The sequence below is a fragment of the Pantherophis guttatus genome, chromosome 1, assembly GCF_059756535.1.
Source record: "Pantherophis guttatus breed Tessera chromosome 1, ASM5975653v1, whole genome shotgun sequence".
Taxonomy (NCBI): Eukaryota; Metazoa; Chordata; class Lepidosauria; order Squamata; family Colubridae; genus Pantherophis; species Pantherophis guttatus.
The window spans coordinates 345,925,577-346,036,631 of NC_142063.1; the positions used below are offsets into that span (position 1 = coordinate 345,925,577).

The 111,055-nt window shown below is 46.5% G+C and overlaps 2 protein-coding genes across 4 annotated transcripts; both read right to left on the minus strand.

Moving 5' to 3' along the window:
- Positions 1 to 22,491: 22,491 nt before the first annotated feature.
- On the minus strand, positions 22,492 to 33,191 carry LOC132712054 (transient receptor potential cation channel subfamily V member 2-like). Its single transcript, XM_060692441.2, has 6 exons — positions 32,894 to 33,191; positions 29,740 to 29,937; positions 26,926 to 27,059; positions 25,676 to 25,828; positions 24,570 to 24,710; positions 22,492 to 22,917 (listed from the first exon to the last, which is right to left on the minus strand). The coding sequence occupies exons 2-6, from the start codon at positions 29,919 to 29,921 to the stop codon at positions 22,553 to 22,555; spliced, it is 975 nt and encodes a 324-aa protein (XP_060548424.2). The 5' UTR covers positions 29,922 to 29,937; positions 32,894 to 33,191; the 3' UTR covers positions 22,492 to 22,552.
- Positions 33,192 to 49,255: 16,064 nt separating this feature from the next.
- LOC117658919 (transient receptor potential cation channel subfamily V member 2-like) lies at positions 49,256 to 92,560 on the minus strand. Of its 3 annotated transcripts, none has more exons than XM_087890234.1 (16): positions 92,209 to 92,560; positions 88,151 to 88,348; positions 84,714 to 84,847; positions 83,405 to 83,557; positions 81,981 to 82,121; positions 78,854 to 79,152; positions 77,884 to 78,060; positions 75,631 to 75,789; positions 72,970 to 73,065; positions 69,282 to 69,352; positions 65,217 to 65,382; positions 62,849 to 62,915; positions 58,339 to 58,646; positions 56,189 to 56,310; positions 55,128 to 55,225; positions 49,256 to 50,035 (listed from the first exon to the last, which is right to left on the minus strand). In XM_087890234.1, the coding sequence occupies exons 2-16, from the start codon at positions 88,330 to 88,332 to the stop codon at positions 49,932 to 49,934; spliced, it is 2,277 nt and encodes a 758-aa protein (XP_087746360.1). In that variant the 5' UTR covers positions 88,333 to 88,348; positions 92,209 to 92,560; the 3' UTR covers positions 49,256 to 49,931. The 3 variants fall into 3 exon arrangements, with proteins under 3 accessions (XP_087746360.1, XP_087746362.1, XP_087746367.1); XM_087890236.1 differs by lacking the exon at positions 92,209 to 92,560 and adding an exon at positions 91,910 to 91,980; XM_087890241.1 differs by lacking the exons at positions 84,714 to 84,847; positions 88,151 to 88,348; positions 92,209 to 92,560 and adding an exon at positions 84,569 to 84,642.
- Between the last annotated feature and the right edge of the window lie 18,495 nt (positions 92,561 to 111,055).

Below are 111,055 nucleotides of genomic sequence, written 5' to 3' on the forward strand. Positions count from 1 at the left end.
ACCACTGGAAGCCAATGCAGCTCGCGCAGGAGAGGCGTCACATGGGAGCGCCCTCTTGCTCCCATAATCCCCCGCACGGCCGCACTCTGCACCAGTTGGAGCCTCCGGGTGCTCCTCAAGGGGAGCCCCATGTAGAGAGCATTGCAGTAGTCCAGGTGGGAAGTGTCACCCCTAGTCCTTCTTTTCATTAGATTAGACAACATCACTTCCCGCAACTGTTCTTCATATGTTTTCGTCTCCAGACCAAACTGTCTCTTCTGGTGATTTCTCAACCCCACTTAAATCCAAGCCTGTTTAAGCTTTTCCAAATGAGCCTGCTGCTGCCCCCTACAAATAGCCCTCGACTTATGACCAGAATTGGAGCCAGGTAGGAGGTCGTTTAAGTGCACTGTGCTCAGTTTCACGAAGTTTTTTTTTTTGTCCGTTCTTAAGCAAATCACCGCGGTTCTTTAGTGAATCATGCAGTCATTAAGCAAAAGTTTCACCCACTGATTTTACTTGTCCTAAATGCATGCATGTCGGTTGCCATGTAGCCGGATTGTGACCATGGAGATGCTACAACAGTCGTAAGTGCGAGGACTCGTCATAAATCCCTATTTTTTTTTCACTGGCATTGGAATGTGGAACTGTCGCTAAATGAATGGTTGTAAGTTGAGGATAAACTGTAAGTTAGTGACTTTACAAAATTTGATCCACGTGTTTCTTTGGGCACAATGTCTTCTGGACCGGAGAAAGGCTGTGGGTATAATTTACTTGGACTTCAGTAAGGCATTTGATAAAGTAGACCACAACCTATTACTTGATAAGGTAGAAAAATGTGGGTTAGTCATACTCCACTCCGTATCAAAGATGCAGCTGTAGAGGTGGTCAACAGTATTAAGTATCTGGGCATGTGGATAACCAACAATCTGAACTGGTCTCTCCACATGTCATCCTTAGTGAAGCATGCAAACCAGCCTCTGCATTTCCTGCATCGGATGAAGAGAGCACATCTTTCTCCTATCCTGGCCACTTTTTACAGAGGCACGATCCAGAGCATTTTAACAAACAACATCCCTGTTTGGTTTGGGGGCAGCAGTGCCTCAGATAGAAAGTCCCTACAGAGAGTGGTGAGGACAGTGGAGAAGATTATAGGAAGTTCACTTCCTGTCATTCAGGATATTGCTTATAAGCGCTATGTGCTGAGAGCTCAAAGCATTGTCAGAGATGCCACAACCCACTTCACGGTCTGTTTCTGTTGCTCCTCTCTGGGAGGAGGTTTCGAAGTATTTCTAGCAGGACTTCCAGATTCTGTAACAGCTTCGTTTCCTAGGCCATCCGTCTGGTAAAGTCACAAGATTCATTTCTCTCGCCATGTACATGTAAACATCCGAACTAGACTGTGTTATTTCTCTGTATCATATATGTGTGTGTATGTATGCATATATATATATACATATAGTGTATATATATATATATATATATATATATATATATATACATACACACTAGCTGAATACTCGGGCTTGATAAATTGATACTTACAGCTTGAAAATTAACGAGTAGTTACGATCGGCCTCACAGAAGCCTCCCCTATCCTATTCCCTTCTCTCCCTCAGCCTTGCCCCACAGAGGCCTCTCCTCTCCTCTCCTCTCCCTCAGCCTTGCCCCACAGAAGCCTCCCCTATCCTATCCCCTGCTTGCTGCTGCGAAAGTAAAACTGAAACTGAAACTCCTCTCCTCTGCTTGTGTTTTGCATTTGGAACAGATTTCTTTTTAGGTGGGGAGGGGGAGTAGAACTCCTTAGCATCTGAGTGTGTTAATAATAATATAGGAAATACTAATGCTCTGATGGTCATTTCGAAAAGTCCTTTCTTAGCGAGTACCTAGAAGCCAAGAGGAACATATGTGGCAAATTTCAAGTTTGTAGGCTTTACGATTCTGGAGATTTTATGATGATGCATGAGTGGCATATAATTTTGTATTTATTTATTTATCGTCATGTTTATCTAGTGTATATTGGAGGTAGTGACCCTTTAAGAGCTGTATGCAATGATTTATAACTGGTTGACCAACCAGACTCAACGTGTAGTCCTCAATGGATCTGCATCTACATGGAGGGAGGTATGCAGTGGGGAACCCCAAGGCTTTGTTTTAGGCCTAGGACTCTTCAACATCTTCATCAATGACTTGGACGAGGGGATAGATGGGGAACTCGTCAAATCTGCAGATGATACCAAGCTGGCAGGAATAGCCAACACTCCAGAAGATAGGCTCAAGATACAGAAGGATCTGGAGAGACTTGAACATTGGGTGCTATCTAACAAAATGAAACTCAACAGTGAAAAAAGCAAGGTTCTACATTTAGGGAAGAAAAACAAAATGCACAGGTACAGTATAGGTGGCACCTTGCTCAATAGTAGCAACTGTGAGAGGGATCTTGGGAGTCCTAGTGGACAATTACTTAAATAGGAGCCAGCCGTGTGCAGCAGCTGCCAAAAAAGCCAACACAATCCTGGGCTGCATCAACAGAGGGATAGAATCAAGACCACATGAAGTGTTAATCCTACTTTATAAGGCCTTGGTAAGGCCACACTTGGAATATGGCATTCAGTTTTGGTCGCCACGATGGAAAAAAGATGTGGAGACTCTGGAAAGACTGCAGAGAAGAGCCACAAAGATGATGAGGGGGCTGGAGGCTAAAACCTATAAAGAACATTTGCTGGAATTGAGTATGTCTAGTTTAGCAAAAAGAAGGAATAGGGGTAAGGCACTGGTCACTTAGGACCGCCAAAATTGTCTCGGCAATGACTTGCGGATTGGAAAAATGAGGATATGCCAAGGAGCCAAGGAACAGAAAGGAGCCAAACGACATCATCAGAATTTTGAAGCCATCCACAACCAAATGCAGAACCTTCCTTGTCTTTGACCTCTTCTCGGCCCCCCGCCTGTTGTCCACTCTTTCAGGGGACAGTGAGCGTCTGGTTCTCCAGGTCAAATGCCAAGAACGAAGGTCTCCTGATGCTTCTGCAGAATTTTGAGGTACTTCCTTTTGGTTCTTCTTTCTTTCCAAAGAGCGATGACTTCCTCCTTCAGTTGGCTGAAGTGGCTTTTCTACACACGAAGCTTGGCTCCACATCATCCAGACTCAGGAGGGACTTTTCAAATATTGACACAAGGTTCCTGCCTCGCTTCAGGGTCCTTCTTCTTCTTTGAAGAAAGCCGCTTGGCTGGGGATCTAATGGTGACCTCCTTATGTATAGAATATAGAATAACAGAGTTGGAAGGGACCTTGGAGGTCTTCTAGTCCAATCCCCTGCCCAGGCAGGAAATCCTACACCACTTCAGACCAATGGTTATCCAACATCTTCTTAAAAATTTCCAGTGTTGGAGCATTCACAACTTCTGGAGGCAAGTTGTTCCACTGGTTAATTGTTCTAATTGTCAGGAAATTTCTCCTTAGTTCTAAGTTGCTTCTCTCCTTGATTAGTTTCTATCCATTGCTTCTTGTCCTGCCCTCAGGTGCTTTGGAGAATAGCTTGACTCCCTCTTCTTTGGGGCAGCCCCTGAGATATTGGAACATTGCTATCATGTCTCTCTTAGTCCTTCTCTTCATTAGACTAGACATTCCCAGTTTCTGCAACCCTTCTTCATATGTTTTAGCCTCCAGTCCCCTAATCCTCTTTCTTGCTCTTCTCTGCACTCTTTCTAGAGTCTCAATATCTTTTTTACATCGTGGCGACCAAAACTGGATGCAATATTCCAAGTGTGGCCTTACCAAGGCATTATAAAGTGGTATTAACACTTCACGTGATCTTGATTCTCTCCCTCTGTTTATGCAGCCCAGAACTGTGTTGGCTTTTTTGGCAACTGCTGCACATGGCTGGCTCATATCTAAATGGTTGTCCACTAGATCCTTGTGGAGATCTTCGCGGCCTTTCTCCAGTCGCTTGTTCTGCAGCTCTAATTCTTGGATCGCCATGTAGGCAGGGTCCAACAGCTTCTCCGTTGTCTTCCTCAGTTTTCTGAAGGTCTTCCATGGTGGCCTGGTGAAGATGGGTCTTCTGCTGATTTTTTTTTTTTTTTAATTTGATTTATATGCCGCCCTTCTCCGGAGACTCAGGGTGGCTTACAATGCGTTAAGCAATAGCCTTCATCCTTTTGTGTATTTATACAAAGTCAACTTATTGCCCCCACAAACTGGGTCCTCAATTTACCCACCTTAGAAAGGATGGAAGGCTGAGTCAACCTTGAGCCTGGCGAGATTCGATCTTACTTTAATTGCAGACAGCTGGTGTTAAATTACAGTGCTTCTGTCTGTTGAGCTATCCAGGCTCTCTGATTTGATGTGGAGACTCTGGAAAGAGTGCAGAGAAGAGCAAAAAGAGGATTAGGGGACTGGAGGCTGTTAATCTGTCATCTGTTAAATCATTTATCTAAACCATTGAGGAAGATATTTGAAGAGTCCAGAAAGGGACGCAACTGGCGAATCAGGCGGACCTGATAAAAAGCCCCCCTGGCCACGGCCATCATATGCTCTTCTAAAGACAGCTGTGCATCCAGGAGGACGCCCAAGTTGCGAGCCCTATCCGTGGGGGCCAATAACTTGCCCCCAATAGCCAGCGATGGCACCAGCTGGCTATATCGGGACGCCAGAAGCCACAGCCACTCGGTCTTGGAAGGGTTGAGATGAAGCCTGTTACTCCCCATCCAGATCCACATGGCCTCCAGGCACTGGGACATCACTTCAAGGGCATCCTTGGGATGGCCTGGGGTGGAGATGTACAGCTGAGTGTCATCAGCGTACTGATGGAACTCCACCCCAAAGCCATGGATGATCTCACCCAGTGGCTTCACATAAATGTTGAACAGAAGGGGTGAGAGGACCGACCCCTGAGGCACCCCACAAACAAGGCGCCTCGGGGTCGACCTCTGCCCCCCTGCCAACACCAACTGCGACCGGTTGGAGAGATAGGAGGAGAACTACCGCAGGACGGTGCCCCCCACTCCCAACCCCTCCAACCGGCGCAGCAGGATACCATGGTTGATGGTATCAAAAGCCGCTGAGAGATCTAACAGGACCAGGATAGAGGAACAACCCCTATCCCGAGCCCTCCAGAGATCATCCACCAACGCGACCAATGCCGTTTCCGTGCTGTGCCCAGGCCTGAAGCCGGACTGGAGCGGATCCAGATAGACAGCTTCATCCAGGTACCCAGGAAGCTGTTGCGCCACCACACTCTTGACAACCTTCGCCAAGAAGGGAAGGTTGGAGACCTGACGATAGTTAGCCAAAACAGCCGGATCCAGAGCAGGCTTCTTGAGGAGGGGACTCACCACCGCCTCTTTCAAGGCGGATGGCAAGACACCCTCACTCAATTAGCTATGTACAATAGCAATCCTATGGTAGATCTATACAATTTGTTGTCATTAAAGGGTTCAGACTCATCATACATACTTTTCAGAAAGTCTGGTTGCATGGGTGCATCACTGGGCTTCGCCTCTGACATATTGCATTTTGATAATAGTTCAACAATTTTTTCTTTTTGTGAAAGTCGGAATCCTTTATCAGTCTTAGTCATGTGGACTCCTAGGTACTTGTCGATTTTACCCAGTGATTTTAAGGAGAAGTGGCTCCCCAGTTCAGTGGCAAATTTATCACATTTGTCCTTGTGTCTGCCTATGTACAGAATATCATCCACATAGACAAGTATGCCCTCAAATGAGTCATTTTCTCTTTTTGTAAAAAAGCATTTGTCAGCTGAAGTGGCTGTAAAACCCATAGAGCTGAAGGCTTTGGCTAAGCAATCATATCATCTCTTGCCCGATTGCTTGAGTCCATACAAACTTTTATTCAGGAGCCAAGTGTTGCTTTCTCCTTCGTTGTATCCTGGTGGTGCTTTGACGTATATTTCTTTGTCCAATTCAGCATGGAGATATGCGGTCTGTACATCAAATTGGAATACTTCAAGTCCCAGAATAGTGGCTATTACCAGTGCACTTTTGACACTCTCATCTCTGACGGTAGGTGAGTAGGTGTCTGTGTAATCCTCTGGATACTTCTGGGCAAATCCTTGTGCGACCAGTCTCGCCTTGTACAGTGCTTTGTTGTTCTCCAGTGTTTTGATTCTGAACACCCATTTGGTTCCTATTAGTTTCTTGTTTTCTGGTACTTGGGCTGGTGAATACACACGTAGGTCCCTGAGGCTCTCCATTTCCCTTTCCGTGGCTAATTTCCACTTTTCTCTCTCTTCTTGGGGGAGGTTAAGTATGTCTTCATAGGAATTAGGTGTGGCGTAGTTGCTATGTATGGTCATGATGTAGTCTTCTATATGTAGGTGGGCTAGGTTAGGTTTTCTCTTATACAGCATTTCATATGGTGTTTTGTTAATGGAACTTGACCATAACCTGTTTAGTGTGTAGTTAGAATAATGCAGTGCCTCCGACCAAAAAGACTGTCCCATCCCTGCATCCTCCAAAACGCACTTTTTTATTGTTATTATTATTATTATTATTATTATTATTATTATTATTATTATTATTATTATTATTATTAATTTAATTTCTCCCAGAAGGGACTCAGGGTGGTGAACAGCCAAAATTAAAAAACATACAAATACAAAAGTTAAGATAATTAAAAAAGAATTAAATCACTAGCTTCCCCATTTAAAACCCTCAAATCCATAAAATTTAAAATCCCAATTTAAAAAACCATTTAGGCTCCATTGTTTGGAGCATCTGTTCTTTCTTTCTACGACCCCATTCTGGAATGGTGAAAAAGGCGAAGAGGAGTAATGCACTATACCCTGCTCCCTTAACCATCTTGTGAACTCTTTAGCCATAAATTCTGACCCCCTGTCGGTCATTATTTGTTTTATTTTTGTGTTGTGCTGTAGCTCTATCCTTTTGTGGAACTCTTTGAATCTTTGAGATACCTCGTTCTTGTGTCTAAGTGAGTAGACACATCCATATCTGCTGTAATCATCCACAATAGTTAGGAAGAACCTTTTTCTATGCCTGATAGATGGTCTCAATGGCCTTACCAAGTCCATATGTATCAGTTGGAAGGGAGACTCGGTGGTTCATTCTGACCTTTTTGGCCTTGCTTTAACCTTAATCTTTGAGCGCTTACAAACTGAACACTCTAAAGAGTTTTCACAGTTTTTTACTTTAAGGCCTTCAGTACATTCTAGCATTTTCTTTACAACAGGGAAGCTAATGTGTCCCAGCCTCCTGTGGAGGAGGTGGGCACAGTTATCATGCATTGGTTTTCCAATAGACACAATGTTTTTACCAGATGGTTTACAGTCGGTTACCTTCTGGTGTACCCCCTCTATCTCAGTGTTTCCTTTTTCCCCATTGTCTGTGCTTGTGTTAATGCTTCCTTCATTGCCCATGCCAGGTGTGAAGTAGGGCAGGCCCTCTCGTATGGTTACCTCCCCTATCTTATTTCCTTGCTTAAGTACATAGGCCTTCCCTTCCCTGAACACTATTTCACTGCCTGTGTCTTGTGTGAGCTTGGTGGTAGCTAATACGTTGTAGGGTATCTTAGGTACATACAATACCCCCTCTATTTCTCCAATTTGCGAGATGTGCACGTTCCCCTTCCCTACTACTTGAACACTACTCTGATTGGCTACTTTTAACTTGAAGTCTGTCTCAGTGAGTGAACTGAATAGTTTCGGGTTACACGTTGTGTGGTTTGTGGCTCCTGAATCTAAGAGCCACATGTTCTTCTTTATCTTTTGTTTGACATCTGAATTATCACATCTAAAGCCATACATGGAGCCTGGGTTGCTGTCCCTAGAACTATCCCTGCGCTCGTGGTGTCTTCTGGGATTGGGGGACCATCCACACCCTCTCTCTTTGAAAGGCCTACGTTCTGGTGACCGCCTCCCTCTGCTATCGTTGTATCCCCTATCCCTGTTGTTCTTGGGGCAGTCCCTCTTTAAGTGGTTCCTGGATCCACACGAGAAACATTCTGGGGTGTTCCTTGTCCTATCCTGAAATTCAACGTTCTTTATGGGTCTGGGGTCCCTCCTGGATAGGTGGCGGTCCCTCCTTAGGCTGTCTTCAGCTATGAGCCTATTTGTGAGTGTGCCTAGTGATAGATGCTCTATGCTGAGACTATCCAATTGAGTCACGAAATTGTCCCAGCAGCTATCTAATGAGTTGATAATGATACTCATCATACTTTCCTCGGTGATTATCTCTCCTCTTTGCATAAAGGTGTTATATGGGAGTGACATGGCGCTCCCATATAACACCTCTCCTGGGCGAGCTGCACTGGCTCCCGGTGGTCTTCCGGGTGCGCTTCAAGGTGTTGGTTCTCACCTTTAAAGCGCTCCATGGCTTAGGGCCAGGGTATTTACGAGACCGCCTGCTGCTACCGATAACCTCCCACCGGCCAATACGCTCTCACAGAGAGGGCCTCCTCAGGGTGCCGTCGGTCAAGCAATGTCGGCTGGCAGCCCCCAGGGGGAGAGCCTTCTCTGTGGGAGCACCCGCCCTCTGGAACGAGCTACCTCCTGGAATACGGCTGATTCCGGATCTCCGCACTTTCCGTAAGGCCCTGAAGATGTTTTTATTTCAGCAAGCCGGCCTGGCCTGAATAGGTTTTATGGGTTAGTTTTTTAATTGTATTGCTAGGGGTTTTAAATTGGGGGTGGCCGTTTAATTTAATTTATTTTTAATTATTTTAACTTTTATATTGTATGTTATTTTAATTCTCGGCTGTTCACCGCCCTGAGTCCCTTCGGGGAGAAGGGTGGGATATAAATTTAATAAATAATAATAATAATAATAATAATAATAATAATAAGCTCAGCCCTGGTTGCATTCAATTTTAATATATGTTCGCTCATGAGAACCCCTGGTCTGAGTCTGGCGGAGTGGAATTCCCTAGATATTCTTGTTGTTGTGGCTCTACTCTGACTATAGAACAAACTGTATAATTTTTGCATGACTTCAAACACAGTTAAGTTGTTACCAATAGTAGGATACATAGTGGGAGGAATTGTTGTTAACAGTATATAAAAAGCTTTGTGGTGAACACAGTCAATTTCTAATGACCAAGGCCTTTTTGGAGGTCTATTAACTAGAAAGAGCGCATTTTCTTTCATAAAAGCAACTTGTAACTGTTGGCTCCACTCTATGAGGTTTCCTCCATCTATCTGTAATTTTGGTAGATTAATAGGTATTGTCCCAGAATTGTTAGAGTAGTTACTTACTGGAGGTAGCTGTCCATGGTCCAGGGTATGGTTAAACTCACAGTAAGGCAATGGGATGTTTGATGCTAGTCTGAACGGACTTATCTCTATGTTCCTTACTTCTCTTGTTACAGGTGGCGACTGAGCATGCACGAAGCTCATTTCGCGCTGGAGGCCGTCGGATGAGGAGCTCGCTGCTGTGGCTCCCAGGCCTAGGCCTAGGCCTGCCGGTGGGAGGCTGAACTCACCCCTGGTGAGTCCGGAGTATTCTCTGGACAGTGGGCACCACTGCTGGGTGGCTGGATCCCCGGAGAAGAATGGGAGAAGGTGAGGAGGCGAAGCAGTCGCAGGTCGAGGACCTCTGAAGCTCGGTGGCGCGGCAGCGGCCGTAAGTCAAGGATCTCCAAGGCATGGTGGGGCGGTGGCGGTGATTGCAGCAGCAGCGATGACGGTGGACCCTGGTCCGTGTTTGTTGGTCTCCGGGCGAGTAGGGAAGCCTGGCGGAGGTTGTGGAGCTGGTAAGTAACTAGTTTGCCTTTCTACTCTCGGGTCTCGGATCGTTGGTGCATTGGGTGGTGAGTTCGAATTCTGCAGTTGATTGGTCCCGTAGATGGTCGTGTTTTGGTGCTCACTTTCGGGGCGTGTTGGTTCCCGGAGGGTTGGCTGAGTCGATGCTTCGACTCTGGTGGCCAACCCGTTGTCTTGTGTTTCGGAGTAGCTTGCGGCTTGCGCGGGAGGCTTGAATGTGGAGCCAAAGGCTGCCGCTGAAGTCTTTATTGCCTTGTCTATTTTGAGCTCAGTGGGTGAGCTCCTGTAGGTCTGGACTCTTTCTTCTAGGTTATTTTCGGGTTGTTCCCCATTTGTTTTGGGGTTCTCATTGTTTTGCGCCGTTTGGTTTGAATCTCGGCTCCCCATTGGCTGTTGGTCATCCCAAGATGGCCACCGGGAGCATGGCGCGAAAATGGAATTGACCATGTCCGGTGCTTCTGCCTGGGAATTCCTTTCCCTTACTGGACTGGCGGCTTCATGGTTTCGTTCCTGGGTGATCATCATGGTTATCACCATGGTTATCTAGGAGGCCTTGGAGTTTCGCGATGAGATCCACCTTGCTGATGGGCGCTTCCATCATCTTCAGTATGGTCGCCCTGAATTCATCTCTTTCTGGTGGCTCCTCTCTTTCGCAGTTGCTTGTTTCCTCTTGTGGTCTCTCGCTTCTGATGAGTGGGTTCGGATTGCAGTCCTGCTCACTCTCAGTCGTTGCGATTCTTGCTGTAGTGCCTTCAATTGCCTGTAGCTCTGCCATTTGCTTGGTGTAGGCTCTTGTGTTTCTCCTGTTTTCTGCTTCAGGATAAATTACTGATTCTGCCATTATTTTGAGTTATGGGCAACCATCCTCTGCTACCAGATTGTTGAGGAATGAATCTAGCCCAGTAACTCACAGGACAAGTAAATATGATTTTCTAATATCTTTTATTTCAGGCCTGCATTACTCCCAGGTCTGATCAGGTTAGCAGTTACTGACCTCTGGTCTTTCCTATACAGGTACACTTCTGGAACTACTGGATCTCTACGTGGTGGAAGTTCTTATACTCAGGAGGAGGAGCCAGAAGGTAAGATGTGGTTATGGGGATGATGGGATGTGTGGTCAGTTAACCCTTACAGGGCTGTGGACCTGTGGTAGTGAGACTGTTAGACATTTACCCTGACAGTGACTTTGGGTGGCAACTTCGCAATTGCTCTTCCTGAGAGAAGCCCCCCCCTTCCCTTCTCTCCCCACCCCACCCCCAACCAAAGAAGCCTCGGCTCCATTACAAAAATGTAAATTTTAAATGTAAATTTAAATGTAAATTTTAATTTGTTTTTTAAATTATTGGGTATTTAAAATTTGTCTCAGCCAAATTATTTAATTTGTTTTTATTCTATTTTAAATTTTTGTATTTATGTCTTTTATTCTGTGGCTGTTCACCGCCCTGAGTCCTTCGGGAGTAGGGCGGTATACAAATCCAATAAAATAAATAAATAAAATAAAATAAAAACCCCTGACACAGGCTTCTTCCTTGTGGACTTGCAATTTTCCTGCAGTGTGTGTCTGTGTATCTGTGTGTACAGCAGCAAACAAAAGCAGAAGGAAGAGAGATCAGCAACAAATTGTTGCAGGGATCTCAGCTCCGGCATGCCTTTCTGCCACCCCACCCAGTTTCCACCAGCACAAAAAATATTTCCAATCCATAAACTCAACCTAAACACTCTCGACCCTCATTTGAGAGGGGGAGGGAATTATGTAATTACAATTCTTTTTAAAAAAAACATTCCTGGGCAATTTGAAAATATCATAAACAAGCTTCCAAATCCATTATTTCTTAAAATGTGGTCTTAGGATGCCTGGCTGGGTGGCTGAATGGGTGGGAGGGGTCCCTTAAGACCCTTTCAGAGATCCGTCAACTCAGAATGATAGGTCAGCCCATATTGAAAAATAATCCAATATCAAAACCCCATCGGACAGCAGTGTCAATCTTAACACAAATATCCATCAATATAAATCTTAGGAACGAGATGCCGCTTTGGCATTCTCCGTAATGTATACAACTGGGAACGGGTGGGAGAATTAAATGGAAGAAGCGCTAATTCAAATAGACCCATTCTTACCCACCTGGCCCTGGAAAAGAGGAGAATGGGTTCGGCAGAAATCCAGCAGGTTCAGCCCCCATCCCTAAATAAATTTAAATGAAATCGCTGACTATTGGGGGCGAGACATTGGCCCCCACGGAGAGGGCGCGTAACTTGGGTGACCTCCTGGATGCACGGCTGTCTTTAGAAGAGCATATGACGGCCATGGCCAGGGGAGCTTTCTATCAGGTTCGCCTGATATGCCCCTTTCTGGATTGGGACTCCTTGTGCACAGTCACTCATGCCCTCGTTACTTCCCGCCTGGACTACTGCAACGCTCTCTACATGGGACTCCCCTTGAGGAGCACTCGGAGGCTCCAACTGGTGCAGAATGCAGCCGCGCGGGTACTTATGGGGGCGACATGGCGCTCCCACGTGACACCTCTCCTGCGTGAGCTGCATTGGCTTCCAGTGGTCTTCCGGGTGTGCTTCAAGGTATTGGTTCTCCTCTTCAAAGCGCTCCATGGCTTAGGGCCGGGTTATTTACGAGACCACCTTCTGCCACCAATAACCTCCCACCGGCCAATACGCTCCCACAGAGAGGGTCTCCTCAGGGTGCCGTCTGTCAGGCAATGTCGGCTGGCGACTCCCCGGGGAAGAGCCTTCTCTGTGGGGGCACCCGCCCTCTGGAATGAGCTACCCCCAGGGATACGACTGATCCCGGACCTCCGGACCTTCCGCCGGGCACTGAAGACTTTTTTATTTCAGCAAGCCAGGCTGGGTTAAAAAATTTTAATTGGTGAATTTTATGGGTAAGGGGTTTTAAATAGGGGGAAGCCAAAGATAAATTTAATTTTGTTTTATAGTATTTTAATGTTTATATTGTATGTTTTTAAATTTTGGCTGTTCACTGCCCCGAGTCCTTCGGGAGAGGGGGCAGTATAAAAATTTAATAAATAAATAAATAAATACATCCCAATAGCAGCAAAGCAAAAAATAAACAGCCTATTTTTCTGCCTAATTTTTCTGACTTACAGTTTCTAAAGTGAAAATGTAAGTCAGTGTTGATCCTGTCACCAAAGATGCCCTCTGCACATGCTCTAAAAGGCATCTCATTCATGAGCCAAATGGTCTTATTTTAAGGTTTGGAGAAGGTTGTTTGGATTATTAAGAAGATACTCACCGACAAGTTGATTCCCACGATGCCTAATTGCCCTCCAAAACTTTAGAATCCTTTGCAGGGATCTTCAGCGACCGAGTTTAGCAGGCGAATCTGAGAAATGGACGTGATTTTTGGTCTGTACAACCCTCCCCACAACCTCCCCACCGCAAGATGATTCGGTGGAGGCACGGAGGAAGAACAGAGGTTCCACCCAGCGCAGGGAAACCTGGAGTATCTCTGCCAGCTAGGATGTTGTAAACGTTACTGAGAAGGAGGTAGAGGAAACAGCCGGGAGTTCCCAGTGTCAGAAGACAAATAAGATCAGAAGGCCAAGCTGTCAGATGTGGGCATCGCTCTGTTGGAAGAAATATCCTTTCCTCCAAGTGGGAAAAAAGGCACTGGAAACACGGAGACTGTTACGTGTTTCCAAGGATCTAGCCCAATAACTCCAATGCAGGGTAAGTTTGATTCAAAAGGTATTTATTCACAACTTACTTATCTCTTACAGGTGAGCATCTGGAATGGCGCTGGACTCTTGGACAATACCTTATATACCTTGGAGGTGGAGTCAAGGTGAGGAGGAGTCAAGGGAAAGACTAGGTGGGATGGATGGGTATTTGCGAGACCGCCTTCTGCCCCCGATAGCGTCCCACCGACCAGTACACTCCCACAATGGGGACTCCTCAAGGTGCCGTCAGCCAGGCAATGTCGGATGGTGATCCCCAGGGGGAGGGCCTTCTCTGTGGCAGCACCTGCCCTCTGGAACGATTTGCCCCCGGAGATCCAAAGGATACCAGATCTCCGGGCCTTTCGCCGTGCTCTAAAAACTTTTCTTTTCCATCAAGCAGGGCTGGCGTGAAACCCACCCCCCCCTTTTTAGCTCTTTTTAGCTTTTTAAGTGCAAATTGGGTTTTAATTGGATTGTTTTAAATTGTGGGCCAAAGCTGTATAATTCTTTTAATTGATTTTTAATTTAATTTAATTTAATTTAATTTAATTTCCAATTTATATACCGCCCTTCTCCCTGAGGACTCAGGGCGGTGTACAGCCAAGATAAAAAACATAGAATACAAATATTAAAAAACATTTAAAAATATATATAAATTTTGGCCTGAAAGTTAAGAAATCACAAACTAATTAAAAGAATTTAAAAATTTCTTTTTAAGCCAACCCGGCTTGCTGGAAAAGATGGGTTTTAAGGGAACGACGGAAGGCATTGAGGTCATGGATTCTCCTTATCTCTGGGGGCAACTGATTCCAGAGGGTGGGAGCCCCCACCGAGAAGGCCCTCCCCCTGGGGGTCACCAGCCTACATTGTTTGGCTGATGGCACCCTGAGGAGGCCCTCTCTGTGGGAGCGCACGGGTCGCTGGGAGGTCGTCGGTAGCAGCAGGCGGTCTCGCAGATAGCTAGGCCCTATGCCATGGAGCGCTTTAAAGGTGATAACCAACACCTTGAAGCGCACCCGGAAGACCACCGGGACCCAGTGCAGCTCGCGCCGGAGCGGTGTTACATGGGAGCGCCATGTTGCTCCCATCACTACCCGCGCTGCTGCATTCTGGACCAGCTGGAGCCTCCGGGTGCTCTTCAAGGGGAGCCCCACGTAGAGAGCGTTGCAGTAGTCAAGGCGAGAGGTGACGAGGGCGTGAGTGATTGTGCACAAGGAATCCCGATCGAGAAAGGGCCGCAACTGGCGAATCAGGCGAACCTGATAAAAGGTCCCCCTGATAACAGCCATCAGATGTTCCTCCAAAGACAGCTGCCTATCCAGGAGGACTCCCAGATTGTGAGCCCTTTCAGTGGGGGCCAAAGACTCGCCCCCAATAGTCAGTGATGGAGTCAACTGACTATATCGGGATGCCGGGAGCCACGGCCACTCAGTTTTGGAAGGGTTGAGCTTGAGCCTGTTCCTCCCCATCCAGATCCGCACAGCCTCCAGGCACTGGGACATCACTTCAAGGGCATCGTTGGGGTGGCCTGGGGTGGAGATGTACAGCTGGGTGTCATCAGTGTACTGATGGTATCTCACCCCAAAGCCACGGATGATCTCACCCAGCGGCTTCACATAAATGTTGAACAGAAGGGGCGAGAGGACCAATCCCTGCAGCACTCCACAGATGAGAGGCCTCGAGGTTGACCTCTGCCCCCCTGCCAACACAAACTGCGACCGGTCAGAGAGAAAGGAGGAGAACCACCGCAACACAGTGCCTCCCATCCCCAACTCTTCCAGCCGGTGCAGCATGATACCATGGTCGATGGTATCAAAAGCCGCTGAGAGATCTAATAGGACCAGAACAGAGGAGCAACCCCTGTCCCGAGCCCTCCAGAGATCATCCACCAACGCGACCAATACCGCGTTTTAAATTTTGTATTGGTATGTTTTTTATTCTTGGCTGTGCACAGCCCTGAGTCCAATAGGAGAAGGGTGGTATATAAATTGAATTAATAATATATAATAATAAAATAGTGTTAACCCTTGCCCTGCCATGGGTGCACAGTGTTAGGCATTTGTATGTAACAAATCCCCCTCTAAATGCCTAACAGTTGGAGATGTGTGTGTGTTGCATATGTACACCTAATTTCGAAGTTAGATAAGCGTGTTGTTTGTTCTGTAAGGGTTTGGTCAGGATGTCCGCAATTTGTTCAACAGTCTCACAGGGTATGGCTTTGAGGAAGCCAATGTTTGATAATTGCCTAATGTGTTTGTGTTTGACATCTATATGTCTTGATCTTTGACCCACAGCGTCTGCCATGGATATGTCTATAGCCGCTTTATTGTCTTCATGTATAATTATTGGGTAGGCTGGTTCAGTCCAGATATTGGAAAGCAGATCATCGAACCATGTTAAGTTGTTGGCTGCTTTTGACAGACAGATGTACTCTGCTTTCTGCTGTGGATGTAGCTACCAAATTTTGCTTTCCGGTATACCAATGCACCGGACAGTTGTTGATGAAGAATATATAGCCAGAGGTACTTTTCCTGCTCTTCGTGTCCCCAGCCCAGTCAGCATCCGCATAACAGGTTAGGATAGGTTCTCTGGAGTTTACTGGTTCTAGACATAGGCAAGCATCTACGCTGTACTTTAGGTACCTGAGTATTTGTTTCGCACCCTCCCAGTGATATGTTTTTGGTTCGCTGACATGCCTAGACAGAAGGTTGACTGCTAGGATGATGTCTGGCCTTGTCCATTTAGCTATATATAATAGGGATATATAGTTGATATATATAGTATACCCAAGTTGCGAACCCTCTCCATGGGGGCCAATGACTCGCCCCCAATAGTCAGTGATGGCACCAACTGACTATATCGGGATGTCGGAAACCACAGCCACTCGGTCTTGGATGGGTTGAGCCTGAGTCTGTTTCTCCCCATCCAGATCCGCACGGCCTCCAGGCACCGGGACATCACTTCAAGGGCATCATTGGGGTGGTCCGGGGTGGAGATGGAGAGCTGAGTGTCATCAGCGTACTGATGGTACTTCACTCCGAAACCACGGATGATCTCACCCAGCGGCTTCACATAAATGTTGAACAGAAGGGGCGAGAGGACCGACCCTTGTGGCACCCCACATACAAGGGGCCTCGGGGTCGACCTCTGCCCCTCTATCAACACGGACTGTGACCGGTCAGAGAGAAAGGAGGAGAACCACCATAGGACGGTGCCCCCCACCCCTAACTCCTCTAGCCAGTGCAGCATGATACCAGGGTCAATGGTATCAAAAGCCGCTGAGCGGTCTAATAGGACTAGGACAGAGGAACAACCCCTGTCCCGAGCCCTCCAGAGATCATCAACCAATGCGACCAATGCCGTTTCCGTGCTGTACCCAGGCCTGAAGCCTGACTGGAACGGATCCAGATACGACGATTCATCCAGGTACTGGGGGAGCTGTCACGCTACCACATTCTCAACAACCTTCGCAATGAAGTGAAGGTTGGAGAGTGGATGATAATTTGCCAACACTGCTGGGTTCTTGAGGAGAGGCCTCACCACCGCCTCTTTCAAGGCGGCCGGCAGGACACCCTTGCTCAAAGAAGCGTTAATAATCCCCTGGAGCCAGCCTCCTGTAACCTCCCGGGAAGCCAGCACCAACCAGGAGGGACACGGGTCCAATAAACATGTGGTCGCATTCAGCCGTCCCAAGATCCTGTCCACGTCCTCGGGAGCCACAGGATCGAACTCCTCCCAGATAACACTCTCAAGGCCTGCCTCATTCATCTCGTCTGAACTAACCCAGTCGGCGGCCAAGTCTTCCCGAATCTGAGTTATTTTATCATCCAGACACTGTACAAAATCCTCAGCTCGGCCCTCTTCAGCCAGCTCTGGCCTCCTCCCCGACAGGTTCTCCCCCAAACCCACTGAGCCCACCCCCTCCCAGAAACCTTTAAAACCTTATCTAAAAATTTCCCCAAAAAACCCCACAACCCCCTCCTCGCCGCATGCCACCTCTCAGGATTCCAAAATCCGTCATCAAGGTAGGCCCTCGATAGTGAGGAGGGCCAAACCTACGAGAGGGGGGAATCTCGCAGCGCAAGCAGGTCAGCAGCCGTAAACATCGCACAAAACAGAGGTGGAGAGTCAACTGGTCAGGGCTTCACCAGATAGTCCAATAATACTGGGTCAAAGTAGATCTTCATATCAGGAGCTGGTTCACTGCCCTCTCACGGCAGTGAAAGGGGCCAGTGGCATCCCCCCCACGTCTGGAGGATAATTATCCCAGTCACCCTCTCACAGTGACTGGGCCAGATGACACCGACAATGAAGTCACAATAGTCCATCCTTTCATCTGGCGGATGACAAACAGCCCCCTCAGCACCTGCACACCGTTTTGCCCAGTTCTCCTCCAGTTTGGGGTCGCACAAGAAGCCAGCAGTTTGTAAAGTTATTAAAGACAATGGTGATAATTCCACAGGCACAAGTTCTTCCCTGGGGTGAGAGTAGGGATAGCAGACAAAGAACCCAGTCCAAGTCCAAGGGTGGGTGGCCATCAAAGGCCAACACCCACCCATACCTGGGGGAAGAAGAGGGGGAGGAGAAGCCACCCGAGGCGACCAATAGAGCCCTGGTCAGCCTCCCGCCTCTCCTGCCCCAAATCTCCCCAAATCCCCAGTCTCAGCACTGATGACAAAAAACCCGGATAATAGGGGTCATGGCTCAAAAAAGAGCAGATGGTAATCCTGAGGGCAAGGCTGTCTGTATTCCCCCAGCCACCTACTGCAAGCTCTTTCTTCAGCCGGATGATCCGTGGCAGCCATTGCCTTCCACCGCCGCCGCCACTGCCGCCGTCGCCGGCTCGCAACCAGCACCCTGGGCTCCCCATGGCACCTCCAGGACCCCCAAAAAACATCCAGAGAGCGTCCCAGAGATCCCTGAGGGGCAAGGGGGATGAAGGGCACCTCCAAGCCGCCGCCGCCGCACAGAAACGCCGACCGCCACCGAACGCTCCAGCCTCCACTCCTCCCGGTGCTGACAAGCCGGAAACAGCTGTTTCAGCAGGCCGTTGCCCCATCTCCCGTGGCGGCATCAAACAGCGAGTCCTGCCCTGCCATGGTATTCCGGAGGGCGAAAAAGCCCTCAGCAGGGAGGGCGAGCATTCCCCTCATCAGGAGTGGAGCCAGAGATAGTTAAAAGGGCTCCCGAAGACCCCTGACACCAGCAACCTCTCCATCTCCTCAGCGGAGCTCAGCCGACCGCCACCATCCTGGGACAAGCCGGAAGTTTTGCGTGGAGATAGGCGGTCTCTACGTCAAATTGGTATACTTCGAGGCCTAGAATGGATGCTATTACCAGAGCACTCTTGACGCTTTCGGCCCTAACTGTGGGTGAGTAAGTGTCTGTATAGTCATCAGGGTATTTCTGTGCAAACCCCTGAGCTACTAGTCTGGCTTTATATAGAGTCTTGTTGTCCTCTAGTTCCTTGATTTTAAAGACCCATTACGTCCCAATGGGTGCTTTGTCGGTTGGGGCCTTAGAGGGAGTATATACATTTAGTTCTCTCAAGCTGGCCATCTCCTTCTCCATGGCTTGTTCCCACCTAATCCTTTCTTCCTGTGGCAGTCTGAGCACCTCTTCGTATGAGTTGGGTGTTGTCTTGTTTGTGTGTATTGATAGGATGTAATCCTCAAATCTTTTTGGGGTCTTATTTCTGTTGGATCTAATGGGTCGGTTTGGTTGTGTCTCTGTGTCATGCATGTAAATTAAAAAATTTAAATTTTTTAAATGTTTAATTGGTTTGTGGTTTTTTAAATTTTGGGTCAAATTTATATAGATTTTAATTGTTTTTAATATTTGTATTTCATGTTTTTAATTCTGGCTGTGCACCGCCCTGAGTCCTCAGGGAGAAGGGCGGTATATAAATTGAAAAATAAAATAAAAAATAAAAAATAAAATGTATCTGGCTTCCCTTTTTGTCAGTGTGTCTATCTTTATGATGGGATGGTCCTCTTTCCACTCTTTGGTAGTTACCCCCTGGTGTCTAGGTTTGTGTCTCTCGTGTGTTTTGGTTTCTACTGTGTCTTGCTTATCCTCATCCCTTACATTGTTTGTGATTTCCTGCCTGGGGAATACTTCATTGAGGTGTATTTTTGACCAATTGGTGTTTTTGTGAAACACCGCTGTCCTGGATATGATAAATTTATTGTCTTTGTCTATGAATCTGTATCCTTTTGTCCCAGATTCATACCCCATGAATTTCAATCTTCTCGAGACTTTGTCGCCCTTGCGTCTCACTGTTTTGGGATATGCACGTCTGCTGTGACCCCAAATATGTGTAGATGCGCTATTTGGGGTTTTCTGCTGTACATTATTTCATAAGGGGTCTTACCTACTACACTAGACCACAGTCTGTTTAGGGTATAGTTAGAGTACGTGAGTGCCTCAGCCCAGAAAGACTGCCCTAGCCCTGCGTCTTCTAACACGCACCTCATCATAGTCTGCAAGACGCCATTTTTTCATTCCACTACTCCGTTCTGAAATGCGGAAAATGGCAAAGAAGTAAAATGCAATACCCCATGCGCCTTTAACCAATTCGAAATATCCCTTGATAGGAATTCAGACCCTCTATCCGTCATTATTTGTTTTATTTTAGTGTTGTGTTGTGTTTCTACCCTTTTGTAAAACTCTCTAAACTTCTGGAATACTTCATTTTTATGGTTGAGCGTATACACAAACCCATAATGACTGAAATCCTCCACTATGGTCAAGAAGAACTTTTTTTGTATTTTATAGAGGGCTTCATGGGGCCCACTAAGTCCATATGTACTAAATGGAAAATGGAGTTGGTGGTGTGTGTGGCCTTCTTTGGTTTGGGTTTGGTCTTGAGTTTGGAACATTTGCACACGGAACACTCGAGGTAGTTTTTATAGCTCTTTACTTGCAAACCATTGGAACAGTCGATCATTTTTTGAATGACTGGAAAGCTAGCATGACCCAACTTCCTGTGAAGTAAGTGGGCACAGTTATCATGTATAGGCTTGCCAATAGACAGTTTCCCCTTGTGTGTTGTATCGTGAGTGTGTTCATCTTTTGTGGCGTCGTCTGTCTTATCCCCCTCTACCTCTTCAGAGGCATCCATCTCGCTTTCTTTGCTTTCTAGGTGAGCATTTATGCTTGATTGGCAATCCCCTTCGGGTTGGAGGTATGTTAGCCCCCCATTGATAATGATCTTGCCAATGTCCTTCTTGTTCTTGGTCATATAAACCTTTCCTCCCTTCAACGTAGTCTCGATACCCATATCCTTGCTTAGTTTAAGTGTGGCTAATATGTTGTGTGGTATTTCGGGTATGAGTAATACCCCCTCTATTTTGCCTATTCCATTTATGTATGTGTCTCCCTTTCCAGTCACTAGGACCCTATCCTGGTTTGCTACCTTGATGTGGTAATTTTCTTCTGTGAATGATGTGAGAAGCTTTCTATTGTAAATGGTGTGATCGGTGGCTTCTGAATCTATGAGCCACTCATTTCCTTCACTTATCTGTGTGTGTGTATGTTTGCGATCTCCAAGGCCATACAGTGACCCTGATTGGCTTTCCCTGGAACTGTCTCTTTGTCCTCTCCTGTCTCTCGGATTGGGGGAGTCCCTGCGTCTGTACCTATTGTCTGTCAGTGAACCCTGTCCTCCGGCCTTGCCTATCCCTGCGGTGGGAGTGATCCCTATCCCTTGTGTTTCTGGGGCAGTCCCTCTTATAATGGTTCCTGGAACCGCATATGAAGCACTCTGGGGTGTTGTGGTTCCTGGTTTAGAACTCAACCCTTTTCGCTGGCCTGTTATCTCTGCGACATATGGAGCGGTCTCTTCTCAGGCTATCTTCAGCTCTTAGTTTGTTCGTGAGTGTCTCTAGGGTGAGGTGTTCTAGACTGAGACTATCTAGTTGTGTTATGAAATTGTCCCAACTAGAGTCTGGTGAGTTAATAATTATACTCTTCATACTTTCCTCAGAGATGGCTTCCCCTCTCTATATCAGTTCAGCCCTGGTGGCGTTCAAGTTTAGGATGTGCTCACCCATAGATGTCCCAGCCTTATGCCTAGCTGAGTGAAACTCTCTAGAGATTCTGGTGGTGGTGACCACACTCTTACTGTAAAATAAAGTTGGGGTGCCTGGTTGGAGGTCTGCTCATTCTCGTCCGCTGTCTCTCTTGGCATGGTTTCTGTAGAAGATGACTGTGCCACAATTCTCTTTGTGAATGCTCGGGTATTTGGTCTCCCCTTCGTTTCAGGCACTTTGGGGGCTCCTTGCATATCTTGGGTTAATTGGGCTGAAAACCATCCTCTGCTACCATTCTGTTACGTGTTTCCAAGGATCTAGCCCAATAACTCCAATGCAGGGTGAGTTTGATTCAAAAGGTATTTATTCACATCTTACTTATCTCTTACAGGTGAGCATCTGGAATGGCGCTGGACTCTTGGACAATACCTTATATACCTGGGAGGCGGAGTCAAGGTGAGGAGGGGTCAACGGAAGGACTAGGTGGGATGGATAGTGTTAACCCTTGCCCTGCCATGGGTGCACAATGTTAGGCATTTGTCTGTAACAAATCCCCCTCTAAATGCCTAACAGTTGGAGATGTGTGTGTGTTGCATATGTACACCTAATTTCGAAGTTAGATAAGCATGTTGTTTGTTCTGTAAGGGTTTGGTCAGGATGTCCGCAATTTGTTCAACAGTCTCACAGGGTATGGCTTTGAGGAAGCCAATGATAATTGCCTAACGTGTTTGTGTTTGATATCTATATGTCTTGATCTTTGACCCACAGCGTCCGCCGTGGATATGTCTATAGCCGCTTTATTGTCTTCATGTATAATTATTGGGTAGGCTGGTTCAGTCCAGATATTGGAAAGCAGGTCATTGAACCATGTTAAATTGTTGGCTGCTTTTGACAGACAGATGTACTCTGCTTCTGCTGTGGATGTAGCTACCAAATTTTGCTTTCCGGTATACCAATGCACCGGACAGTCGTTGATGAAGAATATGTAGCCAGAGGTACTTTTCCTGCTCTTTGTGTCCCCAGCCCAGTCAGCATCCACATAACAGGTTAGGATAGGTTCTCTGGAGTTTATTGGTTCTAGACATAGGCAAGCATATTCTCTGTTATTGGTACTTCAAATGGTTCCTAAGCAAATGGTTGTAAATTGAGGACGGCGAATTCTGGTGAGGAGAGAGATTACCTCAACTTTCCCAGTCTTGGCAGCCAGCTTCAAAGGAGTCAGCTCTTTCAGGTTGACAATCTCTTCCAATTTGCAGGAACGGTCAATCTCGGCCCCTTTCGTCAAGATCATTTCGTACATGTTGACCACGAGCTCGGTGTTCTTCTCCGTGTCGTTGGCCACCATCACCAGCGCATGGAGGACGGTGTTGCCCATGGAATCCTGTTCGGTCAGCCTGGCCTTCTGGTGAGGGTTATCCAGGAGGTACATGACCACCTCTGGCTGGTTGGTACAAGCAGCCAAGGACAGAGGAAGTTCACCTGGAAGAGAGGAGACGATGGGCCAAGGTTGCATTGAGCATCTAGATCAGAGATGTCCAACCTTGGCCACTTGTAAGACCTGTGGATTTCAACTCCCAGAATTCCCCAGCCAGCAGGTCTATTGGGTGTCCAAGGTTGAAGTCCACAGGTCTTTAAATCTTGTGGACTTTGACTCCCAGAATTCCCCAGACAGCAGGTCTTCGAGTGGCCAAGGTTGAAGTCCACAGGTCTTTAAGTCACCCATGCTGGCTGGGGAATTCTGGGAGTTGAAGTCCAGCCATCTTAAACTTGCCAAGGTTGAGAGACAATGGAATAATGGCTACAAGTAGCTCTCAACTTACAACCACAATCAAGCCCAAAATTTCTGTGCTAAACAAGATGGTTGTTAAGTGAATCTTGCCCCATTTTGCTACCAATTTTGCCACCATTGTTAAGTTTAGTTTAGTTTTTAGTTTAGTTTTATTTGATTTATATACCGCCCTACTCCTGAAGGACTCAGGGCGGTGAACAGCCACAAGATAAAACACATAAATACAAAATTTAAAAGCAAAATAAAACCGAATTAAACAATAAGAGAATCACTGCAGTTGTTTAGTTAGGAATTCATTAAGTGAATCTGGCTTGCCCATTGACTTTGCTTGTCAGAAGGTCGCAAAAGGGGATCATGAGACCCCAGGACACAGTGACCGTCATAAATATGAACCAGTAAGTATCTAAATTTTGATCACATGACCATGGGGATGCTGCAACGGTCCTAAGTGTGAAAAATTATAAGTCCCTTTTTTCAGTGCCATTGTAGCTTTGAACTGTGATTAAACGAACTATTATAAGTTGAGGACTACTTGAAAATCAGCCAAAATATCCTCCCACCCACCCTTATTCTGGCTTTAAGGAGAACTTCTTACCCAATTTTACCCATTCTCAGAAATTCAAAACTTTTCCAACTAAAATAATACCTCAATAAAGGTAAAAGGTAAAGGTTCCCTTCGCACATACGTGCTAGTCGTTCCTGACTCTAGGGGGCGGTGCTCATCTCCATTTCAAAGCCGAAGAGCCACTGCTGTCCAAAGATGTCTCCATGGTCATGTGGCCGGCATGACTCAATGCCAAAGGTGCACGGAACGCTATTATCTTCCCACCAAAGGTGGTCCCTATTTTTCTACTTTCATTTTTTACCTACTTTCGAACTGCTAGGTTGGCAGAAACTGGGACAAGTAATGGGAGCTCACCCCGTTACGCGGCACTAGGGATTCGAACCGCTGAACTGCCAACCTTATGATCGGCAAGCTCAGCATCTTAGCCACTGAGCCACTGTGTTCTTTCCTCAATACTCATTCTTAATTGATTCATTGTTAATTGGTACCTCAATACTCATTGTTAATTGGGGAGCTGCGATGAGTACCAAGAAGACAACAAATTTTTCCCGTAAGGAATAATGTAATGACTCACAACGCAACTGACACCTACAAGTTTTCACTTGTGAATTGATACCAAACAAATGACGAGTACAAATTTCGTGTTAAAATGTGTTGCGTACTGAATTTGATGAGTTTCATGTAAAAAACTCACATGGCTTTTAAAAACTTCGCTTGGCATGGGTATCCACTTATATCTCTGTGGAATGAAACCTGAATTTTCTCCTGCTGCCATACCAAAATAAAAGTAGGCCCCTTTGCGGTGCGGCTGGAAGAAACGTCCAGAAGCCTTGACGTGGACATCAGCCTCGTTCTCCACCAGGATCTTCACAAGATCTAAATTCCTCTTCTCGATGGCGATGTGGAGGGCTGTGTGGCCTGCAGAGAAGGGGAGAAATGGCACCGGAGAAAGATGGAAGGGTGTATCAGGGATATCCAAAATTTAGATTAGGAGTCAGCAACCTGCAGCTCTGGAGCCGCATGTGGCTCTTTCATCCCTCTGCTGCAGCTCCCTGTCATTTAAAATATGCATCACAACCGCCAATGTGTGACAACTAAGAAGAAGAATTAAGATGAAGAGGAAGGAAGGAGGAGTGGCAAGCGAGAAAAAGGCAGGCAGGCAGGCAGGCAGGCAGGCAGGCAGGCAGGCAGGAAGGAAGGAAGGAAGGAAGGAAGGAAGGAAGGAAGGAAGGAAAGAAAGAATTGTCCTCTTAAGGTCCTCTGTGATGATGGTGACCATCTTGACTTTTGTGATCACATCCCTGGCTCTCTATTCAGAAATCCACACAAGTTTTTATGTTAACATACGTGGCCATTGAAATTGATTAAATACATAAGGATTCACCAAGTTTGTTGGCTAAAATAGTATGGGATTCCCATAAGATCTTGCAAGAGGAAAAGGAGAAGGGGGGAAAGAAGAGAAGAGAAGAGAAGAGAAGAGGGGCAGGAGGGGGAGGAGGGGGAGGAGGGGGAGGAGAAGAAGAAGAGAAGATGAAGAGGAGGAGGAGGAGGAGGAGGAGGAGGAGGAGGAAGAGGAGGAGGAGAAGAAGAAGAAGGAGAAGGAGAAGGAGAAGGAGAAGGAGAAGGAGGAGGAGGAGGGGGAGAAGGAGAAGGAGAAGGAGAAGGAGAAGGAGAAGAAGAAGAAGAAGAAGAAGATCATCATCATCATCATTTGGCTGGGCTAAAGTCTGCTGAGTTTCAGGAAGAGGGAGGGAGGGAGGAAGGAAGGAAGGAAGGAAGGAAGGAAGGAAGTTCCAATCTATCCCAACTGAAGAACTCCTTCCAGCCACCCCACCCTAGAAAACAGAGTCCTCCACCCTCAACGTCCCATGAAGGAGCCTGACCTTTGTAGTAGCTGCCAGTGCAAGCGGCGTTGACCAAAGACTTGGGGTTCTGGGTCTCCTTGTCTATCTTCAAGAGCTCAGGGATGGTGGGGTTCTTCCCGTCTTTCAAATGGAGCAAGGCCTTCATCAAACAGGTCTTGCCGGTCTTCCCATCTGGAAGAAAGAAGCCCAGGGAAGGAAGCTTGGGTGATGCCCGCCCCGTCTTCCATCTTCCTAAAGCGGTGTTCCTTCACGTTGGCCACCTGAAGATGGGTGGACTTCAACTCCCAGAATTCATGGGGATATATACCACTGGATTGCTCTGTCAGTGTTGGTGGGAATGTTCTTGGTGGTTCCTTGATTAGGCTGGGGAGCTCCTGCCCTCTGGAATGAATTGCCCCCGGATATTTGTAACATTTCTGACCTCCGGGTTTTTCGCTGTGCCCTCAAGACCCTACTGTTCCGACAGGCGGGGCTGTCAAATTGATTGATTTTAAATTGGGTTTTAATTTTGGGTTTTAAAATTCGGCCAAAACTATTTAATGATTTTAATTAATTTTAACTAGATATTGTATATTTGTATATTTGTATTTTAATTCTGACTGTACACCACCCTGAGTCTTCGGGAGAATGGCGGTATATAAATAAAATAATAATAATAATAATAATAATAATAATAATAATAATAATAATAATATTATTATTATTATTATTATTATTATTATTATTATTATTATTGTAGGCCCCTGTATATAAACAGAGAGCAAATCCCATACTCCCATCTAGCACTGATGATGTTATCTAGTTGGGTCATGAAACGTCTATAAGAAAACCACCAAGCTCAGAGAGCACTAAGGACTCCACAGTCATTTTCCTCTTCCTCATCCTCCTCTCTTCAAACCCCCCTCCCTTCTAGCATTGATGACGTTACCTAGCTGGGTAACGAAATGTCGACAAGAAAACCACCAATAACCCCACAGTCCTCCTCCCCTTCCTCCTCCTCCCGTCTAGCATTGATGACGTTACCTAACTGGTTCCTGAGAAAATCACCAAGCTCAGAAATGATCCACATTGCTCTCCTCCTCCCCCTCCCCCTCCCATTGCCTTCTAGCACTGATGATGTTACCTAGCTGGGTCACGAAACGTCTTCAAGGAAACCGCCAAGCTAAGAGAGCACCAAGGACCGCACTCTTCTGTTGGTAGTTTTATGAAGCTTATCCATTTTTTACACTCGTTCATAAAGGCACGAGAGTCAGCAAGACGCGATCTACCTCTATATTTAGTGTCGGTGAGAAAGCTGGATGTTTTCCGCAGATAATAAGTTAGGCCGTTAAGCAGTTCAGGATCTCCCGCAACCACGGCTTGAAAAATACGTTCCCTGTCGAAGCGATTTGGATCATCCGGTCTGCAGAAGAGAAAGGAAAAGGATCCAGGCGGGATTCGGTCCTTCACTCCTCTGGTCGGTCCATTTGCTCTCTAAAGGGAATACAGCTCATCCGCCTGGAATCCACACTGCATATCGGACATTAACATGATTGAGCAGGTCCAGAGGTATTTTACGAGAAGAGTCCTCCACTCCTCTACTCACAACAGAATCCCTTATGCCACCAGGCTTGACAATCATAATCATAATCATAAGTTTATTTGTCAAGCATATATAAGATAACAGGTAAAAGTATAAACATAATTTGAATACATGAAAAGGGTAAGTAAAAAGGAATATTAGGACAGGGACGGTAGGCACGCTGGTGCACGTATGCACGCCCCTTACAGACCTCTTAGGAATGGGGTGAGGTCAACAGTAGACAGTTTAAGATTAAAGTTTTGGGGGTTTCGGGGAGAAACCACAGAGTCAGGTAGTGCATTCCAGGCATTGACCACTCTGTTGCTGAGGTCATATTTTCTGCAATTGAGTTTGGAGCGGTTTACCTTGAGTTTGTATCTATTGTGTGCTCATGTATTGTTGTGGTTGAAGCTGAAATAGTCATTGAGAGGTAGGACATTGTGGCAGATGATTTTATGTACTGAAGTCGGCGTAGTTCTAAGTTGTCTAAGCCCAAAATTTGGAGTCTGGTGGCATAAGGCATTTTATTGCGGTTAGAGGAATGGAAGACTCTTCTCATAAAGTATCTCTGGACTCTCTCGATTGTATTTATGTCCGATATGCAGTGCGGGTTCCAGACAGATGAGCTGTATTGAAGAACTGGTCTAGCAAATGTTTTGTATGCTCTAGTTAGTAGTACAACATTACCAGAGAAGAAGCTACACAAGATTAGGTTAACAACTCTTAATGCCTTTTTGGCAATGTTGTTACAGTGGGCTCGGGCACTTAGATCTTTAGAAATGAGTACTCCAAGGTCCTTGACAGAGTTAGGGTCATCTATCCACAATCTGGAACTGTGCTGCCTGCGGTCTGATCTAAGCGTAGTACACAAAATTGTCTGCTACAATGTCTTGCCTATCAATGACTACTTCAGCTTCAACCTCAATAATACACGGGCAAACAATCCATACAAACTCAAGGCAAACCGCTCCAAACTTGATTGCAGGAAATACAACTTCAGCAACAGAGTGGTCAACACCTGGAATGCTCTACCCAACTCTGTTGTTGCAGCCTCAAACCCTCACTTGTATAAGAAGGCTGTGGCTGTGGCTTCCGGCGTCCCGATATAGTCAGCAGGTGCCATCGCTGACTATTGGGGGTGAATCTTTGACCCCCATAGAGAGGGCCCGCAATCTGGGTGTCCTCCTGGATGCACGGCTGTATTTAGAAGAGCATATGACGGCCGTGGCCAGGGGGGCCTTTTATCAGGTTCGCCTGATTCGCCAGTTGCAGCCCTTTCTGGACCGGGATGCCTTGCGCATGGTCACTCACGCCCTTGTCACCTCCCGACTGGACTATTGTAATGCTCTCTACATGGGGCTCCCCTTGAAGAGCACTCGGAGGCTCCAACTGGTCCAGAATGCGGCCGCGCGGGTGGTTATGGGCGCAACTCATTGTGCCCATGTGACACCCCTCCTGCGCGAGCTGCACTGGCTCCCAGTGGTCTTCCGGGTGCGATTCAAAGTGTTGGTCACCACCTTTAAAGCGCTCCATGGCATAGGACCCGGGTACCTTCGAGACCGACTTCTGCCACCAATAGCCTCCCACCGGCCAGTTCGCTCCCACAGAGAGGGTCTCCTCAGGGTGCCATCGGCCAAGTTATGTTGGCTGGCGACACCCAGGGGGAGGGCCTTCTCTGTGGGAGCCCCAGCCCTGTGGAATGAACTGCCCCCAGAAATGCGTAAGATCTCCTACCTCCGGGTATTTCATTGTGCACTCAAGACCCTGTTGTTCCGCCAGGCCGGGCTAACAACATAATAATTTTAAATTGGGTGTTTTAAATTTCTGGGGTTTTAAATTGAGCTGAATTATTTAATAATTTTAAATTATTTTAACTGATGTTTGTCTTGTGCTTTTAATAGGCTGTACACCGCCCTGAGTCCTTCGGGAGAAGGGTGGTATAGAAATAAAATTATTATTATTATTATTATTATTATTATGAAAGCTGGCTGGGTGCTTTTGGGCCAATCATCAGGAGACTCTGAGTTCTAGTCCCACCTTAGGCACCTTAGGCATGAAAGCCAGTTGGGTGATTTGTGGCCAATCACCAGGAGGCAGTGAGTTCTAGTCCCACCTTAACCATGAAAGCTGGCTCATAGAATTAATAAAGTTGGAAGATTAATAATAGGTTGATAAGGTTAATAATAGTTGGAAGGCTCGGTGCCTTTGAGCCAATCACCAGGAGATGGTGAGTTCTAGTCCTGCCTTAGGCACGAAAGCTGGTTGGGTGACTTTGGGCCAGTCCCTCTCCCTCTCAGCCAACCCAACATGGTGAAAATAGAAAGAGGAAGGTACCTCGGATGAGTTCACCGTCTTGAGGGACCTTGTAGGTCATCTAATCCAAGATAAGCCCAAGTCCAAGATTCCTGCATTGGACCTCAAAGCAACCCATGAACCTTTGACAGAGATCAACGCAAACGTTCTTTCTAGTGGTGAAATTCTGCAAAATAATTCTCACCGGTATCAGTGATAAATAACTTACTTGACGAGTCCCGGCCGGTAATTCAGATTCACCCGAATCCGGGGGGAGGGAGGGGCTTCCTTCTGGAAAGGGGTCTCGAAGGGTGGCGGTCCATGTTCCGTCCCAGCTGCCCCCTTCGCGGCTGCGTTCAGATCCTCTCCAAGGCCATCATCCGTCTCCAGGACAAACGGGGATTTCTTCATCGTCCAAGTTGGGAGGCTGGCAGGGTGACAATGGCAAATGGGACAAGGGCTGACCCAGATGGCTGGCAAAATTGGACCAAAGGTGGGGGGGGAGTTGTGGGGAAGGGGTTGGATTAGATATGGTGGTCCGGGAGGGTCAGTCCACCTTCTTTCAGGAGAAGAGGAGGTTGTAAAACTGGCAAGCAAACAGAATGGAGAAGGAAGAGGAGGAGGAGGAGAGGCAATATAAGTAATCCTCAACTTACAACCGTTCGTTTAGTGACCATTCGAAGTTACAATGGCACTAATTTACAACCGTTTTTCACACTTATGACATTACAGCATCTATGTGGTCATGTGATTAAAATTCGCAACTGGCTCCTGTTTGGAATGGAATGGAATGGAATGGAGTGGGATAGAACAGAACAGAACAGAACAGAACAGAACAGAATAGAATAGAAAAATGGGATAGAATAGAAAATGGAATGGAACGGAACGGAACGGAACAGAACAGAACAGAACAGAACAGAACAGAACAGAACAGAACAGAACAGAATAGAATAGAATAGAATGAATCCCGTTATTCAAGGTGGTGATCCCCGTTATTTGCAGGACCCTCTCTGATTTGCACCAGGGCAGGCTCCCGGTTCGGACCGGATCGCCTGATCTGGTAGCGATGACGGCGGGTGGTTCTGAGAACCGGTAGCAAAATCCCTACCTCCCTCCCCCCATACCCAGCTGAGCTGCGCAATCATCAAAGGCTTTTTTTTTACTTTTAAAGGCATATTTAAAATGATCGCGCGGCTCAGCTGGGATCGTCAGAGCTTTTTAAAGGCACTTTTTTTTAACAACCTCTCCCACTCCAACAGGCACAGCAAAAAAAAAGGTCTGCTTTGGATCCCACCCATTAGGAAGTCTGGTGAGACCCCAGGAGGCAGCTCTTGCCCTATGGACCATCGTCCCCAAGAGAGGTTAAATTGGGGCTCAGGATGTTGTTATTTTGTACATCCTAAAGATGGGTCTGTGTCAGTGGTGGGTTCCCCCCCCGGTTCGGCCCAGTTCCACCAGTGCCTCCAAAAATAAATGAGTAGACCGGTGCCTGCAAAAATAAATGAATAGATTGGTGCCTCCAAAAACAAATGAGTAGACCGGTGCCTGCAAAAATAAATGGGTAGACCAGTGCCTGCAAAAATAAATGGGTAGACCGGTGCCTCCAAAAACAAGTGAGTAGACTGGTGCCTCCAAAAACAAATGAGTAGACCAGTGCCTGCAAAAATAAATGGGTAGACCAGTGCCTGCAAAAATAAATGGGTTGACCAGTGCCTCCAAAAATAAATGGGTAGACCAGTGCCTCCAAAAACAAATGAGTAGACCGGTGCCTGCAAAGATAAATGAGAAGACCGGTGCCTCCAAAAACAAATGAGTAGACCGGTGCCTGCAAAACTAAATGAGTAGACCAGTGCCTCCAAAAATAAATGGGTAGACCGGTGCCTCCAAAAACAAATGAGTAGACCGGTACAGCTCTACAAGCAGTTAAAAGCCTGGTAGACCAGTACCTCTGCTAAATCCTAAAGAATTGTCACACGGCCATCAAGCCACGCCCACAAAATAAGCCACACCCACAGAACCGGTAGGAAAAAAATTTAGAACCCACCCCTGGTCTGTGTTCCAGGACATGCGGGGGGGGGGGTCGGAGCAATCAGTTAGAAACAGGAGTGAAATGCTATCCAACAATCACAGCTGTGATCGTCGGATCCCCTTTTTTAAAGCATTTTTTTACTACCTATTTGCCTGAACCGGTCGTAAAAAAATGCTTTAAAAAAGTAAAAAAAAAAGTTGGCCACGCCCACCCAGTCACACGACACCCCCACTAAGCCACGCCCACCCAAGCCATGCCCACAGAACCAGTAGCAACGAATTTTACATTTCACCACTGATTAGAAGAGTGTTTCTTAAACGTGGCTACTTAGTCAGGACATACTAATTGACTAATTACTAATAAAGGAGAATATTTTCTCCTTTATTAGTAAGGGGGAGGGGGAGGAGGAAGAGAGGGGGGAAGGAGAAAGAAAAGGAGGGAGGGAGGGAGGAAAGAAAGAAGGTCTGAGGAAGGAAGGAAAGTCTGGAGTTAAAGAAAGAAGGATGGGAGGGAAGAAGGAAAATGAAAGAAGGAAGGTCTGGAGCTTAAGAAGAAAGGATGGGAAAGAGAGAGGAAAAGGAAGGGAAGGAGGGAGGGAGGAAGGTAGGTAAGTCGGTCAGTCTGGAGTTTAAGAAGAAAGGATGAGAAAGAGAGAGGAAAGGAAAAAGAAAGAAGGGAGGGAGGGAGGGAGGGAAGGAGGAGTTGAAAGGAGAAAAAAGGAAAGAACTGGGATGGAAGAAAGGAACATCAACGGGGAGGAGAAGGAGAAGGCAGACAGGGAGAAGTATCTAAGATGCTAGTCCTCAGCCAACTGGGAAAAAAACCCCCACCCCATCACTTTTTCAAGAGAGCAAATCATTTGAGGAACTTCAGTCTTTGGCAGCTCGTGACTTTGGGTGGCAACTTAGCAATTGCTCTTCCTGAGAGAAGCCCCCCCCCTTCCCTTCTCTCCCCTCCCCACCCCCAACCGAAGAAGCCTCGGCTCCATTACAAAAATGTAAATTTTAAATGTAAATTTAAATGTAAATTTTAATTTGTTTTTTAAATTATTGGGTATTTTAAATTTGTCTCAGCCAAATTGTTTAATTCGTTTTTATTCTATTTTAAATTTTTGTATTTTGTATGCCCGTCTAAATGAAATACATCCCAATAGCAGCAAAGCAAAAAATAAACAGCCTATTTTTCTGCCTAATTTTTCTGACTTACAGTTTCTAAAGTGAAAATGTAAGTCAGTGTTCATCCTGTCACCAAAGATGCCCTCTGCACATGCTCTAAAAGGCATCTCATTCATGAGCCAAATGGTCTTATTTTAGGGTTTGGAGAAGGTTATTTGGATTATTAAGAAGATACTCACCGACAAGTTGATTCCCACGATGCCTAATTGCCCCACAAATATTTAGATCTTTACAACTTACTTATCTCTTACAGGTGAGCATCTGGAATGGAGCTGGACTCTTGGACAATACCTTATATACCTGGGAGGCGGAGTCAAGGTGAGGAGGGGTCAAGGGAAAGACTAGGTGGGATGGATAGTGTTAACCCTTGCCCTGCCATGGGTGCACAGTGTTAGGCATTTGTATGTAACAAATCCCCCTCTAAATGCCTAACAGTTGGAGATGTGTGTGTGTTGCATATGTACACCTAATTTCGAAGTTAGATAAGCGTGTTGTTTGTTCTGTAAGGGTTTGGTCAGGATGTCCGCAATTTGTTCAACAGTCTCACAGGGTATGGCTTTGAGGAAGCCAATGTTTGATAATTGCCTAACGTGTTTGTGTTTGACATCTATATGTCTTGATCTTTGACCCACAGCGTCTGCCGTGGATATGTCTATAGCCGCTTTATTGTCTTCATGTATAATTATTGGGTAGGCTGGTTCAGTCCAGATATTGGAAAGCAGATCATCGAACCATGTTAAGTTGTTGGCTGCTTTTGACAGACAGATGTACTCTGCTTCTGTTGTGGATGTAGCTACCAAATTTTGCTTTCCGGTATACCAATGCACCGGACAGTCGTTGATGAAGAATATGTAGCCAGAGGTACTTTTCCTGCTCTTCGTGTCCCCATCCCAGTCAGCATCCGCATAACAGGTTAGGATAGGTTCTCTGGAGTTTATTTTGGACTCTTTGAAAAATGGATTACTTATATGTTGAGTTATAAGGCACGAGAATTATGGTGGGGCATGCAGAAGATCTGGTTGTTACCCTAACATGTTGGTTGGAATTAATAATCTAGATGAAAGACATTACAGAAGATATTATATGGAATATAAATATAAAGTCACTCGGGTGGTTTTTTATATACGAAAACATTTATTATTGATGGGGGCAGATGGTAATGAAGATACTGAATATACTGTTGGAAATAGAACTTGATGTTACCCTAACATGGGTGATGGAATTAATAATCTAGCTGAAAGACATTACAGAAGATATCATATGGATTACAAACTTAAAGTCATTTGAGGATTTTGTTTATATATGGAAATACTTTTTAGTGGTGTGGTGTGGGCAGAAGAATAAAGATATTAAAATATTATGTATGGTAGACTGGTAGGAAAATGGGTGGAGATAGGTTAGGTTACTGATTGTTTAGTTTAGGAAAAGGGATGTTAGGTTCAGATATTAATATACGTAAAAGATTTGAATTAAGAGATATATGTATGGGGGTGGAGGAAATGGGTAGATTATGAGTTGAATAAATGCCAAATTAGGATTTATTATATAGTTTTATAGCTGAAGGTTGCTTTGAAATGTATAGTATAAGGGGGATATAATAACAATGTTAGAAAGAAATGGTTAGCATGTGGGGGGTGGTGTAAAAGGATGGTAAAGTATTATTTAATTTGATATCAATGATTTTATTTTGAAGAAGCCATGGGGGGAGGGGAGGGGGAGGGGGGGTTAGGGAGGAGGGGGGGGAAAGGGGGGAAAAATCTGTATTTGAAAAACTCATCGCATTTATGTTTATGTTGGCCAAAATATAATATATCGTCCACATAAACGAGCACGTACTCAATAGATGTGCCTTCTTTCTTCATGAAGAAGCAGAGATCAGCAGAAGTGGCTGTGAAACCCATGTCTTTGAGAATTTTTGCTACCACCTCTTTCCAGACTGCTTCAGGCCATACAAACTTTTATTCAACAACCAGGTATCTCCCTTTTGTGTATCTTTCCCCGGGGATGCTTTGACAAAAAGTTCTTTATCTAGTTCTGCGTGGAGATAGGCGGTCTGTACGTCAAATTGGTATACTTCGAGGCCTAGAATGGATGCTATTACCAGAGCACTCTTGACGCTTTCAGCCCTAACTGTGGGTGAGTAAGTGTCTGTATAGTCATCAGGGTATTTCTTTGCAAACCCCTGAGCTACTAGTCTGGCTTTATATAGAGTCTACTCTGTGGAATCAGCTCCCTCTGGAGCTCTGGGTGGCTCCTGACCTTCGCTCCTTCCGCCGTGATCTTAAAACATGGCTATTTGGCCTGGCCGGATTGGACTGAAGGGGTTTTAAATGTGATTTTAACGGGTTCTTATATTTGTTATATTTTATAATTGAATTTGTGTATTTATTGTTGTGAGCCGCCCTGAGTCCTTTGGAGAGAGGACGGCATACAATAATAATAAATAATAAATAAATAAATAAATAAATAAACCTCAATGTTCAGGATGTTTCCCGTTCAGGAAACGGGAACCCTGGGGGTTAAAACATATGGGTTTTCCGTTATTAGGACAGATCTCATAGGTAGTAGTGTTGTGGACACAAAATGTGTGATTGCTGTCCTGACAATCATAATGAGAGTGATAGACAAGAGTTTTGGTAACTTGATTGCCGTGGCGAATGGTAACCAAACATTGTTCACACTGGGACCAGAAGAGTTTGGCTGCGGGTATAGAAGTCCCGAGGATCAAAAACATTGAGACAAGTGGTGGAACCAAAATAAAGGTCAGAGCCATTGCCACCTTTTCCAAAGAATGTATGGGGAAACCAGCAGCAAGAGAGCAGAAAAACAGCAAAGACAACAAAACCAGCAAACCAAATATATTCAAATGGGTGTCCAGTCTATCCAGTTCATCAGTGAACAGGTCAGCAGGCGATGCTGGGGAACGGTGAAGTTTCAGCTTGAGTCCTTCCAGCTGTTGGACTTGCCACTGCTCAGAGGGCTCGGGGACGTGCTTGACTCGTGATGCGTGGACCCACGCTTTGACGCCGTCCACTTTCACAGCCGTGGGGGTGCTCAGAAGAACCTGACGGGGTGTAGACCACTTGGGTTGGGTGCAGGTGGGAGAGAGTTCTTTGATCCTTACCCACTGGCCCAGTTCAGCCAATGGTGGCACGTCAGCAGCTGGAGGTAAAGCGGACTGGACCTGTTTAGAGATAGAGGACAATACCTGCGCCATATTATGCAAATATGAGGTGATATTTCTTTCGTCTTCACTAGAATCTGGCAGGGCAGAAGCAACAAAGGGTCTCCCATACATCATTTCAAAGGGTGACAATCCTAATTTCCCTGAAGGCAGGGCTCTAATTCTTGCTAAGGCTAGTGGTAGTACCTTAGGCCAGGGGAGTTGGGTTTCTTGGCATAATTTGGACGTGTGTTTTCAGGGTTCTGTTCAAACGTTCCACTTTCGATGAAGCCTGCAGTCTGTAAACAGAGTGGAGGTGCCAAGGGATGCCTAAAAACTTATTGACATTGTTAGGTTCAGCTTGTAGCTTATTCCTAACTTGTTGGTCAGGCAATATATCTGTTTCTTTAAGAAACAACTGAGCCACGTAATCAGGGTTTGCTGAACCCTGTAATTAGGCTACAGTGCATACATAAGCAGCGCAGAGAAGCATTCTTTGTTCCTGATTGTACCTGTTCCTGTTGCTTCCTGCGTCTTTCTGCTGATTAGTGTTAGACTGGATTGTTATATGGTACTGTATACCGAGAGTTACTAAAGTCTGTTTGCTTTGGTAAGGGAAGATACTTACTGGACTGATATTACTGTTTATGACCTTGGACTGTTTTACTACACCGAGACTGCTTATTATCTTGTATATAAAGTATTTTTCTCACACGAGCTGCACGTTTATCTCCTTCCCTGTGTGTTTCTGCTCTGCTCGTTGTACAAGCAACAAATACTTTTTACACACACCCTAACAGACATCCTGAGTAACCTGTGAGGTGAAATGCCTGCCATTGTCAGACTCAAGACCCTGAGGGACCCCAAATCTTGGGATAATGTGATCAACTAAGGCATTCACCACCTCTCTGGCTTTTTGGGTGGAGGTAGGGATGGCTTCTGGCCATCCAGTGAATAAATCCACAAATACAAGAAGTTTAGATTTTGCTCTCCTTTTTGGGAGTTCAGTAAAGTCTACTTGCCAAGCCTCCCCGGGTATCGGGCAGTTCGGAGACTACCGAGAGGAAGCGGACTGCCCCCTCGGGGGTTGTTCCTTTGGCAGATGTCACATTGAGAAACAACAGTCTTGCAAAGGCCACGCAAGTTTGGATTGCAATAGCAGGATGTGAGCCACTTCTGGAGTGGGCGAGGACCGCTGTGAGACATGCGATGAGCTCGTTGAACAAGTTTCCACACAATTTGTTGAAGGGGCTGGATTCTGTTCTGAACAACCCACCACCCATCTCACCACTTGCCATCAGGGTGTAGCTGGTCCCTAGTGTCATATAGGGCAGGAAGGTGTTGCGTGGGGTCACAGGGAAGCAAAGCTGAGAGGTTCCTGGGATTGACAGCAGGGCCTGACTCAGCAGCTTGGCGGGCCCAATAGTCGGCAGCCCGGTTCCCACGAGAGATTTCACTGTGGTCTGTCTGGTGTCCTCGACAATGAATGATAGCTAGCTGAGATGGCTGTCTGACGGCTGTGACAAGTTTTTCTAGCAAGGGCTTCATCTCTAGGCTTTTCCCATCTGCACCAGTAAAGCCACGAGCCTTCCAGAGAGCGGCATGAGTGTGTGCAGCCAAAAATGCATAACGACGGTCAGTATAGATATTAGTGCGTAGCCCAGCTGACAGATGACATGCCTCAATCAAGGCTAAAAGCTCAGCCGCTTGAGCGGACCAGTGAGAGGGGAGTTGTCGTAGGAGGAGGGGGGCATCTCTGCAAACTACAGCCAGTCCTGTGTATCTTTTTCGAAAAGAGGAGCCATCAGTCCAGAGTTGGGACTCGGGATTGTCAAAAGGCTCAGTCCTAAGATCTGCATGAATGCCTACCACAGATTCCAAGACGGCTAAACAGTCATGTTGTGGACCATCTTCGGGGTGGGGGGCAAGGCAAAAGGGTAGCTGGATTCAGCCTTTCACATCTATGAAGCTGAACAGAGTCGGATTCTAAAATCTGGCTTGCATACTTAGAAATCTGGCATGAGGTGGCCCATGCTGGGAGTTTCTGTTCGAGGAGAGCTTGAACTGAATGAGGCATATATACATTAAGAGGAGCCCCCAAAGTTATTTTGTGAGTCTCCTGGATGAGGATGGCTGTGGCTGCAACAGATCGGAGACAGGCTGGCCAGCCTCTGGCCACTGGATCTAGGATTTTTGAAAGGTAAGCCACAGGAACTCTTTCGGGGCCCAGTTTTTGAAGTAAAACGCCCAGGGCACAACTCTTGGGTCAAGTTTCTGAAAGTTGCCCTAATTAATTCATGAGCCATGATCCAAACTTCAAAGGAAATATATTCATTTATTTGGAGCAACATTCCGGCAATACTGGGATGCAGCCAGGACTGACCCCACGCAGATTTACATCCCCCTATGACCCTGTCTCTCCCCTCCTCCCTGGCCATGTCATAAATCACATTCTCCAATTACCCACTTTGGCTGGCTGTGAAATCTAACACCCTCCTGATTGTGGTCAGAAAAAAATGTATGGAATTCACTTCAGTTCTCCCCTCCTCCTGCTCATGGCAACTTGAAAGCTTTGCAAGTTGACACCTTCATTTCAGAAACAAAGAGTTCAAAGCCTTTCATTTGATTGGGTAAAGCCAAGGCAGAGGCACGGCCCAATGCATCCTTTCAAGTCCTGCCATGCTTTCTGATGTTCCCCTGTCCACTCCCAGGCCATGTCCTTTTGAGTTAATTGATAAAGGGGTTTAGCAATGACAGAATACATTGGAATCCACAGCCGGGCATAGCCAGTGATGCCTAAAAAGGACTGCAGCTGTTTAACGTTAGTGGGTGTAGGTAAAGCTCAGCTGTCTTTGGAAGAGCATATGACGGCCGTGGCCAGGGGAGCTTTTTATCAGGTTCGCCTGATACGCCAGTTGCGTCCCTTTCTGGATCAGGACTCCCTGCGCATGGTCACTCAGGCGCTCGTCACGTCCCGCCTGGACTACTGCAATGCTCTCTACATGGGGCTCCCCTTGAAGAGCACCCGGAGGCTCCAACTGGTCCAGAATGCGGCCACGCGGATGATTATGGGGGTGACATGGCGCACCCATGTAACATCTCTCCTACGCGAGCTGCACTGGCTCCCGGTGGTCTTCCGGGTGCGATTCAAGGTGTTGGTTACCACCTTTAAAGCGCTCCATGGCTTAGGACCGGGGTATATACGAGATTGCCTTCTGCCACCGATAGCCTCCCACCGGCCAATATGCTCCCACAGTGAGGGGCTCCTCAGGGTGCCGTCGGCCAAACAATGTCAGCTGTCAACACCCAGGCTGAGAGCCTTCTCTGTGGGGGCACCAGCCCTCTGGAATGAGCTGCCCCTAGAGGTCCGTATGATCCCCAACCTGCGTACCTTTCGCCACACCCTGAAGACTCTTTTATTCCAACAAGCCGGGCTGGCCTAATAGGAATTTTTAAATTGGGTGTTTGCTAGTTTTTAAATTTCGTGGGCCAAATTTTATATATTTGTTTTTTAAATTGTTCTTAAATTTTGTGGTTTATATGTGTTTTAATATGGCTGTACACCGCCCTGAGTCCTTTGGGAGAAGGGCGGTATAGAAGTGCAATAAATCTAATCTAATCTAAAGCTAAAGCTGAAATAGCCTGTAAGCGGCTCTCATGTAGGAGCCGACAGCCTTTGCGCAGAACAAAACCCAGATACTGTACTTCCTGAGTGGCCCATTAGACTTTCTTCCTAGATACTGTGTAGCCCTTTTCAGCCAAGTGATTGAGGAGGGCGATTGAAGTATCCTCAGCATCTTTCTGGTCTTTCCCAGCTATCAATAAATCATCCACATATTGTAAGAGGGAAGTTTGTTGGGTGTCAAAGTCTTTAAGATCCTGGGCAAGGGCTGCAGCGAAAGCAGTTGGACTGTTACGGTAGCCCTGTGGTAGGCGAGTCCAAGTCAGCTGGCACTTGGAACCATTGGAAGGATCTTCCCACTCAAAAGCAAAGTATGACTGACACTCTTTAGCCAGAGGGCTACAGAAAAAGGCGTCTTTTAAATCTATGACCGTATACCAATTCTGGTCACTAGAGAGTGTAGTCAGCAAAGTATATGGATTGGACACCACAGGATGAAGTGGGCAGAGCCAACGGTTCATCTCTCTCAAATCGTGAACGAACCTCCAAGTCCCATCAGGCTTAGGAACGGGAAAAATTGGCGTTGACCAATATGATTGTGTATGGATGAGGAGCCCAGTTTTCAGAAAAAGTTCAATCTGGGCTTTAATGCCAAGCCGGGCTTCCCGTTTGATAGGGTATTGGCGAATAGAGATAGGTTGGGCATCCGGGAGGAGCTGAGCCATGTGGGGTGTAGCAAATTTTGCAAACCCAGGGATTCCTTGATACCAAACCTGGGGATTTTAAATCCAACTTTCAAACGGTTTAAAAAATCAGTGGGGGATTCCTTTGGATTTGGAAGGATCTGATGAACGCGGTGAAGGTTCACCGTTTTTGGAACGCCGAGCCTCAGTCCTTGAAGGATAGCATTCCTGGCTCTCTGGAGGATGAGGGCATCCTGATCTGTGTTGGGATCAACCTCACAGCTGGGGCTAAAAAGAACCAGGGGTTCAGGCCATAACGCTGGGGCATCGTGATTAGTTTGAATGCCATGTTCTCTAATGTGCTTTGTAGTGTGCCGTGGTGGCTTTAAGAACTTGTTTTTCCTCAGTAGACAGGAGTGCCGATAAGAGAGTAAAAATATCAGGCACATTAGGTCTATGAGTGGCCATCACACGTTGAACATAACTTTGGGGGGATTCCCTGTAAGAGGAAAGTTCTGCTTTCCAATTGAAAAGATCATTGGTAGTAAAAGGTGTGTGAACAAACACCAATTCATCTTTCATAGGAACTTGTCGAAGTGGGGGCCAGGACTGAGGGACCCAGTTGGTCGGCAGGTGCATAAGTCTGTCCCGTCCTGGTATGAGCTTGGGCTGCCTGGGATGTTGAACTTTGTGGATTAGCCTGGGAGAGCTGTGATGTTGTTGGGAGCACTTGACCTTGTGGATTAATCTGAGGGGCAGTTGGACGCACCTGATCCCGCACAGCAGATTGTGCTGCTGCCTGAGGTACCTGAGCCATTAAAGGCACAGCGTTTACATCAGGGGAAGGGGGAGCAACATAACATGGGGGGGGGAAACTCCTCTTCTTCTTCAATCACTTTGGATAGCTTTTTCTTTTTTGCAAAAGTGACAATGGGGCAAATTTTAGAAGAGGGTGTTGGAGTGAGCCCACATGCTTTCTGGATGTCTGGGCAACAAAGGAGATTGGAGAAGAAGCTAATGTAGAGCTCCTCTTCAGTTCGTCCAATGGCAGCCAGAAATTCAGCAAATTTGTTGACAAAATCTAAATCAACGCTGCCTTCTGGAGGCCAGGTTCCTACATTAGGACCAATTAAGTAGGTTGGCCAGATGGATGTGCAGAGGGCTTTCAGCTTATTTTTTTAAGAACAATCTTTTTTCCTGCAATAGGCTTTACTGTGTCCCAATGGGCTAACACGCAGTCCAGAGGGGAACACGGCTCTGTTTTTCTTACAAAGTTACTTATTCTGAATGGGCTACCAGCATGGTTGCCCATTTTCCAGGGGATTCCTTTCTGTCAGCTCGAAGCCTGACTAGACATTCTCTGTCTCCTGAGAAGATTTCCCACACCTTTCCGTCGGTGCGAAGCATGACCAAACTCTCCCTTTTTTCCCTAAGAGATTTCCCAGACTCCCCTGCCGGTCCGAAGTTTGGTCAGAGCCCTCTCCTGCACTACACACTTTTAATATTCCACCAATCACACGCCTTTCAAAGCGATCATCTCTGGCTGATCTCCTCTCGGATAATCAGAAACGCAGATTGGATCTCCGCATGTCGCTTCGAGGGCAAACCTCTGAGGAATTTCCCTCATCTCATTCACACACTCACAAAGCAACACTCCCCACCCCACCCAAAAGAAAAAGTCTCTACTCACCTAACAGAATACAATCTTCCCCAATACCCAGTTCAAGCCTCAATTAGGGCATTCAGGTCTGGCTGGAAACAGAATCTGCCGATGTCCGACCAGGTCGAAGTCACCGGTTTAAACTTGCCGGGAGCGCTCTTGGCATGGTCTCTGGTCCTCGCCGGTTTCTTCTGTCCGCCGTTGGTTAAGGCCGCCAAACCATAAGGGGGTTGGCTATATGGGGAGCCAAATGTGGCAACCTTGAAGGAAAATGGTGCCTTCGAGCCCCACGTTGGGCACCAGAAATGTAAGGTCCGGCTGTACGCTTAAGCCCTCAGTGAACCAAAAAGAAGGACTTAAACGGAGGCTTGAATAAGAATCAACATTTAATCTTTGATCAAAGACAAAAGGCTGGGTAAAACCATTCCAAACACATACAAAGAGATATGTATATGGGAGGGCTCACACCTTCAGAGAAGATGTAACCTCTTTTTTTACCCTTAAAACACCAGTTAAATCCCCAACTCTGGCCCCCAATTTATGTTTGTATATTCTTTGTTGCCCTGCAAGGGAATAGAAACTTCCCAATTAGTCTTATCTAGTACATAAGCATTCCTTTGTTATCTCAATTGGCCATTTGGCCCCCTGGTTCTGCAAGGCAGGAGCTTATCCAGATCAAACATAAATTAGGGCTGAGGTGTAAATTATCCCGTGGTTGATGGCTGTAGTTCCAACTGAGTACCATGCTTTTAGATGGCACAAGGAAAACAGGAAGAAGATTGATATGGGTTCAGGTCAAATGGCAGGGACATACATTTGACAAATACCAGATACATTACAGAGGCCTAATAACAATATGTTTGTAACAGGAGATACAAATAGAAAGGAATAATATATGTGATACAAATACAAAGGCACAATATATATGTTACAGGAACCTAATGGTTACAGAGTAACAAGCTTTTACTAAATCTAGTATCTCAGTATTTTATATTCTATCTTTATTATTGTTTCCCTACAATACTTTTGTATATACCTGCTTAGCAGGGCTTTCGGCCCCCCCTAAGCGGTGTTCTTTTTTATACAAAGTCAGTTTATTGCCCCCACAATCCGGGTCCTCATTTTATCTACCTCAGAAGGATGGAAGGCTGAGTCAACCTTGAGCCTGGTGAGATTTGAACTTGCGGTAATTGCAGGCAGCTGGCAGCTAAGTGCTATTTAACAGCACTTTAGTCTGCTGTACTACCAAGGCTGTATGCTGGATGAGATGTAGCCCATCCCTTGCCAGAAGCCCTTCTTGTAGGTAATGCAGGTTGAGGAAGCCAAAGTTCACTTGGGGGCACGAACCCTTCAGCCAGTGGCTCATTTCGAGGAGAACGAGGAGAAGGGGAAGGAGAAGAGGGAGAGGGAAGGGGAGCAAGAGGAGGAGGAGGGAGGGAGGGAACGAAAGAAGGGGAGGTTGTCAACTCGCAAAGCATCCCTGGCCTACTTTCAAAGTTGCCATAGGCTGGGGGGGTGGATGAGAAACCGGCAAAATGGCACAGCAGCTAAAGACAGATGCACATTCCATGCTTATCTCTCTCAAGGCTGTATCCCAGGGTTACCTACAGCATCCAAGGGGAGTGACCTCTACAACCCGGGAAATTGCTCCATTGGCGAATGTGATTGATGACACACCCTGGGGTGGGGGGGGGAGGGAGAAAAAACAGGATCATAATTGGAGGGTAAATTACGTTGTTACAGGATCTCTGGATCAGGCCCAATAATGGACATAGGCAAGTCATTCAATCTATCTCTTTTATTTACAGGTTTATCCGTACAAGTCAAGTAACATCTGGGAGAAGCATCTGGAATGGTGAGGGGCAACCTTATATACCCATGGGGCGGAGTCTCAGGTAAGGAGTGGTTTGGGAAGGGGGCTGGCTGCGTGTGAGCTTGTGTTAACCCCTGCAGTGCTATACTCTCTGCAGGCTCTGGCGCAGGTAGGGCATTTACTTGTGACAAATCCCCCTCTAAATGCCTAGCATGTGATTGCGAGTTGGGTTCCTCGTGGGAAATATAAGGCCTGATGCATAATTTGGATACCAGGTATGAGTGTTGTTTGCTTAGTAGTGGCTTCGTTAGGATGTCAGCAGTCTGTTCTTCCGTGTCACAGTGGATGGCTTTTATGTATCCGATTTTTGAGAGCTGTCTCACATGCTTGTGTTTTATATCAATGTGCCTGGACCTTTGACCCACCGCATCGGCCTTGGATATTTCTATGGCAGCTCTGTTGTCTTCGTGAATAGTTATCGGATACGTGGGATCAGCCCAGATGCTGGTGAGCAGGTCATCGAGCCATATAAGATTGTTGGCAGCCTTGGATAGGCATATGTACTCCGCCTCCGTGGTCGAGGTGGCTACCAAATTTTGTTTGCCCGTGTACCAGTACACTGGGCTATCGTTAAGGTAGAATACGTACCCCGAGGTGCTTTTCCTGCTCTTGGTGTCTCCGGCCCAATCAGCATCGGCGTAGCAGGTGAGGACTGGCCCGCTAGATGTACTTGGCTCTAGGAGCAGGCAGGCATCGGCGCTGTACTTTAGGTACCTCAGCACTCTCTTTACAGCGTCCCAGTGGTACATTGTGGGTCTACCTACGTGCCTGGATAGTAGATTAACCGACAGGGCGATGTCTGGTCTTGTCCAGTTGGCGATGTACAGGAGTGATATGGTAGATCTGTATAGGGTGTTGTCCTTGAATTCAGGGGACTCGCCATGTGTATTCTTTAAGAAGTCCGGTTGCATGGGGGTTTCACACCCTTTGGCATCTGCCATGTTGCACTTGTGCAATAGTTCATTTATTTTCTCTTTCTGAGACAGCCGGAACCCCTTGGGTGTTTTATCGATTTGCACCCCTAAGTACTTGTTTATTCTTCCTAAATATTTCAATGTGAAGTGTGCGTTCAACCCGTGGGCAAATGCTTCATGCTTGTCCTTGTGTTTGCTGATATATAGAATGTCGTCCACATAGACTAGGATGTATTCAGGGGATTCTTCTCCACTTCTGGTGAAGAAACAGTTGTCGGCTGTGGTAGCAGTGAATCCCATCGACTTCAACACTCCAACTAAGCACTCGTACCAGCGTTTACCGGATTGTTTCAGTCCATAGAGGCTCTTGTTGAGCAGCCAGGTGTCGCCTTTGTTGGGCTCTTTGCTGTGCGGCGCTCTGATGTATATTTCCTTATCTAGCTTGGCGTGTAAGTAGGCCGTCTGCACATCGAATTGGTGTACCTCTAACCCTAGTACAGAGGCAATTACGAGTGCGCTCTTGACGCTTTCTGCTCTCACGGTAGGGGAGTATGTGTCGGTGTAATCTTCCGGGAACCTCTGGGTGAAACCTTGAGCAACTAACCTGGCCTTGTATAGGTTTTTGCCCCCCTCTAAGTTCTTGATTTTGAAGATCCACTTGGTACCTATCGTGTTTTTTCCTTCTGGGACCTCGGTTGGGGTGAAAACTTCTAGTTCTTTTAGACTGTCCATCTCCTTAGCCATGGCTGACTCCCACCTTGACTTCTCTTCGTGTGGCAGTCTCAACACCTCTTCATAGGAGTTGGGTGTGATGGGAGATGTGTGTATGTGCATTATGTAGTCATCAAATCTTTTGGGTAACTGGTTTCTGGTTGTTCTAACCGGCCTGTCTGTTGTGTGTTAGTTATCGTGTAGGTATCTGGCTTCCTTTTGTGTCAGTGAGTCTACACTTATCTTGGGGTGGTCTCCTTTCCATTCCCTGACCCTGACCTCCTGGTGTTTGGGTTTGGGTTTGGGTTCCTCCCTTTCTACGCTGTCTAGCGCGCCTTGCTTATCTTGTTCTCAGTTGTCTAGTCTCGTTTCCCGCCTAGAGTGTACATCGTTGAAGTGTATCCTGGACCAGTTGGCCTGTTCATGGAAAACTGCTGTCCTAGATACTACAAACTTGTTATTATTGTCTACAAACCTGAACCCTTTGGTGCCCGGTTCGTATCCCATAAACCTTAACCTTCTGGATATTTTGTCCCCCTTCCTGCGCAGCTGCTTTGGTATGTGCACATCAGCGGTGACCCCAAACACGTGCAGGTGTGCTATTTGTGGTTTCTTATTATACATGAGTTCGTAAGGTGTCTTATCTATTACACTGGACCAGGTCCTATTCAGCGTGTAATTGGAGTAGACTAAGGCCTCAGACCAAAAGTGTTGGCCAATCCCTGCATCCTCTAGTGCGCACCTGACCATGGTCTGCAGGGTGGAGTTTCATCGTTCTACGACACCATTCTGGAAGGCTGAAAACAGAGTCAACATAAAGTGAAGCACGCCCTTGGATTTGAGCCAATGGGAGAATTCCCTCGATAGGAATTCGGACCCTCTATCTGTCATGATTTGTTTAATCTGTGTGTTGTTTTGAGTCTCTACCCTTTTATAGAACTCCTTAAATTTCTGGAAAGCTTCGCTCTTTTGCCTTAGTGTATAGACGAAGCCGTAGCGACTATAGTCGTCTACGATGGTGAGAAAGTATCTCTTTTTGTATTTGATGGATGGCCTTAGGGGCCCCACCAAGTCCATGTGTACTAAGTTGAAGGCTTGGCTGGTAGTGCGTGAGGATTTCTTTGGTCTGGGCTTGACCTTTAACTTTGAACATTTGCACACCGAACACTCAAGGTAGTTTTCGCAATTCTTTATTTTGACACCCTCGGTACAATCGGACATTTTTTGAATCACGGGGAAACTAGCATGCCCTAATTTTCGGTGCAGTAGGTGGGCACATTATCGTGCACGGGTCTGCCTATTGATAGCTTTCCCTGTGTGTGTTTGGTTGCGTTCGCTTCCTGTGCAGTGTCTTCTTCGCTGTGTGTCCCCCTCTCACTTTCATGACTCTCCTCATTTTTGTCTGGGTTCGCGCTGCTTATGGGGGCTGAGCTGGTGTTTACGCTGGGGGTGTTGCTCTCATTGAATGTTAGGTAGGACAACCCCTGTTTGACTAACACCCTCCCTATGCTTTCTCCGTCCTTACTTATGTGTGCCTTCCCTTCGGCAAAAGTCACTTTGATTCCCTTTACTAAGTTTTAATGTGGCTAGAATGTTGTGGGGTATCTATGGGACTAGCAGCACCCCCTCTATTTTCCCTATGCCCAGCAGTATTACTACTCCCTTTCCAGTTACCTTAACCTCACTTTGGTTGGCAACCTTGATCAAGAAGTTTTCCTCTGTAAAAGAGGAGAGCAATTGTCTGTTACAGGTTGTGTGGTTAGAGGCCCCAGAGTCCAGGAGCCATGAGTTGACCTCCCTATCCTGACATGTTGAGTGTGTACGTTCCCCTATCTCGTATAGTGACCCTGTCCTGCTGTCATGGGAGCTGTCCCTATTTCCCCTTCTGTCCCGTGGGTTGGGGGAATCCCTGCACCTGTATCTGTCTTCGGGAGTGTGTCTCTCTGCCTGTCTGAGTCTGTGTTCTGGTCTGCTTCTCTCTCTGTAGCCTTTGGGACAATCTCGCTTGTGGTGCCCCCTAGATCCGCAGTTGTAGCACTCAGTTGTGTCATGTTGCCTGTCTTGGAAGGCTACCTTCCTTATGTGTTTGTGTTCCCTAACTGTGTTATGGCGGCTCCTTTTCAAATTATCTTCAGCTATCAGTTTGTTGGATAGCCTCTCGATGGATAGATGTCCTAAGCTAATTGTATCCAGGTGTGCGATGAAACTATCCCATGTGTGGTCTAAAGAGTTAAGTATTACACTCTTCATGGTCTGGTCTGATATGACCTCCCCCCTAAGGTGTAGTTCGGCCCTGGTGGCATTCAGGGACACCAGGTGTTCGCTTATGGGGGTCCCTGGCCTAACTCTGGCAGAGAAAAAATCCTTAGAAATCTGGGTGGTGGTGGCCACACTCTCACTGTAAAATAACCCAAACATTTTTGTATGATCTCTGATACTGTGAGGTGGTGGCCAATGCTATGATATATGGTTGGTGATATGCTAGAGATTAACAGGTAAAAAGCCCTATGATGCATACAGTCCAACTCTAAAGTCCATGGTTTTTCTGGGGGGTCATTGATAAAGTGTGACATATTTTCTTTTAGGAACACCACCTGAAGCTGCGGTGACCACTCTAAGATGTTACCCCCATCCATCCTCAACTTTGGGAAGTCCTTTGGTAAGTTCCCAGCACTATTTGCTAAATTACTTACAACAGGCTGCTGTCCATGGTTCTGCAGGCGCTTGTAACAGCAATACAGCATGGGGACGCTTGCTGGGAGTTTAAAAAGCCCTCTCTGTGTTTTTTTTCTTCTTTCTTCCTCTAGGTGGAGCTGCGCATGCGCGAAGTCCATTTCGGTCCTGTAGTCATTGTGGAAGGACCTGTTCATCATTGCTCCCGCATAGAAGTCTCTCACAGTCGGGTAGGCCTCGGTCTCGACCTTGGGAGTCCAGCGGTGTCTCTGGCGGGACTGGCTCGCGGCGATCTCGTCGGCGTGGAGATCCAGGCGGCTTGGAAGACTCGGCGATGATGATAAGTAGCCGCTCCAGGCTCTGCGTTCCGGGGTTCGCGGCCTTATCGATTTAGGGCGCGGCGTTCCTGGGGTGCGCAGGAGGGTTGGCGCGCTGGCGGTGATGTCGGCATCCCCTGGGTGGGCGTCCCGGTGTCCTCCTCCCTGGCTCCCTGTTCTCTTGGGTCCCTTCGGTTCCTCCCTGGTGATCCTTAGGCCTGGGCCAAAAGCGGCGGCGAGAGTCTTCATGGCCTTGTCGACTTGCCGCTCAGTCGGGGGGCATTCGGAATCCGGATCAGACCCTGGCCCCTCACCCCGGTCACTTTCCCCATCACTTAGGGCTGAGTACTTTTCGTGCGCCGGCCATTTTAAATCCTGGCTTCCGATTGGTCGGAAGTCGGCCATTTTGGCCAGCCGCATGGTCAAAGATGGCCGCCGTTTGAAATTTTGCGCAGGGCCATGGGGCTCGGTGGTCGCTGTAGGGTCGGTTTGGGGTGATCCACTCACCGAGTCCAGTTCTTCGAGCTCCAGGTCCGGGTCGGCCTCACTTATTGCCACCTCGCGGTCCAGTATGAAGCTTCGAAGGTCCGCAAGGAGGTTCTTGTCGTTAGCTCGCTCTTTCAGCAGTTGCAGGACGTTGAGCCGCAGGCTTTCATCCTCTTGATCATCGGGTTCTAGGTTGCTTCCTTCCTCAGTTTCCTTTCCTTCTTCCATCGTGCTGGCCTTGGGATCGATCGTGGCCTCTGTCCTCTCTGGCAATCCCGTTGTGCTGTCACCGCTTTGTTTTTGTAGTGTCGCCATCCTTTAGGCATGCAATCGGGTTTCCTTTGTATGTCCTTGGTTTATTGGGCCATTAAACCATCCTCTGCTACCATCTTGTTACAGGATCTCTGGATCAGGCCCAATAATGGACATAGGCAAGTCATTCAATCAATCTCTTTTATTTACAGGTTTATCCGTACAAGTCAAGTAACATCTGGGAGAAGCATCTGGAATGGTGAGGGGCAACCTTATATACCCATGGGGTGGAGTCTCAGGTAAGGAGTGGTTTGGGAAGGGGGCTGGCTGCATGTGAGCTTGTGTTAACCCCTGCAGTGCTATACTCTCTGCAGGCTCTGGCGCAGGTAGGGCATTTACTTGTGACATACGTAGGGTCAGAACTGGCTTCACTTGGGAACGTGCCGACATGAAGCTTCTAATAAATAACTGGATTTCTTTTGAAGCTTGGCTCGACAGAGGGAGGGGAGAGGGAATGGGAGGAGGACAAGGAGGAGGACAAGGGAAAGGGAGAGGGGGAAGAGAAGAGATATAGAAGGGGGATTGGGAGGGGGAGGGGGAATGGGAGGGGAGAAGGAGTGGGGGAGGGGAGGAGAAGGAGTAGTAGAAGAAGAAGGGCTAAACTCTGTTGGGTTTCCCTCTCAGACAATTTACAAGCTGCATTAATTGTGACGGGGGAGGAGGAGAGAATCTTTCCCAAAGGCACCAAATCAAATCCCACCCTCTCTTTCCCCCCGAAGAGCAGTTGAGGTGGGTCCTGTCATGGCTGAGACACCCCTCCGTCCGTCCCTCTTTCCCTCCTGTGGGTGGGGATTCCTCTCCTCCTAGGGTGTTAAGTTGTGCAGCGACACCTGCTCTTCTTGCTCATCCTCCACCAACGAAGAGAAGCGAAATTTGGCCCGAGCCAACCAGTCCCGTAGTTTCGACTCTGGAGTAACAGAGAAGTCAAGGAACGTGTGATTACCACAAGTTAACCACAATTAACCACGGTTTTATAGGAAGTCCTCAATTTACGGCCGTTGAAAGTTACGACAGCACTCACTGGAAAAGAGTGACTTCTCCCCTTTTTTTTCACACTTACAACCACTTGGCAATTGACTCATCATTATGACGGTTACAATATTTTCCAGAGTCACGTACAAGTAAGTCCTTCACTTACAACGGTTCATTTAGTAACCATTCGAAGTGTGAGAGGAGGACTATATCCATGTTCTGTCCCTGTACCACACACTCACCCCCACAGACGGCCTGGAGTTAATAAGCCACACGACAAAACCAGTGGCTAGCTGCCAATTCAGACTTTACTCACACAAAACAAAGATTAGACTGCAAGCATTCTGATAAAACAGGCAGAGTGTCAACAATACAAGGATTAATCCAAATGCAGTCCGATAAAGCAGGCAAAGTCCAGTAACGCAGAGATCATGGAGTATTTCCAGTTTTTGCTCGTCACAAACTGAACCGGCCACCACACCTACATTTATACCTTGTGGGGTGTGGTCCAGTGACTCAGCTAATCTCTGGCACGCCTTCCCCTCTGCTGTGCACACTTCTCCCTGCGCCTCTGTCTCGGGTCCAGCCAGCACTTATCTTCTTCATCGCTGTCCACCTGTGGCTGCAGGGACGTGCTTGGCTCTGAGCCTATTGTTTGGCCTTCGGTGTCCTCTGGAGGCATTGCCAGAGAGGAGGGTCCTGGAGAGGGAGGCCTTGCCAACTCCTCTCTCTCACTCTCAGAGTCTGTAGGCTCAGGCTCAGCAATGGAGCCACAACAATCCATTGGAAAGTTGCAGGTAGTAAGGCCCAGGAGCGCAAAGCCTCGCTGAACCAGTTTTAAACTAACATGATTGCAAAATACGCCAGACCTATTTCTAATATGCTGACTTCTGTGCTGCATTTTCTGCATTTTGAGATATATTTGGAATCGGAATGTTGAAACTGTGAGGAATAGGGAACAGAAAGTAGCCGATGGATGGAGGTTTGAGATGTACATGGCAGTGGTGAAATCCAATTTTTTTTACTATTGGTTCTGTGGACGTGGCTTGGTGGGTATGGTGGGCATGGTTTGGTGGGTGTGGCAGGGGAAGGATACTGCAAAATCCCCATTCCCACACCACTCCTGGAGGAAGGATACTGCAAAATCTCCATTCCCTCCCCAATCCTGGGGCAAGTATATTGCAAAATCTCCATTCCCACCCCCTCTAGGGGAAGGATACTGCAAAATCTCCATTCCCTCTCCACTCCTGGAGGAGGGATACTGCAAAATCTCCATTCCCTCCCCACTCCTGGGGGAAGGATACTGCAAAATCTCCATTCCCTCCCACACTCCAGGGGAAGAATACTGCAAAATCCCCATTCTTTCCCCATTTCAGGGGAAGGATACTGCAAAAACTCCATTCCCTCCCCACTCCAGGGGAAGGATACTGCAAAATCCCCATTCCCAACCCACTCCTGGAGGAAGGATACTGCAAAATCTCCATTCCCTCCCCAATCCTGGGGCAAGTATATTGCAAAATCTCCATTCCCACCCCACTCTAGGGGAAGGATACTGCAAAATCTCCATTCCCTCTCCACTCCTGGAGGAGGGATACTGCAAAATCTCCATTCCCTCCCCACTCCTGGGGGAAGGATACTGCAAAATCTCCATTCCCTCCCACACTCCAGGGGAAGAATACTGCAAAATCCCCATTCCTTCCCCACTTCAGGGGAAGGATACTGCAAAATCTCCATTCCCTCCCCACTCCAGGGGAAGGATACTGCAAAATCCCCATTCCCACCCCACTCTAGGGGTAGGATACTGCAAAATCTCCATTCCCTCTCCACTCCTGGAGGAGGGATACTGCAAAATCTCCATTCCCTCCCCACTCCTGGGCGAAGGATACTACAAAATCTCCATTCCCTCCCACACTCCAGGGGAAGAATACTGCAAAATCCCCATTCCTTCCCCACTTCAGGGGAAGGATACTGCAAAATCCCCATTCCCTCCCCACTCCTGGAGGAAGGATACTGCAAAATCTCCATTCCCTCCCCAACCCTGGGGGAAGGATATTGCAAAATCTCCATTCCCTCCCCACTCCTGGGGGAAGGATATTGCAAAATCCCCATTCCCTCCCCACTCTGGGGCCAGCCCAGAGGTGGTATTTGCCGGTTCTCTGAACTACTCAAAATTTCCGCTACCGGTTCTCCAGAACCTGTGAGAACCTGCTGGATTTCACCCCTGGTAAACGGGTGTTTGCAGAGAGTTGACGGTGAGTAAGAATGTAAGAAGGAACAGGGAAGTGAAACTATGGAATGCGTATGTCAGTTAAAAAAAGAAGGTGTAAGAAATGTGGCTTGAGATGGGAATGGTGTCCTTTGCCCGATAGCGGTCCTTCTAGGAGCTGCTATGTGACATTGGGTCCCATTGCAATGGTTTCATAATGTAAGTTTTGTTGCGGAATTTCACTGCTAAATTGGCTGCTCACGTTCCAAATTGCTTGTGAAAATAAACCTCTGAATCTTAAAGTAAGATTTATTGCTTGTGATTTCCCCTTTGGGTTTTTATTGGGGTTTTTTGATAACAGAAAGGGACGCAGTGGCTCAGTGGCTAAGACGCTGAGCTTGTCGATAGAAAGGTCGGCAGTTCAGCGGTTCGAATCCCGAGTGCCGCGGAATGGGGTGAGCTCCCATGACAGCTTCTGCCAATCTAGCAGTTCGAAAGCAGGTAAAAAATGCGAGTAGAAAAATAGGGACCCCCTTTGGTGGGAAGGGAACAGCGTTCCGTGCGCCTTTGGCGTTGCGTCATGCCGGCCACATGACCACGGAGATGTCTTCGGACAGCGCTGGCTCTTCGGCTTTGAAATGGAGATGACAGGCAACGCTTGTGTGCCCACAGATACAGCTCCGCATGCCACCTGTGGCACACGTGCCATAGGTTCGTCAACACGGCCCTAGCTCATCTCTGGTGCACATGCGTGCGCCGGCCAACTAATGTTTGGGCCTTCTGGACCCACCAGAAGTCAGGAAACAAGCTGTTTCCGGCCTCCAGAGGGCCTCTGGGGGGTGGGGAAGGTCGTTTTCACCCTCCCCAGGCTCCTAGAAAGGCTCTGGAGCCTGGGGAGGGCGAAAAACGGGCCTACTGGGCCCACCATGCCATCGTGTGCCGAAAGTGGGGGGAGTGTGGGGGGGGTTACACATGCATGTGCAGGGGAGTGGAGTGCATTGAATTATGGGTGCGTGCGACCCCCCCTCCGCTCCCCTCTGCTTTCGGCACGCGACGGCAAAAAGGTTAGCCACCACTGGTCTAGGGTTCCCTGCCTGAGCAGCAGGTTAGAATCATAGAATAACAAGAGTTGGAAGGGACCTTGGAGGTCATCTAGTCCAACCCCCTGCTTAGGCAGGAAACCCAACACCACGTCAGACAAATGGCTGTCAAACCTCTTCTTAAAAACTTCCATTGTTGGAGCATTCATTCTGGAGGCAAGTTGTGCCACTGGTGAATTGTTCTAAGCGTCAGAAAATTCCTCCTTAGTTCTAGGTTGCTTCTCTCCTTGATTAGTTTCCATCCGTTGCTTTTTGTCCTGCCCTCACGTTGGACTAGAAGACCTCCATGGTCCTTCCAACTCTTGTTATTCTCTTATCCCCTTGTGCCCCTTTTTTGGGCAGAATAAAGCTCTTGTAAATCTCCACCTCGGTATGTGGTTCATTCAGCGTTGCACCTCAGGCAGAACCAGTTTTCTGGGAAAACACTATACTTCTGGAGGACTACAGATTAAGAGTTGGAAGGGACCTTGTAGGTCATCTAGTCCAACCCCCCCGCCGGTCCAAGCAACCCACCCACGCCTCCACTCCACCTTCACTCCATAAAACCCAACCCACAGCTTAGAAAGTCACAAAGTGTTGTGACTCTGACTCCCGAGCCTGTCCTAACAGAGGAAGAGGACTCAGACAGTGATGGGGAGGAACTGACTAGGCCTCCCTCTCCAGGACCCTCCTCTCTGGCAATGCCTCGGGTTCCATCCGAAGGCCAAGAGGAACAGCCTGGGATGGGCCAGGAGGAAAGCATATCAGATAGGGAGCGAAGATGATGAATCCTGGCTTGATCCCAGGCAGCGTCGGAGGGAGAAGCATGCGCAGCAAAAGAAGAGGCGTGGGAGGGCCAGGGATTGAGCTGAGTCACTGAGCCACACCCCACAAGGGATAAGGGCCGGGGTATTTATGAGACCGCCTTCTGCCGCCAATAGCCTCCCACTGGCCAGTATGCTCCCACAGAGAGGGACTCCTCAGGGTGCCGTCGGCCAGACAATGTCGGCTGGCAAACCTCAGAGGGAGAGCCTTCTCTGTGGCGGCACCTGCCCTCTGGAACGACCTACCCCCAGAGATACGCACGATACCAGACCTCCGGACTTTTCGTCGGGCCCTGAAAACGCATCTTTTTCACCTAGCCGGGCTGGCTTGATCCCATCCCTTCGGTTTTAATTTGTAATTGGTTTTAATCCGGGTTGTTTTAAATGGATAGCCAAAAATATTTCATGTTTTTTAAATTGCTTTTAAATTTTATATGTTATGTTTTACCATGGCTGTTCACTGCCCTGAGTCCTATTGGAGAAGGGCGGTATACAAATTAAATAAATAAATAAATAAATAAATAAATAAATAAATAAATAAATAAATAAATAAATGGGGGTGTGATTGCTCGGCAGGCTTTGTGACGGACAAAAGTTTAAACTCTAAAGAGTCACATTGTGAATCCTGCACTTCGGCTCAGATATATTTTGGACTAAACTCCTGTGGATAATTTGTCGCTCTGGAAACGGACTGCAGATAAGGCCTTTCCTGCTTTTTGGGAGTACTGATTGGACTGGGCAGGCGTTTTACAGTTAGCTGCCAGAACTCTCGTCTGCCAGGAATTCTGGTCTGTTTATACAATAAATTATTGGCAGGCGTTGTTTGATACTGCATTTGTCTGTGTGAGGACGGGGGACAGAACACAAAGACTGTGTGGGCGCCAACTCCTGACACCGCTGTGGCGTGTCCCGTCTTACCCGAAGAGGGATCCTTCTCCAGGAGGTTGGATCCCATGGGGTCTTCTTTGAGGGTGTCGAGCTTTTCATTCCAGTCTTCCCAGTTTACTTCTTCTACTCTAGAAAAAGAGTCATAAGTAGCAATAACACAATCTTCCAAGCCTCCTCCAGTGGTGGATTTCAAAAATTTTTTACTACCGGTTCTGTTGGTATGGCTTGGTGGGCGTGGCATGGCTTGGTGGGTGTGGCTTGGTGGGCATGGCAGGGGAAGGATACTGTAAAATCCCCATTCCCACCCCACTCCAGGGGGAAGGATACTGCAAAATCCCTATTCCCCCCCCCCACTCCAGGGAGAAGGATACTGCAAAATCCCCATTCCCCCCCACTCCAGGGGGAAGGATACTGCAAAATCCCCATTCCCCCCCCACTCCAGGGGGAAGGATACTGCAAAATCCCCATTCCCCCCCCACTCCAGGGAGAAGGATACTGCAAAATCCCCATTCTCCCCCCACTCCAGGGAGAAGGATACTGCAAAATCCCCATTCCCACCTCACTCCAGGGAGAAGGATACTGCAAAATCCCCATTCCCACCTCACTCCAGGGAGAAGGATATTGCAAAATCCCCATTCCCACCTCACTCCAGGGGAAGGATACTGCAAAATCCCCATTCCCACCCCACTCCAGGGAGAAGGATACTGCAAAATTCCCATTCCCACCCCACTCCAGGGAGAAGGATACTGCAAAATCCCCATTCCCACCCCACTCCAGGGAGAAGGATACTACAAAATCCCCATTCCCACCTCACTCCAGGGGAAGGATACCGCAAAATCCCCATTTCCTCCCGATCAGCTGGGACTTGGGAGGCAGAGAATAGATGGAGGCGGGGCCAGTCAGAATTTTTACTACTAGAATTTCTCCGAACAAATCAAAATTTCTGCTACCGGTTCTCCAGAATTGGTCAGAACCTGCTGAAACCCACCTCTGGCCTCCTCCCTCCCTTTATGCTCGAGAGAACCAGGGAGGGTCCATTTCTGAAATGACGTGTTTCGTACCCCAATTGGGCACGTGGTGGTTCAGCTTACCGAAAAAACCACCTCTCGTCTTCCTTGTCCTCAGAGCTGACGGAGAGGTAACAGCCGGCTCTCTGGGCCTTTTTCCAGCACCAGATCCAGTTTTTCTCTATCTCCAGAATAGCGATGGCTCTCTGCAAATAGAGTGGTTGGTTGGTGAAGAGAGCTTAGAAATCAGGGGGAAGGGCAGAGGGAGGGAGAGAGAGAGAGAGAGGAGGGAGGGAGGGAGGGAGGAAGGGGGGAAGGAAGGAAGGAAGGATATGTGGATGGGTGGATGGACAGACAGACAGACAGATAATGGATGGATTGATGGATGGGTGGATGGGTGGATGGGTGGATGGGTGGATGGGTGGATAGATAGATGATAGAGAGAATAGATAGATAATGGATGGATAGAAGGTAGATAGATAGATAGATAGATAGATAGATAGATAGATAGATAGATAGATAGAATAGATAGATAATGGATGGATGGATGGATGGATGGATGGATGGATGGATAAAAGAGATAGAATAGATAGATAATGGATGGATGGATGGATGGATGGATGGATAGAAGATAGACAGAATAGACAATGGATGGATGAAGAGATAGATAGATAGATAGATAGATAGATAGATAGATAGATAGATAGATAATAGATGAATGAAGACAGACAGACAGACAGACAGATAGATAGATGATGGATGGATGGATGGATGGAAGATAGATAGAGAATAGAATAGAATAGAATAGAATAGAATAGAATAGAATAGAATAGAATAGAATAGAATAGAATAGAATAGAATAGAATAGAATAGAATAGAATAGAATAGAATGGATGGATGGATGGATGGATGGATGGATGGATGGATAGATGATAGAGAGAATAGATAGATAATGGATGGATAGAAGATAGATAGATAGATAGATAGATAGATAGATAGATAGATAGAATAGATAGATAATGGATGGATGGATGGATGGATAAAAGATAGATAGAATAGATAGATAATGGATGGATGGATGGATGGATGGATGGATGGATGGATAGATAGAAGATAGACAGAATAGATAGATAATGGATGGATGGATAGAAGATAGAATAGACAATGGATGGATGAAGAGATAGATAGATAGATAGATAGATAGATAGATAGATAGATAGATAGATAGATAGGTAGATAGGTAGATAATAGATGAATGAAGACAGACAGACAGACAGATAGATAATGGATGGCTGGATGGATGGATAGAAGATAGATAGAGAATAGAATAGAATAGAATAGAATAGAATAGAATAGAATAGAATAGAATAGAATAGAATAGAATAGAATGGATGGATGGATGGATGGATGGATGGATGGATAGATGATAGAGAGAATAGATAGATAATGGATGGATAGAAGATAGATAGATAGATAGATAGATAGATAGATAGATAGATAGATAGAATAGATAATGGATGGATGGATGGATGGATAAAAGATAGAATAGATAGATAATGGATGGATGGATAGAAGATAGACAGAATAGACAATGGATGAATGAAGAGATAGATAGATAGATAGATAGATAGATAGATAGATAGATAGATAATAGATGAATGAAGACAGACAGACAGACAGACAGATAGATAATGGATGGCTGGATGGATGGATAGAAGATAGATAGAGAATAGAATAGAATAGAATAGAATAGAATAGAATAGAATAGAATAGAATAGAATAGAATGGATGGATGGATGGATGGATGGATGGATGGATGGATGGATGGATAGATAGATAGATAGATAGATAGATAGATAGATAGATAGATCTATCAGATCTATCAGATCTATCTATAGATCCCACAACCCCACTCCCCTCTAGCACTGATGATGTTATCTACTAGGGTCATGAAATATATGCAAGAAAACTACGAAGCACCAAGGACCCCACAGTTCTCCTCTTCTTCCTCCTCCTCCTCTCCTCAAACCCACTCCTTCTAGCACTGATGTCATTACCTAGTTGGGTCATGAGACGTCTTCAAGAAAACCACGAAGCTCAGGGAGCACCAAGGACCCCCCAAAGTTGAACCCCTGAGCTACAAATCTTCTCTTCCACTGGTTCTTTGGATCTGGTTCCATTGAAGCCCCTGCTGGGCCAGAAGTGGCCACCGTCCCAGTCCAAAGGGGCCTTACCTGCAACTGCCAGACGCTCTGGCTGTACCCGGAGACGTTGGTGACCGTTTCGCTCATCAGGGCAATCAGCATGTTGAGCAAGAGGATGTAGGTCAAGATGACGAAAAGGAGGACCATCAGCATCGCGATGTCGCTGTACTTTACATTCTCGTTGTACTCCAGGTCTCCCATGCCGATGGTGAACTTGAAGAGCAGCAGGGCAGTCTGAAATAGCCCCGAATACACGGCCTGGTCTTTCGAGTCATCGCTGAGCGGGTGAGATGCGTTGCGGGTGGGGTGGGAAGCGCCACCGGTGAGGATGATGAGAGCTGAAAGGAGCCATTGAAATTTCAATTCCGACAGAGCGTTGGCAGCGTGACTACTATTAGGAGACAACTCAGGGGCACAACATAACACACAGAGACTTAGACATTTAACAGTGGTTTATATACAAGATATATACAGAAATGTACGTAGTTGGCAAATACCTGACAAGCAATCAGTCTTCTTCTTAACTCTACACGGAGAACTCAGCAATGAATAGCGGACACAAGGAGAGAAAATACGCCCTCTCCTGGCTGCCTTACATAAACACCTCTTCAAGCGGTCAAAACTTTTGATATGGGAGATATTTTATCAATGGTTTGATAAAAAAGTATGGAGATGAGATAGCATATATGAAATGTTTAAATATTTATCTTTAGTTTAAGTAAAGAATAATTGCTATATGAGGAGATTTGGAGAATTGTAAGCACGAAATGATTTTAACCGATTGAGATGCTGTCTATAATTGTTTGTAAGGATGATATTTTATGTTATTGTTGTTGTGTTTTGTTTTGTTTTTATTTTTAATCTAAAATAAAACTTTTTAAAAAAAAAAAACTTTTGTGGACCTCTTTCTAGTCGACAACCGGCAATACCAATGCTGATTCATCTTCACTGCGTCAGCCGTACATTTCATCAGCTTTACAGTTGCATCAGCTCTTAAACCTCAATACCTTAGCAAATTCTTCCTCTGGAAACTTTGGGGGAACCAGCGGTGGGTTTCAAATTTTTTTACTACCGGTTCTGTGGGCGTGGCATGGCTTGGTGGGCGTGGCTTGGTGGGCGTGGCAGGGGAAGGATACTGTAAAATCCCCATTCCCTCCCCAATCCAGGGTAAGGATACTGCAAAATCCACATTTCCTCCCAATCAGCTGGGACTCGGGAGGCAGAGAATAGATGGGGGCGGGGCCAGTCAGAATTTTTACTACCGGTTCTCCGAATTACTCAAAATTTTCACTACCGGTTCTCCAGAACTGGCCAGAACCTGCTGAAACCCACCTCGGAGAGGGGGAACCTTTTCAGTTTGAAGGACAGGAGACGCAAAGTGGCTGGTTGATTTTTGGAGGCATCGTTAGTTGTTCAACTGATCTTCTTGTTAGGTTTTTATTTGCATCAAAATACCAAGACATCTAGACTCTGAATTCTTCACTGCATGTTCACAATCGATCATTCAGAATAGAGCCGGAAGGGACCTTGGAGGTCTTCTAGTCCAACTCCCCTGGTCAAGAAGGAAACGCTATATCAGTCAGAGGCTTACTTGGAACCTGGGGAGGGCAAAAACAGCCTTCCCCATGCCCCCGGAGGCTTTCCGGAAGCCGGAAACAGGCCCATTTGCCGACTTCCGGTGGGACTGGAAGGCCCATTCTTCGCTTTCCCCAGCCTCCAGAGCCTTTCTAGGAGCCTGGGGAGGGTGAAAATGCACTTTCCCACCCCACTTGAGGCCCTCAGGAGGCCGGAAATAGCCTTCCGGTGGGCCCGAAAGGCCCGAAAATCAGCTGACTGGCATGCATATGCTAGCTAGGGCAACGTTTGCGTGCCCACTGATATGGCTCTGCGTGCCACCTGTGGCACGCATGCCATAGGTTCACCATCACAGCCCTATATCATTTCAGACTTAGGGTTGTCCAGTCTTTTCTTAGAGATGTCCAGTGATTAAACCCCTCTGCACAGCTGTGTCTTTCACTCATTCATTCACTCATTTACTCATTCATTCACTCACCCATTTATTCACTCATTTACTCATTCATTCACTCACTCTCATTTATTCATTCATTTACTCACTCATTCACTCACCCATTTATTCACTCATTTATTCATTCATTCACTCACTCTCATTTATTCATTTACTCACTCATTCATTCACCCATTTATTCACTCATTTACTCATTCATTCACTCACTCCATTTATTCATTCATTTACTCACTCATTCATTCACCCATTTATTCACTCATTTACTCATTCATTCACTCACTCTTCATTTATTCATTCATTTACTCACTCATTCACTACCCATTTATTCACTCATTTACTCATTCATTCATTCACTCCATTTATCAATTGATTTACTCATTCATTCACCCATTTATTCACTCATTTACTCATTCATTCACTCACTCCATTTATTCATTCATTTACTCACTCATTCACTCACCCATTTATTCACTCATTCATTCACTCACTCTCATTTATTCATTCCTTTACTCACTCATTCACTCACCCATTTATTCACTCATTTACTCATTCATTCATTCACTCCATTTATCAATTGATTTACTCACTCATTCACCCATTTATTCACTCATTTACTCATTCATTCATTCACTCCATTTATCAATTGATTTACTCACTCATTCATTCACTCATTCATTCTCATTCACTCATTCACTTATTCATTCAGAACTAAGGAGAAATTTTCTGACAGCTAGAACAATTAGCCAGTGGAACAACTTGCCTCCAGAAGTTGTGAATTCTCCAACACTGGAAGTTTTTAAGGAGAGACTGGACAACCATTTGTCTGAAATTGCATAGGGTTTCCTGCCTGAGCAGGGGGTTGGACTAGAGCAGTGGTCACCAACTGGTGGTCCGTGGACCACTGGTGGTCCACGAGAAAATGTTGGTGTTCCGCAGAAAAATTATTTGCATTTTTTATATTGCACTAAATCAGGGGTCCTCAAACTACGGCCCCTGAGCCGGATACGTGCAATGAACATTTCTGTTGCTGCAGAGAGTCTCCCCCTTCAGGGTCTTTTTGTGTGGGTTGGAGGGGGGCAGAAATTCCGTCCTAGGGGCTGCTTCGGCCTCCTGGTGTGGGTCTTTGGGCGAAGGCTGGAGGGAAGAGCCGCTGGTGGCGAAGAGCCGGAGGGCCTCGTTCCAGTGGGACTGCATCATGGCCTGGAACTGGCTGACCATCGCAGCCCGCTGAACCTCCAGGTGCCGGTACCTGGCCTTGCACTCCCGCAGGTCTTCCCTCTGCTTGGAAAGCCTATGCTCCTAGTCCTCAGTGAGGTGCTTCTGCTGAGCCTCCTTCTCGGCCAGATCCAATTTGAACTGAGCTGTTTTCCCAACTCTTTCTCGTGGTGGATGCTTAGCTCCAGCAACTGCTTCTTGTTGGGGTCCTAAGGAGCCCGGGTGGGCAGGCGAAGAGGGGCTGGGAGGGGAGGGGCGAGTAGAGACCGGTGAGATGCCCCTAGATGTGAGTGACATCGAGTTGGCCACGCCCACCCAATCACATGACCACCTAGCCACGCCCACCCAGCCGGTCATTAGGCAGATCATATTAGCGGTCCATGGGATTTAAAATTATGAATTTAGTGGTCCCTGAAGTCCGAAAGGTTGGTGAACCCTGGACTAGAAGACCTCCAAGGTCCTTCCCAACTCTGTTATTCTATTCTATTCATTTATTAATTTATTTACTCACTCCCTCACTCACTCATTCATTCATTCACTCACTCATTGATTGATTGATTCATTCATTCATTCATTCACTCATTCATTTATTAATTGATTTACTCATTCATTCACTCATTCACTCACTCACTCATTCATTCATTTATTAATTCATTCATTCATTCACTCATTAATGAATTAATTAATTGAATGAATTAATTAATTGAATGAATTAATTAATTGAATTAATTAATTAATTGAATTAATTAATTAATTGAATTAATTAATTAATTGAATTAATTAATTAATTAATTAATTAATTCATTCATTCATTTGTATGGTCACCCTTCTCAAACAAGTGTCTCCACCTGCCTTCAGCTGGATGGACCTTCTATTTGCTCCAAAACTGAGCTCTCCTCACCCCCGATTAAGGTATACCTGCCACAGAAATCTTTCCTAATATGAATATCAATTCCAGCCCAGCAGTCCTAGAGGGGATTCTCGGGGTTCAAAACGGGCCTGCTGGACTATCTCTTTGACCAAGATCCAAACCTTTCCTTGATCCTGATGGGCTGATTCTGATTCTTGGGTTTTATTATTTATTTGTCCCTGTTTTAATTGGTTTTTAATTAGGATTTTCTTTTATTATTGTATGTTTTTTAACTTGTGTTCGCCGCCCTGAGTCCTTTGGGAGAAGGGCGGCATATAATTATTTGTAAATAAATAAATAAATAAATCCTTGACTCCCTCCTGCTCCGGTGGGAATGAGAAAGGGCATTATCTTGGCTATGCTCACCTGTGCCTCTCCCTGACACTCACCTGTTGCAAAGCCAAATAGGAAGATCACATAAACCATCAGGAAGTGCAGAAGGTCCCTCAAGATGGCCTGCAACGAGAATGAAAAGCCATGTGGAGAGTGGCCATTTTCAAACTTGGGACCTTTAATGTCACTGCGTTATGTGTTTGCCAGCTGAGCTTCCATCCTAAGACTTACGGTAGCCTGCCAGAGAACTTATCTGTAGCAACTCAGATAAGACTGTCCTGTGATTTCTGAACTACTGCGCATGTCTACATTCTTTCTTTGCTAACTTCCTGATTTACGTCTTCCTTTGTCCGGTAAAGATGTAGTTATCTAATTTTGTTTTTATAATAAACTGTTTCTTAGAATATATACTTCGGGTTTTCTTTCTTTGAAAGTATACAGCATGGAAAACAAGATCCATTCACCTCTAATTAATTACAGTTTCCCCACGGGGGGAACGAGGCTGATTCACGCTTCGACAAGATGGATAGGCTTCAACTCCCCAAATCCATGGATCTTAAAAGGCGCCCAATTTGGAAATCACTGTTGTAGGTTATTCCATTGCTGAGATTGTTAACACCAGCCATCCTGCTAACTGGGCAGGAACTAAATAAATGCAGGTTGTCCTCAATAAAGGAGAATATATGTAATTCAGGGTTGAAATCCTGGGTGCTCTCTGAGCTTGCTTGCTTTCTTCCGGACGTTTCATGACCCAACTAGGTAACATCATCAGTGCTAGTAAGGAGTGCTGTTTGCTGTCAGTTTATATTCTGTGACTTGCTTGTCTATGTGGGTGGAGGTGATTACTGGTGGAGAGGTGTTGGAGTCTTTTTTGGGGGGCGGCGGGCTGTTTGGTTGTCTCTTTTGCACAGTCTATAATGTCTGTGATTATTGATGGCTGATTGGTCAGAGTCTCAGGCCTCTAGAAATTCCCTGGCATTTTTGGACTTGGTCTGGTCTAGAATTGGACACCTCTGATCTAGATGCTCAATGCAACCTTCCTTCCTTCCTTCCTTTTCTTCTTTCCTTCCTTCCTTCCTTCCTTTCATCTTTCCTTTCCTTCTTTCCTTCCTTCCTTCCTTTCCTTTCTTTCTTTCTTTCTTTCTTCCTTTCTTCCTTCCTTCCTTTATTCCTTTCTTCCTTCCTTCCGTCTTTCCTTCCTTTCCTTCCTTCCTTTCCTTCTTTCCTTTCTTCCTTTCTTCTGTCCTTCCTTCCTTTCCTTTCCTTCTTTCTTTCCTTTCTTCCTTTCTTCCTTCCTTCTTTCCTTCCTTTCCTTCCTTCTTTCCTTTCCTTCCTTCCTTCCTTTCCTTCTTTCCTTCCTTCCTTCTTTCCTTCCTTCCTTCCATCTTTCCTTCCTTTCCTTCTTTCCTTTCTTCTTTCCTTCCTTCCTTCCTTCCTTCCTTCTTTCCTTTCTTTCCTTCCTTCCTTTCCTTCTTTCCTTCCTTCCTTCTTTCCTTCCTTCCTTCCTTCCTTTCCTTTCCTTTCTTCCTTCCTTCCTTCCTTCCTTTCTTCTGTCCTTCCTTTCCTTCCGTCTTTCCTTCCTTAGTTCCTTCCTTCTTTCCTTCTTTCCTTCTTTCCTTCCTTCCTTTCCTTCCTTCCTTCCTTCCTTCCTTCCTTCCTTCTTTCCTTCCTTCTTTCCTTCTTTCCTTCCTTCCTTTCCTTCCTTCCTTCCTTTCCTTCTTTCCTTCCTTCCTTTCTTCCATCTTTCCTTCCTTCCTTCCTTCCTTCCTTCCTTTCCTTCTTTCCTTTCTTCCTTTCTTCTTTCCTTCCTTCCTTTCCTTCTTTCTTTCCTTTCTTCCTTTCTTCCTTTCTTCTCCAGCACCTCTCCACAAGTAATCAGCATTCAGATCAGCATAGATTAGCTCCAAGGTTAACTTCAGACCAACAACCAAGTAAGCAGTACCCCTATCAAGAAACTGCCAAACAGCAATATGTAAACAGCCCAAACAGACCCCCACTCACACAGACCACAGAGTATAAACTGACAGCAAACAGCACTCCTTACTAGCACTGATGACGTTACCTAGTTGGGTAATGAAACGTCTGCAAGAAAACAAACAACCTCAGAGAGCACCAAGGGCCGCTCACATGTTGCCCTCGTTTAACAACTGCCCCGTACAGCAATTTTTCACCCTTAGGATGAAAAAGTAGCTTTGCAAACCAGCCCTTGCATTTATAGGACCTTTGCAAGAAAGCGAAAAATCAAATCCTGAACGTTGTGGTGTTTCGCGTCGTGACCGCTTCGCTTAACGACCAAGCTGCCGGTTTCAATTCTGGTTGTTAAAACGAGGGCAACCTGTAAATGACCGGCTTCATTTAAGATTCTGAGCTGCCCTGCAAAATCAGAAGCAATGCAATATTTGGAAACGGAAAAGATCCGGTTACCTTCTGGATCATCACGATGTAGATTCCCATCTGCTGGAGACCACGGGTGTAATAGAGCATGTTCACCCAGCCCAAAAGCAAGGCGAACACCATGGGCAGCACGTATTTTTCCGTGTTTGCCAAGAACATCACGGATGAGGCCAGGATGGCAGATGCCTGCACAAACCTGGCAAGGGCCAGAGAGAGAGAAACAGAAAAGAAGAGAAGAGCAGTGAAGATGATTGAAGGCATGGAGGCTAAAACACACGAAGAACGGTTGCAGGATTTGTGTAAGGCTCGTCTAGTGAAGAGAAGGACCAGGGGAGACAGGAGAGCATCTTTCAATATTTGAGGGGCTGCCCCAGAGAGGAGGAAGGGGGTCAAGCTATTCTCCAAAGCAAAAGGAAGGAAGGAAGGGAGGGAGGGAGGGAGGGAGGGAGGGAAGGAAGGTGGAAGGGAGGGGGAAAAAAAAGAGAGAGAGAGAGAGAGAGAAAGAAAGGAAAGAAAGAAAGAAAAGAAAAGAAAGAAAGAAAGACATCTGAATGAACCATAGATGGACAGAAGACATGGCTGGTCTAGTGAAGAGAAGGACCAGGGGAGACAGGAGAGCATCTTTCAATATTTAAGGGGCTGCCCCAGAGAGGAGGAAGGGGGTCAAGCTATTTTCCAAAGCAAAAGGAAGGAAGGAAGGAAGGAGGGAGGGAGGGAGGGAGGGAAGGAAGGTGGAAGGGAGGGAAAGAAAGAGAGAGAGAGAGAAAGAAAGAAAGAAAAGAAAGAAAGAAAGAACGAAAGAAAGGAAAGAAAGAAAGAAAGAAAGAAAGAAAGAAAGAAAGAAAGAAAGAAAGAAAGAAAGAAAGAAAGACATCTGAATGAACCATAGATGGACAGAAGACATGGCTGGTCTAGTGAAGAGAAGGACCAGGGGAGACAGGAGAGCATTTTTCAATATTTAAGGGGCTGCCCCAGAGAGGAGGAAGGGGATCAAGCTATTTTCCAAAGCAAAAGGAAGGAAGGAAGGAAGGAGGGAGGGAGGGAGGGAGGGAAGGAAGGTGGAAGGGAGGGAAAGAAAGAGAGAGAGAGAGAGAGAAAGAAAGAAAAGAAAGAAAGAAAGAAAGAAAGAAAGAAAGAAAGAAAGAAAAGAAAAGAAAGAAAGAAAGACATCTGAATGAACCATAGATGGACAGAAGACATGGCTGGTCTAGTGAAGAGAAGGACCAGGGGAGACAGGAGAGCATCTTTCAATATTTAAGGGGCTGCCCCAGAGAGGAGGAAGGGGATCAAGCTATTTTCCAAAGCAAAAGGAAGGAAGGAAGGAAGGAGGGAGGGAGGGAGGGAGGGAAGGAAGGTGGAAGGGAGGGAAAGAAAGAGAGAGAGAGAGAGAAAGAAAAAAAGAAAAGAAAGAAAGAAAGAACGAAAGAAAGGAAAGAAAGAAAGAAAGAAAGAAAGAAAGAAAGAAAGAAAGAAAGAAAGAAAGACATCTGAATGAACCAGATGGACAGAAGACATGGCTAGTCTAGTGAAGAGAAGGACCAGGGGAGACAGGAGAGCATCTTCCAATATTTGAGGGGCTGCCCCAAAGAGGAGGGGGTCAATCAGGGGTGAAATGCTCCCAGTTCGGACCGGATCGCACGATCCAGTAGCGATGGCGGCGGGTGGTTCGGAGAACCGGTAGCAAAAATCCCTGCGCCCCCCCCACCATGCCCAGCTGAGCCGCACGATCATCAGAGGCTTCTTTTTTAAAAAAAAAAACTTTTAAAAGCATTTTTTCTACAACCTCTTCCGTCGAAAAAATGCTTTCAAAAGTAAAAAAAAAAGAAGCCTCTGATGATCGCGTGGCTCAGCTGGGATCGTCAGAGGCTTTTCAAAGCATTCTTTTCTGCAACCTCTTCGGCCGAAGAGGTGGTTTTAAAAAAATGCTTTGAAAAGCCTCTGACGATCCCAGCTGAGTTGCCTGATCGGCAGAGAGGCTTTTCAAAGCATTTTTGCAACCTCTTCGGCCGAAGAGGTTGTAGAAAAAATGCTTTGAAAAGTTTTTTTTTTTTTAAAGTTGGCCACGCCCACCCAGTCACGTTACCCCACCCCTACCAAGCCACGCCCACAGAACCGGTAGTAACAATTTTTACATTTCACCCTTTGAGGTCAACCCATTCTCCAAAGCACCTGAAGGCAGGGCAAGAAACAACGGATGGAAACTAATCAAGGAGAAATTCAACCTGGAATTTAAGGAGGAATTTCCTGACAGTGAGGACAATTAACCAGTGGAACTGCTTGCCACCAGAAGTTGTAGGTGCTTCATCACCGGAGATTTTAAAGAAAAGACTGGAGAGCCACTTGTCTGAAATGGTATAGAGCAGTGATGGCTAACCTTTTTGCCGTCACATGCCAAAAGCGGGCGCGCACACATGCCCACATCCATAATTCAATGCCCCCTGGTACCACCATCCCCGTGCATGTGCGCGCAACCCCCCCTCCCCCCGCTCCGTATTTTTGGGCCTAGTGAGCCTATCTAAAGCCTCTGGAGCGCAAAAATGGCTTTCCCCACCTCCACAGAGGCCCTCCAGAGGCTGAAAACGGCCCATTTCCCGACTTCCGTTGGGCCCAGAAGGCCCATTTTTTGCCCTCCCCAGGTTCCAGAAGCTTTCCTAGAAGCTGGGGAGGGTGAAAATGGCCTCCCCCCATCCCCGGAGGCCCTCCAGAGACTCCTGGGAGGGGAGGCGTGGGCAGGGCCAGCCGAAAATCAGCTGGTTGGCATGCACATACGCGCTGAAGCTGAGCTAGGGCAACGGCTCACATGCCGGAAAATATGGCTCCACGTGCCACCTGTGGCATGCGTGCCATAGGCTCGCCATCGTGGGTATAGAGTCTTCTGCTTGAGCAGGGGGTTGGACTAGATGACCTCCAAGGTCCCTTCCAACTCTTGATATTCTTTTACTACCGGTTCTGTGGGCATGGCTTGGTGGGCGTGGCATGGCTGCACTGGCTTCCGGTGGTCCTTCGGGTGCGATTCAAGGTGTTGGTTACCACCTTTAGAGCGCTCCATGGCTTAGGACCTGGATACCTATGAGACCGCCTCCTGCCGCTGAGAGCCTCCCACCAGCCAGTACGCTCCCACAGAGAGGGGCTCCTCGGGGTGCTGTCGGTCAAACAATGTTGACTGGCGGCCCCCAGGGGGAGAACTTTCTCTGTGGGAGCACCTACCCTCTGGAATGAGCTACCCCCGGAGATACGGACGATCCCGGACGTACGAACTTTCCGCCGGGCCCTAAAGACTTTCATATTTCACCAAGCCGGGCTGGCCTAATTTTTAAATGGTTTAATTTTAATCTGAATTTTAATGGGGTATTTAAACTGTTGGGCCAAATTATTTAATATATTTTAAATTGCTTTTAAATTTTTGTATTTTGTGTTTTTTACCTTTGGCTGTTCACCGCCCTGAGTCCTTCGGGAGAAGGGCAGTATATAAACTTAAATATAAATAAATAAATAAATAAATAAATAAATAAATAAATAAATAAATAAATAAATGGCTTGGTGGGCGTGGCAGGGGAAGGATACTGCAAAATCCCCATTTCCTCCCGATCAGCTGGGACTCAGGAGGCGGAGAATAGATGGGGGCAGGGCCAGTCAGAATTTTTACTACCGGTTCTCCGAACTACTCAAAATTTCCGCTACCGGTTCTCCAGAACTGGTCAGAACCTGCTGAAACCCACCTCTGATTCTACATTAGCTCAGTGATGACAAATCTTTTCAGCACCAAGGGTTAGGGTTAGGGTACATCGAGGGCCCAAATCAGAATGTGCGTGCATGGGAGGAGCACCGGAAACCCGAAATCCAGCTGGCCGGCACGCACATGCCTGTTTTTTGGTCGGTTTTGGCCATTTTTCGGACCGTTTTCAGGGCGTTTTTTCAGGGTGTTTTCAAACTTTATTTGGGGTGTTTTCGGGCTGTTTTTTGGGTGCTCCAGCACCCGTGAAGACCAGCTGCGTGCCGGAAACCGGAAGATCAGCTGGCGACGGCGTGCCGTAGGTTCGCCAAGACGGTTATATCTAATCCTTCCAGAAAAAACAGCAACGTATACGCACGTACAGGAATATTTCGAAGCAACTGTCCACTAGAAGACTTTTCCAAGAGAAGCGTCTCCTCCAGAAGTAAAAACTCTACAAGGGAATAAATAGGGAGAGAAAAATCAGAATGCTGCATTGTGAGAAGGATGTCGGAAGGGGTGTGCAAGACTCGGTTCACACTGGCCGGTTGTTAATTTGAGGGGCGATTGTGGAAAGGCTCTTGAGAGCGGAGCCGAGCTATTTTCACCAAGCGTGACAATCTGCTGTGTCACGGATTGTGTCATGGTGTGGTGGCAGCAGTGTATTCAGATAAGTGGTTCTGTTGTGGCCTGTCGGCCACCGGCCCCTCCAGCAGCCGAATCGGAGGAGGAGGAGGAGGCATCAAGGCAACCTGAGCATCAAGGCAACCTGAGAGCTCCGAGGGGGAAGAGGGAATGGAGCTGGCAGAGAGAGAGAAAGAGAGAGAGAGAGAGAGAGAGGCGGAGCCTGAGCCGTCCGTCAGCCCTCAGATGGAGAGTCATCCGGCCTTCCCCAGCCTCCAGGACTGGCCCATGTTCTTCCTCAGCCTCATCGCTGTCCGACTCCGCTGTCAGCTCCGCAGACTGCTGGTGGACCAAAACAGGAAGTGGCTGATGAGGAAGAGGAGGAACAGCTGAGTCCAGTGCCTGACACGCGGATGCGCAGAAGGCAGAGGAGAGGAGAGCAGTGGAAATCTATGGGCTGGTCCTTGGAATGGAAGAGCCACTGCTGCTAATGAAGCCTGACCCCTAGCTCTGGGGATAAAAGGCAGGGGGCAGAGATGAATAGATGTGGCAGACAGCTATTTATCTTCCAGCCGGAAGGACTTGTTAGCCTGCTGAGAGAGAGAGATTTTTTGCTGGGGCTCCTGGCACTCCTAATAAAGGGAACAATTAGGTAACTACAGAGGGTTTGTCATGTTTTGGAGCAGACCCCATGTCACATATCAATGGCAGAAGTACAAGTATGAATACAGGTAGTCCTCATTTTATGACCACAATAGGAATCGGAACATTTGTTGTTAAACTGTGAGGTTGTTAAGCGAGACACCCCATGTGTGCAATTTGCCACCTTCCCTGCTGGCTTCCCCATTGACTTCGCTTGTCGGAAGCTGGCTGGGAAAGTCACAAATGAAGATCATGTGACCAGGGGGTGAAATCTATAATTTTTCCCTACCGGTTCTGTGGGTGGGGGGGTGATGTCCTGTGACTGAGTGGGCGTGGCCAACTTGATGTCACTCACAGCCATGCCCACTCAGTCATAAGACCCCCCCCACCAAGCCACACCCAAAGAACCTGCTAGGAAAATGTTTTTAATTTCTATTCTGCCGCCTGCTTGCCACCCGCTCGCTGCCCACTCATCCTTCGCCTTGGGTCGGGGGCCAGGGCCCAGGGATGCGCCATTCCCTGAGGTCCCGGAGCCGCCTGCTCGCTGCCTGCCTCAACCTGGTTGGGGAGTGCACCATGGTGCATCCCTGGGCCCCAGGCCCCGACCGAAGGTGAAGGGCGAGCGGGTGGCAAGTGGGCGGCAAGTGGGCGGCAAGTGGGTGGTGAGCAGGCAGCAAGCGGGCAGCAGCTCTGGGGCAAGAGTTGAGTTGAGGAATGGTGGATTCCCCGACCTGGTTGAGGCAGGCAGCGAGCAGGCGGCGAGCAGGCGGCGGCTCCGGGGCCTTGGGGAATGGCGCATCCCTGGGCCGCGGGCCCCAACCCAAGGTGAAGGACGCCTCTCCTGCGCGAGCTGCACTGGCTCCCAGTGGTCTCCCGGGTGCGCTTCAAGGTGTTGGTTACCACCTTTAAAGCGCTCCATGGCATCGGGCCTAGCTATCTTCGAAACTGCCTGCTGCCACCGACGACCTCCCATTGACCTGTGCGCTCCCACAGAGAGGGCCTCCTCAGGGTGCCATCAGCCAAACAATGTAGGCTGGTGATCCCCAGGGGGAGGGCCTTCTCTGTGGGGGCACCTACCCTCTGGAACCAGCTGCCCCCAGAGATAAGGAGAATCCAAGACCTCGGTGCCTTGCCCTTAAAACCTTCTTTTTCCAGCAAGCCGGGCTGGCCTAACACTTTTTAAAATGTTTTTAATTGTCTGTTATTGTTTTTAATCATGGGGCCAAATTTATATATATCTTTTTAATTGTATTTTAATGTTTGTCGTTTATGCTTTTACTTGGCTGCTCACCGCCCTGAGTCCTCAGGGAGAAGGGCGGTATACAAATTTAAAAATAAATAAATAAATAAATAAATAAATAAATAAATAAATAAATAAATAAATAAATAAATAAATAGCCTTGATAGTACAGTGGTTTAAAGCACCCTGTTATTAAGACCAGCTGCCTGCAATTACTGCAGGTTCGAATCTCTCCAAGGCTGAAGGTTGACTCAGCCTTCCATCCTTTCTAAGGTGGGTAAAATGAGGACCCAGATTGTGGGGGCAATAAGCTGACTTTGTACAAATATACAAAAGGATGAAGGCTATTGCTTAACGCACTGTAAGCCGCCCTGAGTCTCCGGAGAAGGGCGGCATATATATATATATATATATATATATATATATATATATATATATATATATATAAATAAATAAATAAATAAATAAATAAATAAATGGCAAGCAGGCGGCGAGTGGGCAGCGGCTCCGGGGCAAGGCCAGAGTCTCTTTCTGGGTGCGTCGCTTCTGCCTGTTGGGCCAGTTCCTGAGGCTGGCAGCTCCGCAGAAAGCTGCTTTGCTGTTTCCCTCTTTTTCCTCATGGGAAGCTTGTGTGGTGGCACCAGCAGAAGCGCTGCGGGGAAGTGGCCCAACAAGCAGAAGCGCTGCACCCAGAAAGAGAAGGGCAAGAGGGGCCAGTGGGCTGCAGAGGCGAAAGCAAACTCTGGGGTGGCGGCAGCACTCCGGGAGAGAGGGCAGATGTCCCGGAGCTGCACATGCCTCTCTTGGCCCCAGCGCATACACAGAGGCTCAAAAAAACAGGTTACTTCCTGGTTAAAATACGTAAGATCGGAAATACATAAGATCTCCAACCTCCGGGTATTTCGTTGTGCACTCAAGACCCTGTTCTTCCGCCAGGCTGGGCTATCAACATAACAATTTTAAATTGGGTTTTAAATTCCTGGGGTTTTAAATTGAGCCGAATTCATTTAATAATTTTAAATTATTTTAATTGATGTTGTCTTGTGTTTTTAATAGGCTGTAAACCGCCCTGAGTCCTTCGGGAGAAGGGCGGTATAGAAATAAAATTATTTATTTATTTATTTATTTAAAACCAGGAAGTAATGACTTCTGGGCGGGTGGACAGATCCTCCAGCTGCCATCGCTACCGGTTCTCTGAACTACCGGCCATCATCGCTACCGGATCTGCCGATCCGGTCTGAGCCGGGAGCATTTCACCTCTGCATGTGACCCCCCCAAAGATGCCCCATCCACCATAAGACACTTTTTTTCAATGCTGTCCCAAAAGTGCTTTTTCAGGAGGCAACTGGGCTTTCTGGTTTTTCTCTGAAGACATTTCGCTTCTCATCAAAGAAGCTTCTTCAGCTCTGACTGGATGGTGGGGAAGGGAAGGATTTATACTCCTTGCAGACAGCTGGTCATTTGCATCCTTGGTTGTTCAACGAATAGTTGTAAAACAAAGGCTACATATATAAAAAATGCATGTGTGGTCAGAGGAGCCGTAAAAAAAGGGGGGGGCATCCTACCTGAGCAATGAAGAGATAAATGCCACCAATTAAAACTATCACAGCTCCAAGAAGTCTTAATGAGTTCTGGAATGTCACTGTTGTTGGAACAAGAGGCTGTAAAAAGAGGAAGAGAGCAGGCTAAGGACAGGGACTTTGGCACTGAGAAGATGGCAGATCCTTCAGAGCGGTGTTCCTCAACCTTGGCAGCTTTAAAATGGGTGGACTCCAACCCCCAGAATCCCCCAGCCAGCATGCTTTAAGAGGGGTGGACTTCAACTCCCAGAATCCCCCAGCCACCATACTTTAAGAGGGGTGGACTTCCACTCCCATAATTCCCCAGCCAGAATGCTTTAAGAGGGTGGACTTCCACTCCCAGAATCCCCCAGCCAGCATGCTTTAAGATGGGTGGACTTCAACTCCCATAATTCCCCAGTCAGCATGCTTTAAGATGGCTGGACTTCAACTCCCAGAATTCCCCAGCCACCATGCCTTAAGAGGGGTGGACTTCCACTCCCAGAATTCCCCAGTCAGCATGCTTTAAGATGGGTGGACTTCCACTCCCAGAATTCCCCAGCCAGCAATGCTTTAAGTGGGGAGGACTTCCACTCCCAGAATTCCCCAGCCAGCATGCTTTAAGTGGGGAGGACTTCCACTCCCAGAATCCCCCAGCCAGCCTGCTTTAAGATGGGTGGACTTCCACTCCCAGAATTCCCCAGCCAGCCATGGGAATTGAAGTCCACAAATCTTAAAAGTTGCCAAGATTGGACACCTGTGGTCTACATCTTCTATATTTCATCTAAAGTATCTGCATTCTTCTCAGCTTTGTGTCATTTACAAAGAGATGAATTCTTTCTGCACAGTCACCCTAGTTATTGACGCACAGGACCAAGATCCTCCTCTCAAAGCTTTCCTCCTCTCTGGCATGATCTCCTCCGCAGGTGCACTCATGTAGCTCCCTGAGCGTCTATCAATAGTATGATTTATATTTTAGCATTTTATGCAAGAGATTATCATGAGATAAAGGTTTGGAGGCATTGCGGCGATCCAGGTAAACTATGTCTACAGCATTCCCCCTATCTACTAAGTTAAGAATTCTACTAAAGTTGTTGAAATTAGTCTCGCGTGATTTGCTTATAACAAAGCCATGCTCGCTCCTGTGAACTGTAGCAGGGCTGCCAAACACATTAATATCTGAACACATCAATAAAATCAGGGGTGGGATTCAACCGGTTTGGAGTGGTTCGGGCGAACCAACGATCAGCTGGCCCCGCTCACCCATCCAGGGGTGAAATGCTCCCGGTTCGGACCGGATCACCCAATCCAGTTGCAATGGCGGCAGGTGGTTCAGAGAACCGGTAGCAAAAATCCCTGCCCGCCCCCATGCCCAGCTGAGCCGCACAATCATCAGAGGATTTTTTAAAAAAATTTAAAAGCATATTTTCTACAACCTCTTCGGCCAAAAAAATGCTTTTAAAAGTTAAAAAAAAAAGTCTCTGATGATCAGGCAACTCAACTGGGATCGTCAGAGGCTTTTAAAAGCATTTTTTTTACAACCTCTTCAGCTGAAGAGGTTGTCGAAAATATGTTTTTAAAAGGAAAAAAAAAAACCTCTGACGATCAGGCAACTCAGCTGGGATCGTCGGAGGCTTTTAAAAGCATTTTTTTTACAACCTCTTCGGCTGAAGAGGTTGAGGAAAAAATGGTTTTAAAAGTTAAAAAAAAAAAAGTTGGCCACGCCCACCCAGTCACATTACCCCACACACACACCAAGCCACGCCCACAGAACCGGTAGTAACAAATTTTACATTTCACCACTGCACCCACCCCCACTCTATCCTGTCCTATATTTCCTTCTTTCTGGCTCAGCTGATTCGTGCGGCACAGCTGATTTCCGCGCTTCCTCTGTTCTACTTATCGGGGCTGCCTTAGAAGGTAATCAGCTGCGCTTCAAATTGTATTTTGAACGTTGCGTGCAATTGCGTTAGGCGCACACCTGCGGACGCAAAGCATGCGCTCACCGAACCAGTTGGGAAACCGGTTTCAGCCTACCACTGAACACAACTCCATCAGCCTTTGGAAACATATTCTTATTTTGGACTGATACTGTTAATAGTTTATTTAAGTGTTTTATCCGTCTTTTTTCCCCAGAGTTCAATACAGGTAGTCCTAGACTTACAACAGTTCATTTCGTAACTGTTCAAAGTTACAACAGCTTTGACTTGTCACCATTTCACACTTATGACCTTTGCAGCATCCTCATGGTCACGTGAACAAAATTGACATCAGCTTGGCAACTGACTCGTATTTATGACCGTTGCTGTGCCCAAGGTCCCTGTGATCCCCTTTTGTGACCTTCTGACAAGCAAAGTCAATGGGGAAGCCAGATTCACTTACTAACATATCAACTGCGGTGATTCCCTTAACAACTGTGGTGAGAAAAGTCGTAAAATGGGTCAAAACTCACTTAACAACGGACATTTCGGGCTCAATTGTGGTCGTAAGTCAAGGACTACCAGTAGTATTCTCCCTGTCAAGCACTTCAACCTGCATTTACTCTAGTGCTGACACTCCCTTTTTTGATAGAGAGAGCGAGTTCAGTTGGATTTACAGAAAGGGACTAACTCAAATTCACCCCCCTTCTCTTTACCAAAAGCATCCATTTGTTTAAAAAATAGTTACCTCTCCATTTAGAGGCCGGTAATAAGCAGTGCCTGTGTAGATGAGCATGAAAATCAGGTGGAGGAATAAACTCAAGAAAAACCTTTTTCTAATGAAGGATTCCCATTTGTGCTGAAGAAGCTTGTTCAAAGGCTCCAAGGCCACCATTTTGTACCGGTTCTGTAGAGGGAAAATGTCATAGAATTGTGGAGTTGCTGGTGTCCAAATGGAGTCAGAGACGCTGACACAAACTTGTAGTTTTATATAAATAAATATATTTTGCAACTATATATACAGCAAACAAGGTAGTCAGGCAAACAGGAACATCATGAGATAAATCGATACAGCAGGAGCATCATGAGGTAACAGTGGCAAATATCTGTAGCTCGGGTGTAGGAGGAGGGTGAAGGTTCATTTTCCAAGTTTATGGGTTGGTTTCCAAATGTTTCATTGCCAGGCTCGGTAATATCTTCAGCAGAGTTTAGGAGAATTCTTTTTTTTTTTTAATTTGATTTATTTATTTATTTATTTATTTAATTTGTATACCGCCCTTCTCCAACAGGACTCAGGGCGGTGAACAGCCAGAATAAAACAGAACATACAAAATTTAAAAACAATTTAAAATAATTAAATATTTTTGGCCGCAATTTAAAACAAACCCAATTAAAATCAATTTAAAATTAACCAAAAACTATGGGGTCAAGCCAGACCGGCTAGGTGAAATAAATAAGTTTTTAGGGCCCGATGAAAAGTCCGGAGGTCTGGTATTGTACGTATCTCTGGGGGAGGTTGTTCCAGAGGGCGGGCGCCGCCACAGAGAAGGCTCTCCCCCTTGGGGTCGCCAGCCCACACTGTTTGGCGGATGGCACCCTGAGGAGGCCCTCTCTGTGCGAGCGTACTGGCCGGTGGGAGGCTATTGGTGGCAGAAGGCGGTCTCGCAAGTACCTCGCAATATACCGCCCTTCTCTGGAGACTCAGGGCAGCTTACAATGCGCTAAACAATTCTTAACTCCACTGAAGATGTTGCCAGGCCTGATAATGAAACATTCGGAAACCAGCCCCCAAGCTCAGAGAAAACCTTCACCCTCATCATGAGGTAAATCAACACAGCAGGAGCATCATGAGGTAAAAATCTACACAGCAGGAGCATCATGAGGTAAATCAAAACAGCAGGAGCATCATGAGGTAAAAATCTACACAGCAGGAGCATCATGAGGTAAAAATCTACATGGCAGAAGCATCACGAAGTAAAAGTCTACACAGCAGGAGCATCATGAGGTAAAAGTCTACACAGCAGAAGCATCATGAGGTAAATCAGGGTTGTCAAACTCATGACATGTCATCATGTGACATGTCACAACTTTTCCTCCCTTTGCTAAAATGGTGGTGGGCGTGGCCAGCATGTGACATCCAGCCTGCGACCTGCGAGTTTGACACCCCTGAGGTAAATCAATACAGCAGGAGCATCATGAGGTAAATCGACATAGCGGGAACATCTTGAGGTAAACCACAGAACAAACAGGGCACACAGAAAAAAGGTGGGGAAAATGGAAATACCTCCTCCATACCCAAAACAACCAATCACAATGCAGATTGCCTCATGCAGGAGCACTCTCCAAACAATCAACCACAACTGTGTGTCCTGGCTCATGGCACAACCCCACTGCTCCAGCTACTAACTTGTTAAATATGTTAACAGAGAAGGAAGGGAGATTCAAAGCTCTGTGTTCTCAGTTAGTAGTGTTCAGTCCCCACTAGACTACAGGTCTCCAAAGTGGTCAAAATTGAACCCCAAGATGAAGTGTTTGGAGACCCCTCTGTTGTGTTAGGTTGCTGAAGTGTTGGGAGATACTCTCTAGATATAACTCCTGAAATTTCAGACAAGACCAGTATGGATAAAACATTGAATTTATCTAAACGCCCACATTTAGAAACTGGACAAAGATAATATTGTCCTTTATTCGCAAGGCAGTTTAAAGAAAATTAAAAGAATAAAATACCTTATTCATTTTTTTTAAAAAAAGAACCTGAACCACCTTTTTCAGAAAGAGTTTTGCCCAAAGGGAGGAAGGAGAAAAAGAGGAAAGAAAGAAGGAAAGAAGGAAGAAAAAAGAGAAAGGAGGAAAAGGGAGGGAGGGAGGAGGAAGGAGAAAAAGAGAAAAGGAGAGAGGGAGGAAAGAAGGAGGAGGAGGAAGAGGAAAAGAAGAAGAAGGAGAAGGAGGAAAAGAGCAGAGAAACTCTTGAGAAGAGCCATTCTTGACTGGACCCGCTCACTGGAGTGTTGCTGCTGTAGGCCAGGATCTCCAGCACTGAGTTCTCCTCACAGCTGTCGATGGAGGTCAGGTCGTAGAGGGAGATGTGGACGGGACCATAGGTCCACTCAGTTAACTTGCGCGAAAGGTGCTGGAACTTGGGGTCCTTCATCTCTCGGTGGAGCATGTGCTTGAGGATCTGAAGAGACCAAAATGGTTCAGTTAGTGACAGGAGTGTCTCTAGAGGTCAAATCAAAATGATCTCCATATCCAGCCATCCTGTTGACATTTTTGATCTTCTTGGAGACACCTCTGATAACTAAGCTACATAATCAAGAAAACTTTTCCTCAGACATGACTCTCTTTGGACTTTTGTCCTCTTTCACCTGACCACCACCTCTTTTCTCTACTTTGTCTCCAAGATCAAGATGTGAGAAACCACAATGAAGTCAAGGGGACACAATCACCACAACAAAGTCATACAAATAATACAATTGTGTACACGGACATCCTCGTCTTACTACCGCAACGGAGCCCTCAAATTTCCACTGCTAAGCAAGACAGTTGTTCACTGAGTTTTGCCTTGTTTTACGACCTTCCTTGCCACTGTCGTTAAGTGAATCACTGCATCTGATAAGTTAGTAACCCGGTCATTAAGTGAATCTGGTTTCTCCATCAGTTTTCCTTGTCCAAAGATCACAAAAGAGGATCACATGACCCCGGGACACCACAATTGTCATAAATATGAGTCACTTGCCAAACATCTGAATTTTGATCGTGTGACCACAGGAATGCTGCAACTATCGTAATTGTGAAAAATGCCAATGTAACTTCAAATGGTTGAGCGGTCCTTGGTGCCCTCTGAGCTTGACCAAGGACCCCCTCATTTCAACCCTGAGCTACAAATATTCTCTGTTATTGGTACTTCAAATGGTTCCTAAGCAAATGGTTGTAAATCGAGGATGACGTATCCTGGTGAGGAGAGAGATTACCTCAACTTTCCCAGTCTTGGCAGCCAGCTTCAAAGGAGTCAGCTCTTTCAGGTTGACAATCTCTTCCAATTTGCAGGAACGGTCAATCTCGACCCCTTTCATCAAGATCATGTCGTACATGTTGACCACGAGCTCGGTGTTCTTCTCCGTATCATTGGCCACCATCACCAGCGCATGGAGGATGGTGTTGCCCAGGGAATCCTGTTCAGTCAGCCTGGCCTTCTGGTGAGGGTTATCCAGGAGGTACATGACGACCTCTGGCTGGTTGGTACAAGCAGCCAAGGACAGAGGAAGTTCACCTGGAAGAGAGAGGACGATGGGCCAAGGTTGCATTGAGCATCTAGGTCAGAGGTGTCCAACCTTGGCCACTTGTAAGACCGGTGGACTTCAACTCCCAGAATTCCCCAGTCAGCAGGTCTATTGAGTGACCAAGGTTGAAGTCCAGAGGTCTATAACTCCCAGAATTCCCCAGACAACAGGTCTTCAAGTGGCCACTGTTGAAGTCCACAGGTCTTTAAGTCTTGTGGACTTCAACTCCCAGAATTCCCCAGCCAGCAGGTCTATTGAGTGACCAAGGTTGAAGTCCAGAGGTCTATAACTCCCAGAATTCCCCAGACAACAGGTCTTCAAGTGGCCACTGTTGAAGTCCACAGGTCTTTAAGTCTTGTGGACTTCAACTCCCAGAATTCCCCAGCCAGCAGGTCTTCAGGTGGCCAAGGTTGAAGTCCACAGGTCTATAACTCCCAGAATTCCCCAGACAACAGGTCTTCAAGTGGCCACTGTTGAAGTCCACAGGTCTTTAAGTCTTGTGGACTTCAACTCCCAGAATTCCCCAGCCAGCAGGTCTTCAAGTGGCCAAGGTTGAAGTCCACAGGTCTATAACTCCCAGAATTCCCCAGCCAGCAGGTCTTCAAGTGGCCAAGGTTGAAGTCCACAGGTCTTTAACTCCCAGAATTCCCCAGACAACAGGTCTTCAAGTGGCCACTGTTGAAGTCCACAGGTCTTTAAGTCTTGTGGACTTCAACTCCCAGAATTCCCCAGCCAGCAGGTCTTCAAGTGGCCAAGGTTGAAGTCCACAGGTCTATAACTCCCAGAATTCCCCAGCCAGCAGGTCTTCAAGTGGCCAAGGTTGAAGTCCACAGGTCTTTAACTCCCAGAATTCCCCAGCCAGCAGGTCTTCAAGTGGCCAAGGTTGAAGTCCACAGGTCTATAACTCCCAGAATTCCCCAGCCAGCAGGTCTTCAAGTGGCCAAGGTTGAAGTCCACAGGTCTTTAACTCCCAGAATTCCCCAGCCAGCAGGTCTTCAAGTGGCCAAGGTTGAAGTCCACAGGTCTTTAACTCCCAGAATTCCCTAGACAGCAGGTCTTCAAGCGGCCAAGGTTGAAGTCCACAGGTCTTTAAGTCACTCATGCTGGCTGGGGAATTCTGGGAGTTGAAGTCCAGCCATCTTAAACTTGCCAAGGTTGAGAGACAATGGAATAATGGCTACAAGTAGCTCTCAACTTACAACCACAATCGAGCCCAAAATTTCTGTGCTAAACAAGATGGTTGTTAAGTGAATCTTGCCCCCTTTTGCTACCAATTTTGCCACCATTGTTAAGTTTAGTTTAGTTTTTAGTTTAGTTTTATTTGATTTATATACCGCCCTACTCCCGAAGGACTCAGGGCGGTGAACAGCCACAAGGTAAAACACATAAATACAAAATTTAAAAGCAAAATAAAACAAATTAAACAAGAAGTGAATCACTGCAGTTGTTTAGTTAGGAATTCATTAAGTGAATCTGGCTTGCCCATTGACTTTGCTTGTCAGAAGGTCGCAAAAGGGGATCATGAGACCCCAGGACACAGTCACCATCATAATATGAACCAGTAAGTATCTAAATTTTGATCACATGACCATGGGGATGCTGCAACGGTCCTAAGTGTGAAAAATTATCATAAGTCCCTTTTTTCAGTGCCATTGTAGCTTTGAACTGTGACTAAATGAACTATTATAAATTGAGGACTACTTGAAAATCAGCCAAAATATCCCCCCACCCACCCATATTCTGGCTTTAAGGAGAACTTCTTACCCAATTTTACCCATTCTCAGAAATTCAAAACTTTTCCAACTAAAATAGTACCTCAATAAAGGTAAAAGGTAAAAGTTCCCTTCGCACATATGTGCTAGTCGTTCCCGACTCTAGGGGGCGATGCTCATCTCTGTTTCAAAGCCGAAGAGCCAGCACTGTCCAAAGACGTCTCCATGATCATGTGGCCGGCATGACTCAATGCCAAAGGTGCATGGAACGCTATTACCTTCCCACCAAACGTGGTCCCTATTTTTCTACTTGCGTTTTTTACCTACTTTCGAACTGCTAGGTTGGCAGAAACTGGGACAAGTAATGGGAGCTCACCCCGCTACGCGGCACTAGGGAGTCGAACCGCTGAACTGCCGACCTTTTGATCGACAAGCTCAGCATCTTAGCCACTGAGCCACTGTGTTCTTTCCTCAATACTCATTGTTAATTGATTCATTGTTAATTGGTACCTCAATACTCATTGTTAATTGATTCCGGGAGCTGCGATGAGTACCAAAAACGATGAGTACCAAGAAGAAGACAACAAATATAGGGCCTGGTGGTTCAGCAGACTGATAGCATTGTGATTAACACCAGCTGTCTGCAATTACTGTAAGTTCGAATCTCACCAGGCTCAAGGTTGACTCAGCCTTCCATCCTTTCTAAGGTAGGTAAATTGAGGACCCAGTTTGTGGGGGCAATAAGCTGACTTTGTATAAATATACAAAAGTATGAAGGCTATTGCTTAACGCATTGTAAGCCGCCCTGAGTCTCTGGAGAATGGCGGCATATAAATCAAATTTAAAAAAAATAAAAATTTCTTCCCGTAAGGAATAATGTAATGAGTTACAACGCAACTGACACCTACAAGTTTTCGCTTGTGAATTGATACCAAACAAATGACGAGTACAAATTTCGTGTTAAAATGTGTTGCGTACCGAATTTGATGAGTTTCATGTAAAAAACTCACATGGCTTTTAAAAACTTCGCTTGGCCCTCAAAACCACCATGGGTACCCACTTGTATCTCTGTGGAATGAAACCTGAGTTTTCTCCTGCTGCCATACCAAAATAAAAGTAGGCCCCTTTGCGGTGCGGCTGGAAGAAACGTCCAGAAGCCTTGACGTGGACATCAGCCTCGTTCTCCACCAGGATCTTCACAAGATCTAAATTCCTCTTCTCGATGGCGATGTGGAGGGCTGTGTGGCCTGCAGAGAAGGGGAGAAATGGCACCGGAGAAAGATGGAAGGGTTTATCAGGGATATCCAAAATTTAGATTAGGAGTCAGCAACCTGCAGCTCTGGAGCCGCATGTGGCTCTTTCATCCCTCTGCTGCAGCTCCCTGTCATTTAAAATATGCGTCACAACCGCCAATGTATGACACCCGTCAGCATGTGATTTATTGAGCTTTTCAACCTCCGGTAAGCCAACCATGGATAAATCCAAGAAAAGAAAAGTTTCAGAAGAAAATAGAACATTTAATTCAGCTCCATATCCTAGTTTTGTGGCCGCTCAAGAAATAGTCAGGGTCCTGGTGTTTTGTGGCTCCCGGTGTTTTCTTTTCTGTGGGAAACGGGTCCAAATGGCTCTTTGAGTGTTTAAGGTTGCAGACTGCTGGTTTAGATCAAAACAGTCAAGGCGGCAGCCGCCAAAGGGCCATGAAGAAGAAACAAGATGAAGAAGAAGAACTAAGATGAAGAGGAAGGAAGGAGGAGTGGCAAGCGAGAAGAAGGCAGGCAGACAGGCAGGAAGGAAGGAAGGAAGGAAGGAAGGAAGGAAGGAAGGAAGGAAGGAAGGAAGGAAGGAAGGAAAGAATTGTCCTCTTAAGGTCCTCTGTGATGATCGTGGCCATCTTGACTTTTGTGATCACATCCCTGGCTCTTTATTCAGAAATGCACACAAGTTTTTATGTTAACATACGTGGCCATTGAAATTGATTAAATACATAAGTATACACCAAGTTTGTTGGCTAAAATGTTATGGGATTCCCATAAGATCCTGCAAGAGGAAAAGGAGAAGGGGGGAAAGAAGAGAAGAGAAGAGAAGAGAAGAGAAGAGAAGAGAAGAGGGGCAGGAGGGGGAGGAGGGGGAGGAGAAGAAGAAGAGAAGATGAAGAGGAGGAGGAGGAGGAGGAGGAGGAGGAAGAGGAGGAGGAGGAGGAGAAGAAGAAGAAGGAGAAGGAGAAGGAGAAGGAGAAGGAGAAGGAGGAGGAGGAGGAGAAGGAGAAGGAGAAGGAGAAGGAGAAGGAGAAGGAGAAGGAGAAGGAGAAGGAGAAGGAGAAGGAGAAGGAGAAGGAGAAGAAGAAGATCATCATCATCATCATTTGGCTGGGCTAAAGTCTGCTGAGTTTCAGGAAGAGGGAGGGAGGGAGGGAGGGAGGAAGGAAGGAAGGAAGGAAGTTCCAATCTATCCCAACTGAAGATCTCCTTCCAGCCACCCCACCCTAGAAAACAGAGTCCTCCACCCTCAACGTCCCATGAAGGAGCCTGACCTTTGTAGTAGCTGCCAGTGCAAGCGGCGTTGACCAAAGACTTGGGGTTCTGGGTCTCCTTGTCTATCTTCAAAAGCTCAGGGATGGTGGGGTTCTTCCCGTCTTTCAAATGGAGCAAGGCCTTCATCAAACAGGTCTTGCCGGTCTTCCCATCTGGAAGAAAGAAGCCCAGGGAAGGAAGCTTGGATGATGCCCGCCCCGTCTTCCATCTTCCTAAAGCGATGTTCCTTCACGTTGGCCACCTGAAGATGGGTGGACTTCAACTCCCAGAATTCATTGGGATATATACCACTGGATTGCCCTGTTAGTGTTGGTGGGAATGTTCTTGGTGGTTCCTTGATTAGGCTGGGGTTTAATGTAGGCCCCTGTATAGAAACAGAAAGCAAATCCCATACTCCCTTCTAGCACTGATGATGTTATCTAGTTGGGTCATCAAACGCCTGCAAGAAAACCACCAAGCTCAGAGAGCACTAAGGACTCCACAGTCATCTTCCTCTTCCTCATCCTTCTCCTCTCTGCAAACCCTCCTCCCTTCTAGCATTGATGACATTACCTAGCTGGGTAACGAAATGTCGACAAGAAAACCACCAATAACCCCACAGTCCTCCTCCTCCCAACATCCATTCCCTTCTAGCACTGATGATGTTACCTAACTGGGTCATGAGAAAATCACCAAGCTCAGAGAGCACTCCTCCTCGTCGTCCTCCTCCCTTCTAGCACTGACGACATTACCTAACTGAGTCCTGAGAAAATCACCATGTCAGCGTCTCACCGCTGGCATAGAGAGGAGAGAGATAAGCCCTGAACTTTTGCCTGCTAAATCCCTTTGAAGCTGGGTCGTCGTGGAAATGAAGGGAGGGGGGACATTCCTGTGAAATGACGAGACAAGAAGTCAGTAGAGTGATTTGGAAGATAGCCAATGAGAAGCAGATAATTGGGGATCGGAAAGGGAGGGATTGGGGGGGCAAAAGGTCAGCCTTGTCCGCATCGAGTCATGATCTGGTTGCTGTGCTCAAATAAAGAGAAGATTTCCTTAAAGATTGGCAGTTTGGAAATTCATTTATTTTGAGATAGCATCAAAGTCTGACACACCAAGCTCAGAAATGATCCACACTTCTCTCCTCCTCCTCCCCCCCCATTGCCTTCTAGCACTGATGATGTTACCTAGCTGGGTCACGAAACGTCTTCAAGGAAACCGCCAAGCTGATAGAGCACCAAGGACCGCACTCTTCTGTTGGTAGTTTTATGAAGCTTATCCATTTTTTACACTCGTTCATAAAGGCACGAGAGTCAGCAAGACGCGATCTACCTCTATATTTAGTGTCGGTGAGAAAGCTGGATGTTTTCCACAGATAATCAGTTAGGCCGTTAAGCAGTTCAGGATCTCCCGCAACCACGGCTTGAAAAATACGTTCCCTGTCGAAGCGATTTGGATCATCCGGTCTGCAGAAGAGAAAGAAAAAGGATCCAGGTGGGATTCGGTTTTAACCAGGAAGTAACCTGTTTTTTACCCTCTGCACATGTGCAAAAGGATTATGTGCATGCACAGAGAGTCCGCCCGGTGTATGCACTTCCGAACTGGTAGGGAAGGTAAGTAGATTTCACCCCTGCCAAGGACCATCCAGAGATCCTCTTGTCTGCTGCAGGAATGTGCCTGTTCTGTTCCCGTCCCACACATGCACCCCCACAGACGGCCCGGAGTTAATAAGCCACACGACAAAATCTTTGAAGATAAAGCTGGCAGCAACCCAGTGGCTAGCTGCCAATTCAGACTTTACTCACACAAAACAAAGATTAGACTGCAAGCATTCCGATAAAGCAGGCAAAGTTTCAGCAATACAAGGATTAGTCCAAATGCAGTCCGACAAAGCAGGCAGAAGTCCAGTAACGCAGAGATCATGGATTATTTCTAGTTTTTGCTCATCACAAACTGAACCGGCCACCACACCCTCATCACAAACTGAACCGGCCACCACACCCACAACACCCACCACACCTGTGGGGTGTGGTCCACTGACTCAGCTAATCTCTGGCACGCCTTCCCCTCTGCTGTGCACGCTTCTCCTTGCGCCGCTGCCAAGGATCCAGCCAGCACTTATCTCCTTCGTCGCTGTCCACCTGTGGCTGCGGGGACGTGCTTGGCTCTGGGCCTATCTCTTGGCCTTTGGTGTCCTCCGGAGGCATTGCCAGAGAGGAGGGTCCTGGAGAGGGAGGCCTTGCCAACTCCTCTCCCTCATTCTCAGAATCTGCATCTGTTGATAGCCCAGGCTCAGGCAACGGAGCCACAACAGTGTCCCAATAACCATTTTATTTGCTTGATCTCATTCAAAGAACAGTAGCAGCTTGACATTGGTTTTCAGGGCTGGCCCAAATGTTAAGCAATGAAGATTTTTGTTTCGTGAACTTATTATTGGACAGGTGTTCTTTTATTTCTCTGAGCCATAGCAAAATAATGTGCCTGCCTGCCAAATTCTAAGTTATTGGACAAGACACACAAGGAAGTAGGGAGGGAGGAGGAATCCAGCAACTTAGATATTTTAATTGTAATGGATTTTAATTGGGATGTTTTTAAATCTGGACCAAAATTTGTTTAATTCTTTTAATAATTCTAAATTTTGTATTGGATGTTTTTTATTCTTGGCTGTTCACCGCCCTGAGTCCTGCAGGAGAAGGGCAGTATAAAAATTTAAATAAATAAATAAATAAATAAATAAATAAATAAATAAATAAATAAATAAATAATAAATAAATAAATAAATAAATAAATAAATAAATAAATAAATAAATAAATAAACAAACAAACTTGTGACACCCCACTTCATAAAAACCCAAGTTGGGATATAAACAGTTTAAGTATTCTTGACGCAATCATTGCCAATCAGTTAAAGCTGAGAGATGGTCACATGTGTTTATTCCTAAATAGATGGCATTTGTTTTCTGTAATTATGTGAGCCAATTTGGACTAGGGATTAAGGCACCAGGCTAGAAAGCAGGAGATTGTGAGTTCTAGTCCCGCTTTAGGCATGAAAGACGGCTGGGTTCCTTTGGGCCAATCACCAGGAGACGGTGAGTTCTAGTCCTGCTTTAGGCATGAAAGCTGGCTGGGTGCTTTTGGGCCAATCACCAGGAGACTCTGAGTTCTAGTCCCACCTTAGGCATGAAAGCCAGTTGGGTGATTTATGGCCAATCACCAGGAGACTCTGAGTTCTAGTCCCACCTTAACCATGAAAGCTGGCTCATAGAATTAATAAAGTTGGAAGATTAATAATAGGTTAATAAGGTTAATAATAGGTTGGAAGGCTCGGTGCCTTTGAGCCAATCACCAGGAGATGGTGAGTTCTAGTCCTGCCTTAGGCACGAAAGCTGGTCCCTCTCTCTCTCAGCCCAACCCAACATGGTGAAAATAGAAAGAGGAAGGTACCTCGGATGAGTTCACCGTCTTGAGTTATTTGTAAAAATATCAAAGGCAGGAAACAAATGATAAAAGCAAATAATTGTGTCCTGCATCGCTTTAACCCAGTGTTTCCCAAAGTGTGGTACGTGTACCCCCAGGGGTACGGGAAGAGTTTGGTGGGGGTACGCGTTGCACCGGAGTTTGGTGGGGATCACGTGGGAATATCCACTGCACCGTGCTTAGCTGCGCCCACAGAACAAGGAAAGAAATAGGCGCGTATCACAGTTTTTACACCGGAACTGGGGCCATCGTACATCGTATCGCAACTCATTATGGCGGGAACTTCTGCGCATCCTTCGCGCAGCTCGGGTTCGGCCATTTTTAAACTGCGGGAACATTAACAGTTGACGTTGAGCCGCGAAGCTGTTTAAACTCCGGAGAATTGCAGTGTTATCTAACGGTTAGACAGTCTTATGAGGCGTGACACGGCATGAATATACCGCACTTCGTTACAGAGACAACTTACTTCTTTAATAGTTAGTTCCGGGCGCCTGTTATCGTGCTTTAGTAAGTTCCACTGATTTTGATTATTTATTATAATTATTGATTATTGTAAGATATCCGTTCAACATTAACACAACATCCATGGCAGAAGGTTTGTCGCATGCAGAAGAAGAGCAATTGTTGGAGTTAGCTTCGGACGGATTCTTGAGAAATCAATATAAGGAGTGTACTTTAACATCATTCTGGTTACAAATGCAACATGTGTATCCGGTTTTAACAGAAAAAGTCCTGAAATACATCTTGCCTTTTCCAACTTCACATTTATGCGAAGTTGCTTTTTCTGCATTTGTAGACATTAAGTCGAAAAAAAGGAACAGACTATTGGACGTGGAACCGCATCTCAGATTAAAATTAACAACCAGGGAACCAAATTATGATGATCTGTCATCTCAACATAAACAATTTCATCCTTCTCATTGAATCAAATAAATGTTCTTTATAATATAACTTTCGTCTATTTTGTGTATGTACCAAAAAAAAGAAAAAATAAATATATTTTGATTTTTATTAAAGCATATGTTTTTTATGAGGGGTACTCAGCGTTACGAAAATTATAGAAGGGGTACACATATGTCAAAAGTTTGGGAAACACTGCTTTAAGATAACAGAATAACTGTGTTGGAAGGGACCTTGTAGGTCATCTAATCCAAGATAAGCCCAACTCCAAGATTCCTACATTGGACCGCAAAGCAACCCATGAACCTTTGACAGAGATCAACGCAAACGTTCTTTCTGGTGGTGAAATTCTGCAAAATAATTCTCACCGGTATCAGTGATAAATAACTTACGTGACGAGTCCCGGCCGGTAATTCAGATTCACCCGAATCCGGGGGGAGGGAGGGGCTTCCTTCTGGAAAGGGGTCTCCAAGGGTGGCGGTCCATGGTCCGTCCCAGCTGCCTCCTTCGCGGCTGCGTTCAGATCCTCTCCAAGGCCATCATCCGTCTCCAGGACAAACGGGGATTTCTTCATCGTCCAGGTTGGGAGGCTGGCAGGGTGACAATGGCAAATGGGACAAGGGCTGACCCAGACGGCCGGCAAAACTGGACCAAAGGTGGGGGGGAGTTGTGGGGAAGGGGTTGGGTTAGATATGGTGGTCCGGGAGGGTCAGTCCACCTTCTTTCAGGAGAAGAGGAGGTTGTAAAACTGGCAAGCAAACAGAATGGAGAAGGAAGAGGAGGAGGAGGAGAGGCAATATAAGTAATCCTCAACTTACAACCATTCATTTAGTGACCATTCGAAGTTATAATGGCACTAATTTACGACCGTTTTTCACACTTATGACCATTACAGCATCTATGTGGTCATGTGATTAAAATTCGCAACTGGCTCCTGTTTGGAATGGAATGGAATGGAATGGAATGGGATAGAACAGAACAGAACAGAACAGAACAGAGTAGAACAGAACAGAACAGAACACGTCCTAAAGATGGGTCTGTGTCTGTGTCAGTGGTGCGTTCCCCCCGGTTCGGCCCCGTTCCACCGAGCCGGTAGCAGTGATACGACATCACCGAACCGGTTCTACCCCTCCCCCTCCCCCATGTTATTCTTACCTTTTATTTGTCCCCACCCCCAATCTATTGCTGCCTCCTGAGTCCCAGCTGATTGGCTAGAAGGAAAAAACTGTTTAAACTCTTGCCGCGGGACTTCAAAGGGCCGCCCTACAGCTGATCAGTGTTAAAAGGCAGTGTGGTGGTAGACCAGTGCCTCCAAAAACAAATGAGTAGACCGGTGCCTCCAAAAACAAATGAGTAGACCGGTGCCTCCAAAAAAAATGGGTAGACCGATGCCTACAAAAACAAATGAGTAGACCAGTACAGCTCTGCAAGCAGTTAAAAGCCCGGTAGACCAGTACTTCTGCTAAATCCTAAAGAATTGTCACGTAACCATCAAGCCACTCCCACAAAATAAGCCACGCCCACAGAACCAGTAGTAAAAAAAATTAGAACCCACCCCTGGTCTGTGTTCCAGGACATGAAGGGGGGGTCGGAGGATCAGTTAGAAACAGGAGTGAAATGCTATCGAACAATCAGCTGTGATCGTCGAATCCCCTTTTTTAAAGCATTTTTTTACTACCTATTTGGCCGAACCGGTCGTAAAAAAATGCTTTAAAAAAGTTTTTTTTAAGTTGGCCACGCCCACCCAGTCACATGACACCTCCCACCCAAGCCACACCCACCCAAGCCATGCCCACAGAACTGATAGCAATAAATTTTACGTTTCACCACTGGTTAGAAGAGTGTTTCTTAAACGTGGCCACTTAGTCAGGACATACTAATTGACTAATTACTAATAAAGGAGAATATTTGTAGCTCAGGGTTGACATGAGGGATCTTTGGCGCCCTCTGAGCTTGCTTGTTTTCTTGCAGACATTTCATGACCAAAGTAGGTAACATCATCAGTGCTAGTAAGGAGTGCTGTTTGGTCCTTACTAGCGCTGATGATGTTACATATCATGAAATGTCCTGCAATAAAACAAGCAACCTCAGAGAGCACCAAGGACCTCTCGCGACTGCTAACTGTCCCATTGGGAGGAGGGGGAGGGGGAGGAGGAAGAGAGGGGGGAAGGAGAAAGAAAAGGAGGGAGGGAGGGAGGAAGGAAGGAAAGAAAGAAGATCTGAGGAAGGAAGGAAAGTCTGGAGTTAAAGAAAGAAGGATGGGAAGGAAGAAGGAAAATGAAAGAAGGAAGGAAGGAAGATCTGGAGCTTACGAAGAAAGGATGGGAAAGAGAGAGGAAAAGGAAGGAAGGAAGGAAGGAAGGAAGGAAGGACTGGAGCTTAAGAAGAAAGGATGGGAAAGAGAGAGGAAAAGGAAGGAAGGAAGGAAGAAGGAAGGTCGGTCTGGAGCTTAAGAAGAAAGGATGGGAAAGAGAGAGGAAAAGGAAGGGAGGGAGGGAGGGAGGGAGGAAGGTCTGGAGCTTAAGAAGAAAGGATGGGAAAGAGAGAGGAAAAGGAAGGAAGGAAGGAAGGTATGGAGGTTAAGAAGAAATGATGGGAAAGAGAGAGGAAGGAAGGAAGGAAGGACTGGAGCTTAAGAAGAAAGGATGGGAAAGAGAGAGGAGAAGGAAGGAAGGAAGGAAGGAAGGAAGGACTGGAGCTTAAGAAGAAAGGATGGGAAAGAGAGAGGAAAAGGAAGGAAGGAAGGAAGGAAGGAAGGAAGGAAGGACTGGAGCTTAAGAAGAAAGGATGGGAAAGAGAGAGGAAAAGGAAGGAAGGAAGAAGGAAGGTCGGTCTGGAGCTTAAGAAGAAAGGATGGGAAAGAGAGAGGAGAAGGAAGGAAGGAAGGAAGAAAGGAAGGAAGGAAGGAAGGAAGGAAGGACTGGAGCTTAAGAAGAAAGGATGGGAAAGAGAGAGGAAAAGGAAGGAAGGAAGAAGGAAGGTCGGTCTGGAGCTTAAGAAGAAAGGATGGGAAAGAGAGAGGAGAAGGAAGGAAGGAAGGAAGGACTGGAGCTTAAGAAGAAAGGATGGGAAAGAGAGAGGAAAAGGAAGGAAGGAAGAAGGAAGGTCAGTCTGGAGCTTAAGAAGAAAGGATGGGAAAGAGAGAGGAAAAGGAAGGAAGGAAGGAAGGAAGGAAGGAAGGAAGGAAGGAAGGAAGGAAGGAAAGTCGGTCAGTCTGGAATTTAAGAAGAAAGGATGAGAAAGAGAGAGGAAAGGAAAAAGAAAGAAGGGAGGGAGGGAGGGAGGGAGGAGTTGAAAGGAGAAAAAAATGAAACAATGGGGATGGAAGAAAGGAACAACAAAGGAGAAGGCAGACAGGGAGAAGTATCCAAGCTGCTAGTCCTCAGCCAACTGGGGGGGAAAAAAACCCACCCCATCCCTTCTTCAAGAGAGCAAATCATTTGAGGAACTTCAGTCTTTGGCAGCTCGTGACTTTGGGTGGCAACTTCGCAATTCCTCTTCCTGAGAGAAGCCCCCCCTCTCCCTTCTCTCCCCTCCCCACCCCCAACCAAAGAAGCCTCGGCTCCATTACAAAAACCCCTGATGCTTCTTCCTTGTGGACTTGCAATTTTCCTGCAGTGTGTGTCTGTGTATCTGTGTGTGCAGCCGCAAACACAAGCGGAAGGAAGAGAGATCAGCAACAAATTGTTGCAGGGATCTCAGCTCCGGCATGCCTTTCTGCCACCCCACCCAGTTTCCACCGGCAGAAAAAATATTTCCAATCCATAAACTCAACCTAAACACTCTCGACCCTCATTTGAGAGGGGGAGGGGATTATGTAAATACAATTCTTTTAAAAAAAAAAATTCCTGGGCAATTTGAAAATAAATTTCAATTTATTTTCAATAAATAAACAAGCTTCCAAATCCATTATTTCTTTAAAATGTGGTTTTAGGATGCCTGCCTGGCTGGCTGGGTGGGTGGGAGGGGTCCCTTAAGACCCTTTCAGAGATCCGCCAACTCAGAATGATTGCTCAGCCCGTGTTGAAAAATAATCCAATATCAAAACCCCATCGGACAATGGTGTCAATTTTAACACAAATATCCATCAATATAAACCTTAGGAACGAGACGGAAGAAGCTCTGATTCAAATGGACCCATTCTTACCTACCTGGCCCTGGAAAAGAGGAGAATGGGTTTGGCATCAGGCAGAAATCCAGCAGGTTCAGTCTCCTCCCCTAAATAACTGCACTGCCCGTTTAAATGAAATACATCCCAATAGCAGCGCAGCAAAAAATAAACAGCCTATTTTTCTGACTTACAGTTTCTAAAGTGAAAATGTAAGTCAGTGTTGGTCCTGTCACCAAAGATGCCCTCTGCACATGCTCTAAAAGGCATCTCATTCATGAGCCAAATGGTCTTATTTTAGGGTTTGGAGAAGGTTATTTGGATTATTAAGAAGATACTCACCGACAAGTTGGTTCCCACAATGCCTAATTGCCCTCCAAATCTTTAGAATCCTTTGCAGGGATCTTCAGCGATCGAGTTTAGCAGGTGAATCCGAGAAATCGACGTGATTTTTTGGGTCTGTGCAACCTTCGCCACAACCTCCCCACCGCAAGATGATTCGGTGGAGGCACGGAGGAAGAACAGAGGTTCCACCCAGCGCAGGGAAGCCTGGAGTATCTCTGCCAGCTAGGATGTTGTAAACGTTACTGAGAAGGAGGTAGAGGAAACGTCTGGGAGTTCCCAGCGTCAGAAGACAAATGAGATCAAAAGGCCAAGCTGTCAGATGTGGGCATCGCTCTGTCAGCTCCAAGTGGGGGAAAAAAAGGCACTGGAAAGATGGTTTAATGGTGGACAGGATCACATGGCTTGAGTTCCTGAACAGAAAAAGGGCAGAGATACAGCGGGTTTTCGGGTTTTATGCTTTCTCTGGCTTTGAACTTCCTGGGCCCCCCGAAAGAGTATCCAGATTGGTTGTCAGACTCCCAGGGGATGGGGGTCTTAGCTAGCTTTGCTGGCTGATGTAATCTTCCCAGGTGCCATGGGGTGAGTTTCTGTTGCTATTGTGTGGCAGATGGGTCCTATTGTCAAAGATTGAGTTTCTGCCTCTGGCCCATTGACAAAGGAAGGTGGGAGTTGCTTTGTCTTTAAAACATGCTTCTCCATCTCTCCTCCAGGGAAACATTATATTCTGCCTTTTTCATATTTCCTAATGTAGGAAGTTAGCACCCACCCCTTTCCTGGAAGAGTGAAATATTTTAGGAAATATGAAAAAGGCAGAATATTATATTTCCCTGGGAGAAGCATGTTTTACAGACAAAGCAGCTCCCACCTTCCTGCCCCCCACCTTTTGTTAATGAGACAGAGGCAGAAACCCAATCCTTTGTCAAAGGACATTTGGAACACAATAGCAACAGAAACTAACACAATGGGACCCATCTAGACAGAGGCTTGCCACATGGCACCTGGGAAGATTGCATCTGCCAGCAAGACCCCCACCCCCTGGAAGTCTGACAACCAATCAGGATATTCTTTCGGGCCCCCAAGAAATGCAGAGCCAGAGAGAGCATAAAAACCCGAGGATTTTCTGTATCTGCCCCCTTTTTCTGTTCAGGAACTCAAGCCGTGTGATCCTGTCCACCATTAAACCATCTTTCCAAGCAGTCTCCATGTCTCCAGTGTCTTTTTCCCCACTTGGAGCAGAACCCAGAAGGATGTTTCTTCCAACACTAAAATATTTCATTCTTCTAGGAAAGGGGTCTCCGTCTCAAGAGTGTGGTTAGAGACACTGAGAACATAGCTAGTTTCTCTGCGTTCAACCACTGACGGTCTCAAGTCGCAAAAAAACAGGGTCCACAGGCTTGGGAGGTATTTATTCTTTTTTTTTTTTTATAAATCTTTGCGAGAATGTTTTTGTCCCCTGGGTTAGATTTGTGTTAGGTTTTCACAGAGGGCTGTGAAAATATCTGACAGAGGAAGAGCAAGAAGACAAGGAAGAGGAAGAAGACAAGAGTATGGTGGGACAGGTAACAAATAAAATAAAATAAATAAAAAACACGAGTCCAGTTAGATAGTCACTGAAGGGCCCTCTTTTGTTCTTAATATTGTAAGAGAGAAATTGCTTGCAATTATATTCAGAACACAGGCAGGGACATTCCTTTGCCAGGATGCTTACTTCAAGGCCTCTCAGTTGTCACAGATAAGAACAGTCTATGTGATTTACACCTTGAGGTTAAAATGACAGAGATGTCCACTTTGTTGTTTCAACAAAAGATAAAAGATATGCTTCAGTAATCTACAAAAAGAATTATGACTGTTTTGCAAAGAAACTCTGTAATTAGGAAATGTCAACTAAAATTGATAAATGTATAGGACCATATGAATTGCTGACTTCACAGAATCCTTTGTTTGAAAATGTATAAAACTGGAGTCTCATGATCATAACTTGGTTCAGATCTTGAGGTATCAATACCTATCTGATCCTTTATTGCAATAAATAATTAAACTGATTCTGTCTGCCCTAATTGGGATGTTTTCTTAAATTTCTCATCTCCACAAACATCTCTACAACAAGAGGATGGTGATGGTGATGAGGATGAGGAAGAGGAGGAGGAGGAGGAGGAGAATTTCCATTGTTATGGAAATTAAGACTCACAAGAGTCTTGTGGGTGATCAGAGAGGTTTATTGCGCAAGTTTCAGTGCAACACAAGAAGTAAAGACTGAGCAACAAAGGACTCTGATGCAGTTATTCTTATCCATACTTTTGACATCTTATGATTGATTGGTTACAGTTCTGACAGCCCACAGCGACAATTCCTCCCCCCCTTTGCTGCTATACTACAAGCTTACTAATGTGTGTTCCCTCTTAAGTAGGACACAGGTGTTCTTGCAAACTTATCTAAGTTCCTGCCTAAGTTTCCTGCCTTTATGTCTGTGGTCACCTCTGCTTGGCTAGGTATGATATTTTGCTCATGACGGTGTTTCCTGAACTTTCCAGCGGAGGAAGGTTTGTTATTTCTGCGGTTTCACTTTTTGAACCCAGTACTAAAGAAAAGGGGCCCTTCAGAGATCCTCTAGGCTGACCCCAGGATTATATCACTTTTATATCCAATTTCATTGTTCTATATTATTCTTCCACATTATTCCAGCAGGTTTTGGTCTTCCAGATTAATATCCTGGGCATCAATTGTTTCAACTTCAACCCTTCAAAACGACGTTATATAGGGCACTGCACACCAGAACAATTAGACACAAGGACAGTTTTTTTCCTCCCCCGTGCCATCCAGGGGGTGAAATCCAGCAGGTTCTGACAGGTTCGGGAGAACCGGTAGCGGAAATGTTGAGTAGTTTGGAAGGCCGGCAAATATCACCTCTGGCTGGTCCCAGAGTGGGATGGGAATGGAGATTTTGCAGTATCTTTCCCCAAGGAGTGGGAAGGGAATGCGGATTTTATTTATTTTATTTTATTCATTCAATTTATATGCCGCCCCTCTCTGAAGACTCAGGGCGGCTCACAATACATTTTAAAAAATCATTATAAAAACATTTAAAAATTAAAAACATTAAAACCCATTCATAACATTCATGGCCGGATCTCGTCAGATCGCAAAGCGAGATCAACGGCCCCAGGCCTGCCGGAAAATCCAGGTCTTCACCGCTTTTCGGAAGGCCAATAGGGTGGGGATGCAGTATCCTTTCCCTGGAGTGGGGAGGGAATGGAGATTTTGCAGTATCCTTCCCCTGCCACGCCCACCAAGCCACGCCCACAGAACCGGTAGTAAAAAAAAAATGGTATTTCACCACTGATGCCATCCCTCTGCTGAACAATTCATTCCCACAACACTGTCAAACTATTTAATAATTAGTATTATTCTTCTCGTCTTTCCCATTACCGATCTCCTTTTCTACTTATGACTCTAACTTTGTTGCTTGTATCTTTACGATTTACCTGTATTTTTCACTCCATAAGGCGCACTTTTTTGTCTCCCAAAAGTGGGTGGAAATGTCTATGCATCTTATGGAGTGAATATTGCCAAAGCCCCACCCATCGGCCGGCCCCACCCACTGGCCGTTTTCGGCCTCCATGTGTCCCGTTTTCGACCTCCACATGTCCCGTTTTTGGCCTCCACACATCCCGCTTTCGGCCTCCGTGTGCCCCATTTTCAGCTCTGCGCACCTCATTTTTGGCCTCCGCGTGCCCCATTTTTGGCATCCACACATTCTGGTTTCGGCTTCTGCACAGGACTTTCGCAGAGGCCGATAACGGGGCACGCAGAGGCCAAAATGGGACATGTGGAGGCCAAAAAAAGGACACACGGAGGCCGAAAACAGGAATGTGTCAGGGGCATCTTACGGAGTGAAAAATACAGTATATTGTTTTATTTACCATATTTTTTGGAGTATAAGATGGAGCTTTTTGCCCCCTAAAAGAGGGTGAAAATTTAGGTGCGCCTTATGCACCGAATGTAGCCCCGCCCACCCACTGGCCCCCACCCTTTGGCCTCTGCTTCCCAGCAGTTTACCTCCTTGCAAGCAAACAGCAAGAAGAAACAGCTCCTTTCAGCTTCAGCCCAGCCTAATTAGCACAAGTTGATTAGATCGGCCTCCCGACTCTCAGCTGATTTGCTCTCAGCTGTTTTGCGCAGGGCTCTGCTGCTTGCTGCAAGGAGGTAAATTGCTGGAGCAGATTTTTTTTTCCTTGTGCTAATCAAGCTATGCTGAAAACGACACTGAAAGTAAAGCAGGCTGTTTGCTGCAAGGAGGCAAAATTGCTCAGAGGCACAGGCAGAGGCAGATTTCTTTTTCTTCTTTTCCTCACCAAAAATGGTAGGTGCGTCTTATACTCCGAAAAATACGGTAGTTTCCTAGTAGGGTTTATGTTGATGGCTTATTTACTATCCTATGACTATTCTAAGTGTTGTATCTTATGATTCACAATGAATGTATTTTTATGATGACTATGATCGTGATTAATCACTTACAGCTTTTGTGCACACCGAGAGCTTATGCACTGAAGGCAAATTCCTTGTGTGTCCAATCGCACTTGGCCAAGAAAGAATTCTATTCTATTCTAGAGACATCGAGAACATAGCTGACTTTTCTGGGTTCAACCACTGCCTGTCTCAAGTGGGAAAAGAGTCCCCAGGCTTGTGAGTTGTTTCTTCTCCTTTTTTTGATCCTTGTGAGAGAATCTTTTTGTCCCCGGTCTTAAGCTTGTCATGTGAAATCCCCCACGGGGAGGTTCCCATAGAATCAAATGGATATTTGCTAAAATCTCAGATGTGATTTTTTTTGAAAGGAAAGAGGCGAAAAGGAAACAAAAACACAAACAAAACTGTGCAAAAGGGATGTGGTAAGGATCAGAAAGATTTTTGAGGGCTCCTTTGGGGCCCTGGGGTGGGGGTGGGTGATCAGACAGCGGCCTCATGCTTTGTGCACTAATGTGTAAGGATCAAGTATCGATGTAAGTGTCTAGTCCTTAAGGAGGAGAAAGCGACCAATTTTTTTATTATTATTATTTTGCAAATGTGGGGGGGAAATCAGGAGACCTAGAATTGGTCTTCATTAGATGGGAGGGGGAATGAAAACTGTAGAGTAAGTGTTAGGAAATTAGTATTACCTACCTTTTAGGGTTGGCAATATATAAACCATCAATATAGCTTTAAGACTGCTGTATTGCATCATACTGTGTCCTGATTGGTTAGCTCTGTAGCCAATCTCCTTAAGAGAGAGCTAGAAACATGGTTTGTTTCTCTTTGCTGTTCTTGCTGTCTGATATCTCTGTATGCTACTGTTTGCAAATCCAGAAGAACTGTGTATTGTGAATGACTAGGATGACTGGTAAGAAGACTTTGTTATTGGATTATCCCTGGACTGTAATTTTGCTATCTCCTGCTTTGTATGTGTATGACCTGGACTGTTCATTGGACTGTGCCTTACTATTTCCTGACAGTAAACACAACTCAGTGTATCTGTGTGTTGACTGTGTTTATTCGTACCTACTTTCAATTGCTTTCATGTACACACCTTGCTATTCAAGGGTTACTCTGCAAATTCCTTAACAGTAAGAGCAAGGAAGTTCTTTATTATTTATTTATTTATTATTCAAATTTCTATACCGCCCTTCTCCTTTCGGACTCAGGGCGGTGAACAGCCAAAAATAAAAACATTTATACATAAATACGATTAAAAATAGATTTAAAATAATTAAATTTGGCCCATAGTTTAAAATTTATCAATTTAAAATCCATATCAAAATTTAAAACCAACCATAAAATCATAAAATCAAGAGAGACCGGCTAACTGAAAGAGATGAGTTTTTCTTGCATAAAATGAAATGAAATACATACAATACTATACAATATACAATACAATAAGAGGCAAGGCAAGGCAAGGCAAGGCAATAATAAAATAAAATAAAATAAAAAATAAAATAAAATAAAATAAAATAAAATAAAATAAAATAAAATAAAATAAAATAAAATAAAATAAAATAAAATAAAATAAAATAAAATAAAATAAAATAAAACAATACAAAACAATACAATACAATACAATACAATACAATACAATACAATACAATACAATACAATACAATACAATACAATACAATTGTTAAGGATATTGTTGTTGTGTTACCAACCAGCAGAGTGTAGAGCACAGAGAAACGTTGCTGAGAGCAATGAATAAGAGGTGTGCAAACTGGTTTATCAAAAGTTTACTTTATAGTGAAAAAACAATCTCATAGTCTTTAAATCAATCCAAATCTTTGCCAGTTAAATCAGTCCAGTGATACAAAAACTCTTCCACACAAACAGTAGTTGGTTAGAATAACAAGCTCACTCTGGTTCACAAACCACGATGGTAGCAGATCCATCCAACGATGATAGCACAATGGTAGCAACTCCACACACAATGGTAGCTTATCATCAACTGAATACTTTACAGTACCTTTCTTAAATACATTCACAACCAGTGATTATCTAATTACAACATGACGCAGCATTACATTGAATCAGCAAGAAAACTTTAAAGTCACACAATACATATTCATATTAAAGTCACAGAACACATATATTGCCTGGACAACTTGTTAGGCTCAAACCATATCCTAACAACAATTGTTTTAGAAAACAGTTGAGGCCACTTAAAGGTTTGTCTCTGTCCTCAGGGTCACAAACCCTCAGGGTCTGTGTCTGAGGACACAGACAAACCTCCAAGTGGCCTCAACGACTCTCTAAAAGGATGCAAGTGACCAGCTGTCTGCAAGGTGTATAAATCCTTCCATTCCCCACCATCCAGTCAGAGCGGAAGAAGCTTCTTGGATGAGAAGCGAAACGTCTTCAAAAGAAAAACCAGAAAGTCCAGTTGCCTCTTGAAAAGGCATCTTTAGGATAACCATGTCCTGGATGACGGAGAAGTTCCATAGACATTTAGTGATTGTCCTCCCTTGTGACTTATATTTTCTCCTTTTTGAGGAAGTGACACTGAACCCAGGAAGGGTTTGCAGGATTCCTCTCTGTGAATGTGTTCTGCCCTAGCTACAGACCCCAAAGAACACAGCATGCACAAAGTTTGTACAAAACTTAAATTTACTAAAATAACTCAGTCTTCTCCAAACAAAGGCTGTTAATAAACTTCCTTAACAGCCTACAAGAAAACAAAGATAAAGTAATCACAATCTTACTAAGGTTGGCAGAAAGCCCAGAAGCAATTTGCAGAGAATCCAGACGCGAAGTAGAGTGAATTGAAGTTGTTCCCTACAAATTGCTTCAGTCGGCGTTCCTCTTTAAATAGGCTAAGGGAGTGGCCAATTAGCCCCAAGCCTTACTCTCGAGGAGACCTCCTCCTGAGGAACCACTCCTGTCTTTTGGCAGCTCTGCGCGCCCGTGCATCGAGAAGAGGCTCCTCCTCTTCTTCCTCTTCACTTATGGGAGGTTCTGAAGGCCCTGGCGGAATCCCCGCCTCTGGCACCACATCTTCTCCAGCCTCCTCATTGTCCGACTCGAGCGCCAGCTGCATAGGCTGCTGGCGCAGCACCGCACCAGCCTCCTCGCTGTCGGAATCAGCTACAATCCGCACAGGCCACTGACGGCCACAACAGAATGTCTCTCTTTTAAATGCAGACTCAAAAATATTGGATGGGCCAGTTTGCTGGAGTTTAGCATGGGCCTTCAAAGCTGGAAACTTTTTAAGGGCAGGAAATCCCATTTTTATCACTCTGACCAGCAACAGCAGCAACAACCAAATAAATCTATAGTTTGGAGGTAGTCCTTGCCTTACAAAAGTTCATTTAGCAACAATTCAAAGTTAAAACAGCACTGATAAAAGTGACTTAAGTGTCGTTTTTCATGCTTATGTCTGTTGCAGCATCCCCAGGGTCACATCATCAAAATTCAGACCTATGGCAACTGTCTCATATTTATGACGGTTGCAGAGTCCCGGGATCATATGATCTCCTTTTGCAACCTTCTGACAAGCAAAATCCATGGGAAAAACCCAGATTCACTTACCAACCGTGTTCCTAATTTAACAAACTGCAGTAATTCACTTAACGACGGTGGCAAGAAAGGCGGTAAAATGGAGCAAAATTCACACCACAAATGTCTCGCTTCGGAAAACCAAAAAAAAAAAAAAATGGGGCTCAATTGTGATCGTAAGTTGAAGACTACCTGACGTTTATTTCTGTTAAAATGGGCAGTTGTCAAATAAGGCCAGGGGATGTCATTTTGATCCTATAGTGGTGTTTCCCATTTTTAGTCAATTTAAGATGGGTGGACTTCAGCTTCCAGAATTCCCCAGCCAGCCTTAAGATGGTTGGGCTTTGACTCCCAGAATTCCCCAGCCAGCAGGCTTTAAGAGGGGTGGACTTCCACTCCCAGAATTCCCCAGCCAGCATGCTTTAAGAGGGGAGGACTTCCACTCCCAAAATTCCCCAGCCAGCGTGCTTTAAGAGGGGTGGACTTCCACTCCCAGAATTCCCCAGCCAGCGTGCTTTAAGAGGGGTGGACTTCCACTCCCAGAATTCCCCAGCCAGCATGCTTTAAGAGGGGTGGACTTCCACTCCCAGAATTCCCCAGCCAGCGTGCTTTAAGAGGGGAGGACTTCCACTCCCAGAATCCCCCAGCCAGCATGCTTTAAGAGGGGAGGACTTCCACTCCCAGAATTCACCAGCCAGCATGCTTTAAGATAGGCGGACTTCCACTCCCAGAATTCCCCAGCCAGCATGCTTTAAGAGGGGTGGACTTCCACTCCCAGAATTCCGCAGCCAGCATGCTTTAAGATGGGTGGACTCCCACTCCCAGAATTCCCCAGCCAGCATACTTTAAGATAGGCGGACTTCCACTCCCAGAATTCCCCAGCCAGCATACTTTAAGAGGGGTGGACTTCCACTCCCAGAATCCCCCAACCAGCATGCCTTAAGAGGGGTGGACTTCCACTCCCAGAATTCCCCAGCCAGCATGCTTTAAGATAGGCGGACTTCCACTCCCAGAATTCCCCAGCCAGCATACTTTAAGAGGGGTGGACTTCCACTCCCAGAATCCCCCAACCAGCATGCCTTAAGATGGGTGGACTCCCACTCCCAGAATTCCGCAGCCAGCATGCTTTAAGATAGGCGGACTTCCACTCCCAGAATTCCCCAGCCAGCATACTTTAAGAGGGGTGGACTTCCACTCCCAGAATTCCGCAGCCAGCATGCTTTAAGATGGGTGGACTCCCACTCCCAGAATTCCCCAGCCAGCATGCTTTAAGATAGGCGGACTTCCACTCCCAGAATTCCCCAGCCAGCATGCTTTAAGAGGGGTGGACTTCCACTCCCAGAATCCCCCAACCAGCATGCCTTAAGAGGGGTGGACTTCCACTCCCAGAATTCCCCAGCCAGCATGCTTTAAGATGGGTGGACTCCCACTCCCAGAATTCCGCAGCCAGCATGCTTTAAGATGGGTGGACTCCCACTCCCAGAATTCCCCAGCCAGCATGCTTTAAGATGGGTGGGCTCCCACTCCTAGAATTTCCCAGCCACCATGCTTTAAGCGGGGTGGACTTCCACTCCCAGAATCCCCCAACCAGCATGCCTTATGAGGGGTGGACTTCCACTCCCAGAATCCCCCAACCAGCATGCCTTAAGAGGGGTGGACTTCCACTCCCAGAATCCCCCAGCCAGCATGCTTTAAGAGGGGTGGGCTTCCACTCCCAGAATTCCCCAGCCAGCATGCTTTAAGAGGGGTGGGCTTCCACTCCCAGAATTCCCCAGCCAGCATGCTTTAAGAGGGGTGGGCTTCCACTCCCAGAATTCCCCAGCCAGCATGCTTTAAGAGGGGTGGACTTCCACTCCCAGAATTCCCCAGCCAGCATGCTTTAAGAGGGGTGGACTTCCACTCCCAGAATTCCCCAGCCATCATGCTTTAAGATGGGTGGACTCCCACTCCTAGAATTTCCCAGCCACCATGCTTTAAGAGGGGTGGACTTCCACTCCCAGAATCCCCCAACCAGCATGCCTTAAGAGGGGTGGACTTCCACTCCCAGAATCCCCCAACCAGCATGCCTTAAGAGGGGTGGACTTCCACTCCCAGAATTCCCCAGCCAGCATGCTTTAAGAGGGGTGGACTTCCACTCCCAGAATTCCCCAGCCAGCATGCTTTAAGATGGGTGGACTCCCACTCCTAGAATTTCCCAGCCACCATGCTTTAAGAGGGGTGGACTTCCACTCCCAGAATCCCCCAACCAGCATGCCTTAAGAGGGGTGGACTTCCACTCCCAGAATCCCCCAACCAGCATGCCTTAAGAGGGGTGGACTTCCACTCCCAGAATTCCGCAGCCACCATGCTTTAAGAGGGGTGGACTTCCACTCCCAGAATTCCCCAGCCAGCATGCTTTAAGAGGGGTGAACTTCCACTCTCAGAATTCCCCAGCCACCATGCTTTAAGAGGGGTGGACTTCCACTCCCAGAATCCCCCAACCAGCATGCCTTAAGAGGGGTGGACTTCCACTCCCAGAATTCCGCAGCCAGCATGCTTTAAGAGGGGAGGACTTCCACTCCCAGAATTCCCCAGCCAGCATGCTTTAAGAGGGGTGGGCTTCCATTCCCAGAATTCCCCAGCCAGCATGCTTTAAGAGGGGTGAACTTCCACTCTCAGAATTCCCCAGCCAGCATGCTTTAAGAGGGGTGGACTTCCACTCCCAGAATTCCCCAGCCAGCATGCTTTAAGAGGGGTGAACTTCCACTCTCAGAATTCCCCAGCCAGCATGCTTTAAGAGGGGTGGACTTCCACTCCCAGAATTCCCCAGCCAGCATGCTTTAAGAGGGGTGGACTTCCACTCCCAGAATTCCCCAGCCAGCATGCTTTAAGAGGGGTGGACTTCCACTCCCAGAATTCCCCAGCCAGCATGCTTTAAGAGGGGAGGACTTCCACTCCCAGAATTCCCCAGCCAGCATGCTTTAAGAGGGGTGGACTTCCACTCCCAGAATTCCCCAGCCAGCATGCTTTAAGAGGGGAGGACTTCCACTCCCAGAATTCCCCAGCCAGCATGCTTTAAGAGGGGTGGACTTCCACTCCCAGAATTCCCCAGCCAGCATGCTTTAAGAGGGGTGGACTTCCACTCCCAGAATTCCCCAGCCAGCATGCTTTAAGAGGGGAGGACTTCCACTCCCAGAATTCCCCAGCCAGCATGCTTTAAGAGGGGTGGACTTCCACTCCCAGAATTCCCCAGCCAGCATGCTTTAAGAGGGGTGGACTTCCACTCCCAGAATTCCCCAGCCAGCATGCTTTAAGAGGGGTGAACTTCCACTCTCAGAATTCCCCAGCCACCATGCTTTAAGAGGGGTGGACTTCCACTCCCAGAATCCCCCAACCAGCATGCCTTAAGAGGGGTGGACTTCCACTCCCAGAATCCCCCAACCAGCATGCCTTAAGAGGGGTGGACTTCCACTCCCAGAATTCCGCAGCCACCATGCTTTAAGAGGGGTGGACTTCCACTCCCAGAATTCCCCAGCCACCATGCTTTAAGAGGGGTGAACTTCCACTCTCAGAATTCCCCAGCCACCATGCTTTAAGAGGGGTGGACTTCCACTCCCAGAATCCCCCAACCAGCATGCCTTAAGAGGGGTGGACTTCCACTCCCAGAATTCCGCAGCCAGCATGCTTTAAGAGGGGAGGACTTCCATTCCCAGAATTCCCCAGCCAGCATGCTTTAAGAGGGGTGGACTTCCACTCCCAGAATTCCCCAGCCAGCATGCTTTAAGAGGGGTGAACTTCCACTCTCAGAATTCCCCAGCCAGCATGCTTTAAGAGGGGTGGACTTCCACTCCCAGAATTCCCCAGCCAGCATGCTTTAAGAGGGGTGGACTTCCACTCCCAGAATTCCCCAGCCAGCATGCTTTAAGAGGGGAGGACTTCCACTCCCAGAATTCCCCAGCCAGCATGCTTTAAGAGGGGTGGACTTCCACTCCCAGAATTCCCCAGCCAGCATGCTTTAAGAGGGGTGGACTTCCACTCCCAGAATTCCCCAGCCAGCATGCTTTAAGAGGGGAGGACTTCCACTCCCAGAATTCCCCAGCCAGCATGCTTTAAGAGGGGTGGACTTCCACTCCCAGAATTCCCCAGCCAGCATGCTTTAAGAGGGGAGGACTTCCACTCCCAGAATTCCCCAGCCAGCATGCTTTAAGAGGGGTGGACTTCCACTCCCAGAATTCCCCAGCCAGCATGCTTTAAGAGGGGTGGACTTCCACTCCCAGAATTCCCCAGCCAGCATGCTTTAAGAGGGGAGGACTTCCACTCCCAGAATTCCCCAGCCAGCATGCTTTAAGAGGGGTGGACTTCCACTCCCAGAATTCCCCAGCCAGCATGCTTTAAGAGGGGTGGACTTCCACTCCCAGAATTCCCCAGCCAGCATGCTTTAAGAGGGGTGAACTTCCACTCTCAGAATTCCCCAGCCACCATGCTTTAAGAGGGGTGGACTTCCACTCCCAGAATTCCCCAACCAGCATGCCTTAAGAGGGGTGGACTTCCACTCTCAGAATTCCCCAGCCACCATGCTTTAAGAGGGGTGGACTTCCACTCCCAGAATCCCCCAACCAGCATGCCTTAAGAGGGGTGGACTTCCACACCCAGAATTCCGCAGCCAGCATGCTTTAAGAGGGGTGGACTTCCACTCCCAGAATTCCCCAACCAGCATGCCTTAAGAAGGGAGGACTTCCACTCCTAGAATTTCCCAGCCAGCATATTTTAAGAGGGGTGGACTTCCACTCCCAGAATCCCCCAGCCAGCCATGTTGCCTTGGGAATTCTGGGAACTGAAGTCCACCCACCTTACAATAGTTAAGTTGAAAATAGCTCCCCTGACAACACAACCATCATTTTTGAAGCTTTTAGCTACAGCCATGGAAGAGGTTATTTTCTTTAATTCATTTAGCAAAGTGCATCGTGTTATGTGTTACCATAACACATACCCCCTTCTCTGAATCCGTGTGTTTCACCGTAATATTTGATATAATGACGTATCTTCAACATTCCTCTCGCCAAGGGCTGCATTAGCTGATCCGTTTCTGGGAAAATGCAGGACAGTCAAAATTAATGGCTTGTTTTTCTGGGCTGCCTTCCAACACAGCGATATATTTTGATTGGAGAAAATATTGTGTAGGGTTGATTTACTTCCCAGCTGCTGATAAAGAAAACAAAAGGGAAAAAAACCCTATTTGTTTCAGATGGACCACAACAATTCCTGTTCTCAGAGAAGGGGAAAAAATGTTTCACAAGATGCATGAATGAAACCAGGTTTGTGGCTTGGCTTAGCCCAAGGGAGAACTCAGTTATGGCTATTTTTTTTCTTTAAATAAACAAGCTTCCCACATCTCACTTTCCGTGTATTGTCTTCTTGGTATCAACTCCTGCGGACCTCAGTTGACTTGCTTATTTCATGATAAATCTCTGTATCACACTAGCTCAGTATTTTTCCAATTTTGGTGGCTTTAAGAGCGTTGGGCTTCCACTCCCAGAATCCCCCAGCCAGCATGCTTTAAAATGGGTGGACTTCCACTCCCAGAATTCCCCAGCCAGCATGCTTTAAGAGAAGTGGACTTTCACTCCCAGAATTCCCCAGCCAGAAATGCTTTAACATGGGTGCACTTCCACTCCCAGAATTCCCCAACCAGCAGGCTTTAAGAGAGGTGGACTTCCACTCCCAGAATTCCCCAGCCAGAAATGCTTTAACATGGGTGCACTTCCACTCCCAGAATTCCCCAACCAGCAGGCTTTAAGATGGGTGGACTTCCACTCCCAGAATTCCCCAGCCAGCATGCTTTAAGATGGGTGGACTTCCACTCCCAGAATTCCCCAGCCAGCAGGCTTTAAGATGGGTGGACTTCCACTCCCAGAATTCCCCAGCCAGCATGCTTTAAGATGGGTGGACTTCCACTCCCAGAATTCCCCAGCCAGCAGGCTTTAAGAAGGGTGGACTTCCACTCCCAGAATTCCCCAGCCAGCATGCTTTAAGATGGGTGGACTTCCACTCCCAGAATTCCCCAGCCAGCATGCTTTAACATGGGTGCACTTCCTGTCCCAGAATTCCCCAACCAGGAGGCTTTAAGAGAGGTGGACTTCCACTCCCAGAATTTCCCAGCCAGAAATGCTTTAACATGGGTGGACTTCCACTCCCAGAATTCCCCAACCAGCAGGCTTTAAGATGGGTGGACTTCCACTCCCAGAATTCCCCAGCCAGCAGGCTTTAAGAAGGGTGGACTTCCACTCCCAGAATTCCCCAGCCAGCATGCTTTAAGATGGGTGGACTTCCACTCCCAGAATTCCCCAGCCAGCATGCTTTAACATGGGTGCACTTCCTGTCCCAGAATTCCCCAACCAGGAGGCTTTAAGAGAGGTGGACTTCCACTCCCAGAATTCCCCAGCCAGAAATGCTTTAACATGGGTGCACTTCCACTCCCAGAATTCCCCAACCAGCAGGCTTTAAGAGAGGTGGACTTCCATTCCCAGAATTCCCCAGCCAGCATGCTTTAACATGGGTGGACTTCCACTCCCAGAATTCCCCAGCCAGCATGCTTTAAGACGGGTGGACTTCCACTCCCAGAATTCCCCAGCCAGCATGCTTTAAGACGGGTGGACTTCCACTCCCAGAATCCCCCAGTCAGCATGCTTTAAGAGGGATGGACTTCCACTCCCAGAATCCCCCAGTCAGCATGCTTTAAGATGGGTGCACTTCCACTCCCAGAATTCCCTGAGGTCGAGTGATCAAAATTCAAATACTGGCCAACTGGTTCATATTTATGACGGTCGCAATGTCCCAGGGTCACATGATCTCCTTTTGCGACCTTCTGACAAAGTCAATGGGGTAGCCAGATTCACTTAACCCTGTTTCTAACTTAACTTCTGCAGTGATTCACTTAACAACTATGGCATGCAAGGTCGTAAAATGGGGCGAAAAACTCACTGCACAACTTGTCTCGCTTAGCAACGGAAATACGACCAGTGGTGACCATAAACCAAGGACTCTCTTTAAAAGGGTAACGGAATGTCAAACCATTTATGAACTTTCCAAATTTAGAATTTTCCAGAGGAAGGAGAAAGAGAGGAAAAGGAAGGTGTGACAGCCAGAAAGGCTTTTGCACAACTGGGGTTGTGTGTGCCCATTGTGTCCTTTCCGGGAACAGGCAGTCACGGATGCTTCGGCCATCTCCTGGCTGGATTACTGCAATGCACTCTTTGTGGGGCTGCCCTTGAAGAGTATCCAGAAGCTGCAGCTGGTTTGTAAAGGATATCGTTCCTTCAAAGCCACATTGGCTGCCAAAGTGTGAACCCCCGTTATTCAAGATGGTGAACCCCATTATTTGCAGGACCCTCTCTGGGAACAACTATCTTGCTTAGCAATGGAATGTAGGGGGTCCATTGTGGTCGTAAGTCGAGGACTACCTGTATTTCCCCCACCCACCTCCAAATCCGTTACTGTCTTCAAGGAAGAATTATTGTCTTAATCGAAACGAACATGTCAGAAATGAAGTGTAGAAATGTTAATAAAAACTTACTGAGAACTGAGCATTTTAAGGGTGTTATTTGAGGGTCTGCCCCAAAGAAGAGTGGGGGGCGGGACAATGTATTTTCCAAAGCTCCTGAGGGCAGAACAAGAAACAATTTAAAATTTAAGATGGGTCACTCGGACTTCTGGCCTTAGGACACGTCAATCTCTGTGCCAAAGGTGTTTTTTTTTTTCCAATAGGAAACTAGACTTTCTGGTTTTGAAGACGTTTCACTTCTCATCCGAGAAGCTTCTTCAGCTCTGACTGGATAGTGGGGAAAGATTTATTATAAATGACTAGCTGTCTGCAAGGTGTGAAGTTTCCGAAAGATGCCCTAATTAATTCATGAGCCATGAGCCGAACTTCAAAAGAAATACAGTCATTTATTAGGAGCAGCTTCCGGCAATACTCGGATGCAGTTAGGACTGATCCTACGTAGATTTACGTTCCCCTATGACCCTGTCTCTCCCCTCCTCTCTGGCCATGTCATAAATCACATTCTCCAATTCACCCCTTTGGCTGGCTGTGAAACCCAACACCCTCCGACTGATTGCGGTAAGAAAGCATCTATGGAATGCAGCTTCAGTTAGGGAAATCAATCAGCTCTATCAGTTCTCCCTCCCTCCTGCTCTTGGCAACTTGAAAGCTTTGCAAGTTGACACAAGGAATATAAATCCTTCCCTTATTACGTAAGTAATATATATTACTTAGTATTATGTAGTATTATTTGAATTAAGAATTTTGTTTAAATGTTAAAATGGCTATATTTTTAAAATTAGAGATAAGATTGAGGACTACCTGTGTGCTTAGTCTAATAGCAATCCAAATATTTCGAGGGTACACATTTATTGACCTTGAGTGAGCTTGCTTGATAAGCAACCAACGATGGGCTCAACTGTGTGGGCTCTTATTGTGGTTGTGTAAGTCAAGGACTGTCTATACCCGTGATGGCGAACCTATGGCACATGTGCCACAGGTGGCACGTGGAGCCATATCGGTGGGCATGCAAGCATTGCTCTAGCTCAGCTGCAGCGCACATGCACGTGTCGACCAGCTGATTTTCAGGTCTTCTGGGCCCACCAGAAGTTGGGAAACAGGCTGTTTCCGGCCTCCAGAGGGCCTCTGGAGGGGTGGAAAAGACCATTTTCGCCCTCCCCAGGCTCCTAGAAAGCGTCTGGAGCCTGGGGAGGGCGAAAAACAGGCCTACCAGCCCCACCATGCCATCACGTGCCAAAAGCAAGGGGAGTGCAGGGTCAGGTGCACATGTGCGGGAGACGGGGCGCCTTGAATTATGGGTTTGGGCATGTGCGCACGCAACCTCCCCGCACTCCCTCCACTTTGGGCAAAAAGGTTAGCCATCACTGGTCTATACTCCCCATTTTATCCAAGTTGTCACAGCCCTCTGAACTTGGTTTTTTTTTTCAGTCTTTTAACTCCAACGCCCAGAATTAGAACTCCTAAAATAGGCTCCAGCCCAGGAAAGTCTTTTGCTGCCCAATTTGCGATAAAGGGATGCCTGATGCGATTGTTGAAATTCAGGATGTGTCAGTTTCAAAGGCATCATAAACAAGACAGGTCACGTGATGCAAAAGTGCACATGTGCAGTTAAGCTCAGCAGGCCATGGTTAGCATCTTCCAGAAGCTCTGACTTGACGGTTTAAGTTATTTTTGGCTTTTCAGTGTTGGGAGTGGTAGGTCACGTAGTAAGATTTTTACTTTGGCGTTTACAAATTCACTCTGGGCCTTTCGTCCTTATCCCTTTGTGTATTTCAAGGAGTTTAAAAATGCCTAATGTTCTTTTATGATTTGCTAAAATTGGTTATGTGCACTTTACTTATGTCCCGTTGATGCTGCTGCCTTCGTGGCTTGACTCCTTTTGCTTCAATCTTTCTGTCCATTCACCAGCAAATGCAAGAAATGTCTAAAGCAAAGATTATTTTCCATGCTCTATAGCCGTGATGGTGAACCTATGGCACGCGTGCCACACTTGGCACGCAGAGCCCTCTGTGCGGGCACACGAGCAATTGCCCAGCTCATGTCCACTGCACATATGCCGCCTCCCACCGGCCAGCTGATTTTTGAATGCGCAGAGGCTGGTGTACATACGGGAGATGCGCACACATGCACGGGGGAGCTATATGCATGCTTTCTAAGTGCGGAAATGGGCTACTTTCCAGCTTCCGGAGGGTTTCCAGAGCCTCGGAGAGGCAGTTTTCACCCTCCTGGAGGCTTGGGGAAAGCCTCCAGAGCCTGGGGAGGGCGAAAAATAGGCCTCCCAGGAGTTCCAGAAGTCCGGAAACGGGCCAGTTTCCAGCTTCCGGAGCCTGGGGAGGGCAAAAACACCCTCCTTCCCGCTGTGGTGCAGGTTGCTCACATTTTTTAATCCCACCCCTCGCACGCATGCTCATACGTGGGGAGCTGGGTGTTGCATATATAGTACATGCAAAGACCTTGAGTTCACAACTGTAATGGAGCTTGCCCATCAGTAGTGACTCATGACTAAGCTACATCGTCACCCACTTGGCGATGCAGTGGTTAAAATGCAGTATTGCAGGCTAACTCACTGCTCACTGCCAGCAGTTTGATCCTGACTGGTTCAAGCTTGACTCAGCCTTCAATCCTTCCAAGGTAGATAAAATGGGAACCCCAATTGTTGAGGGCAAGATGCCCACTCTATAAACTGCTTAGAGGGCTTGAAAGCACTGTGAAGGCTAAGCCCTATTGCTATATGGTGAACCTAGTTTTGGCTTGTGGTGACTGTGCAAACACAACAGTTAAAGCAATCAGAGATTTGCCAAATACCAGAAACATTGGTTTTGACAAAACTGTCATAAAACATGGTCACATGATACTGCAGACAGCCATAAATGCCTAACTGCAGGAGGGAAACCAGTCAGAACTTCGAAACTGGATGGATCTTAATGGTGATGAAGATTCAGAGTCATCCCGATAGAGTCGTTTGGAAGTTGAGTAATGGCAACTGGATTCCTTTTGCCGATTTGAACCTTTCTCTACTTATACAGGAAGCTTCAGTCCTTAACAAGCAGCAAAATGTTTAGAAACCAAGAAAAGTCCAGTTGCCAAGATTCAACTTTCAGACAACTGGTTCTTACAGTAGGTATACTCAGAGGTCCAGTGTAATTTCCAACCATCACTAAGTGACCGGTCAAAGACTACTTGTACCTGTATTTTTCTGTGATGACAGAATGAAATAGGTGCTGCAACACAAGCACCATTGTCCTTTTGTCACAATGGATTCTTGCTCCTTTTCTGTACAAATATGATAAG

Bases quoted from the DNA above. Each gene is read 5' to 3' on its own strand.
- LOC132712054 (XM_060692441.2), bottom strand. From the start codon at position 29,921: ATGAAGAAATCCCCGTTTGTCCTGGAGACGGATGATGGCCTTGGAGAG. The intron at 27,060-29,739 runs GTAAGTTATTTA...TCTCTTCTGCAG, and splicing joins TACCGGCCGGGACTCGTCAA to ACCGGATGATCCAAATCGCT. The intron at 25,829-26,925 runs GTAGATCGCGTC...TCTTTCTTCCAG, and splicing joins CACCGACACTAAATATAGAG to ATGGGAAGACCGGCAAGACC.
- LOC117658919 (XM_087890234.1), bottom strand. From the start codon at position 88,332: ATGAAGAAATCCCCGTTTGTCCTGGAGACGGATGATGGCCTTGGAGAG. The intron at 62,916-65,216 runs GTAACCGGATCT...TTCTCGTTGCAG, and splicing joins ACATCGTGATGATCCAGAAG to GCCATCTTGAGGGACCTTCT. The intron at 58,647-62,848 runs GTGAGTGTCAGG...GGCTCCTTTCAG, and splicing joins CCTATTTGGCTTTGCAACAG to CTCTCATCATCCTCACCGGT.